General features: G+C 36.3%; 1 protein-coding gene across 2 annotated transcripts; it reads right to left on the bottom strand.

Moving 5' to 3' along the window:
- Positions 1 to 30,346: 30,346 nt before the first annotated feature.
- Positions 30,347 to 98,305, bottom strand: LOC125840578 (uncharacterized). 2 transcript variants are annotated; one of them, XM_049519548.1, is made up of 20 exons: positions 98,102 to 98,305; positions 97,817 to 97,876; positions 97,662 to 97,743; positions 97,497 to 97,574; positions 97,326 to 97,385; positions 97,138 to 97,242; positions 96,736 to 96,846; positions 95,407 to 95,448; positions 85,896 to 86,009; positions 85,602 to 85,777; positions 80,710 to 80,846; positions 80,529 to 80,638; positions 80,380 to 80,422; positions 80,138 to 80,229; positions 69,074 to 69,122; positions 68,884 to 68,954; positions 57,801 to 57,920; positions 39,984 to 40,072; positions 39,048 to 39,093; positions 30,347 to 30,784 (listed from the first exon to the last, which is right to left on the bottom strand). In XM_049519548.1, exons 3-20 carry the CDS (start codon positions 97,728 to 97,730, stop codon positions 30,752 to 30,754), a joined length of 1,545 nt encoding a protein of 514 aa, XP_049375505.1. In that variant the 5' UTR covers positions 97,731 to 97,743; positions 97,817 to 97,876; positions 98,102 to 98,305; the 3' UTR covers positions 30,347 to 30,751. The 2 variants fall into 2 exon arrangements, with proteins under 2 accessions (XP_049375505.1, XP_049375503.1); XM_049519546.1 differs by having other exon boundaries at positions 97,817 to 98,017; positions 98,102 to 98,260.
- Positions 98,306 to 144,179: the final 45,874 nt, after the last annotated feature.

Here is a 144,179-nt window from a genome sequence, read left to right as displayed (position 1 = left end):
TACTGGATCGAAATCTTCCTAATCATTTTTTGGGCAGAAGCTGTAAGTACTACTTGTCACATTCTTAACAAGTGTCTTATCAGGCCTATTTTAAAGAAGACTCCATATGAACTCTGGAAAGGAAAGTAGCCAAACATTAGCTACTTTCATCATTTTGGTTGCAAATGCTTCATCCACAACAAAGGTAAGAACAACCTTGGTAAGTTCGATCCAAGAAGTGACGAAGGTATTTTCCTAGGCTATGCTCCTCTTAGCAGATCTTTTAGAGTTTTTAACAAAAGAACTTTAAGTGTTGAAGAATCTGTTCATGTAGTTTTTGATGACACTAATCCAAGAGTATCGGAAACTAAAGTTGGTGACGATGAAATTCCCTCCCTTAAACAAACTGAAGAGACTCCAAAAATTACCCATGTACCTAACACTGAAGAGTCAACTACTACAGAGGTGGAGTCAACTACCTGAGCTGACAAAGCTAATATTCCTAGAGAATGGAGACATAATGCAAGTTACCCTGAAAATTTCATTCTTGGGAAACCTAATGACAAAATTCAGACAAGATCTTCACTTAGAAAACAAGCTTCCTTGGCTCTTGTGTCTCGAATGGAACCCGAACGAATCAATGAAGCTATGGACGAAGAGTCTTGGATACAGGCAATGAAAGAAGAACTTGACCAATTTGAAAGAAATCAAGTATGGATTCTTATCGAAAGACCAAAAAATTGCTCAGTAATTGGAACCAAGTGGGTATTTCGTAACAAGTTGGATGAGAATGGAAAAGTCATTCGTAACAAAGCACGATTAGTTTCTCAAGGTTACTCCCAACAAGAAGGTATTGATTACGATGAAACCTTCACTCGTGTAGCAAGGTTAGAGTCTATTCACATTTTACTTGCATATGCTTCTTTTAAGCGTTTTAAACTTATTCAAATGGATGTCAAAAGTACTTTTTTAAACAGCTTTATTAAAGAAGAAGTCTTTGTCAAACAGCCCCCCGGGTTTGAAAATCCCTCTTTCCCCGACTTTGTTTATAAACTTTCCAAAGCACTTTATGGTCTCAAACAGGCCCCAAAAGCCTGGTATGAGAGATTAAGTACCTTTTTACTACAAAATAATTTTCAAAGGGGGAAAATCGATACAACTTTTTTTATTCAAAGATCTGGCTTATATATTCTTGTAGTACAAATTTATGTTGATAATATTATATTTGGAAGCTCTAACCCCTCTTTGTGTGAGAACTTTGCAAATTTAATGAAAGGTGAATTTGAAATAATGAAAGTTTCATCAGTCAAACCAAATACACCAAAGAGCTTATATAAAAAATTTGGACTCGAAAAAGGTAAAGCCTTTGGAACTCCAATGAGTCCTTCCACGTGTCTCAAAACAGATGCACCAGGCAAAGATGTGGATGAAAAAATGTATCTTGGAATGGTTGGATCTCTACTTTATCTCACTGCAAGCAGACCAGATATCATGTTCAATGTATGCAAATGTGCACGTTTTCAAGTTGCTCCAAAAGAATCACATCTCACTGCAGTAAATAGAATCATCTGCTATCTGATTGGAACTACTGAACTAGGGCTATGGTATCCTCACTCTTCTCATTTTGATTTAATTGGATATTTAGATGCTGACTTTGTAGGTGATAAAAATGATAGAAAAAGCACTAGTGGAACATGCCAAATTCTAGGTCAATCCCTAATTTCCTAGCACAACAAAAAGCAAACCTCCATCGTTATATCCATCACGGAATCAAAATATCTTGCGGTGGGAAGTTGCGGTACTCAATTATTATGCATGATGCATCAATTACTTGATTAAGATTTGTCCTATGAAGTTGTTCCTATTTCTTGCGATAATACCAGTTCTATTAGCCTTTCTAAATATAATGTGCATCATTCTAGGGTTAAGCATATTGATATTAAACATCATTTCATTTGAGATCATGTTGAAAATGGTGATTTTTCATTAGAGTTTGTTGACTTTGAAAATCAGTTAGCAGATATTTTTACAAAACCCTTGCTTGAAGATTTTACTTCCTTCGAAATAGTTTGGGAATTACCGTATTTGCTCCATAAGCTGATTTTTTTCCTTATTTATTTAGTTTTAGTTATTTAATCGTATATTCATTGTTCTCTAACTTATTTCTTTTCCTTGTTTAGTGTGCTCCGCCTTTTCTCTTCCCCATAAAATGCCTTTTCCTTTACATCAACATGTCTTTTCCTTTTTCTGTTCCATCTATGACTTTTCTTCTCTCCGTAAAACCCTTCTTCTTCTTTCTCTTTTCTACTTATTCTCTCTTTTCTCTCTTCTTTTTTCCTCATTCTCACCATGCCTAAAACACGATCGATGGCCACTCTTAAAAGCTCTGATCTCCGTTCCTAAAATTACCCCGATGTTCTCTCCTTATCCTCTGATTCATGTGATGAATCACTTGCTTCCCCTTCTTTGTCCTTTAAGCGTAAACTATCTGCAACAAAGACGATGGGTCAGAAGAAAGCAAAACCTAGTTCTTCTGGAACTCTTTCTCCTGAGGACATACATCGCTTCTGGGGCATGGAACAAAAGAACATGTGTAACACCCCTAAATACTAACCAAGAATCGATTGTCGATACACCATTGCTTAATTACTACAAATGTTTTATTCTCATTTTGGGAACTTGAAATTTTATGATATTTGCAGACTTGGTTAACATAATTGTGATCGTAATTTAAGGTATTATATTGGGGTATTTATGTAATTTTCTAATTGGAATTATTTATAACTTGGAAGGGAGGTGAGATATAGACATATTGGGATATATGTATACTTTTGGGCAACAAACTTTGACTTTTGGCTATATCTAGTAAGTGATAAACATCACTTTGATAATATATATTTTCACACCTCCTCTATAAGAATTGGGGGTGTTCCTTAACTCTAAGAAAGGGGTAGAACTTCCTCTAACGAGATTACTCACAAAATTTCAAGAAAACCTTGGTCCTTTGGCTGGAATTTGAGGCACACCTTTCTCTTTGGTAAGTGATGAAATATGTTTCTGAGCTTGGTAGTGTTTGGTAATTTATGCATATCTCTTTCTCTAGAATTTTGTTTACAGTGAATAAATATGATTTGGAAAGCTAATTCGTATACCTACAACTCATATGTTTATGTAAAACTCTAATTTAGCTGTTATGGATTCGGAATATGGGACGCAACATAGGGCCAATTTTGTCCAGATTTCGGACTTGAATTGTTTGAGGAGGTTGTTCGTTTATTCTATGCAAATCTCTGTGTGTCAAACGATAGTGGTGAGTTGTAAGCTCTTATTTTAGGAAATCGTCTTATCATTAATGAACTGTTGTTTGAAGATGTTTTTGGAACAAATTTTTTTGGGGTTATTCCGTACATGAATAGTTCCTGGCCTGATGATTTTGAGGTAACCCTGGAGGGTGCCAAGACCGTCGTGGCTAAACCCGGGGCACAGTTATCTGAATTTGGTCCTTTATCTATTTGTTTTGAACATCGTATCTTAGCGCATATTATTGCTACCACTTTTTTGCCCGGGAAGGGCTCTCTGAGAAACATCTCCAACAGGGATATGTTTGTACTCTATTGTCTGCTTAAGAAATATCAGATTAACTGGGCAAATTGGTATAAGGAATATATGTGGGAAAGCGCTGAGGAATCAAATCCATCTGCAAGTTTACCATATGGTTTTCTCATCTCTCGAATACTGGTGGACAGACTCATTGACCTCTCCATGTTCAAACCTATTGAAATGAGTGCCACCTATGACTCTCATACGTTTTCCAGCATGGGTTATGTGGAAGTAGGAAACATATGAGCTAAAAAGGACTCCGTTCAATAACAGGTTGATGCTGCCAAGCCAACCAAGATCTCTGCAGAGTCAGCTGCTCTCTTGCTACAGGACTCTGATGAACTGAAAACTCGCATCATGGTTGTGGAACGAGGACTGGAAACTCTTCATGATGCCGTTGAGAAGGTGTTTCAACTTCAGAAGGATACTAGCACTGATATAGGTAAGCTTCGTATTGCAATGACATGGATTAAACAAAAAGGCATCACATCAGTTCATAATTCCTACTCCAGCCTATCCAGGAATGTGGAGCGTTCCTACAACTCTTTCAGTGAAAGGGTTATCAGCACCTTGAAGTACTTTTGGAGTTCAAATCGATAGATCTCTGGACTTTTTGCTACTTATGAACAATTTCTAACAGGGGTCTGTCCCTGTGTCTTTTGGACGGTATATTGAAGGATCATAGCCTTCCGACACTGCTTTTCTCCTATTTTGTTATTATCTGGTCTATAGTTTGTGCTTTCCATTGCTCTTTCTTTTTTATTATGCCAAAGGGGGAGAATGGTCCAGGTTCACTTAAACAGAAGGCAGTCAAATCAAGGGGAGCTTCACACGAACCTCAACATATCAGGGAAGTCTTATTATATCTCTATGTTTATAAAATTAGTTGTCATTATCAAAAAGGAGGAGATTGTTAGCCTCATATAATCGACAAGTTTTGATAATGACAATACTTAACTGACTCATTACTTGGTGCAGGAAAAGAACGAGGTACAAGTCAAGCACAAACACACTTAATGAAGGAAAGTAGATGATTTGCTGATTGAGCCACTTAAGAAAGGAAAGTACATATTTGCTCAATCAATCAAGAGAAACAGCTCGCAGAAATCAAAGGATACATTCAAGGAAACAAGATCAGCCAAAGAGGAAGATATCTTATAAATCAGTCTAGGAGGACAATACACATAAATCAAGGGACACACTCAAGGAAGTAAGATCGGCCAGAATTCGAGATCGCTTAAGGAGAAATCAAAATCAAGGGATAAAGTTAAGACATGAATATCTGCCAAGATTCAAGATCATCCCACAATGAAGGATTTGATTTGCTATGCACATATAGGATATGGAAATGACTCAACAAATCAATCACGATCGAATCAAAGATAAAATCAATGATCCTTGATTCAAACACCCTTGGGTTTCTAAAAAGAGCAAAACTATATAAACCTCTCTTAGCCATAGTTGTGAAGTACAAACTTCACTTGAACTTGTACTATTCTCTTCTACCATCTTTCATAAAAGCATTGTATTCTTGTGAGCATACAATTGAAAAAGAAAAGAGAAAAGAAACTAAGTGTAGGTTGTACTAGTTGAGGTTGCATCACAATAGATGTTCTGATTTGCATATCAGACAGGATTTTCATTTAAAATACCTTCTAACACCCAAGTTCACTTCAAGCTCTTAAGGAAACCCTTGAAACCCAAGGGGCTAGAAGTAGGCACCAGATCGATGTTCCGAACCAGTATAAAACTGTTGGTGTTATTTACTTAATGCTCTTACAATCTTTGTTTATCTGTGTTGCTAACGTGCAGTCGAGTCAACTGGAGAATTTTTAATTCACCCCCTTCCCTCTTCACTTTCATAAATGTCCAAAAGATATTTAAAAAAATACATAAAATACAAAAACAACTTTAAAAAATTTCGACTTGCACCAATGACTTTAGAATATCGAAACGAAAAAATATAAAAAATTTACCTCTTTTCATAACTGTGTGAAAAATCTTTATTTTTCTTCGTAAATGTCCGTAAAATAAAAAAATATCAAGAAAAATACATAAAAATAAATACAAAAAACACCTCAAAATTTTTTGACTTGCACCAATGACTTTAGAATATCGAAATGAATGAAATATCAAAATTTTACTTCTTTTCGTAACTGTCCGAAATATTTTTATTTTTCTTCTTAAATGTCCGATAAATATAAAAATCAAGAAAAATACATAAAAAATACAAAAAACCACCCCAAAATTTGTTTGACTTGCAGCAATGACTTTATAATATCGAAACGAAAAAAATATCTAAATTTTACTTCTTTTCGTAACTGTCCAAATTTTTTTAATCTTTCTTCGTAAATACTCGTAAAATATAAAAATCAAGAAAAATACATAAAGAATACAAAAAACACATCAAAAATTTTTGATTTGCACCAATGACTTTTGAATATCGAAAGGAAAAAGCATCCAAATTTTACTTCTTTTCCTAACTGTTCGAAATATTTTTATTTTTCTTCGTAAGTATCCGAAAACTATAAAAATCTAGAGAAATACATATAAATACAAAAAATAGTTCAAAAAAATTTGACTTTCATTAATGACTTTAGCAAATTAAAATGAAAAAATATAAAAATTTTACTTCTTTTCGTAACTGTCCGAATTATTTTGTTTTTTCTTCGTTAATGTTCGTAAAATATATAAAAAAAAATACAAAAACACCAAAAAAAAATTCGACTTGCACCAATAAATTTAGAATATCGAAACGATGAAAGTATCAAAATTTTACTTATTTTCATAACTGTCCAAATTTTTTTAATTTTTCTTTGTAAATGTCTGAAAAATATAAAAATCAAGAAAAAATATGTAAAAAATACAAAGAAAACACCACAAAATATTTCGACTTGTACCAATGACTTTAGAATATCGAAACGAAGCAAAATATCAAAATTTTACTTTTTTTGAACTGTCCGAAGTTTTTTTATTTTTCTTCGTAAATGTGCGAAAAATATAAAAATCAAGAAAAATACATCAAAATACAGAAAACACCTTTAAAATATTTTTACTTGCACCAATGACTTTATAATATCCCAATGATAACAATATCAGAATTCTACTTCATTTCGTAACTGTCCGATTTTTTTTTTTTCTTCGTAAATGTCCTTAAAATATAAAAATCAAGATAAAGACATAAAAAAATACATCAAAATACAAAAAATACCTTAAAAATATTTCGACTTGCACCAATGACTTTATAATATCCCAACGATAAAAATATCAAAATTCTACTTCTTTTCGTAAATGTCCGTAAAATATAAAATCAAGAAAAATACATAAAATATACAAAAAACTACTCAAAATTTTTGTTACTTGCACTAATGACTTTAGAACATCGAAACGAAATAATATATTAAAATGTTACTTCTTTTCGTAAGTGTCCAAATTTTTTCTATTTTTCTTCGTAAATGTCCAAAAAATATAAAATCAAGAAAAATACATAAAATAATACAAAAAACACCTCAAAAAAATTTCAACTTGCACCAATGACTTTAGAATATCGAAACGAAAAAAATATCAAAATTTTACTTCTTTTTGTAACTGTCCGGATTTTTTTTATTTTTCTTCGTAAATGTCCGATAATCTAAAAATCAAGAAAAATACATCAAAATACAAAAAACACCTTAAAAATATTTCAACTTGCACCAATGACTTTATATTTATCCCAACGATAAAAATATCAAAATTCTACTTCTTTTCGTAACTGTCCGAATATTTTATATTTTTTTTCGTAAATATCCTTAAAATATAAAAATCAAGATAAAGACATAAAAAATTAATACAAAAAACACCTTAAAAAAATTTCGACTTGCACCAATGACTTTAGAATATCGAAACGAAAAGAATATCAAAATTTTACTTCTTTTCGTAACTATGGGAAATTTTTTCATTTTTCTTCGTAAATGTTCGAAAATATAAAAATCAAGAAAAATACAAAAAACACCTCAAAAAAAATTTGACTTGCACCAATAAATTTAAAATATCGAAACGAAAAAAATATCAAAATTTTACTTATTTTCATAACTGTCCGAATTGTTTTTATTTTTCTTCGTAAATGTTCGAAAAATATAAAAATCAAGAAAAATACATAAAAAATACAAAAAAAACACCTTAAAATATTTCAACTTGTACCAATGACTTTAGAATATCGAAACGAAAAAAATATCAAAATTTTACTTCTTTTCTTAACTATCCGAAAAAGTTTTATTTTTCTTCATAAATGTCCATAAAATAAAAAAATCAAGAAATATACACTAAAAAAAATGCAAAAAACACCTCAAAGAAATTTCTACTTGCACCAATGACTTTAGAATATCGAAATGAAAAAAATATCAAAATTTTACTTCTTTTTGTAATTATCCAAAAAAAATTATTTTTTTCTTCGTAAATATCCGTAAAATATAAAAATCAAGAAAAATACATAAAATTACTTTTATGAAATCATTCTGTAGAATTATTTTGTGCAAATGTTTAATGTTGCACTTACTTTATTATCAATTTCACCCTTGAGTATACGTGTGGATTTTAAATTTAAATTGTAAGCATGGGGACATCTCTTATTCTCTTAAAAAAATTGACTTAAATAGTATTCCTCTCTTTTAAGCTGCTTATCAAATAATGATTAAGTTATGTCTAGGATTAAACAATGTTTTGTTCTCCACTTTATGTAATAGCACGTTGATTGATTATTAAACAATTTAATTTTGTTTCACACAAATTATGCCTTTAAATATTTTTTAATTTTAACTTTTTTTAATCGTGCAAAGCGCAGACAAATATATTAGTATATGTATATGTATATAAAGCTAAATAATAAAAAAGTGATATGGCATGTCTCATTGGACAAAACCACTATTTATCTTTTTTCTTATAATTTTGAATTTTTGAACTAAAAAACTAATAAAAAATATATAAATTGTATAACATAACAAATTATTAATTCAAATTAAATGTTATAACCATAGTTTGATTTAATTGTAACCCGTAGCAAACAGTTGTCATTCGCCTCTCTCCCCAGCGAATCTCACTCACCACTCTCCCAGATCTCCCTCGCTTCTCTCACTTTATACAAACCCAAATGTATAAATTGCGTTTGTGACGTTTGTATAAAGCGAGAGAAAACTGTATATACAAATACATATATTTTCGTCTTATACACTTATAATTATACAAATACAGATCTTCCCCTACCAATTCTCTTTTGCCTTTCTCTCTTTCTCGCTTTATACAAACACAAATTATACAAATTACAATGTATAATTTGTGTTGTATAAAGCGAGAGAGAGAGAGAGATTTGATATACAAGTGTTTTATTTCGATTCAATTGTATACAAATTCAAATTTTATGCAGATATACAAACACATAAAATTGAATGGAGAGGTTGCCAGCGACTTATACAAACAAGAGGTTGCCAGCGATTTATACAAATGAGAGGTTGTCAGCGATTTATACAAATGAGAGGTTGCCAGCGATTTATACAAATGAGAAATTGCCATCAATTTATACAAATATGATGCTCCATAGCAAACATAAAGTTTGCTACAGAGCACAATTATACAAACTATAACTATATATGATTTTTATGTTTGCTAAACCTAAAATTTACTCATTTTTAATGACTATAACTTTTCTCATTATTGTCATTATTTCCTTTCCTATTTTCTTAGAAATCTTTAATTATAGAGATGATGGACATTTCAAATTTTTCCTTCAATATTTCTATGGTTACAGATTTTCATAAAAAAAAACATCCATTTTCTTGTGGGAAAAATCCTTTTGGCCAGAATGATATTTTACTTATGTTATTTTACTTTTTTAAATATTTTTATCTTTTTAATTTTAATACATTTTAATTAAAAAATGGAAAAAAATTTAATTTATTTTAAAATAAAAAAATATTATACATTTTTTTAAATTCTGGCCAAATTTTCTATCATTTAGCATTACCCTTTCTTGCAACTCCTTAATTATAGAGATAAAAAATAAAATTAATCCTATTAGAAACTCAAAAGTTTTTATCACAATTTGTAACATATAAAAAGAGGTTTAGAGTAAATTGAATCAACATTGACTGAAGACCCAAATAAAGAGATAAGAACACACTGAAGGTGAATCTTTGTATCAATATGTTATGCAATAATAGAAAATACGATATTATTTTATGTTATTTTTCATTTTCATTTTTATTACTTTAGCTGCTATATCCATATTATGGTATAACTTTTCATTTCTTTTAATTACTTTCTTATAATATCAACATAAAATATAGGAAAACATAGAAGTAGTAAACTTATAATCAAGAACAAAATAGTATGGTTTAACATTTTTTTTTTTTTTTTTTGATTTTCCACTCAGTGTACATTACCCAATTGGAGTTTGACTAAATTCAAAATCACACCGAAAAGTTTCACATTGAAGGTAAAACGCTTCCTAACAAAGACGACTTCATATCTAACATTTCAATAATTGATTAGTAGACATTGTATTCTTCTTTTAATTAGAGTTTATATATTTTTGGTCAAAATTTGGATCAAGAAATAACATTTCCATGTCCCTTTTTAGGTACAAAATGTAAGCCAAAAACCTTTCTTTTAAGTAAGAATATAAGAGAAATTAAAAAGCTCTTTTTTCCTCAATTTCAAAGTTCTTTATCTAAGTGAAACTTTTATTTTATTTATATTCTTGATTTTATTTTGAGATTATAAAAAGGTAAAAAAAATATTAGAGCATATAAGACACATTGATCTTTTTATTTTATTTTATTCTAACTTTTTAATAAGTCATCATTTCTTATCTTGTGGAATTAATTTTTATTACAAAATTGAAATTGCACTTAAATTTGTGATCATTTCTAAGTTCTTTGATTTGGATGTTAATACAAACTCATATTTCTAAATTTAATTCTTATGAAAGAATTCTTATTTTTATTTAAATTCATTTATAGAATTCAATTTGTACGTACACACATGAAAAATAATTAATCCCCTTCTATCTAAACTAAATCTACAATAACAAAAAGAATATTTCAATAATTAACTTATGTTATTTATGCAGAGTATGAAGCATGAAAAATATATAGGCTAATTTAAGAATAGTTAATTGAGTAAATTAAAAGACGTTATATATGTGGTGTGAATTATTTGATAGAATATTCTCCGAGGATGTAACATATCTAATTTCTCAATTTAAAATTTGAATTTACATACTCAACAACTTTCTCTTTTATTAGGTATAATATGCATTTTGTAAGTGCTCTTTTTGTTGTTTGGTTTTAGCTTTGGGAGTATGTTTTAAAAATTTGTAAGTGGTAAATCACTATACCCTAAATTCTTCGTCCACTCTCTCCTTCTCTTAAATACAATTCTTTTAATCAATTTGTAAATCTATGAACTTCAAAAGACATATTTTTAAATTTTAATTAATTTTATCATTGTAATGACCCTCCTGGTAATTTCAGTGGTTTGCTTTTTTGTATCGTTTAGAGAGTTCTTGTAGCAACCCCAAGTCATTTATGACTTGTTGGGACTGACAATTCGGTCACCTGGTCGTTCGTTTGGTTATTGTGCAAGTTTTAGTGTTTTTGGAGCTTATGAACCTTGAACGATCATTTTCGATCAAAAGTTCAAGAAGATGACATCTGAATCCAATTCTGACGATTCCATCAGCTCTGAAAGGGTCATTTAAGGCTAGTAGCATGGTCGTCATGGCTCCCGAGATTTTTAGTGTGGGTCGGTGCAATTAGACGTTTTAACTTTAAAGTTTAAGCCTAAGTTTGACTTTAGTCAACATAAGTACAATTAATAATAAGATGCACAAATGATAACTCTTTTTATTGATATTCTGATAATTAAATTTTGAATAACATATATTTATTTATAAGTGTCATGACTCATCAAAACTAGTCATGAGTGGCACGCACACTTAACCTCCTAAATGAGCGAACCAATGAATTCAACCCCAAATTATATCAATTGTTCAACTACGAATAACAACAGTAATGCGGAAGCTCAAAACTTATTAAAGCAACCAATCAAATAAACCTCTAAAGTCTATTACATATTGTTGGGTTTTAAAAGGTGTGAATGGAAAATGAAGAGTTGCGACTTTTATGAAGAGTTGTGACTTTTATGAAAAGTTGCGATTTTTATGAAAGGTTGTGACTTTTATGAAAGGTTGTGACATTTCCGAAAGATTATGACTTTCCAAAGGTTTGTGACCTTTCTGGTAAGGCACAATAAGAATCTTTTCACTCTACCCTTTGTTTTCTATAAATTGAGGGATTTCCTCTCATTTTAAAAGAACGATTTTTTCTAGACTTCTTCTACTACTACTAAATCTAGTATTCTAAGTGTACTTTACTGTCGTTGAGTGGTTCACTGACACCATGGTTTTAGGTACCGATACACTAGTGAGTAATATCGTTCTATCCTTGGAGGGAATATTCCATTAACCTTGGGTACTTGTGGGGAATAATTTCCTTAAGGGGACACTGTGCATTCAGTGGGCTCAATTTTCTTCTTTGAGAAAATTTTTTTGTGTATTGTTTCTAATATGTTTCTGATTCTATTTTCTCTACTAGTTTTTAATTTTCTAATTTTGAAAATACTCTTTAAACTTTGTTGTTTCTTTCCAAGTTCTTCAAAGTATCTTAGGAATACAGGATGAACAACAATCTTAAGGAAATTTTACACTGTTGGTAATTCTTGTATTCTACTAATTGAGAGAAACAAATCATGGAAGTAGAAGATTAATACATTACTTCTCCAGAATTCGGTGCTTTGTTTAGCAAGGTCGAAGTGATAATGTACTAAAAGAATTGATGGTATTTTGGTTAAAAATTACACCAGGTAACCTTCTTATTATTTGTCTAAGGAGAAAAATCTAAAAGTCAACAATTTTGATATTTATCATGTATGTCTTTGAAAAAAGATCTGCAAACCATATGATTTTTGAATGAATTTTCCTTGGCAAAAAGCGTTGCCTTTAAAATTCTTTAGTTTGCAGAATGAGAGATGCACATTTTTGTTTGATAAAATAGTATGTCAAAATGTTATAGTGGGAAGGCTATTTGAAAAGAAAAACATATATATGTGATAATCTAAGATATGTTTAATTCTATTTGGAGACAAAAAAAAACTTTTGTAGTTTTGTACTCCATGTGAAATTTGATTGTGTGTGATTTTTGTAGACTAAAAACTTTTGTAGTTTTCTACTCTAGATAAATTAGACTATGCTATTGGTTTGAAGAATATGAAAACTTCATATAATAAGTCAATGTTATTGTTTTTGACTTTCTATAAACTTCACTGTTATATATAAACATTTTGTACAAAGTTTTTTGTCTTTATTATTAGTATTCTAAATACTAAGTGGTATGTCTATTTGTGATAGAGGAAATATACTAGTGACTTAGAGTTTGTGATTTTGTGCCTCTATATATGGAATGAACTTTGACATTGTGTAAAGATTGTCAAAGAGAATTGAAGCACTATAATTCTTTGGTAGAACAATATTTTCAAAAGAGGTTTCGTGTTGCCAATCACACTTTGATAGCATGAGAAAAAAAAAAATGTGGAAAACTATTTTCAAATACTTGGAAAATATTTTTGAGATCATATTTAAAATGTGGGGGGGGGGGGGGGGGGTCTATGCTTATGACAAAGATAAAATTAGACTTAGTGTCAAATTTAAATTTGGAGCACAAGATATGAAATTCGATGATACTTTTGTATTATGCTAGACCCACAAAATTCTTGAAGTATATTTGATATTGTGGTCATTGAGTTTCTCTTTTACTAGTATATGATATGACTAGTATGAAACTACCAAATTATATGTATACTTGTTCAAAATGATTGAGTTCTTTTATGAAAAAGTGACACTTAAAATGTTGTGATTTTTCATGAAAAGATATGTCTATAAAATATAACTATTTGTATAGACGTGAATATTGGTGAATAGTCATTTGTCATGTTTTATAAAAGAAGCATTTGGACTATGTTGCCTTTATTGGATCCGATGAAACTTTGTTCATGGGTAGTTCTATAACAATCAATTTGAAAGTTATGGAAGGGTCTTCCGAAAAGGACATTTGACAAGGTGATGACTCTAAACAATGTTTGTATCACACAAATTGTAAGAAATGGGAACAAATATTTGTGAGAAAAAGCTACCTCGCGGAGAGCTTTTCAAACTCAATATTTTTATTTGCTCTTACTTGCTTGAGTCAAACTATTTGTGACATGAACACTTGGGACATGTCAATTACAAAACATTGTAAGGAAAACTGATCAACTTAGAAGTTTTGTCTAACTTTGAGTGCAATAAATAAAAGTGTCAAGTTTGTGTGGAATCTAAGTATGTTGAGCATTCTTACAAATCTTATGAAAGGAATTTTAATCCCTTAGAGTTGATTTACACTGACATTTGTGATATAAAGTCAACACCATCTCGTGATGGAAAAAAGTATCTCATAACTTTCATTGACAATTGCATTAGAAACGACTATGTCTATTTGCTGAATGGTAAGGATGAATCTATAGAAATGTCTAGACAATATAATATTGAAGTTGAAAATCAGTTGGAAAAAAGATAAAGAAGTGATAGGGATGGAGAATATAAATCTCCTTTTGTAGAAATATGTTTGGAAAATGGATTTATCCATCAAAACTATTGTCCTATTCACCTAAATCTAATGGAATTGCAGAATGGGAAAAAATAACCGAACTTTGAAGAAATGATGGTTACATTACTTATAAGTTAAGGTTTACCACAAAACTTACGTGGAAGAACTATCCTTACTGCAAAAGGGAATGACAAAAAGTTTTGTCTTTTCAGAAAGAAAGCAATTTTGTTTGTTCAAGACACAATCTATTCCATATGAGAAATGGAAAGGAAGGAAATCCAACTTGAAATATTTCAAAGTGTGGGTGTGTCTAGCCAAAGTCTAAGTTCCTATTTCTAAAAGGATTAAAATAGGACCTATGATCGTGGACTGTAAAATTAGACTTGAGTAGTCTAGTGAAGGATCTAAAAGACATTGGAAAGAAAAAAATGAGAATGTACTTAATAAAGAGATTCAGAGGCATAGAAAATGTCAAAGGACATCTACTTCCTTCGAATATGATTTTGTAGCATTTCTTGTGTCTTCTGTAGACTCATCCTTTTGGAAAGATGGTGTCAATAGTGAGATTGATGCAATCTTGAGCAACCATTTTGAAAGTTAATTGATCTTCTTTCAGAAAATAAACCTTTGGGCTCAAAGTGAATCTTTAGAAGGAAAATGAAGGTCGATGGGACTGTTGACAAATATAAGGCAAGACTTTTTGTTAAAGGCTTTAGACAAAAACAAGGTCTTGATCTTGTCGATATATACTCATCAGTAACTAGAGTTACATCCATTCAGATGCTAATATTATTAGTTGTGGTATATGACCTCCAAATTCATCAAATGAATGTGAAAACAACTCTCTTAAATAGAGAATTGGAGGAAGAAATTTACATGGAACAGCCCGAGGGTTTTGTGGTTCCTGGTAAAGAAAAGAAATTGTGCGAACTTGTTAAGTCACTTTATGGACTAAAACAAGCACCCAAACAATGACATAAAAGAATTGACCATACCATGTTGGCAAATGGATTTAAGAATGATGGAAGTGATAAATGTGTTTACATTAAAATCACACAATCATTGTTTGTATGTATATTGATGACATGTTGATCATCAGTAGAGATACTAATGGCATAAGTGCTACTAAACGTATGCTAAAAAAAAGTTTGATATGAAAGATCTTGGAGTTGCTGATGCGATCTTAGGTATAAGAATCCTTAGAACTCCTTAATGTTTAGCATTGTCACAGACTCATTGCATCTAAAAGGTACTTGACTAGTTCAAATATTTGAATTTCAATATTTTCAAGACTCCAATAAATGTGAGCTTTGCATTCCAAATGAGTGAAGGTGAAAGTGACTCACAATTGGATTGGGCTAGAGTATTGGAAAGTATGATGTATATCAAGAAGTGTACGCGATCAGATATAGTATGTGCTATTAGTAAACTAATTTGATTCATGAGTAATCCCAATCAAACTCATTGGATGGCAATAAAAAGAGTTTTGGGGTATTTAAAACATACTCAAAATTATGTCTTGTATTATAGCAATATCCAACGGTATTGAAAGGATATAGTGATGCAAATTGGATCACCGGGATCAAATGAAGTAAATTCCACGAGTGGATATGTATTTACTCTTGGTGGAGGAGCAGTCTCTTGGAAATCTTCCAAAAAAGACACGTATTGCTAGCTCTACAATGATCTATGAGCTAGGTGCTCTAGATAAGGTCGGTGAATAAGTTGAAAGACTCTGGAATTTCTTGATAGATATTATTTTTTGGTCCAAACCTTTGGCATCAATATGCATACACTTTGATAGTCAAGATGCAATAGGTAGGGCATGGAGCATGATGTAAAACAGAAAGTCTTGTCATATAAGAGATAGACATAATACCGTTAGAAAACAACTATCCTCTAGTGAAATTATCACAATTGACTATGTAAAGTCAATGGATAATGTGTTGGATCCACTTACATAAAGGCCTAACTAGAGAGAAAGTTGAAACATCATCTAAGGGAATGAGTTTACGGCTTAGGACAAGTCATCATGTCGGTAACTCTATATAGTAGACTGGAGATACCAAGATCTAGATTCAAGAAGAAAAATAAAGTTGTGAATGATGGTTCGACATTGTCAATAAACTCAATTCGTTCTCATGATGAAGACAATGTTCAGGAACGAGGTTAACGCATTAAGACTTGTTAATGAGTTAATAAAGCTTAATTTTTTAATGATTTGCTAAGTTGGGCAGACTTGACCAAATAGTATATCTACGCGATGACCGGTTAGAAATCACCTATGTGAGTGTGAAGTGTAAGCCGCTTCAAAGAGAATTATTGTCAAAAACCTATTCTTTATACACTCATGAAACCAGGAGGTGTTCATGGTTGAAACGAACACAACCGTAAGAACCATAAATGGTAATGGGTTAATTGTGTGACATATGGTTGTCTAGGTATACACTAAAGCTCGACGGTTCAAAGATATCATATCTACCGATTAACCGAGTATATCCGACATATGTTCACTATGGAAAGTCCAAGGGGAAACCTACTTATCCAGATGCAATTAATTCTTGCTTGTAAAGTACACATACTTGTCCGTTTCTTTGTCTTGGAGTCATTCCCCATTCATGCAGGGGATTGTTGGGTTTTAAAAGGTGTGAATGGAAAATGAAGAGTTGCGACTTTTATAAAGAGTTGTGATTTTTATGAAAAGTTGTGACTTTTATGAAGAGTTGTGACTTTTATAAAAAGTTGCAATATTTATGAAAAGTTGTGACTTTTATGAAAGGTTGTGACATTTCCGAAAGATTGTGACTTTTCCAAAGGTTTGTGACCTTTCTGGTAAGGCACAATAAGAATCTTTTCACACTACCCTTTGTTTTCTATAAATTGAGGGATTTCCTCTCATTTTAAAAGAACGATTTTTTATGAACTTCTTCTACTACTACTAAATCTAGTATTTTAAGTGTACTTTACTGCCATTGAGTGGTTCATTAGCACTGTGATTTTAGGTACCGATACACTGGTGAGTAAGATCGTTCTATCCTTGGAGAATATATTCCATTTAACCTCGGGTGCTTGTAGGGAATAATTTCCTTAAGGGTATAATGTGCATTCAGTGGACTCGATTTTCTTCTTTGAGAAAAATATTTTGTATATTGTTTCTAATCTATTTCTAATTCTATTTTCTCTACTAGTTTTTAATTTTCTAGTTTTGAAAATAGTCTTTAAACTTTGTTGTTTCTTACCAAGTTATTCAAAGTTTTGTTCTAAGTATCTTAGGAATACAAGATGAACAACACATATTACCCCCAAAACCTGAAAGTCATCATATCAAGGACATCTATTATCAAAATACCAAGTCTAAGAGTATTAAAGACATCAAAATAAGTAAATAAGATGGTTTATGTCCAAAATTTAAGGACATCATGCCATGATCGAGAGAATCCAACACGAGCTAGAAGAAGTAGCTCACCCTGAAATCTGATGAGCAGGAGACTGGCTAGAGCTGAGGGCGAGTTGAAGTCGATGGTACACTTGCTGCACTCCACAAAAGAAAACGAAGAAAATACAATTAGGGATCAGTACAAGGAACATGTACTGAGTAGGTATCATCGGCCAACCCAAAATAGAAAATAATATGCAATAAATAAAGCAAGCAACAAACAACATGAATCAGTGAGAACAACATTTAAGTAAGTACATAATCAGTCAACAATATCAAGAACAATACTTGAGGACTCATGCCTCCAAACCAAGCGATTTTGGGAATTGGGTTCTTTGAGATTGAGTACATTACGTTGTTTATATATGTTTTCCTTTAATGTTACCGTGCCGAAACGTGACACCCAATCCAATAATACCATGCCGAAACGTGATACCCGATCCAATAATACCATGCCTAAACGTGACATCCGATCCAATAATGTCGTTTATTTATCATTTATTTTCACCACTTTTCACTTCATTAACAATAGTTCATCAAGCCTTCTTTATTCAAGGCATCACTTCGGTAGAGAGGGTTCAAGATTATAAGTTCACAGTCTCAGGATTTCAGAGCAATAATAAACCACACAACCACACAATCAAGTACATAGAGAACTTCACAATATCACTCAATGCATATCAATCACTATTAAGAGTCTATCTATTAAATAGAATAAACCATAACCTACCTCCATCGAAGAACTGAAGTCAAACAAACTACTTCTCCAATGCTTTTCCTTTCCTCAATGCCTCCAAACCTTTCAAATCTATCAAGTATATATGCATAATTTGTAAGTTACCAAGCCTATAAACATTCATATTATTCTATGTCTAGCCTATATCCAAAAACTCACCTAATTCTATAATCAATTTCCTAAAGTTCAAATCTAAGGGTAAGTCTAAATTCCTCTGATTAGCATAACTTTAATGTAATTCATATTATATACTACACCTTATACTTAATTAAATATCTCAATATATCAAATTTTAGTTTATAATATGGTAAAACGGAAGCCATTGGTCACGATACCAGTCGCAGCCAACACATGAAACCACAAATTAAACTAACCAAAGAAAATACACGAAACCCATTTCAAAATTATAAGAACATAACAGTGACAATTCAATTTTATAAAATTTTCGCCTGCAATCCACTCACTAAACTCAGTAAACAATAATTTTCCATCTATTGTTTTAGTACTTCGCAATAATTTAATCAAATAATGGACAGGGAGACAAGTTTGTCTCCACCAAAGTTTTCAACCAATTATTCAACCCAAGGCAACAATAATCAATACCCACAATTTCCCTTACAGTTTAACGACAATCCATCTCCATATTACTACACTTGCACTTCATAATTTCCTTATATCACCACTCAGAAACTAACCACAATTCAACCACCTACGTATTATACATATAACAAGAAATATTGAAGAGAATTCCAACCTAAAGTCGGCCGTGATTTTCCTTCGTTATTCCCCTCTTCTCCTCTTTTCTTTTCTTCTACACATTATCTACTATCCTAACTATGTAAAAACTAATTGTAAAAGTGTGAAAGTGACCCACTATTAATTTTTAAGTTTCTTCTTTAACCACCAACTAAATTAATTATTAAAACTACCCCACTAAATTCATCAATGTAGTTACGAATAGTCCAAAATATCCATTTAGAATCTATCGGAAAGTATTTTATGAAATAAAAAGCTCTAGTACTCAAAACGACTAAAAGGGTCATTACATTAGATACCAATTTACCCATCGTTCATCCTCGAACGATCAAAAGAAGTCAAGTGAGAAAGGGTACCTGAATCGATAAAAAGGTGTTGATATCTTTCATGCATATCAGCCTCACTCTCTCAAGTGGACTCTTCAACCGGCCGATTCTTCCACTGAACCTTGGTAGATGTAATCTCCTTCGACCTCAACTTGCGGACCTCCCTATCTAGAATAACTACAAACTCTTCCTCATAAGCTAGATTCTGATCAAGCAGGACTGAATCCCAACAAATAATATAGTTTCCATCACCATGGTATTTTTTCAACATGGACACATGAAATACCGTGTGCACTCCTGACAACCTGGAGGCAAGGCCAATTCATAGGCCACCTACCCCTCACGCTTAAGAACTTCAAATGGCCCAATATACCTCGGACTAAGCTTACCCCACTTACCAAACCGCATCACACCCTTCATGGGTGAAACCATCAGCAAGACTTGCTCACCTTCCATAAACTCTAAGTCCTTGACCTTCCAATCTGCATACTCCTTCTGCCTGCTCTGAGTTGCTAGAAGCTTCTCCCGTATGAATTTCACTTTCTCTAACGATTCCCTCAAAAGAACGGTACCCCAAGGTCTCACCTCGAATGCATCAAACCAACCAATGGGATCGGAGACCTATATCTCCTCCCATACAATGCCTCAAATGGGGCCATATGAATACTCGAGTGATAGTTATTTGTTGTACGAAAGCTTTGCTAAGGGTAAGAACTGATCCCAATGACCACCAAAATCTATCACGCACGCACGAAGCATATCCTCCAGCACTTGAATTGTTCGCTCTGAGGGTGAAATGCAGTACTAAGATCAAATCTAGTACCTAATTCAGCATGCAAGGTCCTCCAAAAGTTAGAAGTAAATTGCGTACCTCTATATGATATGATGGAAATTGGAACTCCATGCAATCTCACAATCTCACAGATATAGAGTTTGGCTAACTTCTCTGCATTGTAAGTCATCTTGACCAGAATGAAATGAGCAGACTTAGTTGGCATGTCAACAATTACCCAAATAGAATCAAACTTACCCAATGTCTTTGGAAGATCAACCACAAAATACATTGCAATTCTTTCCCACTTCCATTCAGGAATGGTCATTCTCTGAAGTGTCCTTCCAGGCCTCTGATGTTCATACTTTACCTGCTGACAATTCGGACGTTGGGCAACAAAATCAACAATGTCACGCTTCATTCTACTCCACCAATAATGTTGTCTCAAATTACGATACATCTTGGTTGCACCAGGATGTATAGAATACCTCGAACTATGAGCCTCTATCAAAATAGTATGAGTCAAATCATCAACACGGGGCACACACACCCGCCCCTTAATTCTCAAGACGCCTTCCTCATCAATCACAACCTCTTTAGCCTCTCCCCGCAATAACATATCTCAAATTCGGCTCAGTTTCTCATCATCAAACTGCTTTCCCTTAATCTTGTCAAGAAAAGAAGATTTTGCCTCCACACAGGCCAATAATCCTCATTTTTCAAGTACTTCCAGCCTCATAAAGCCATTAGCCAAAGTTTGAACCTCTCTAGCCAATGGGCGTCTAGAAACCTGTAAGTGGGCTAAACTCGCCATGCTCCCTGCTTTTCTACTTAGGGCATCTGCCACAACATTAGCTTTTCACGGGTGATATAAAATAGTAATATCATAGTCTTTCAACAACTCCATCCACCTCCTCTGCCTCAAATTCAAATCATTCTGAGTGAACACATATTGTAAACTATGATGATCTGTATACACCTCACACTTGACCCCATATAAATAATGCCTCCACTGCTTCAATGCAAAAACAATTGCAGCCAACTCCAAATCATGGGTTAGTACATTCATCTCCTGCATTAGCACCGCACCCAAACCAGAATAAGATGCATCACAATAAACAATGAAATTCTTACCTTCCACTGGAAAGGCAATAATCAGTGCAGTAGTCAACAAGTTGTTGAGTTTCATTAAGCTTTCTTCACACTCATCTAACCATACAAATGGAACATTCTGCTTGGTCAAATTGGTCACCTGGGAAGCAATGGAAGAGAATCCCTTGACGAATCGGCGGTAGTATCTAGCTACACCAATGAAGCTCCTTACCTCAGAAACATTAGTAGGCCTTACCCAACTCTTCACTACTTCAATCTTAGTGGGATCCACTATCACTCCATCCTTAGAAATCACGTGCCCCAAGAAGGACACTAAATCGAGCCAAAACTCCTACTTGGAGAATTTGGCATAAAACGTTTTCTCCCTTAACAACCCCAATACAATTCTTAAATGCTCCTCATGTTCCTTCATGCTCTTTGAGTATATCAGTATATCATCAATAAATACAATAACGAAGAGGTCCAAATATGGCTTAAAAATTTCGTTCATCAGGCTCATGAAAGCAGCAGGGGCATTCGTAAGCCCAAAAGACATTACTAAGAATTCATAATATCCATACTTGGTTCGAAAAGTAGTCTTTGGCATGCCTGTTGCCTGCATCTTCAACTGATGATAACTAGACCTCAAATCAATTTTAGGGAAGACACAAGCACCTTGTAACTGATCGAACAAGTCATCAATGCAAAAAATAGGGTACTTGTTCTTAATAGTTACCTTATTCAGTTGTTTGTAGTCTATGCACATCTGAAAACTACCATCCTTCTTCTTCACAAATAAAACTAGAGCACCCCAAGGAGACGCACTCGGTCTAATAAAACCTTTACCTAACAACTCCTAAAGTTAGGCCTTTAACTCCCTTAACTCAGTTGGGGCCATTCTATAAGGTGGAATGGAAATAAGGCGAGTCCTCGACTCCAGGTCAATACAAAAATCAATATCTCTATCTGGTGGCACACTAGACAGGTCTGCATGAAAAGCATCCACAAAGTCACGAACTATCGAAACAGACTCGATCGAAGGCACTTTGGAAATATCATCCCTGAGATGTGCCAAGAAAGCTAAACAACCCTTACTCACCAACTTCTTAGAACAAAGAAAAAATATAATACGAACTGGGTGGAAATATAATCACCCTCCCGCACTAGTTGATCTATCCCAAGCTTGGCCAATGTCACAGTCTTAGCATTACAATCTAAGATAACAAAATTTGGAGAAAGCCAAGTCATACCCAAAATTACATCAAAATCAACCATCTCTAGAATAATCAAATCCACATAAGTGTTGCTCCCCACAAAAGTCACAAGGCAAGACCTATACACCTTCTCAACTATCACAGACTCACCAACAGGAGTAGAGACACGAATAGGCATGTCAAGCAAATCACAATACAAATCAAAACTAGTAGCGAACGAGTAAGATACATAAGAAAATCTGAGGATCAAACAATACAGAAGCCATGCGATCACAGACCAGAAGAGTACCTGTGATAACAACATCAAATGTCTCTGCCTCTGACCTCCCGGGGAAAGCATAACAATGGGCCCTATCACCTGTATGTCCATTGGCCCTTTCGGGCTGCGCTCCAGTAGTTCCAACCTACCCTCCACCCCGGCTGAACTAGTGACCACCATTACCTTGGCCACCACATCCTCTAGAATGACGGCCTGTACCATGACCACCTCTACCTCTAACTACTGTGGACCTGTAATTCTGATCGTGCCGAGCTTGACTCTGCTTTGGAAAGTATTTCCTGTTATGTCCGGCCTCCCCACATCCATAACAAGTCCTGGGGTCGAGTGTAGGTCTCTGTAAAGACGAAGAAGACTGAAGATAACTCCCAAACTCAGAAAAAGGTTGGCTGGTCTGTGACTGACCCTTAGCTGAAACCTGCAATGAAGACTGAATAGGACGGGGTAGATAACCCCCTATACTCTTCCCTCTGGAGTAAAAACCACTAAACTCACCTCTCTTACGAAACTTCTTAAATGTTAACACCTTAGTGAACTCATCCGACTTAACCCCTTCTACCTCTATCACAAAATCAACCACTTCCTAAAAAGATTTTATAGAAGCAGCTACCTGTAAAGCTGGAATCTGCAAATCTGACCTCAATCCCTTTACAAGCGGCGAATCTGCTCTTGCGGACTGAAGCAAAGCTGAGTGGCATACCTGGATAATGCACGAAATTTGGCCTCATAAGTTGCAACAGACATCCTTCCTTGCTCTATGGTCAGGAACTCATCTCTCGTCCTGTCCCTCAATGTTCGAGGTATATACTTTTCCATGAAGAAGCTATAAAATGTTGCCCAAGTCATAGGTGGTTCCTTTGCTGGTCGACACTCAACATGAGACCTCCACCACATTTTGGCATCCCCTTGAAACTGGTAGGTCACAAATTCAACACCGAATCACTCCACTATCTCTATCTTATGTAACAACTCATGACAATCAACAAGGAAATCATAAGCATCTTCAGATTCAGTACCCTTGAAGACTGGAGATTCCAACTTTAAGAACATAATAAAGAGGTCATGCTGGTCACTAGTCATTATAGGCCCTGTAGTCAATCGGGTAAACGTGTTTGTTTCCAAGGACGCATCCATGCGGGGAGCCACATATGTTTCTCTAGTTCTGACCATCTGCTAAATAGAGTGAATAAGGTCAGATACCAATTTGTATCACCTAGATACCAATTGGATTCAAGTAATAGCACGAAAGAATGAGTTTTCCTGAAGTCTTATAGCCTCTCGAAAAAAGTACAGGCGTCCCTGTACCATTCCGCAAGACTCTACTAGACCTGTCCTTGTGTGATGAGATCATCGAACCTAAGGCTCTGATACCAAGTTTGTCACGATCCAAAACTAGTCATGAGTGACACCCACACTTAACCTCCTAAGTGAGAGAACCAACGAATTCAACCCCAAATCATATCAATTGTTCAACTACGAATAACAACAGTAATGTGAAAGCTCAAAACTTATTAAAGCAACCAATCAAATAAACATCTAAAGTCTATTACATATTACCCCCACAACCTGAAAGTCATCACATCAAGGACATCTATTCTCAAAATACCAAGTCTAAGAGTATTAAAGACATCAAAATAAGTAAATAAGATGGTTTATGTCCGAAATTTAAGGACATCATGCCATGACCAAGAGAATCCAGCACGAGCTAGAAGAAGTAGTTCACCCTGAAATCTGATGAGTTGGAGACTGACTAGAGCTGAGGGTGAGTCGAAGTCGATGGTACACTTGTTGCACTCCACAAAACAAAACGAAGAAAACAGAAGTAGGGGTCAGTACAAGGAACATATACTGAGTAGGTATCATCGGTCAACCCAAAATAGAAACTAATATACAATGAATAAAATAGTATAAAATCAACTATGATACTTAGTAGGTGGCAAGCAACAAACAACATGAATCAGTGACAACAATGCTAAAGTAAGTACGTAATCAGTCAACAATATCAAGAACAATACTTGAGGACTCATGCCTCCAATCTAAGAGATTTTGGGAATTGGGTTCTTTGAGATTGAGTACAGTACATTGTTTATATATGTTTTCCTTTAATGTTACCGTGTCGGAACGTGATACCCGATCCGATAATATCATGCCGGAAAGTGATATCCGATCCAATAATACCATGTCGGAACGTGACACCCGATCCAATATTGTCGTTACTTTATCATTTATTTTCACCACTTTTTACTTCATTAACAATAGCTCATCAAGCCTTCTTTATTCAAGGCATCACTTTAATAGAGAGGGTTCAAGATTATAAGTTCACGGTCTCAGGATTTCAGACCAATCACTAACCACACAACCAAGCCACACAACCACACAATTAAGTACATAGAGAACTTCACAATATCACTCAATGCATATCAATCACTATTAAAAGTCTATCTATTAAATAGAATAAACCATAACCTACCTCTACCGAAGTCAAGCAAACTACTTCTCCAATGCTTTTCCTTTCCTCAATGCCTCCGAACCTCAGTTCCAGTCTATCAAGTATATGCATAATTTGTAAGTTAACAAGCCTATAAACACTCATATTATTCTATGTCTAGCCAATACTCAAAAACTCACCTAATTCTATAATCAATTTCCTAAAGTTCAAACCTAAGGGTAAGTCTTAATTCCTCCCATTAGCATAACTTTAATGTAATTCATATAATATACTACACCTTATATTTAATTACCTATCTCAATATATCAAATTTTAGTTTATAATATGGTAAAACTAAAACCACTGGTCACGATACCAGTGACAGCCAACACATGAAACCACAAATTAAACTAACCAAAGAAAAGGCGGAATGGGCTGATATACTTGTATGAGTTTGTATTATGAACCATGCTACTTGATCATTTGTCAATTGAACACTTAAACTCAGTGAGACTAAGCATTTTAAACTCCTTTTCGTTGTCTGTGAACTTCAAAGGCTTGACAAAAATGACATATCATCATCCACATCACATTTTGAATGACACATCACTTATTATTTCATACCTCCTTCATCATTTCACCTCTCTCCATTTTTTTAGTACATTAGAGATACCACAATCTTCCATTCTCACGAGAATCATTACATTCCTAAATAACTAGCAATTATCATTCAAATTTTTTTTTGAAATTTTTTTCATTCACAACTTTTAATCGTATTTGTTTTACCAACATTTACATCTACCGCTTGAACCACCATAGCTCTCTTTTCCCTATTGATGTTAACGAATAGCCATTAAAATACATTAATATACTCTAATATTTGCACACAATTTTACATAACACATTTTACCTGATTTCACAAAGACATTCAACAATCACTTTTCATCTTTCAAGACTATTGAATCTTATCACTTTACGGGTTATAAATTACCCTGAAAATAAAAGGAAAATACAGATAAAAAACAACAATACAATTTTGTTTCTAATTCCGGGAGGAAGAAAATGTGGAAAAAAAGAAAGAGAAGCAAGAAATTGAAAAGGGCTGGAAAGGGGAGAAAGAAGAGAAGTGGGGGTTTGAGAGTAGAAAGAAAAAAAGAAATGGGAAGGGGTGAGGTGGAAAAAGAAGAAAGAATTGAAAAAAATAATTAATTTTCTTATTTTTGATCTTTTTATTCTATTTTTAAAAGAAAAAAAAATTTAGTCTAAAATTTGATCTTTCACGCTCCTTCTACGCGTGCCATCACGCATTCATGCCAACTTAATAATTAAGTTGCCACATAAGCTTGGTCAACGGTCAGAAGGGCTTAAAACGTAAAGTTTCATTTAATTTAAGGGTTCAATTGATAAATAGCCAAATAAAAGGGCCCAAAATACAAACGCATACAAGTAGAAGGATCCATCAACCATTTTACCCAAAGAAAATACACGAAACCCATTTCAAAATTATAAGAACATAACAGTGACAATTCAATTTTATAAAATTTTCGCCTGGAATCCACTCACTAAACTCAATAAACAATAATTTGCCACCAATTGTTTTAGTACTTCGCAATAATTTAATCAAATAATGGACAGGGAGACAAGTTTGTCTCCACCAAAGTTTTCAACCAATTATTCAACCCAAGGCAACAATAATCAATACCCACAATTTCCCTTACAGTTTAACGACAATCCATCTCCATATTACTACACTTGCACTTCATAATTTCCTTATATCACCACTCAGAAACTAATCACAATTCAACCACCTACGTATAATACATATAACAAGAAATATTGAAGAGAATTCCAACCTAAAGTCGGCCGTGATTTTCCTTCGTTATTCCCCTCTTCTCCTCTTTTCTTTTCTTCTACACATTATCTACTATCCTAACTATGTAAAAACTAATTGTAAAAGTGTGAAAGTGACCCACTATTAATTTTAGTGTTTCTTCTTTAACCATCAACTAAATTAATTATTTAAACTACCCCACTAAATTAATAAATGTAGTTACGAATAGTCCAAGATACCCATTTAGAATCTATCGAAAAGTATTTTATGAAATAAAATGTTCTAGTAGTCAAAACGACCAAAAGGGTCGTTACAATAAGAAATAAAAAAATCAATTGATTAATAAAAACATAATTAACTTTTAATATGTTAATTAACTCATTCATAGAAGTTTGAAACTTGTGGGATGTTTGAAATATAAAAATCGTACTATAAAAATTGAAAGTCACTTAAAATTTTCATATTAATTTTTTAGGTAGAATTATGAAATATTTTTATCTAAATTAAATATATATGGTTATCATTTCTTAAATTTAGTGAAGTTAAAATTATTTACCAAAGTAATTAATAGCATTTATTACTATTAATACCAATAAATCCTATTTTTGTGATTCTTTTTTTCTCATAAATTTGTTTAATTTGTATTTTAAAAATGAGATAAAAAGACAATAAAAAATGACGAAAAAGAGAAATATTAATGCCGGTGGGCGGTGACCTCACCTCCTCTATTTCTAGCTATACTATTTTATAAAGATTTCATAGAAATCAAGTTTTAGGTGATGAAATTTTAGAGGAAATTATAAAATAATTAAAAGGGAAAAGGGTCAAAAATGCCCTTAAACTATGTGAAAGGAATAAAAATGTCCCCGTTTATAGTTTGGCTTAAAAAATCCCTTACCAACAATACTTTGGCTCAAAAATGTCCTTGATGTCAATACTTTGATCCAGAAATGTCCCTATAGTTACAAAATAGGTCAAAAATGCCCTTTTCCGAATAAATATATTATTTTTTTCTTTTTAAACACAAAGAACACTATTCTTGTTTTCTTTCTTCTAAAATCACTTTAACAAATAAAAATGTAGGAAATATTTTTTTTCTTCTTAATCTCTTTATATCAATTAAAATAGAATAATTTCATGTACCCTTTCGACAGATAATATATGTCATATATATAAGATCATAGTATATTCATTATTAATTTATATTTATATAATGATAAAAATAATGATAATAAAATAAGAATTTTTTTTTTTTTATGTGTTGAAGTAAGATAAACATTTGCTAATTTTAAAAAAAAACATTAATTGAAAAAGAATGTGTCAAAAGAAAATAATAATATATTTATTTGGAAAATGAACATTTTTGACCCATTAAATAATAATTACATTTTTTACCAAAGTATTGACGGCAATGACATTTTTGAACCAAAGTATTGACGGTATTTTTGAGCCAAACTATAAACAATGGGCATTTTTATCCCTTTCACATAGTTTTATGACATTTTTTACCCTTTTCCCTAATTAAAATGTTAAATAAAATGAATGAAGGGCTAAAATTAAATATATTTTCAATTTTCACATGTAGAAATTATTTTGTAAATTTAGTGAGATCTCTCGTAACCGTGCGAGCGCGGCCTTTTTCACTAGTTGTATTGATAAGGTTAGGTTGGTCGATGTTGTTGAGTACACATATTTTTCGTACTCACTTTATTTACACCTTTTACGAGCAGGTTTTGTTCTAAGTAACTATAGTAATTAGTAGGTAAGTTGTAGTTTGTTGGACTTTATTGGAGTGTTTGAGGTAACTTCTTGGTTGATTCCGTGGCACAAAACTCCTTTCTATTTTTTATTTATGTTATTTTTCGACGGTTATTGTATTACTCCAATACTTGTAGTGGTATTCTAGAAGCTCTTATATTTGTGACACTGTATTTTGAAATGGTAATTACTATTCTTACTTAACATCTTCAAAGTTCAAATGGGGTGAATGGAAAGGATGAATTAAGGGGAAGGTGTGGCACGCCTTATAATAAAATTGTTAACATGTCGTCAACTTTCTATTGTTAGGCGTGGTGCACCCAATACCTTTACCCATTTTGGTTTCTTCTAATTTTTGTTACCTTTTTGAAAATTTTGATTAAAAATATACAACTTTAGGCTTCGGAGTCTCAAAACCACACGTATTTTTAAACAAAAAGTGAATTGTTTACCGCTATACAATATAAAAGATGAGTCCAAGTGAAATAATTTTCGACCGTAGATAATACATATATAAAAAAATCTATTAGACCATAGTAATCAAGTATTTCTTTTATGCTTTTCTTTTTCATTCCACAAATGCTCTACACCATGCTTAGGGGAACCATGACATTAACAACTCATTTCATTTGCGAAACAAAGCAATACCAATATGACAATGTTAGTGGTGTCAAATGGACGGATTGAATTGAAATTAAAGATATTAAAATGGATTGAAATAAAAATTAGGTTGGATTTTGACCTACCCAAGTTTACTTTGGGCTCATATGGGCTTAAAAACGAGTTGAGTCTTGACCCACCCAATTTGACCGGCATAATTTCAATAATTTTAATATATTGTTATCTAAGTTTTATAGCCACAATTTGAATTTCAACTCAATTTTTTTTTAAATGTAATAAATTGATAGATAAGTTCTAAAACATATAGAATAGATAGTAGTTCATACCTTCAATATATGAACACACATTACATCAATGCAAATAAAGATCTTTAAAACGGGTTGAAATTGAAGATGAAATTGGACTCAATTGAGGATTATCTTAAAATGGATTAACGCTTGAATGTGTTAAAATTGAACCCAATTTAAAATATCTTAAGCTCAACCCTTAAAATTCTGAGCGAGTTAGGCAGGTTACCTATAGTTGGGCTCATTTTTTGACATCCCCAAGTAATATCATGACCTTAAGACATGCTATTCAACATGCAAAGTGAACAAATCATGTGTAGGTAAACCACCCCACCCCCACAAATTCAAAGACTTTATTCACCAGTACTACTCTGTCTGCAAAAGTTTAGTTTAATCAAATGGAATGTACTCTTTCAATGTTGCAGTCAATACCAGAATTTCAACTCAGGCATTAGTTAGTTTGTGTCCACCAGATGACCACTTATACAGGCTAGAGAGAACAACATAATCATATTTTCTTGGATATCAATAGCATAGAGCCTCTTGATGAGACTTATGGGTCAAATCTACAGGGTTGTATTCATTCAACAATGCCCTCACATTAAACATTCATTAGTAACTTTGACAAAAGATATTAGCACAACTATTGACTTTGATATGATTGATTTAATTAATAAAATCAACCAGCCACTGATTTTGATTTCTCACAAGTACAACAAGGGATACAATTAGACAATTCACGCCAAGGGGGCAAAATCTAATACAATGATACAACACATGGTGCAAAGATAAGCACCGTATAAAGTTACAAGTTTACAACTACAAAATTTAGAAAGGAAAAAAAAAGAAAAAGAGAGCATCTTCCTACTTGCCCAAAAGCTTGCTGTTTATTGTTAACTTTTTTATTGGTTCATCTAAAGAATGTCAATGGCCATAAATAGTGCACCTATACAGAAAGTAAAGGTTTATATTTTTCCCTTTCTCTTCTCATCCAGTGCCTGCACAAAAAGTGGGGTAGAACTTTTAGGCTCACCTTAACCAAAAAAATTGTAAGGAAAATATCAGACATCTTTTCTATGGTAAAGTAATCAATATATCAAATTTATTACTTCAAGCTGAATCATAAGAGTAAAATATGATCACCACTCTATAAAATCTTGGTCAGTCAGTACTCATGTTTTTTTATGTATGCAAGCTTTTATATAGTACTTCCTCCATTCCCTTTTACTTGTACGAGTAAACAATTTCCTGTTACTTGTCCATTTTAGTAAACCAAGAGACAACAAATTATTTTTCTCAATTTTACCCTTATCTTTAAGTGAATTTCCCAAATGTATTGGAGTACTAGTGGTCAAATTTAATTTTTCAAAGTATAGTTAATACTAGGGAAAAGGGTTGGGTCTGAAAAATACTTCTACTTTGGCCGAAATAACCCCTCCCGATAGTTGCCCGGAGTCATTTCTGATGAGTTTGTGAAGTTGATTTTGAAATTTGAGTAAAAGATTATGATTTTTGGAAGTTTTGAATTTTTAAAGGCTTAAGTTGTTTAAAAGTGGTTTTGGGTAACAATTGGAGTTTTGAGTCCCAGAATGGAATTATGTCAATTCCATCAGCCCCGAAATGTGGAATTTGATCTTGGAGAGTCATCGATTTCAAATTTGGAATTTTTCATGGATTTGAGGTCTTAAGTTGAAAGTTGATGTGATTTTAGTCCTTTAGTTGACTTTGGTCAACATTTGGAGTTCAAATGCTTGGATCGGATTTCTGACGGTTCCATTGGATTCAGAGGATGATTTTACGCCTAAGAGAGATCTTGGTTGAATTTTTAGAGATCTCAAATTTTAGGCGTTATGTTAGTTTGTTGCAACAAAGTCTATTCTCAAAATTTAGGCATTATGACCCCTCGCCTCGCCTTGCCTTGTCGCCAAAGGCGAAAGGCGAGTGCCTTTCATAACACAGGTTGAATACAACTCCGTTTTCGAAATAGTTTTCACCATTAGTTTCCAAATGTTTTGGGTAACACAATTATATACTAAATTCTAGATTTACCCCTCATTTTCGAAATCGGGTTTTGGGGTCAATTTGACCCGGTTTTCCAAAGTAGTTGATATGGGTGTTGTTGGATTCAAATTCTTATTTTGATTCCATTATTGAATAGACTTTGTTGATTTGGAGACCCAATGAAGAGCAAAGGATCAAGTTACAGAGTGATTTTTGACTAAATTGAGGCAAGTGTACTTCTAAACCTTTGTTAAGTATGTAGAATCTTGTATTTCCTTATTATGTGTATTGGGGAATAATAGGAATTGGCTATGGGTTTGACTTGTTCCTATTGAATGATCCTAATGATGATAAAAGGGGTGATAAAAAGGCAATTTGATTACTATATTGATGTGCGTTGTGTTGTTCGTGATTTGATTGGTGATATTGACTCATTATTGACAATGTGTCGTGATTGTGTTGATATGTTGTGTGTTGCTATGGACATCATCATACTCTCATGAATTGTGTGAACATGCCTCTTTTGCATTGGTCTAGAACATTGAGATGAGATCTATTGTGATGATTATGCCAACGGGAAATGGTTCCGGTTGATACATGGACCGTGTGCGTCCGACATGGGTTTCGGTCTGAGTCTCAGCCGATATGTATCGTTAGGACAGACATGCATCACCTTACTTGGCATTTCATTGCACATCATTTATCATTTGTGAACTTATGAGTACTCCTTTTGGTGACCTTGTGATTGATGAATTTGATGTTGATGTTAATGATCTGTACTGTTGAAGTGTTGCTAATGAGCTATGTGCTACGTGAATTGTAAACTATTAGGTTGGGTAGATGTTTATGTAGGTTGTAGTTTCAGAGGTTTGGTTGGATAGGAGTACCTGTATTCTATATTGCTTTACCTGGTGTTTAGTAGTTTGCTTGTAGTACCATGTTGTGGTACTCACTTCTTGTTCCTACACTTGTGTAGGTTACGAGCCCTGATCAGTTTGGTACTCTCACTTCTCTTCTTGATCGAGGCTTTTTCAGTGGGGATTGTGAGGTAGCTGCTTGTCACCTCAGCCGACCCCATTTCTCCTACTTATGATTTTATTCTACTCTACAAACAATGTCATTTGAGAGTTGCAGTTTCTTCACCTCTACTGCAATACATTAGTGACTTATTCACGTGACAAACATGTTTTTTGGGGGTACTATGAGTTTGATTAAGTTATCTGCATGTTTTGTTATATTGAGATTTCATTTCACTTTATTTCTGCATTTATCTATTTAATCGGGTTTTAGGCTGACTTGCTTGGTGGCATAAGACAAGTGCAATCACATCCATTTTTGGGTCATGACAAATGGTATCAGAGCCCAGGTCCATAGGTCTCGCGTGTATACAAGTCAAGTCTAAGTAGAGTCTCGAGGACCAATACAGAGACATTTGTACTTATCTTCGAGAGGCTATGAAGGTTGTTGAGAAACTTCCTTTTTATTCATTCTTTCTTATCGTGCGCTTTGCTAATTCTGAGTTGTGGCACATTCTTTTGGCAAATGGTGAGGACTAGAGCTACTATTGCTGGTGGTAGAGGGGAGGTAGTTGTTGAGACCCCAATTAGGGATGGGGGTAGGTATTGGTGTTTTTTAAAAATATGACAGCAAAAAGAATTGATTGAAATATTTCACAATGGATTGAAATGACTTTCAATAGCTTTCAAAAAATTTATTAAGCATTGGGGGGCTTTAGATAGCCAACATAAAACACATAATTTGCATAATTTAAAATTTAAAACAATCTAAAATATCTCAACAACTCAAACAACCTAACTAAAATTCAAAATTCAAATTATCTTAAACTAAACAACTTATTTTGATAAAAACTATTGCAGTAACTAAAACAAATTTCAACCCTCCTCCTTTGCTTTAATTACTGCAATTTTAAAAACTGCTCCTCCTCAATTTTTGTTCTAGCAATTGATGTTGAATTTCTCTTGAATATTGTTGAAGTTGCATATTTTTCTGGATATTGATGATCTTTCTCTCTTTCTTTTTTCTTCTTTTGATTTTGATCTTCAAAGACACCTTCCATGACATTATGTTTTGTAGAAATTCTTCAGAAAGTGGTTTTATTTGGACAATTGTAGGATTCTCAAAGTATTGTTGTAAGTATTTTTCTTCCACAACAACACATGAGACATAGGTTATAAAATATGATTTCATTTTCATTAACCAAATCTGATAGTTTGTCCGTGAAACTTTTTTGGGCATTCAAAGAGAGTACTGCTTGCCATTTTTTTAGGTTAAAAAAAGCTTGTGCTAGAAAAGAATACCAATTGAAAATAGTAGCCCTGACGGGTTAAAATGGGTAGCCCTAACAGGTTAAAAGGATAGCCCTTACGGGTTAAAAAGAGTAGCCCTTACGGGTTAATATTGTATGGTAGTTCTTTGGAAGATTTCACAAATCCCCGTAAGATCAATGAAACTTACCACTATTGGTGTTTTATAAAAATGGGGCAGCAAAAAGAATTGATTGAAATATCTCTCAATGGATTGAAATGGCTTTCAATAGTTTTCAATAATTTTATAAAGCATTGAGGAGCTTTAAATAGCCAACATAAAACACTTCCTCCCTATTCAGTCTTCATTTAGTGCCGAGAGGTTAGCCCATATCAACATTCGTGAGGTGGTTCGTCTTCATGGTGTGCCGGTTTCCATTTTATCAAATCGGGGTACTCAGTTTACTTCTAGCTTCTAGAAGACTTTTTAGGATGAGTTGGGCACTCGCGTTGACTTAGCACACTCCCACCAGTAGACTAATGGTCAGTTGAGGCGTACTATCCAGGTCCTTGAGGACATGTTGCGGGCTTATGTCTTAGAGTTTAGAGGTCAATGGAACCAATTCTTTCCTTTGGCGGAGTTTGCGTACAACAACTATCATTCTAGCATCTAGATGGCCCCGTTTGAGGCTTTATATGGTAGGCGTTATTGTTTTCCGATTGGTCGGTTTGAGTCTACAAAGCCTAGACTGCGTGGTACAAACTTGATTCAGGAGGCTTTAGAGCGGGTGAGGGTGATTCAGGATAGACTTCGAACGACTTAGAGCAGGCACAAGAGTTATGTTGATCATAGGCGGCGGCGGCCTTTGAGATTTGCAGTTGGTGATAGAGTGTTTCTCCGGAAGTCACCCATGAAGGGCGTGATGAGATTTGGGAGGCAGGGAAAGCTTAGCCCCAAATATATTGGGCCTTTTGAGATCCTCCAAACAGTTGGAGAGGTTACATATGAGTTACCTTTGCTTCCGATGTTCTTAGCTATCCACTCAATCTTTCATGTTTCGGTGTTGCACCAGTATGTTCCAAATGAGTTTTATGTGCTTCAGTATGATGTAGTAGAGTTGGATGATCACTTGATCTTTGTGGAGGAGCCAGTTGTTATTCTTGCCAGAGATGTGTGACGATTGCGTTCAAGAGCAGTTCCTATGGTTATGGTCTGCTGGAGGCATTATCCAGTGTAGGAGGCAACCTGAAAGACCGAGAAAGATATGCAGGAGCAGTTTCTTGGCTTGTTTGAGCTTTCAGGTACTACTTGACTCTTACTTTCGCTAACAGAAGTCTTTTTCAGTAGTGGATGTTGTAATGACTTCCAGGTCATTTCTGTGTTTATGCCTCTTGTTCGTCGTTTAGCGCCTTCCTGTAGCGACACCAAGTCATTTATGACTTGCCAGGATTGACAGTTAGGTCACCTGGTTGTTCGTTTGGTTTTTATGTGAGTTTTGGTGTTTTGGAGCAATCAGTTTTTTATCAAAAGTTCAAGAAGATGACCTCATAATCTCATTCTGACAATTCCATCAGCTCCTAAAAGGTCATTTTAGGCAAGTGGCATGGTTGAGACGACTCCCGAGGCTTTTAGTGCGATTAGGCGTTTTGACTTTCAAGTTAAAGCCTAAGTTTGACTTTAGTCAACATTTTGAGTAAACGGCCTCAAATGAGAACTAAGTCAGCGTGGTTAGCTCTGAAATGTTGAATTGTCTCGAACGACCCTTCGTTTGGATCCCGAGGCTTCTGGCTTATTCCGAGCCCCTTTGTTAATTCTGGCTTAAAATGGAGTTTGGGTGTGGGACCCACTTTTTATCGAGATGATCTCGTATGGGAATTTCAACTACTTCGTTGAGTCCGAAATATTGAATTTGGTAGAGTTGCATATCCCATTTGCGTGCATGGAGTTCCGAATGAATCACGGGCACCCCATCGTAGAATTTGGAGTTTAACAAACCAGCTGCAGTATTGAAGTGTTGATATCTGGTGCAGGCTTTTAGCGACCAAATTGGACTTTTAGCGACCAGATCTCGGCTATTTATATAGTGAATTTGCAGCCTCATTTCTTATTTTCAAAAGGCGATTTCTCCCTCATCCGAGCTTCAATTTGAGTGATTCAAAGTCCTGTATGATCGTTGGGAGCGTGGCTATGTGGTGGAGTGATCAGGAGTTGTTGAAGGACATCCGTTTGAGGTGAATTTCTTGATTGAGCTGCTGCCCCGTCTCTCCTTGTTGTTTAACTAGTTGATTGTCTTCATGTGTTGTAGTGGGCTGTTTTAGGCCTCGGATTGTGTCCATCTTTGGAACACATGTTCGAGGCGTAGTTTAGGACCTCTTGACGGAGTCAATTCTGGAAATTCCGGCATGGGTCCCACAATTTGCATTTGACTTCAAAATTGATCCGTATCGATTTAATTTATTTTAGTGTTTCAACGGTTGTACTTATGTTGTGATCTTGTTTTTGATAGTGTGGCAGCGTTTGGAGGCTGTTCGGAAAGAAAAAACTCTGGCCTTCTGAGTTGGAGCGCGTGCGGTCGGCCTATAGGTAGACTATGACTTCCTTTCTATTTAGATTGAGCAGGAAAGTGTGAATTCATGATGATTAGCGTGAATTGGGGGCGGGTACCTAGTTATTTCTGTTTTTATTTTAAAGACCATATTTTAGGATTGATCAGCTTTATTCTGAGGGTAGTATCATGATTAGTTGGGGGTTGTATGTGTGCTGCAACATGCTATGTGATTTACTTGTATTATCATGTGTGTTTTGAAACATGTTCAGCCTTAGTCTAGGATAGGCTAGTGATGCCTTAGACTCTTCCCCCTTGCATTTTCAACATGTTTTCGACATTGTTTCGGACGGACTAGGTCCCTGTAGAATGGAATAGGAGCTTGAGTCTGGTAGTATGAGCCTTAGTTTAGGCGTTTGCGCAACTTGTTAGACCTTCTATTCTCTCTCCCCGTCTTTGCGTCTCTGATGCGTTATCGGAGGTTTGTGCTATCGCGAGGATTGGAGATTGAGTCGTACTAGGCTAAGAGCCTTTTGTTGATACCTTTGGGTGGGCGGCGTTCCACGATGACTTAGTATTGATATTGGAATCCTCTTCGGAGTCAACAGGCCTTTTTGTCACTCTTACTAGCTGGGCTGGGAGTTGACTGGACACTATGATTATTTTCGGTTCGAGGCTGGTGTCCTACGGTTCGAGGTCGCAATCCCAGTTCGAGGCTGATGTTCTACAGTTGGAGGCCATTATTTCCAGCTTGAGACTATTGTTCTATGGTTCGAGGTCGTTACTTCTTTAGGATACTATCACCCTTGGGTTCGAGGCCCGATTGACTCCTTTTGGACTTGGAATTGGGTGCTTTATCTTTATGGTCATAGCTATTCTGTGTACCTGTCAGGCTTATGGGGTCCATTCGGGTTTTTGTTTAAACTTGCGCATGAGTGTACCTTCTAGGCTTATGGGGTCCAGTTAGGTTTAGTTTAGCTGTACTTAGATTTACTTACTGCATGCTCCTGTGCTTTCCTTCTTTGACCTTTGTTTGTGTCTAGATTCTATCTTCGCAAATTGTTTTTACCTTTCTTGCTTGGTCGGCCTGTGATGTTACTGAGTACCTTTGTTTTGTTTTGGTACTTATGCTACACTCTGCATCTTTTCGTGATGCAGGTCCTTTTACCAGCTACCAGCGATAATCGATCGTGCCGTCTTTTGTAGCTTGTGGATATAAGAGACAAGGGTGAGCACTTGGCGTCCTAGACCAGTCTGCCTCCTTTTGTTCATATGTTAGCTTGTCTTTTGCCTTTGAGACCGCTTGTTGTGGTCCACTTTTGGGACTTGTATTTATCTTGTTAGACAACTTTGTATTCGTGACTTTATCTATTGTATTTATTGTTTTTGGTTTTTCTTCTGTTTTCGTCTTTTCTTATTATTAGTGTTATTTGTTGTGTAGTTCTATCCTTGTACCCCACTACTTGTTGTTCTAGGTATGGGTTAACTTACCTACTGGTGGGTTTATGTGCCATCATGACTCGAGGGATCGGGTCGTGACACAAAATTAGAAAAGATTAAAAAAATGACCATAATGGTCAAAAGGTGAAAATAGCACAGATTGAAGATAAACAAAGAGAAGATTGCTTGACATGATTTTGTCTTGTATAGCTTCTCCACTAGTCTATAAATATGATACCATGGTGAGTGAAGATATTAAAAGGAGACAATGTAGACCTAAAATAAGATGAAGGAAGTCATTTTGAAAGACCTATAGTTTCTTGGAATCCATGCAGCGGAAAGCCACAACTAGAAAAGATATATACAGGTGATACCAATTAATTCAGGAAATGTTTATCATGTCAGTACATTCACTTCAAGTCCTTGTGCTTTCTAGGAGTTCTTTTAACCTTATCTCAGAACTTTATGGCGATCAGCAATATAGAACTTCTAATATGATTTTTCTTTATTTTGTATCAAGTTGGCCTGAAATGAATTTAAATGGAGAACATGGTCATTAGCATTCATATAGCTAACACCAACTTGTGTGGGATTCAAGTGTAATTGTTCTTGTATACATTAGAGAAAAAACTTTAGCAAATAATAAAAAGGGTAGTAGTTTAGTGCAGTCCAGGAAATCAACACAAGTGTCCATGGATGACAATTCTGTTTATATTTTCAAAGATTCTAGACTTAGATAGATTTGCGCTAAAACTGTCCAATTGGTGTCAGCATCGGACTACAGTAAGACTCAAACATGTTAACAATGATTTGATGCCCACACTTTCTAGAATTTCGCTAAGCATCAATATACAGGAAGCTTCGTAGTTTAAATTGTACGATACAAATATAGATGTGCAAAATGATTAGAAAACCGAGAAATAGTAGCAAATCATATGAGATAGCTAATTAAAAAGAAAGAATTTAAGTTTCAAGCCTCATATTTCAGAATATCGTAAGGAAAACAATACCTTGCTCTGGAAGATTCTCATCGTCAGCACAAGAGTATCACGCATTCTACAAAGCAACAAGAAAGCAGCAATTTAGGTTTCAATAATCAAAGAACAAAGAGAATTAAAATCTGATTCAACAGTAATATAGTAACTAAGGAAACAACATGTTCCCAATACCAAATTCTTGGTTAACAAAAATGAACCCAAGAACGCAGCACCAAAAGTGATAACAGCTGAATCCGCTTTTTTTTTTAAATGATAAATGAAAAGCTTCCCCTCCATAAGAAGTTTACAAATCAATACCTTATCCAAAAATAAAAAATAGAGTACACAACTTAATATCATGAAATTACTAAATATAAGATGAAACCTAGGTGTTTCTAATACTCTAGCTACAGATTATAAGAGATGGAATAATTAGGTTAAGTGCAGTAGGATTATACATATAGCCGCTGACAAACAACTTACAACCGGAACAATCATTGGAAAGAATCATATCTGGAACAGCACTTGCAGAATAATTAATAAATGATTATACGGTATGAATATGAGGATTTTTTTCATTCATTTACATTATACAGAACATATAGGGGGTGCCATTTTACCTACATATTATGTGATCCTAAAGCACTTTTAGAAAAGTAACTTAGATGAGATGACAAAATCTTAATCTCTTCAACACAATCTATCAGTGTTTACATATGTTGTTGATGTGGATATTACCCCTGAATTAGATATTCTCCTAAACCAAGAATTTACGATTCAATACCATTTCAATGGCTTTCTAACAACTTACGTTTTGTGTGACTAAGTTGAACCTATTAAACAAAAAACTTACAAGAAGTTATATGCCCTGTGCTTGATTACATTGTTATAGGACAACTGACAATTTTTAATCTCACGTGATTTCAACCCCCCAAAAAAATGCTAAGTCAAAAGGAATAGGTTTAGTACCTTATATCGTTGTTTGTACTGAAGGGATGTGAAGACCCATCGGAACATGTGATAACAAACTGCGTTGATAGCCCACTTGGAATTTTGATCTGCACATAGAATATTCAGAATTACACTCAAATGTTTGACAATAAATCAAGTAAATAGTACAAATTTCCATTCTGTAGATTCAAGAACTTTACCACCAAACTGTTAAGCCTGTATTCTATATATTTGCTTCAATTTGTGAAAATTGATCCCCCCTCACACCCACCTACTCTAAGAACGAGAAACTTACCCATCCTTTGATCAATAATGGTGTCTTCAACATTTTTAAATTACTAATTATTGCTTCATATGATTTTCATTAGGAAATTCAAGAACAATATGACTAAACCACCATAAAATGAGCTTCTTATGCTTGCTTCTACTATTTATTGCTATAGATTTTTCCATTCCTCTTTTTAGTATGAGCCATATGAACCTATCAATTGTTAGTTAATGTCCCACAGAACACAATTAGTTGGTTACATCCTCTTCCTCCCTACAACAAGAAATCATAATCTAATGTGTTAATCGCTCCAACTAATGGAATATTACGACACAGCTAGTTGGTTACATCCCCTTCCTCCCTACAACTAGAAATCATAAACTAATGTGTTAATCGCTCCAACTAATGGACTGTTACGACAATCAACATCATTGAGCCCCAGCAGTTTATATGATGATTCAATTAATAAAGCCGAGCTTAATTGTGTTATTACATTTTTTTCAAAATACATGAAAGAGAATAAAATCCAGGATGCAACCAGTAGCTTCTTTCCAATGGAAATTCGGTGAGCTAACCGGAAGTCAAATGTCAAGACAACATTCTACCAAGTCTAGAGCTTCACATGTTGAGCCAGTCCCTTTTTTTTCCTATGAGAAAGAAAAAACCCATTTTGTCTTCCAAAGCTGACAGTGATCACTTCAACAGTATTTGTAAATCTCACTTAGATGAGGCAAAATTAACCCATAAATATAACCAATAAGGCTTTTATTAAAGACTTCTAGATGTTTTGTTGAATGAGTTGGCAGATTTAGTCATAATCTGCTCCACCATTTGAGCTGGCAGATTTGATTATAATCTGCTCCACATATAAAGCTGGCAAATTTGATTAGAATCTACTCCTGTAAATATGGGATTAGAATATATTATTCTAGGAAAACAGTTTAGAGGAAATCCTTGATTTCCTAAGAATTAGGGATTGATTAGTTTGTTTGGTCTTTACTTGTTCTTATAAATAGCGGGCCTTTTTTCCCCTAATATCATAGGGATAAAACAGCCTTTCACGGAGAGCATCTTTCTGAAACATCAACAAAAGAACTTTCTTCTCTGGAAGCTCCTGCAGAAAATCTGATGACCCAAGGAGGCAATGCTTCTCACATGCCCTTCCAATTAACTTCTCATCGATTAAATGGGGAGAACTATCTAGAATGGGCACAGTCCGTAAAGTTTGCAATCAATGGCCGTGGAAAGCTGGGACATCTGACGGGAGAGACGAAAAAGCTGGGAGTTGGAGACCCAAAGATGAACTCCTGGAGATCAGAGAATTCACTCGTGATTGCTTGGTTAATAAATTCCATGGAACAAGTCATAGGTAAATCTTATCTCTTTTTGCCACAGCTAAGGATGTGTGGGAAGCAGTTAGGGAGACATATTCTAACGTAGAAAATGACTCAAATTTTTGAGTTAAAAATTAAACTATGGCAAGCTAAGCAGGGTGAGAATGAAGTCACCACTTATTATAATGAAATAGTGTCCTTGTGACAGGAGTTAGACCAGTGTTACAATGATGAATGGGAGTGTTCTGTGGATAGTGTGAAAGCAAAAAAAGGGAAGAAAATGAGAGAGTTTACCTTATTTTAGCAGGTTTAAACCGAGAGTTTGACAAGTCAGGTCGCGAATCCTAGGAAAAAATCCTCTGCCCTCGCTTCGTGAAACCTTTTCTGAAGTTAGGAGAAAGGAAACTAGGAGGAAAGTTATGTTAAAACCTGATTTAAATGTTGAACTAAAACCTGTAATAGACTCTTCAGCTCTTGTTACAATGAAGACTGGAGAGGCAAAAACAAAAGGCCATGGTGTGATCATTGCAAAAAATATTGGCACACCCGTGAAATGTGTTGGAAGATTCATGGGAAACCACTAAACTGGAGGAAATAGGGAGTTGATAGTCGTGGCTTTCAATCTCAAAATGGTCGGGCCCTCCAAACACCTTATTTTGATCAGGGGCAACAACCTTCTCTAGAAACGTCTCCATTTACAAGGGAACAATTAGAAATTTTGTACACACTCCTTCAACCTCCACAATTTCGTCCAAATGCACCAAATTCTTCTAATCCTTCATGTTCTTTTGCTGAAACAGGTACTGTATCATCTGCTTTTCTTAGTGCCAATTCCTACCAAATAGATTCTTGGATCATAGATTCAGGAGTTAGTGACCACATGACTGGAAGTTCTCGTTTTTTCTCTACTTCTCCTTGTGCAGGGAACAATAAAATCAAGATAGTTGATGGTTCCTTCTCTGCGATTGCTGGAAAAGGAACTATTAAACTATCACCATCTCTTGCACTTCATGATACTCTTCATGTTCCAAAGCTCTCTTGTAATCTAGTTTTTGTCAGTAAATTAACTTGTCCTCTTTATTTTTTTTTTATGACAAGGGAAACCCGCAGCCGCTACCATTTGGGTGCGCACAGGGTAAAACCCCCGCTCTTATGCAATAGCTCGCAAACCACATAGAAGAGGTAACCCGCACTAGGCAAACTCCTTGCTTTCGCTGGCAAGGGGTTTCAAACTTGAGACCTCCAATATGGAAGTCCCAAGCCCAAACCACTGGGCCACCTCGAAGTTAAGAGGACAAGTTAATTGAGGAAACTAGATATCAAGCAAATGAGGAGCCTGATATTACAATAAATATTGACGTGACAGATGTAGGAGAAGATATAAATAAGTGTGATCCAAGAGATGATAAGGACCAAAGTGACTTAAATGATAAAAACTCAGAAATTGAACCTAAACCTGTAGCGCCTTCAAATGACAAAATAAAAATGGGAATAGAGAACCAAAAACATAAATGCAGGTGTATTCGAGAAGGAACCGAACTCAAGGAAATAAGACCGAAAATTCTCAACACTGCCAAAAATCAGTTCCACAAGACCTTACTGTAATTCAAGGTACTCTTCCAACTGATTCTATTTCTAATTCCTTAGATGTAGATCTACTTATTGCGAAACACAAAGGTGTTAGAAATACTTCTAAATATCCTATTTCTATGTTTGTGTCCTATAAAAAGTTGTCTCCTAGTTATTCATCCTTTACTTCACAACTTTCTAGTGTGGAGATTCCAACAAATGTTCAAGATGCTCTACAAGTTCCCGAGTGGAAGGAGGCTATTTTGGAGGAATTGTGAGCTCTTGAAAAAAATGAGATATGGGAGTTACTAGATTTACCTGAGGGAAAGAAACCAGTGGGTTGCAAATGAGTGTTCACCACCAAATTCAAATCAGACGAATCCTTGGAAAGGTATAAGACCCGCCTAGTAGCTAAGCGATTCACGTAGACATATGGCATTGACTATCTCGAGACGTTTGCTCGAGTAGCTAAGATAAACTCAATTAGAGTTTTGTTGACAATCGCAGTAAATCTCGACTGGTCTCTTCAGCAGTTGGATGTGAATGCTTTCTTGAATGGGCACCTAGAGGAAGAAGTCTATATGGATCCCCCACCAGGTTTTGAAGGGAAGTACAAGTCAAAGATATGCAGGCTTAGAAGATCTCTTTATGGTCTAAAGTAATCTCCAAGGGCTTGGTTCGAAAGGTTTACTCAATTTGTGAAAAAGCAAGGGTATGTGCAAGGACAAGCAGATCACACTCTGTTTACTCGACATTCACTAGAAGAAAAAACAACAGTTCTTATAGTGTATGTTGACGATATCATCCTCACAGGAGATGATGTGGTTGAAATAAAAAAATCTAAACGAACGTCTTGCCTCAAAATTTGAGATAAAAGGCTTAGGCCTGCTAAAGTACTTTCTTGGCATGGAGGTTGCACGATCGAAGAAAGGAATTATAGTGTCACAAAGGAAGTATGTTCTTGATTTGTTAAGAGAAACAGGAATGAGTGGTTGTAGACTAACTGAAACTCCAATTGATCCAAATCTAAAGTTTATAAAGGAAGGAAAATTGACTGATAAGGGCCAGTATAAGAGATTGGTAGGCAAGTTGATTTACTTGTCACATACTAGACCTGATATTTCCTTTGCTGTGAGCCTAGTCAGACAGTTCATGCATTCTCCACGAGAAGGACACCAAGAAGTTGTGTATCGAATCCTAAGGTATCTAAAGAGTTCACCTGGGAAAGGTTTGTTCTTCAAAAAGAATGACAAAGAAGTGTTGAGGTTTATACGGATACAAACTGGGCTGGTTCATCTATTGATAGAAGGTCTACATCTGGATATTGTACATTTGTTTGGGAAAATTTAGTGACATGGAGAAGTAAGAAGCAAAATGTGGTGGCTCGAAGTAGTGATGAGGTTGAGTATCGATCCATGGCACATAAAATTTGTGAAATATTACGGCTTAAGAGATTTTTGGAAGAACTAAGAAGACATGTGAGTTTTCCAATGAAGTTGTATTGTGACAATAAGGTTGCCATAAGCATTGCTCATAATCCAGTTCAACATGATAGAACAAAGCATGTTGAAGTGGACAAACACTTCATTAAAGAGAAGATTGAAGATGGAAGTGTGTGCATTCCTTTTGTTCCAACAACTGAACAAGTTGCAAATATTTTCACAAAAGGTCTTTTCAAAACTACTTTTGAGTCCTTTGTGAGCAAGTTAGGCATGTTTGACATTTACATGCCGACTTGAGGGGGAGTGTTGAATGAGTTGGCAGATTTAGTCATAATCTGCTCCATCATTGAGTTGACAGATTTGATTTGAATCTGCTCCACAAATAAAGCTCGCAGATTTTATTAGAATCTGCTCCTGTAAATATGGGATTAGAATGTATTATTCTAGGAAAATAGTTGAGAGGAAATCCCTTGATTCAAGGATTAACTAAGAATTAGGGATTGATTAGTTTATTTGGTCTTTACTTGTTCTCTTATAAATATTGTACAAACACTATGAATAAAATATACTTTTGCAGTATCTAAACTTCCATGTTTGATTCCAAGACCTCCCCATTTTTTAGGAGATGTGACAGTCACCCCACCACACCAAGTGAAATTTCTTGCCCCATCCGCTACATCCCATAAGAAATTTCTTTAAATCTTTTCTAACTTTCTAGTGACAAAAGTTGGAGCATGAAACAGAGATATGTAGTAAGTGGGGATACTAGATAATGTGCTCTTAATAAGCACTTCCTTTCCACCTTTGGAGAAGTATCGTTTTTGCCACCCGCTAGTCTCATTTCAACCCTCTAAAGAACCGCATTCCACACAATATGAACCTCATTCGATGCACCTGACGGTACTCAAAGATCGTAGCCAGAAGAGCCCCAACTCTACATTGCAAAACTTCATAAAGCAATCCAATATCATTCACCTCCCCGAGGAGAATATCTCACTTCCTCAAGTTAATATAAGGCCTGGCACTGCTTGAAACAAAATAAGAACTTGTCCTAAATAATCTTTACACCGATCTGGTCCCTACACAACCATCGCAACATCAAAAATCATCAAGTAACCCCTATGATAGCTATGTCTATCATCCTGCTTAGTGCTTCTATTACAAGAATAAATAAGGGATCCCCTTGCTAAATTACTTCCTTTCTCCTTTTCTCCCCCTTAACTCCTATCCCTTCCCTCCTACAGTCACCTTCCTCCATATCTCTAACCCCTTTAGCCTCCTTTTCAAAGTCTCCGAGTAGTTCTTGTTAGAATAGAAATAAGTATATACATTTCTACTTAGAATAGGGATAGGGATAGGGATAGGGATAGGAATAAGAATAGGAATAGGAATAGGAATAAGAATAGGAATAGGAATAGGAATCCTAGTTGGAAAAGGACTCCAATGTAGTGTCTATAAATAGGGTCTCAATGTAACAATTTAGATACACAATTCAATAATATTTTTCTCATATATTTCTCACATGGTATCAGAGCATTGGTGAGAACAAATAAGTCATTGTATGTCTATGTCAATTCCGGTGGCTGTTGGGTCTGATTTTCTTTTTTTTCTTACTGTGGGTGTTGTGCGAAAACCAACACCACCACGAGGCTCGGAAAGCTCCCACGAACAAACCCCAACCAGAATCACCAGAAAATATTACCTCACGCACCAATCGAAGGTGGTAGTTTCGGCGAGATCTGGCTCATGCGCCGGCGCGTGAGGGCAGTTCCGATCAAAATTTTTTGAGAAATTTGTTGTCTGTTGGGTCGTCCAGCCATTCCGACCAAACCCATACCATTTTAGGCCATATCTGATCGCCGAAATTAGGGTTCCAGCTATTTCCAGGCAGATTCCGGCGAATTTGCTTCGAGATTTGAATTTTTCGACAATCAGATCTCTATAATCAAGTGTTTTTTTGTTGTTTTCAAGACAAATTTAGCATAAAGTCTTGAGTGTGATGTTTTTGGTTCCAGAAATATGTGGATTGGAAGTTCTAGCCCTATAATCACTTCAGAACTTTTATTAGGAAGTTGAAACTATTTAGCTTGGGCTTCCTCGGTTGAGTTGTAGTGCATGGGTAAAGGTGTCCAAAATCACATAACGAACAAGACATATGTGGTAGATGTAAAGGCAAAGACTAGCGAGGAAGATGCAGAAGTCAAAGCACAATGGGAGAAAATGGATGTTCAATTATGTAGTCTCCAATGGCGTTCTATTGATTCCAAGTTGATGCCCCTGTTTCGTCTATTCCAAGCGTGTATACAGTTTGGGAAAAGGCTCGTGCTTTATACACTAATGACATATCTTGATTCTATGATGTGATATCTCAACTGACCAACTTAAAGAAACAAGAATCTGATATGTCTACTTACTTGGGACAAGTACATGCAGTCATAGAGAAATTTGACACGTTGATGCTAGTCACTACGAATTGGAAAAATAACAAGAACACACACATTTTTTCTAGTTCTTACTCTTGTTGGACTTGCTCCTGATCATGATTCAGTACGTGATCAGATTTTAGCTAGCCCTATAGTTCCTACAATCGATGAATTATTCTCTCATCTACTTCGTCTTGATGCACCTCCCAGTCTCAAAGTAGTTTCATCACCCACTGTTGACTCATCTATTCTCACATCTCAAACCATAGAAAAGCATACATATCAGTCTATGGAGAATCGATGAGGGGAGGGCGTTTTGGGAAACTTCGATCCAAGTATAGTCATTTTCATAAATGTGGACACACTTGTGACATGTTATATTTTGCATGGTCCACCACCCAGTTATGATACTATTGTTCTAAAGGAATATAATGAGTTCCTTCGAAATTGAGCAAGTAAATAGACATCTCCACCAGTAGCATATGGTGCTCAACCTAATCAACCAACCAATAATGCTCATATTGCTCAGACAGAATATGATGAGTTTCTTCGGTATCGTGCAAATAAGCAAACGTCTCCACAAGTAGTTTCGGGGTTGCACAACCAGATGTTTCTGTTGCGGGTAATTCTTTTGTTGGTGTGTCACAGTCTAGTACTCTTGGATCATGGGTCATGGACTCAAGGGCTTCTGATCATATCTCTAGTAATAAATCACTTTTGTCCGATATTGTTTATTCACAATCTCTTCTGCTATTACTTTAGCCAATGGGATCCAAACAAAACCAAAAGGGGTTGGAAAAGCCAAACCCCTATCTTCTGTCTGTTCTTTATGTCCCTGGTTCTCCTTTTAATCTAGCACAAGTTTTTTTGATGATTTTTTTCTCATGCAGGACCGCAATACGGGACAAATGATTGGAACAGGACATGAATCACAAGGCCTTTACTATCTTACCTCTTCAAATACCTTAACAGCATGCTCCGTTACAGATTCCCCAGATCTAATTCACAAATGTTTGGGACATTCGAATCTATCCAAACTACAAAAGATAGTGCCTAGTTTGTCTAGTTTATCCACATTACATTGTGTCGTGTCAACTTGGGAAACACACTCGTGCTACATTTTCACGTAGTACTGAGGGTCGTTCAGAGTCTATTTTTTCATTAGTTCATTCTGATATTTGGGGTCCTAGTAGAGTCGGTTCCACCTTGAGATTTTGTTATTTTGTTAGTTCATTGATGCTTATTCTAAGATGTACTTGGGTTTTCTTAATGAAAGATCATTTCTGAGTTATTTTCTATATTCAAAAATTTCTTTGCTGAAATACAAAATCAATTTGGTGTTTCTATTCGTACTTTGTAGTGATAATGCCTTAGAATACTTATCCTCCCAATTTTAGGAGTTCATGACTCACCAAGGCATTATTCACCAGACTACTTGTCCATACACTCCTCAACAGAACGGTGTAGCAGAAAGGAAAAATAGGCATCTTATTGAGACCGCTCGTACTCTTTTCCTTGAATCCGATGTTTCGCTGCGTTTTTGGGGAGATGAAGTTCTTAATGAGGTTCCACATTCCATATTGTTTCCTCAGTCACATATTTATTCTATCCATCTTCGTGTCTTTGGGAGCACATACTTTGTTCATATCTTAGCCCAGGGAAAGGCAAATTAGCCCCTCATGCCCTCAAATGTGTCTTTCTTGGTTACTCTCAAGTTCAAAAAGGGTATCGTAGTTATTCACATGATCTTCATTGATACCTTATGTCCGCTGATGTTACATTTTTTGAGTCAGCCTTACTATGCATCTTACCCATACCCCAGGTTTTACTTGTACCAACTTTTGAGGATTCTACGGTTACTTCTACATCTCCAATTGTAGTGCCACCACTCCTAACTTATCATTGCTGTCCACGTCCAGCCCTAGTCCTAGATGATTCATGTCATGCGTCGGACCCTGCTCCTACTGCGGACTTGCCTCCTCCTAGCCAACCGCTTGCACTTCAAAAAGGTATACGATCCACTCGAAATACTAACCCACATAATACCTTTTTGAGTTATCATCGTCTATCATCACCTCATTAAGCCTTTGTATCATCTTTGTCCTCTATTTCCATTCCGAACACTACACGTGAAGCACTTTCTGATTCTGGGTGGAGGCAGGCTATGGTTGATGAGATGTCTGCTTTGCATAAGAGTGGTACTTGGGAGCTTGTCTCCCTTCCTGCAGGTAGTAAATCTACTGTTGGTTGTCGTTGGGTTTATGCAGTCAAAATTGGTCCAGTTGGTCAGGTTGATCGGCTTAAGGCTAGCCATGTTGCCAAAGGGTATACTCAGATATTTGGGCTAGATTATAGTGACACTTTTTGCTCCTGTGGCTAAAATAGCATATGTCCGTCTTTTTCTATTTATGGTTGACGTTCGTCATTGGCCTTTTCATCAGTTGGACATTAAGAATGCTTTTCTACATGGTGAACTTGAGGAAGAAGTCTATATGGAACAACCACCTGGTTTTGTTGCTCGGGGGAGTCTATAGCCTTGTATGTCGATTGTCTAGGTCACTCTATGGTTTGAAACAATCTCCTCGAACTTGGTTTGGGAAGTTCAGCACAGTAATTCAGTAATTTGGCATGAATCGTAGTGGAGCTGATCACTCTGTGTTTTATCAGCATCCTGCACCAAATTGGTGTATCTATTTGGTTGTATATGTTGACGATATTGTTATCACTAGTAATGATCAAGATGGTATCACCAATTTGAACCAACTTCTCTTTAAGCACTTCCAGATTGAAGTATTTTCCAAGTATTGAGGTTGCTCAGTCTAGATGAGGTATTGGTATTTCTCAACGCAAGTATTCCTTAGACATTCTTGAGGAGACATGAATGATGGATGTAGACCTATTGACATTCCTATGGATCTGAATCTTAAACTCCTTCCGGGACAAGGGGAGACACTTAGTGATTCTGAAAGGTATAGACGGCTTGTTGGAAAGTTGAATTATCTTATAGTGACTAGGCCTGACATCTTTTTTGCAGTGAGTGTTGTAAGTCAATTTATGACTTCCCCTTGTGATAGTCATTAGGAAGAAGTTGTTCATACTCTGTGATATATAAAGTCAACTCCCGGTAAAGGACTACTCTTTGAGGATCAAGGCCATGAGCATATAATTAGATATACAGACGCTGATTGGCAGGATCACCCTCTGATAGACGTTCGACATCCGGATATTGTGTTTTAGTAGGAGGTAATTTGGTGTCAGGAAGAGTAAGAAACCGAATGTTGTTGCTTGATCTAGTGCAGATCAAAATATCGAGCAATGGCGGCAGCAACTTGTGAGCTAGTTTGAATCTTTCTTTTTTTTTTGTGATCTAGTTTGGATCAAACAGTTGCTAGGAGAACTAAAATTTGGCAAAATTGATTAGATGGAACTTGTGTGTGATAATCAAGCGGCTCTTCATATCGCATCAAATCCAGTGTTTCATGAAAGGACTAAGCACATTGAGATTGATTGTCACTTTGTTAGAGAAAAGATACTCTCATGAGATATAGTTACGAAATTTGTGAAGTCAAGTGATCAACTTGCAGATATCTTCACCAAGTCCCTCACAGGTCCTCGTATTAATTACATCTGTAACAAGCTAGGTACATATGATTTGTATGCACCAGCTTGAGGAGGAGTGTTAGAATAGAAATAAGTATATACATTCCTACTTAGAATAGAAACAGGAATAGGAATAGGTGGTCCTTCCGATCACCGGAAACCCTCAATTTCATCCTTTTTCTGTTAAACCTTCCTCACAGTTCCCAAATATGTTTTAGATTCACCCCATCATCCCCTTTTCGGTGGTACTTCCGATCACCGGAAACCCTCAATTTCATCCTTTTCTGTTAAACCTTCCTCTATTATGGAGGACTGTATTTATTTTGCAATAGGTTTTAAGTCTTTTGACATCGAGAGAATTAGCGATACGGCTGGCGAATGGTACGAATGGACGGAAAGGAGCAGAAGGGTCATCACAAGAACCTCCTATAGCAAGAGGTCTATGATATAGATCACCCAGATCTTGCAGGAAGCTTCAAAGGAAAAAGGAAATTCCGTCAGAAGGTGGAAGAAAACAGAATCCCTCTCGGAAATTTTCTGTGCTAGGAATTTCAACAAACACGGCAAATACTTCAGCCTGATAAATATAAGAGGAAGAAGGAGGTCCGTTATAATCATCCCTGAGTTGTCTTTTAACTCAGGATGGGACATCTTTGCAGATAAAATAGGGAGTTTTCTTGCTAGACATAGAGTGGAGGAAAACAGAATGAAACAAAGACTAGTGGATAGCAATGTCTCTTTTGCAGAGGCGGTTAGGAGCTTTAACTGGTCAAACAGTAAAGGAGATGGAGTTAATGTTAGAGCAACATTAATGAAGGAGAAGGATCAGGAAATCATTCGCATTAATGATGCCCCGAATACCCATAATGAAGTCCTACAGAGAAGCTTAGTTGGAAGCTTTGAAGGAAGGGATATGACCGTACCTACCCTGTCGGAAGTGAGGGGTTGGACCAACAAGAACTGGAGACAAACCGATGGTTTGAATACTTACGAGATGGGGGGTGGAAAATTCTTGTTCGAGTTTGCGACAAGAGATACGGTTGAACAAGTGATTGCAGGGGATTGGGTCTGGTGTAACACAAAAGTCCATTTGGACTGGTGGACACCAACAATAGTGGCATCAAACAGAGAGAATGGGTCAAGCTCGACCTGGATTAGAATTGTAGGCCTCCCACTTCATCTATGGTCGCAGACAATCTTCAAATCCATCGGAGATTTTTGCGAGGGTTGGGTCGAAACAGAGGAAGAGACGCAACTAAGAAATCACCTTAAATGGGCAAGAATTAGGGTTGAAGGCGACGATTCGAGGATCCCGAAGGAGGTGACAATCCTCAATGCCGGAATTTCCTTCACAATGCAATTGTGGACAGAGTTGCCGGCGAGATACGTTGTTGGAGAAGAAAGTGAGTCGCCCCCTATTATCCAGCAGTTCTCGAGGAATTATCCAGTGGCTAATAGAAGGACTAATGGGGCTGCCAGCTTTAAAACACGTGGGGTGGCAGTAAAGGACAAAGGACCTGGGCCCACTTCTAATTCAAACTTGATGGCAAATTTGGGCCGGTTCTCGCCCTTATTAAATCAAGGCCCAAAACACAATCAACATCACAAACAGCCAGATCTAACTGATAATACTAAAAAGCCCAAAAGTCTAAATGACTTTTCACGTGAGAGAGGCATGAAGGGGGAGAAAGATCTTAGAGAAATTAAAGACCTGGCATCTAAGTTCCTGCAAGCTTTCAAAAACTGGGAAAAAGAAGCCGAGGTGGAGGAAGACACGATGGGGCAAAAAGAAGGGGATGCGAAAAATGTTTCCAACCAGGAAACGACTCGTAATCAAGAATGCTCCAAGACAAGAAAAGAATCCGAAATAAGAACAACTAATATCATGCAAGAGGCAGAACAAAACTTGCAGATACAGCAGATTCATGAGGTTGACCCAGTCAATATTCAATTCCCAAGTTCTCAAGAAATTATCGAGACAGAAGCATCAAATTGGGTCAATTCTCATATCCTAGAGTTGAGCAATACCTATGGGGTAGCTTTCGAAGGCTTCGAAAAGAAACCATAGCCCTATTAATGAAGATTGATGAGAGGAAATCAATGTTGGATAATAAGGGGTCTGGTAAGGCAGTGTCTACTCCAAAGAGTAGAATTGGGAAAAATGAACTGAAAAATTTAAAATCCAGCCTTAATGAAGAAGTGGAAGGCAGCAGGAGCAGGGGGAAGAATTTAAGTTTAACTTTTAAATGAAAGTAAAACTATTGACATGGAATGTAAGGGGGCTAAACGATCAAAACAAGAGAATAATGGTGAAGAGTCTAATGCAAAAATGGAAAGCGGATGTCTACTGCTTTCAAGAAACAAAGATCAGCAAGGAAGTTGAAGCAATGGCTAAGCAATTATGGTCATGCCAATGGATGAAATGTGGTTACCTGGAAGCTGAGGGTAGCTGTGGAGGTGTCCTTATGATGTGGGACAGCAGAATTTGGAGAGGGACTTTAGTTGAAGCTGGTCAATTCTCCATCACCTATGAATTTGTATCAACTCAAAACCTTTATACCTGGTACCTCACTGGAGTGTATGCTCCCCATACCAGGGAAGAGAAGCTACTTTGTTGGGAGGAAATAGCTGCAGTTAGAACTATTTGTGATGGTCCATGGGTCACATGTGGAGACTTTAACACAGTTAGAGTCATGGCAGAAAGAAGAGGATGCAGTAGGATCACAAATGTGATGAAAGATTTTTCCAACTGGATTGAGGAGATGGAATTACACGACCCTCAATTAAAAGGTGGGAACTTTACATGGTTCAGAGGGACAAACCACCACAGTGCAGCCAGGTTAGACAGATTCTTATATTCAAGGGAATGGGAAGAAACCTTCAAAAATATAAGGCAGACGATAATGCCTAGAGTGACATCTGATCATAGCCCTATTATGCTACAATGTGGGGGTTGGTGGCAGAATAAGTCCTACTTCAAGTTCGAGAATTGGTGGCTCAAAGTGGATGGTTTCAAGGGGCTAGTTGATAGTTGGTGGAGTGAATTTGTAGTTGAAGGCTGCCCTGACTACAAGCTCAGTATGAAACTGAAGTTGCTGAAACAGAAACTCAAAGAATGGAGTAAGCAAATAGGTGGGGAACTAGGCACTAAGAAAAACAAGTTGTTATCTGAATTAGGTGACATTGATCTGGCACAAGATTCAAGACTTCTGACAGAGGATGAGCTGATGGTAAGGGCTACAATCTTGGTAGAATTGGAAGAACTGGCAAAAATTGAGGAGTCTAGGTGGAGACAAAAATCTAGGATTCTATGGTTGAAACAGGGAGACAACAATACTAGGTTTTTCCAAAGGATGGCTATAGCTCACAAGAGATATAATAATATAGACAGACTAATAATCAGCGGAGAGGAGGTCAAAGAGCCAGAAGACATTAAGTTGAATATGATTGAGTTCTATAAAAAACTCTATACTGAAACAGAGCTATGGAGGCCTTCTTTTGAGTATGTGAATTGTCCTAGAATATCCCAAGAGGAACAAGAGTGGTTGCAAAGACCTTTCAGTGAAGATGAAGTGCTAAATATAATCAAACACTGTGATGGTGACAAGGCACCTGGGCCTGATGGATTCACCATGAGTTTCTTCAAAGTCTGCTGGGAGACTTTGAAGGAGGACTTGATGCAGACAATTCATAACTTTCACCAGAAGGAAACTTTTGAGAAATCATTCAATGCCACGTTTGTAGCCTTAATCCCTAAAAAGCATGGAGCATAAGAGTTGAAGGACTTCAGACCAATAAGTCTGATTGGCGGAGTATACAAAATCATAGCCAAGCTTCTCACAGAAAGAATGAAGAAGGTCATTGGGGTATTGGTGGATGAGCACCAAATGGCTTTTCTGAAGGGTAGGCAGATAATGGATGCATCAATGCTAGCAAATGAATTAGTGGACTGCAGAGTGAAGCAAAATCTACCTAGAGTCTTATGCAAGCTGGACATTGAGAAGGCTTATGACCATGTAAATTGGTCCTTCCTCCTGAAGATTTTGAGAGATATGGGCTTCGGAAATAAATGGATCAACTAGATTGAGATTTGTATATCTACTGTGAAGTTCTCGCTTATCATTAATGGCAATCCCGAAGGGTTTTTTCAGTCACAAAGAGGTTTGAGACAAGGTGATCCTATGTCACCATTCCTATTTATCTTAGCTATGGAGGGCCTCAACTCCATGATCAGGAAAGCAAGTGAGAATGGATGGCTGCAAAGGTTTTGTGCAAATGCAAATAGGGGAGAGGTTATGGAGATCTCACACCTGTTATATGCAGATGACTCTTTGGTTTTCTGTGGAGCTGAAGTTAATCAAATAAGACACTTGAGGGCCATCTTAACCATCTTTGAAGGAATATCAGGATTGCATGTCAATTGGCATAAAAGTTGTTTATACCCAGTTAACCAGGTGGCAAATATGCAGGTGCTTGCTGAGAATTTAGGCTGTCAGGTAGCCACCCTCCCAACAAAATACCTTGGAATGCCCCTTGGTGCAAAGAACAGAGAGGTGGAAGTCTGGAATGAAGTACTAGAAAGATGTGAGAGGAAGTTGTCAAGATGGAAAAGTCAGTATCTATCCTTGGGAGGCAGAATAACTCTTATCAAATCAGTGATGGATGCACTCCCTACTTATATGATGAGCTTATTCCTAATACCAAGAAGTATAGAGAAGAAAATCAACAAATCAAGAAGAATCTTCCTGTGGCAGGGAAATAAAGAGAAGCTTGGGTATAATCTTGTTAAATGGGATGTAGTGACACTAAACAAATTTCAGAGTGGTTTGGGTATAAAAAAGTTGAGCACGCAGAATGTCAGCTTGTTGAAGAAATGGCTATGGAGGTTCTGTAGTGAAGATCTGGCTTTGTGGAGGAGATTCATATCACATAAATATGGTCTCCAAAACAATTGGATCACTGAAGAAGCAAATGGTACTTTTGGATGCTCTGTTTGGAAGACAATCAGAAGACTGTGGGAATCTTTTATCCCCAATCTATCCCTTAAGGTTGGGAATGGGGTGAAAACCAGTTTTTGGAATGAACTCTGGTTAGGAGAAGAGAATCTGAAGATCATGTTCCCAGATCTTTATATATTGAGTCTACAACAGATGGACACTGTGGCACAGGTGTGGAGCCCTCAAGGTTGGGATTTGATCTTTAGGAGGGCTTTAAATGACTGGGAGATTGACAGAGTAGCAGAATTACTACAAACACTTAATGCATTTCCAGGTGTCACTGAAGGTCCTGACACTCCAATCTGGAAAATGCAAAAGAAAGGGATTTTCACTGTGAAGTCTTGTTACTGGAGTTTAAATTCTAATCAGACTATGGAAATAGAATGGCCTTGGAAACTAATTTGGAAAATCAAGATCCCCCACAAGGTTGCAGGTTTCACTTGGTTGGCAATCAGGAAAGCATGTCTAACCCATGAAGTGATACAAAGAAGAGGTATACAGATTTGCTCAAGGTGTTACATGTGTGGGGAAGAGGCAGAAGTTAACAGTCATCTTTTCTTACACTGCAGAACAGCTGTAAATCTGTGGGACATGTTCTTATGTATACTTGGAGTTAACTGGGTAATGCCCAAGACTACTTTAGACTTGCTGAGACAGTGGGAAGGAGTGGGCAGAAGAAGAAGATCCAAAGAAGATTGGTGGAAGTGCATCCCAGCCTGCATTTGGTGGACATTGTGGAAGGAAAGGAATGAAAGATCACATGATGGGAAACTTAACAACACTCAAAAAATCAAGATGAATAGCTTGAGCTTGCTGTATTTTTGGTGTAAACAGGATTTGGTGGGGGAGGTAGTTAGCTTAGTGGATTTTAAAGCTCAATTGTAAAGTTTATGCCCAGTTTCGGCTTTTGAAACTACCCCCTGTGGGGCTGTAAATCCCACCTCATCATGCTCTGCTGATGAGTTTTGACGTGAATATAAAGTTACCTTTATCAAAAAAAGGAATAGGAATAAGAATAGGAATAGGAATAGGAATCCTAGTTGGAAAAGGATTCCAATGTAGTGTCTATAAATAGGGTCTCAATATAACATTTTCGATACACAATTCAATAATATTTTTCTCATATATTTCTCACTAAAACCCTACTCTCATTTCCCTCAAAAACCACACCCCGAAAATTCCCCGAACTTGAAGTATCTCTCTTGCACCCAACTAGTCCAATTTTTGCCATCCTCAAGAAGGGCTAACGGTGTCACGTCAACTCCCTGGACATCCTTAGAGCCAATAGTTGAACCCAAAATCAACTAAAGAGTGGTTGAATTATGAAAATCAGCCCCTTCCCCCTTAGAAAAGTTAACATTGGAGATATTGCAAGTCCCAAGTTACTGATTTTTGGAACAAAAGGCATCATCTGGCCATTTTCGACGTTACCCCGAGACTTTTTTGGTGACGGCAAGGCTGCCGGAGCATTTCCAGCCTCATACTTTTCTGGCGCTGGCATCTTCCTCCTAGGTCCAAGTTATCCATGCTAAAGCTTTCACAAAAGACATCCTCCCTCTTCCTAGATTCTAGAGAAAAGTAGGAGCATCTCTCTAGAAGCCATATTTATAATCTCAAGTAGGGATCGTTTGGTAAGGTGTATAAGAATAACGTTGATTTGAGTGTATTAGTAATGCTTACATTAGTTATGCTGAGATTATTTCTTATGCATTGTGATTTGGTGTATTAAAAATAAAATGTGTTGCATAACTAGTATAAAAAATATTTATTTACAAAAATACCATCCACTCTCTTTAGCTTTGGGAATGAGAAATGCCTTGAGAGGTATTTGAGGGGCGTTACGTCATTAATCAATCTAATGCATATGTTAAAACCTTTGTATTACTAATACATGGAAATCCATGGTATTAGTAATACACACCTCAATACACAATAGAGTATAACTAATACATAGGCTAAAAAAGAGTACCAAGTACTAATAATACACAAAGATAATGCATGCATTATTTTTTCTATTACACTCTACCAAATGACCCCGTAGTGTTTAAGACTATGGCTGCATATCTTCACATTATCATATATTTGTAGGAAAATGATGAACTCAGCTTCTCTAGACCTATGCTAGATGAGTACCAATTAGTAAATTCTATTAATAAATAATCCGGATTTTAAGTAATTAATCCATCAAAGGTAAGCACATACCAACAATTCTTTGGAAAAATTCTCCACTATAACAACAGCTTGTGTTCTATGAACCTTTACTTGGAAGCTTGATTGCCGCAAAAATATAATCACTGGTTCCCAGTTCTCAGAAGAGTCGACCTGTTAAGCAGAACCAAAGAAATAGAAGAGATTGTCCTGAGAAATTTCACATCATATTGACAACCATGATATCTAAGCAAATAATAACATAGTTGACTTGAAATAAAACACTGAACAACACATGCATGAATTCCATCCTAACGAAACATTTTATGAATTCAAGTATATGAAAAAAGTCCAAAACATATTAAATGAGTTAAAACCTAACAAGATTCAGTCATAACCAATGAATTTCTCATCTTTGTACTCATTTCTCTAATCTCTTCTGTTTGATTGGGCTTATTATCCAGGTAGATTAAAAGATATTTCCCCAATAGCCGTTGATATATCTACAACACTAGCTTTGACAGAACGGATACGTGGTACCTAAGGCTGTCCAGAAAAAGAATTGAAGTAACTGTGAGAGAGGCTATAAGAGAGGTGAAATTGAACATCTCCACCTATCCAGGGAAAGGTAGTATCATCAATAAATATTTTGAATAGCCCGTCTGAATATAACTCTTAAGGACTTGAGCAATAAAAGAGGAGGAGACTCATTTAATTGTCTGCTGAGTGCAATCTGGCTAAAGGGATTTGTTAAGCCTGAGAAGAAGTTAATAAGTTTTCTTAATGCACTTCCGGAACCGAATGCTCCCTACATTCCAATTTATATGACATAGTTTGAATCGGTACGGAGTTTAAGAAAGAAATGAAGACTTTTGAACTAGTAGTATTAAACATGCTGGAACATTTGTGTGGCTATAAAACTTTTGAAACTTGTTACCTTAAACATACTAGACATTTGATCTTTATAAGGCAAATAATACAATAATACCCCATATGCAAGTTGAATAGCCAAAAAAAGTAGAAAACCTACACCAAAATATGGTTCTCTACGAAAGAAACTCAATCTTCTATACAAAAGAGGAACTTCATGAGTGCACCAAAAAGAAGCTAGATACAAAAGATTGTTTTGCAATCTTATGATATCTTATTCAACCCCTTCAAAAAATCTCCAATTTTTCTATATCCCTGTAACCAACATAATGGCTAATGGAGAAACAATCCATGCCCGTGGACTCCTCTTTTGCGATTTGAGAGCCCAACTTTGAAAAGCTTCCTTCACTGTGCCGGCATCACAATTATACTCCAATCAGTTAAGGGCCACAAACCACAATTGAGTAGCCACTTTACAATGCAATAGGAGATGATTAACATCTCCGCCTGAACATCTGCCCATGAAGAACCAACTAATATAGGTGATCCTCCGATTCCTTAGATTTTCTACGGCCAAAATCGCTCCCATAGTTGTCAACCACACAAAGAAATGCACCTTCCTAGGCACCCTGGAGACCCAATAGAGCAATGAGAAAAAGAAGATTCCTCCCTCCCTAGTAACTTTGGCAATAGAGTTAGATAGTGAACAATTCATCCCTACTGTCGACCAGGCGCTGAAATTCTCCCATCTCCCAATCCCGAATGGACTTCCCCTTAATGATACCTCCAATTGGACTATCAATTCCTTTTGGCATGAGTGATGAGACTTTGTATAAATGGGAAAAGTTTTCCTCAACTCGCTCTTCCCACACCACCTGCGTCCCCTAAAACAAATCCTTCTACCATCCTCGAAACTAAAGTAAATATATCCCCTTAAGTCTTCTCACTCCTTCTAATACTCCTCTATAAACCACATCTGTACGGGGCTATAATGGTACTGTTCCTCCATCCCCTCCAAGATATCATATTGCTCTGCTATCACTCCCTTCCATAGAGCATTCTCCTCCACCCAAAGCCTCCAAATCCACTTCCCTAATAGGTTTTGTTGAAAACTCTGAAATCTTTTTTTTTTAGACAAGTAACAGTTCTATTCAATAAAACCTTAACCACCCTAGAAAATGGTGCAAAGTTGGAAAATTTACAGGCATCGAAAAGGTACTTAAACCCCTGCCCAAAACCCTGTACAATCATATATTGCCAATTTAATATACTAACTCTCCTACTTCCCCCCACATATTCTGTTTATACTAAAAAAAGAGCAAGCTAAGACAATTCATCCTAATTTTCTCGATAGAACTACTAGTGCCTTCAAAATGTCTACCATTCCTTTCCTTCCACACTATCCACCAAATGCAAGCAGGAATGATCTTCCACCAGTCCTCCTCCCCGCCTCTATTCCCAATACTCCACCAATTGCTCAGCAATGCCAGAGTAGAACTAGGTATTACCCAAGTTATTCTCAAAATACAAAAGAACATGTACCACAGATTTATAGTTGATCTGCAGTGTAGGAATAAGAGTTCATTGATTTCACCCTCCTGTTCACACAAAAAGCATTTTGAACAAATCTGAAGAGCTCTTCTTTGTAGCTTATCTTGAGTCAGGCAAGCTTTCCTAATCACCAACCAGACAAAGAATGACACCTTCATAGGGATATTTACTTTCCAGACTTGTTTCCAAGGCCAATTCACAGGACCTCTTTGATTCAACTACCAGTATACTTATTTTACTAAGAAGGCCCCTTAACTGTTTAGTTTCCACTTGAGCCTGACAGTAAAATCTATGCATCCACCAAAAGTTCCCAATATCTGAAGCATTGTGACGAAACTCTCTACTTCCCAGTCATTGAGAGCTCTTCTAAAGATTAGATTCCACCCTTGTTGACTCCACATTTTGTTGATCATGTCATGTTGTTGGAGACTTCTAGTATAAAGAATTGGAAACATAGACTTCAGATTACTTTGCCCAATCTAGTGATCGGTCCAAAAATCAGTTTTTTTCCATCTCCCACAATAATCTCCACATATTTCCAAAAGTCTTGCCATTGGTTTCTGAAAGTTCTCCACACACTGCTACCCCATTCCTTTGGTGAAGTAACAACTTTTCAATTTACCAACTGAAACTTTCTTCTTCCCTCCCTAACATCCCATAAAAAGTTCTGTGGAAGACTTTCCAACCTTTATGTCACGCTATCAGGAACCTACAATAGTGACATGAAATGGTAGGTATGCTGGATAGGGTACTTTTTATTAACACTTAATTTCCCTCCATTCAACAGATACCTCTTTCACCACCCTGCTAGACTCTTCTGAACTCTGTCAATCACTAGATTCCACACAACAAGATCTTTGTTTGAAGCATGCAAAGGTAAACTCAAATAGATTGTACGTAAAGTTCCTACCGTAAAATTAAACACCAATACAAGCTCTTGAATATTGTCAACTATGCCTACCGATATACTTTCAAATTTCGTGAGGTTAATCTTGACGCCAGAGTTAATCTGGAACCACATAAGAGTCTGCTTCAAGTATGACAGATGAGAAGCCTTCGCATCACAGAATACCAAAGTGTCATCTACAAACAAAAGATAAGTGATCGACGCGATACTACACCCTCTTAATGAGGCAGCGGAACCTGTAAAAGACCTTCAACAACCACCCTGTCCATCATTTTACTCAAGACTTCGATCAGCAAAATAAAAAAGCATGGAGATAGTGGGCCTCGATGTTTAAACCACCTCGAGATACTAAAGTATCAGCAAGGACTACCATTTCACCATAGTAGAGAATCTAGCGATGGAAATGCACCAATTGATCCATGTCCTCCACATGTCCCAAAAACTCATCTTCATCATAAAGAAATCAAGAAAACCTCAATTTACATGGTCGTAAATTTTCTTAAGACCCAGCTTACATAATATCCCCAACTTACCTTTCTTCTTTAAAGAATCCACCACTTCGTTTGCCACAAGATCCACATCAAGAATGTGTTTTCCTTCCACAAACGTGTTTTGAGAGGTGGAGACTGTCTCATCCAACATCTTAGGGATTATCTTATATATTCCTTAATGTTTATCGGTCCTTCCTTATTCGGTATATGGTAATAAAGGACCCATTAAGGTTTCTCGATCTCCTTGGTTTCTTGGAATACTGCAATAGTTTCCATCAACTCTCCCTTCATTGTCCTCCAATACTGCTAGAATAAAGCTAAACGAGAGTATTGTCTTTGTCATACCCATTGGAGTACTTTATTGATAGAACTTAATTTGGAGTAGAATGTATCATTCACAATGGCATCTAGACGGGAATTTTGTTGTGCTTACATAAGTAGGAGAATTTTCAATTTGGATGATGATGTCCACGTGTTTTGTAAGGGTGAATTATTTTTTATAAGATAAGTGGTATTAATAACAGCATCAAGAAGACGCAAGATTTACAAGATACGGCATTTAAGCTTACAACAAAATCTCTGGCTAACTATACAAACTATCTAAGCCAATACTAATGAGTTAGTAAAATCCTAAAGTTGTTCTGCATTAACAGCAGGATACAAGTTGGACCAACTAAACAAATTTGCAAAGCACCTAGTCTTCAAAATGCCTAAGGCAGTTGACTCTCCATCAAAACATCTCTTGTTCCTCTCTAACCAAATACACAAAAAAATACAACCAGGTATCATAATCCAGATCTTCTTGATGGCTTTGTCAACTTTCTATAGGATCCAACTCTCATATGCATCCTTAACTGTGAGGGGTGTAGTCCAATTGATGCCAGAGAGACAAAAAAACATACTCCATAATTTTGAGGCCACCTCACAATGAAGAAGAAGGTGCCTGGGTTTCAGCCTCTTTTTTGCACATATAGCATCTGTTTGGGAACTGGATTTTTCTTTTCTTTATTTTGTCTTGGGTAAGACATGCCTCATATAGAGATGTCCAGGTAAAATAAACTACCTTAGGTGGTTTGGTCCTCCAAATGAGTTTCCAGGGCTAGTTATCTATCACGGGGTTTCTAGAGCACAACTGTTGATACCCTTCCTTGACAGTATAAACTCCTTTCTGGTGTCCCCATTTGAGCTTATCAGCTTCCTGAAGATTATGTGACAGTGTTGTAGTCTAGCAAGAAGGTCTACCAGATCATTCACTTCCCAATCGTGCATATTCCTTCTAAATCTCAAATCCCAATTGATCCCTTCTCTATTAGCAGCAATAACAGAATTAGGATCTTGAGCAATTCTAAACAGATCTGGGAAATCCTCTTGAAGAGTGTTATTTCCAAGCCATTTGTCTGTCCAAAATTTTAGGAGTAGACCATTGCCCAATTCAAAGTAGGCGTTCCAATCAAATGTGTCCCACAACATCCTAATACTCTTCCACAGTCCCACTCCGTAAGGAAGTGTAGTAATATTTGTGCACCATTGATTCAGCCTTCCATGCTTAGCTATGATAACCTAGAACTTATGGTGTGCAATTCATTATGCATGCTGTGGGTGTTATGGAAAGAGAAGAATAGCACATTGGTGGTGAAGAAAAACCAGTGCACCAGCTATAGTATTTTCTCCCCCTCAGTTTTGTTCTCATGGTAAGCAAGTGGTTGTTAGTGATATGGACCAGATACAAGACCTTATCAATTCCCTATATATCCACAAAGAGGATTTTTGTAAATTTTTACGTACATTCTCATCGGGGGCGGATCCAAAATTTTGAGTTTATGAGTTCTGGATCTTACTGGGTTCTTGATAAATTATGTTTACATATTAAATGCATTTCTTAACACAAACACGGGATTTTGGCCAAACCTATTCGGTTATGCCGAACCCATAATTAGAACTCTAGATCCGCCCCTAATTCTCATGCCAACTTTCTTGGTGCTGACAATTAATGAAGTACATTATTCTACTAATTTGGTATGTTGTTAACCTTTTGATCAAAAAGAATATTAACTTAGTATGTTCTCTACTAAGCTAGGGTAAGGTCTGCGTAGACTTCTTCACTTTGCACTGAATTTAACCACATGCTACCCTCCCCACTATACTGGGATGTTGTTGTTGTTTGTCTGTCAAAAACCTCTTCTTTTTTTATAACTGTGGTGTATGGGTTAGCTTGCACACACCTCGACTAATTCCACAAGATACTTGCTTCCTCCCACCAACAACAGATACCAAGTAACTTTGTCCACCAAGATTAGGAAGAATGGAAAGAAATTAAGTAACGTTTTTGTCTCCACTGGGATTTGAACCAGAGACCACATGATTCTCAACTTGCTTCATTGACCACTAGGTCACACCCCTGGGTATCTATCAAAAACCTTTTTTAAGTACAGGAACCCACAAAGTTATTTCCCGAGCATGATTCTGTAACAATTTGTAAAAGGAAAATTTGGAACAAATAGAAAAAAATGTGAGAAATATATACGAAAAATATTATTGAATTGTGTATCTAAATAGTTACATTGAGACCCTATTTATAGACACTACATTGGAATCCTTTTCCAACTAGGATTCCTATTCTTATTCCTATTCCTATTCCTATTCTTATTTCTATTCTAAGTAGGAAATACTTATTTCTATTCTAACACTCCCCCTCAAGCTGGTGCATACAAATCATATGTACCTAGCTTGTTACAGATGTAATTAATACGAGGACATGTGAGGGACTTGGTGAAGATATCTGCAAGCTGATCATTTGACTTCACAAATTTCGTAACAATATCTCCCGAGAGTATCTTTTCTCTGACAAAGTGACAGTCAATCTCAATGTGCTTAGTCCTTTCATGAAACACTGGATTTGATGCGATATGAAGAGCCGCTTGATTATCACACACAAGTTCCATCTTATCAACTTTGCCAAATTTTAGTTCTCCCAGCAACTGTTTGATCCAAACTAGCTCACAAGTTGCTGTCGCCATTGCTCGATATTCTGATTCTGCACTAGATCGAGCAACCACATTCTGTTTCTTGCTCTTCCACGACACCAAATTACCTCCTACTAAAACACAATATCCGGATGTCGAACGTCTGTCAGAGGGTGATCCTGCCCAATCAGCGTCTGTATATCCAATGATATGCTCATGGCCTTGATCCTCAAAGAGTAGTCCTTTACCGGGAGCTGACTTTATATATCGCAGAATACGAACAACTGCTTCCCAATGACTATCACAAGGGGAAGTCATAAACTGACTTACAACACTCACAGGAAAAGAGATGTCAGGTCTAGTCACTGTGAGATAATTCAACTTTCCAACAAGTCGTCTATACCTTTCAGGATTACTAAGTGGCTCCCCCTGTCCTGGAAGAAGTTTAACATTCGGATCCATAGGAGTGTCAACAGGTCTACATCCCATCATCCCTGTCTCCTCAAGAATGTCTAAGGCATACTTGCGCTGAGAAATAACAATACCTGATCTAGACTGAGCAACCTCAATACCTAGAAAATACTTCAATCTGCCAAGGTCTTTAGTTTGGAAGTGCTTAAAGAGATGTTGCTTCAAATCGGTGATACCATCTTGATCATTACCGGTGATAACAATATCATCAACGTAAACAACCAAATAGATACATCGACTTGGTGCAGAATGCCGATAAAACACAGAGTGATCAGCTCCACTACGAGTCATGCCAAACTCCTGAATTACTGTGCTGAACTTCCCGAACCAAGCTCGAGGAGACTGTTTTAGACCATAGAGTGACCTGCGCAATCGACATACAAGGCTACTAGACTCCCCCTGAGCAACAAAACCAGGTGGTTGCTCCATATAGACTTCTTCCTCAAGATCACCATGCAGAAAAGCATTCTTAATGTCCAACTGATGAAGAGGCCAATGACGAACGGCAGCCATAGATAGAAAAAGACGAACAGATGCAATTTTAGCCACAGGAGCGAAAGTGTCACTATAATCTAGCCCAAATATCTGAGTATACCCTTTGGCAACAAGGCGAGCCTTAAGTCGATCAACCTGACCGTCTGGACCAATTTTGACTGCATAAACCCAACGACAACCAACAGTAGATTTACCTGCAGGAAGGGAGACAAGCTCCCAAGTACCACTCTTATGTAAAGCAGACATCTCATCAACCATAGCCTGCCTCCATCCAGAATGAGAAAGTGCTTCACCTGTAGTCTTAGGAATGGAAATAGAGGACAAAGACGACACAAATGCATAATGGGGTGATGATAGACGATGATAACTTAAGAAGGTATAATGTGGGTTAGTATTTCGAGTGGATCGTATACTTTTTTGAAGTGCAAGCGGTTGGCTAGGAGGAGGCAAGTCCGCAGTAGGAGCAGGGTCTGGCGCATGACATGAATCATCTGGGACTAGGGTTGGACGTGGACGGCGATGATAAGTTAGTAGTGGTGGCACTACAACTGGAGATGTAGAAGTAACCGTAGATTCCACAAAGGTTGGCACAGGTAAAACCTGAGGTATGGGTAAGACCATAGAGACATCAGGATGATCAGAAGATGGATAGTAAGGCTGAGACTCAAAAAATGTAACATCAGCAGACATAAGGTATCGATGAAGATCATGTGAATAACAACGATACCCTTTTTGGACTCGAGAGTAACCAAGAAAGACACATTTGAGGGCACGAGGAGCTAATTTATCTTTTCCTGGGGCTAAGTTATGAACGAAGCATGTGCTCCCAAAGACACGAGGAGGGATAGGATAGAGATGTGACTGAGGAAACAGTATGGAATGGGGAACCTGATTCTGAATAGAAGAAGAGGGCATTCTATTTATCAAATAACAAGACGTAAGAACTGCATCTCCCCAAAAACGCAATGGAACATTGGATTCAAGGAGAAGAGTACGAGCGGTCTCAATAAGATGCACTGTGCATCTCTCCGAACTACTTTTCATATTTAATTTGTGTAGTACCGTGGATTTTTCCGAACTATTTTCTCATATCTGAGTTGCATAGCATCATGTGTCTTTTCAGTGACTCCTCAAATTTGATTTGCATAGTTTCATTCGTCTTTCTAGTGACTCCTCAAATCTGATTTGCGTAGGGTTGTGCCATCATTCCAACCCTACCCGTATAATTTTTCTTTTTCAGCAGGGTTGTGCCATCATTCCGACCCTACCCATATTATTTCTCTTTTTCAATAGGGTTGTTCCATCAATTCGAACTACCTATATTATTTCTATTTTCTAGTTGGGTTGTGGCATCATTCTGACCCTACCCATGTAATTTTATTTCTTAGATTGTGACCACTTTTAGCCATCAAATCTAATACTCCGACATATGAGCATGTTCTGGCCAGTTTTTCGGTGACTTGTTTGATATCGACTCGTCGATTGATTTCAACATGATCCATATACTTTATACTAGATTTTGAGCACTTACAACGACCGTTGCATTGTGAAGAAGTCTATTAGAGCAACCACCTAATTTTGTTGCTCAGGGGGAGTTTAGTAGCCTTGTATGTTGATTACGTAAGTCACTCTATGGTCTGAAACAGTCCTTGCAAGCTTGGCTTGGGAAGTTCCAACACTGTAATTTTATCACTCAGTGTTTTATCGGCATTATGTATCAAATTCAGTATTTCATGAGAAGACCAAACACATTGAGATTGATTGTCAATTTTGTGAAGTCGAGTGATCAACTTGCAGATATCTCACCAAGCCCCTCATCAGTCCTCGTGTTAATTACATTTGTAACAAGCTAGGTACATGAATTGTATGCACTAGCTTGAGGGGGAGTGTTAGAATAGGAATAGGTTTATACAATCCTATTAAAATAGGAATATGTTTATACAATCCTATTTGATGTTTATACAATCTTATTTGAATAGGAATAGGTTTATACACTCCTATTAGAATAGGAATAGTAATAGAAATAGAAATAGGAATACTAAATAGTATCCTACTTGGGAAAGGATTGTATTCTAGGGTCTATAAATAGGGTCTCAATGTAATAATGTTAACAACACAACAATTCTAGCTAAAATCTGATCACGTACAGAATCATGATCAGGAGGAAGTCCAGCAAGAGTAAGAACTAGAAACAATGTTTGTCTGTGTTCTTGTTGTTTTTCCACATTCGTAGTAACTGGCATTAATGTGTCAAATTCCTCCATGACTGCCTGTACCTGTCCTAAGTAAGTAGACATATCGGATTCTTGTTTCTTTAAGTTGGTCAATCGAGATATCACATCATAGAATCGAGATATGTCATTAGTGTATAAAGCACGAGCCTTTTCCCAAACTGTATAACACGTCTGGAATGGGCGAAACAAGGGCATCAACTTGAAATCAATAGAACGCCATAGGAGACTACATAATTGAGCATCTACTTTCTCCCATTGTGCTTTGGCTTTTGCATCTTCCTCACTAGTCTTTGCCTTTACATCTACCTCATAAGCCTTGTTCGTTAAGTGATCTTGGACACCTTGACCCTTGCACCACAACTCAACCGAGGAAGCCCAAGATAAATAGTTTGAACTTCCCAATAAAAGTTCTGAAGTGATTATAGGGCTAGAACTTCCAATCCCCATATTTTTGGAACCAAAAACATCACACCCAAAAGACATTATGCTAAATTTGTCTCGGAAAATTCAAATCTCGAAGAAAAGTCGCCGGAAACTGCCTGGAAATAGCTGGAACTCTAATTCCGGCGATCGGATCTGGTCAAAAACAGTATGGGCCTGGTCGGATTGGCTGGACGACCCCAACTGTCAAAAAAAATCTCAAAAAAATATGATCAGAAAAGCCCTCACGCGCCGGCGCGTGAGACAGATCTCGCCGGAAACTGCCACCTCCGATAGGCGCGTGAGAGCGCGTGGGGTGGTGTTTTCCGGTGGTTTTGGCTGGGGTTTGGTCGCGGGGGCTTTCCGAGCCTCGTGGTGGTGTTGGTTTTCGCACAACACCCACAGAAAGAAAAAAGTATAACAAAATCAGACCCAACAGTCACCGGAAATTGACATAGACATACGGTGACTTGTTTGTTCTCACCAATGCTCTGATACCATGTGAGAAATATATACGAAAAATATTATTGAATTGTGTATCTAAATAGTTACATTGAGACCCTATTTATAGACACTACATTGGAATCCTTTTCCAACTAGGATTCCTATTCTTATTCCTATTCCTATTCCTATTCTTATTTCTATTCTAAGTAGGAAATACTTATTTCTATTCTAACAAAAAACATGTAAGTTCATGTCCATTAGCAAATAGAAATTTACATAAAATCAACCTACAAGCATTAGAACATTAAATGTGGCCTGGCCTTCTGAAATATGGGTATCTATCTCTGACTGCATGTCTGGGTCTGCAAATACCAAAACATTCATCAAAAGGAGTTGAAGAGCACACAAGAAGCAAGAAGAGAAAAATGTTATTACTCAAAGTGGACAACAGAATCACATATTGACAGTGAAAGCTAATTACCACATGTTATATTGTTTTGATCATTGGCAAAAAGCCTGACAAGCTCCCCCTGACAATAACAAAAATTAGTACAAGATCTACAAGATAATATGCATTAAAAATTATTATACAAACACTCAAAACTAAGAACATATAGAAAACAACTAAGATCAATTACAAGATCATCATTCTGTAATGACCGTCCCATCGTTACAAGTACAACAAGAAATTAGGCGGAAAAAAAAGGTAGTCGGTCAGGACCGGTATAGCGGGATTGGGGGTCTGATTGGGTCACTATAGCGGGGTAAATTGTTGTAAATATAGGGAAAACCCCCAAAAACCGTTTTGGAGAAGAAAAAGGTGACCTAGGGCAAATTTCAACAGTTTTTCATCAAAAAATATTCATATAGGTCAGCAATCTGATCCTCTACTTCTGTAGTTTGATTTCTAGGTCTTAGAAAATATAATTATGGACCTATGGATGATTTGAATTCATTCTAAGGTGGGGAAAATCTGGGTTTATGAGGATTTTAGGGTGAAAATCAAGAGTGGTTACAGAGGGGTTTTGAGAGGAGGAAGTGTGGGAGAGCATCACGTCTTGTGCAGTTGACAAGGCTGCAGGCCCATATGGCTTCACAATTTGGAATCTTGTCAAGGAGGATATCATGGGAACATTGCAATATTTTCATGAACACCATGTGTTTGAAAAGAGTCTTAATGCCACCTTTGTGGCCCTTATTCCAAAGAAGGCAGGAGCAGTAGAGTTAAGAGACTTTAGGCATATTAGTCTGATCTCTGGGGTGTACAAGATAATTGCCAAAGTTCTAACAGAAAGAATGAAGAGAGTAATGGACAGTCTAGTAAACAAACACCAAATGGTTTTTATAAAAGGGAGACAAATTATTGATGCAGCTTTAATTGCAAGTGAATGCGTAGACTAAAGATCTAGAGGGGAAGTGGCTGGCCTGATGTGCAAATTGGACATTGAAAAAGCATATGACCACATTAACTGGGGCTCTCTTTTAAACACTCTCAAACAGATGGGTTTTGGAGACAAATGGTTGAAATGGATAGACTTTTGTATCAGAACTGTTAGGTTCTCCATTCTGGTAAATGGAGAACCCACTGGTTTTTTTCATCCTGAAAAGGGACCCTCTATCCCCCTTCCTGTTCATTTTTGCCATGTAAGGTCTTAGTAGTATGATAAGAATAGCACTACAAAAAAACTGGCTGAGGGGTTTCAACGTAGGAGGAGGTGGGAGAGCGGATCAGGAGATTTGCCACTTATTATATGCAGATGATACTGTTTCATCTTGTGAACCTAAAGTGGAACAAGTTTGCTACATTAGAGTCTTGCTAGTAGTGTTTGAAGTTGTATCTGGTTTAAGAGTGAACTAGAGGAAGAGCAATATCTATCCTGTCAAAGAAGTGTCTAACATTCAGACCTTTGCTAGCATTCTTGGGTGTGGTGTGGGTTCTTTGCCCACAGTGTACCTCTAGGGATGCTTTCAGGCAGGAAACACGAGGAGGTGGAAATCTGGGACAGCATTCTAGAGAAAGCTGAGAAGAGGTTGGCTAAATGGAAAGCGCAGTACCTTTCACGAGGAGGAAGGGTCACACCAATCAATTCAGTGTTAGACTCTCTTCCTACCTATGTGATGTCTCTATTCCCTATACCTGCATGTGTAATCAAGAGACTAGACAAACTGAGGAGAGATTTCCTATGGAAAGGCAACAAGGAAGAAGGGTGTTACAATCTGGTCAACTGGAAGGTGGTGCAACAAAGTAAAGATCAAGGGGGTCTTGGTATCAGAAACTTGAGAATCCACAATAACAGTCTACTGATGAAATGGCTATGGAGATTTAGTGCAGAAGAACCTACTCTATGTAAGGAAGTCATATCCCACAAGTTTGGTCAATCTAGTCCATGGTACTCCAATGAGGTGAACTCCACTTACGGGATGGGGGTTTGGAGGACAATCAGATCATTATGGCCAAAATTACGTGGCAATTCTAGTATTAGGGTTGGGAATGGTACAAAGACCCGATTCTGGAAGGATATTTGGATAGGGCAAGCCTCTTTGCAGGTAGCTTTCCCTGACCTTATGATATTTAGTAGAAATCCTGAAGCAACCATCTTTGAGAGTTGGTCAAACCAAGGGTGGAATCTTAATTTTAGAAGACATCTATATGACTGGGAGAGAGATAGGTTGATAACTCTTTTGTGTGAAGTGGAGAATTTCCCTGGCACTGCTGTTCAATCTGATACATTGAGATGGAGACATCAGGGGATGGCATTTTCTCTGTGAATAAAATATACAAGAAAGATAACAGTGTGACGCAAGGAGAATCCTCAAATATCTGGAAGAACATCTTGAAAAGCATGGCTCCCACCAAGATTAAATGTTTCACCCGGTTAGTGGTGAGGAGAGCATGCCTTACACATGAGGTTCTACAAAAGAAGGGGAGAGTAGTAGTGACAAGATTTTTTTGTGCAATGAAACCAGAGAGACAAACAACCATCTTTTTTTGCATTGCAAGTTCACCACACAACTGTGGAATCTGTTCCTCAGTCTTACAAAGACGGAATGGACAATGCATGAACATACTGTAGATCTGATGAGCTGCTGGATGAGAAGACAGGGTAGAAAGAGTCAGAAAAAATGGTGGAGGATAATACCCTCATGCATATGGAGGACAGTATGGAAGGAAAGGAATGGAAGATGTTTTGAAGACAAGATCAAGTCCATTCATGATGTGAAATGGAACTGTTTGGTGTCTCTTTTTCTTGGTGTAAAGGAAATTGTATAGAGGAAGTAGATGAGATGATAGATTTCTAAGGTGCTTTGTAAAAAGCCTGAAAGTTTAACCTTACTTTTGTATTTCAATTTTTGGACTTTTTGGAGGTCGCTAGTATTTCTTAATGCTGACGAATATAACAGTACTAATTCTCAAAAAAAGACCTTGGGATAATCTTAAGAATGTTTGTTCATGATTTATTTACCGCAATTCTCCAATGAGATAACTCTATTATCGAAATTTGAGGCAACTCTATTGGTGACCTGGGTTGAAGAGAGACATGACATTTCAGGTTGATGAACAAATTTTATTGAAGGTGCTACCAATGAAAGGGGTGATGAGATTCGGTAAGAAGGGTAACTTAGCCCTCGTTATATTGGTCTATATTTGAGGTTCTTGACAGTATGAGGCCAGTAGCATATAGGTTAGCCATGCTGCCCAGTAGTCTAGAATCCATTTAGTTTTCATGCATCAATAAGAGGTACCACGAGGATGGGAGTACATTATCAAGTGGGACTTCATAGTGCTAGACAAGGATCTATAGTATGAGAAAGAGTCAGTTGATATGCTTTATCGGATATCCAAAAGTTGAGAACAGAGGAAATTAGATTGGTAAAGGTTTTATGGAAGCATCGTCTGGTTGAGGAAGCTAACTGGGAAACCAAGAAGAACATGCGAGACAAGTACCCCCATTTGTTTGAGAATTCAGGTACTACTTTTTTTTACTTAGCCCAGCCTTTACTTGCTTGATTGCTCAGGGATGAGCGACAAGTAAATTGGTATTTATTATAACAATATGTCCTGTTGTTACGAGTGTACTAAAAGAAATCAGGCAAAAAAAAAGTAGTTGGTTCGGGCCACTATAGCGGGATCTGGGTTGGGGTCTGATTGGCCGTTATAGCGAGGTAAATTGTTGTAATTGTAGGGAAAACCTGCAAAATCGCTCATTATCACCCAAGAACGTTTTGGAGAAGAAAAAGAGCGACCTAAGGCAAATTTTTTTGAGATTGGTAACTGTTTCTATTTCTTTAAATCAAGAAACCTAAGGCAAATTTCAATAGCTTTTCATTAAGAATCTTCATAAAGGTGAGCAATCTGATCCCCTACTTTTGTATTTCAATTTCTAGACCTTAGAAAATATAATTATGTCCCTAGGGGATGATTTGAATTCATTCTAAGGTGAGGAAAATCATGGTTTATGAGGATTTTAGGGTGTAAGAACTTGGGCTTATCTTAAGAATGTATTTTTTGGGATGATTTGAATTCATTCTAAGGTCAGGAAAATCCTGGTTTATGAGGATTTTAGGGTGTAAGAACTTGGGCTTATCTTAAGAATGTTTTTTTTTTTTTTTTTGAAAAAGTAACATTAGTATTATAACTCAGCACTTAGGTAGTGCTAAACCCCTTTACAACAAGTCAAAATATAGCAATATATCAAAGGACTCCCAATCCTAGCATGATTCTAACACATCTAGGATATTTTCTGCATCTATTGGGGAGTTCCTTGTACACCAAAAACACAAAAGCAAAATACAATCTGTTTTAATTTTCTGTACTGTTCTACTCCTGTCTTCGAAACACCTAGCATTTCTCTCCTTCCAGATGGTCCACCATATACAAGATGGTATGGTTCTCCAGTAGCTCCTGTTTTTTGCTCCCTTCCCAGCTTCTTCCCAACTAGATAGAGTGTCAACAATCTTGCTAGGCATTGTCCATTGTATGCCTCTAAGATTAATGAAAATCTTCCATAGTTGGTCAGTGATTCTACAATGCAAAAACAAATGTCCCACTGTCTCAATTTCCTCACCACATAAACAACAGTGCGTGACTAAGATAATGTTCCTCTTTCTTAGGTTTTCATGTGTCAAGACAGCTTCTTTTGCTAGCAGCCATGAGAAACATGCCACCTTCAAAGGTGCTTTGGTTCTCCAGGTTTGTTTCCATGCCTATATGGAGTTCTGTGCCACTGTCGAGTTCAGAAGTTGTACCCTGAACTTACTTTGTATGCCCCTTTGTTTTGCCCATTCCACCATTGCCTGTCCACCCCATTCTTCAGACCTTGAAAAGCTTCAAGGATTTTGAAGAACTTAATCAGTCTAGGAATTTCTCAATCATTCAAGTTTCTTCTAAAATTTAATTCCCAGCCTTGGAGCTCCCACATGTCAGCTATTGTTCTGTCCTGATGGATAACTAAATCAAACAGATCAGGGAACTTCTCTGCAAGACCCCAATTACCTAACCACCTATCTTTCCAGAAGATGGTTTTATTACAATCACCTACACTAATGGTAGAGTGGTTACGGAAAATAGTCCACCAGTTTCTGATAGATCTCCAAACAGTGACACCATAAGGATTGTTTGCTTCTTCAGTCATCCACCCATCCAATTCTCCATACTTTGCTGTAATCACCTTTTTCCATAGAGAGTGTGTCTTATGGGCATATCTCCATAACCACTTCATTTTCAAAGCTTTACTTTGGTTCTTCAGATTTTTGATACCAAGGCCCCCCTATCTTAAGAATGTTTGTTCTCAATTTATTTACCGCAATTCTCTAATGTAACCATGAAATTGATAGGTTTAGCTGAATTAAGGGTGGGAAAAACTCTAGTATGGTGGAAAATTCATGAGGTTGACCTAGGGTTTGAGATTTGGATATGAACTGAAAATATTTAGGTCAATTGTGATTGATTTTGTATTATACTATTATTTTAAATCAAGAACAAGCTAAAATTTATAAAAAGAGTCGAGGTACACGATCAGACTTCGACAACAATTGCTTGGCGCCTAGGTAAGTTAGATTTTCTTAATTCAGTAATTTAGACCTATTTCCAGTTGCATGATATTTTGTAGATTGACGGGAGGTTTCACGCCTAGGCCTCCAGGCACGGAGTCTGGATGGTTAAAGGTTGTTGTTTATAGATGTTAAGGCGCAAAAAGTTAATGACTATGGGAGTGGTTCTCTAGTTCTTGATTGTTAACCTTTAGTTTACTTCTTGAGGTGGTTTGGTGGTAATTGTAAGGTTAAGTGTTATGAAATTGCTAGGTTATAGCCATTTCTGGGACTTGTGATAATCTAGAGAAACTAAATAAACAGGAAGAGTATAAATTCATGGGACTAGCCATTTCTGGGACTTGTGGTAATCAAGGGAAACTAAATAAACAGGAAGAGTATAAATTCATGGGACTAGAGAGGTATTTCTCGGGGAACAAATGTGTACTCATAATGGGGTTCAGTGTTGGGCTATTGATATATAGGTGATGGTTGTGTGTTGTCCAATTTAGTTGCACGTTTTCGGACAAGTTCCAAGGTTTTTCTCTTTCTAACTTCTTGAACAAAGAACACCATTATTCTTTTGAGCTTTAAATATTCAAAGTAAGTTTATGAATTCCTTTTACTTATTTTCTTTTTGTTTTACTTTCAGAATGAGTAGCTAAATCATCTACTGAGGTTGTGACTTCACTTTTACTCCTCTATATCTAAACACACACACACACTCATTTACTCTCTCCTTAAATCCCCATTATGCTCCCTCTATTTCTCTTCACTATCCCGCATGCACACCACCCCCACCTCCAAATCTGCTCATGTTCTCAAGGATCTAGGTAAGATCTTGGTCTAATCTCTATGCTCAAGTATAAAACCAAGGTGCTAATCCTCTTGGTAATGATCTACAGCCATCCATGGCATCAAGACAAGGGTGAAACGCCACGAGTCTTCAAACCCAAGGGATGCCCAACCTAATCTTAAGTATAAAACCAAGGTGTTAATCATCTTGGTAATGGTCTACAACCATCCATGGTGTCAAGAGAAGGGTGAAACCCCATGTGTCCTCAAACCAAGGGATTCCCGACTATGAAAGGGTGAAAACCCTTTGTCTTCATGGATCTTGACAAATCTTGAGGGCAGATTGACAATGGTGTGGTGGGTAATAGTTGTGTCTGTCAAATCTAGGGATTTCACTTGTGGGTGTGTTGGGTGTGTTGAAGAAGACAACTTTTTATGGCTCATAGATCCCATCTACGGCCATAAAAGTCGTTCTCCTTGATAGACACTGTCATAAAAAATAGAAAATATGATAAGTGTGGTGAGATATTGAATCCGCGAAGGGATTTATGGCTATGGGGTAACTCACGGGTCATAGATCCCAACATAAACAACTGCAACGAACTAATGTTAGGGTTCTTCTGCTCTACAAAGTCATTCATTGTCGTGATGTCGTTCACGATCCGTAAATCACTTCGCAAGAAATTTCAGAAGAATAATTGACATAAGACAATCTTGACTGACTTCCTCCTTAGTTGAAGATATGTTTGTACACTCAATTGTTGCACCACCCTAATCTTGAGAAAATCTGAGAAGATTGCAACTTTAATGTGTACCTTATGGTATACTTCTTTGTCATTGAATAAACTGCTCAAGTACTAAGGGGTCGTTTGATAGAGTGTATTAGAAAAAAACAATGCATGCTTTAGCTTTGTGTATCATTAGTACCTTGCTTGGTACACTTTTTGAGCCTATGTAGAACTAATGCTTGCATTAGTTATACGCTCTATTGTGTATTGAGGTGTGTATTACTAATACCATGGATTTTCATGTATCAGTAACAAAAAGGGTTTCAACACATGCGTTAGATTGATTAATGACACAACCCCTCATATCCCTCTCAAAACACTTCTCGTTTCCCAATGCTAAAGAGTGTGGAGGGATTTTTGTAAACAAAAACTTTGTTATAGAAGTTGCAATTTTTATTTTTAATACGCCAAATCAAACACCGCATAAAAAATAATCTCAATATTACTAATGCATGCATTACTAATACACTCTATTAGCATTATTCTTATATACCCTACCAAACGACCCCTAATAGTGAATGTCATAGGTAATGGCTCCAAAATATATTGCTAATGGAGGCTGGCAACCAATGTCCAAAAAAGAAACAAGGGCAACTCTGCGAAACAAATCAAGGATGCAAAGATGAATATGAAAAGACAGAATGCAGAATGGAAATGCAACAAAACTATAAGCGATCATAATATCTTTTCCTCATACTATGAAGGGAAGGATTTGCATGTTGCTCATTAACACAGTAGAGTGCACAAAACATATGATAACAAACAAGCTCGCAGAGACTTTGAGCTTGTTCATTATTGGAGCACTCGCTCAACTTCACTGCATCACTGCTATTCTCGAGGGCATGACATCAAACAGGAAAAATGGCAATAGCAGCCCTAGAGGACATAGATGTCCCGATGAAATTGACAGGACTCCATTGCAGTTGATCAAGTATAGCTGCCAAAATGCCAATGCACGCTATTAGTGCTAAGAACATAAAGCACCATACTACACGCCGAATACAGACTAATGCGCTTAAAGCGACATAGGAAGTTGTCACCCCTCTTATTACTTCTTTTGATGCATTGGGAAAATGCAATGTTATTAGCTGGGGTGGAATAGTAGTAGTAGTAGTAGTAGTAGTAGAGTAAATGACAAGCCTTTTAGTCAATCGCGAGGCTTGCCAATATCAAAATTAGGTGTTAGTCTCAATCGAGCCACCTCCTGATTTTTCTTAGCAATGGTTCTTTCCAAGGAGTTTACTTTAATGTTGAACTAAGACAACTGTTTTTGTTTAAATTAAGTATAGAGGCAACTTTGCCCGATGATAGACTGTTTGGTACTTTCTTAAGGGGATAAGTTCTACTTAATTCAAGTAAAATAGAGAAAAATAGAGAGAGTTTGACTTATATGGTGATAGTTTATTTGCCGAAGGCATGAAACTCATTTTGTTTGAAAAATGGACCCCTCATAAAAATAATTGTATGAGCTTCAATTACATAGATTGACATTGGTATCTCTTTTTGTGACATTGAAAAAAATGTTATATGCTTAGAGTACAAGTTTGGAACAAAAGTTACTAGCCTATGTGATCCTTCCAAATTATGTTAATATCCTAGTCTCCCGTTTTGAGCTTTTAAACCTTTTTATTGGCTAGTTGTAACTGAAAAACCATATCTCTTGTTTGAAAATAATCCTGCGTAGAAAACATGTATCTACTTAACACTGAAAGTGAAAGATGAGGCGTAAAAAGCCTAAGTTGGGGGTGAAGGGTGAAAAGAAAAGCTATAATTGAGGCTTCAAGCCTAAGTTGGAGGTTGGGAAGCAGTTATGATTAGACATGACCTGGTGCGGAAGAAAAAAAAAAGAAAATCACTTGTCACTTGCTTGAGGACAAGCAAAGGCTTTAAGTTGTGGGTGTTGATCTACCTTGAAATTAAAGCACATCTTATGTCTTTTACTTAAAGTATTACTTGTTGTTATGCTCATTTTTACGTACTTTAATGTTCAAATGTTGTATTGTAGATTTTTGTAGCAAAATGGCCAAAAGGAGGAAAAGATAGTAAACAGTCAGGAATTGGGTGGTTGACAGTTCTATATACAATTGCAGACTAAAACACGGACCATAAAGCAGATTGTGAAAAGATTTAGACAAGATGCAAAAGAGACCGTGCAAAGCTGGCCAAAGTACGAAGAAGAATATCGATGAACTCATAGATGAGCATACGGTCCATAAAGGCAATTCAGGACGCAAGTCCAGATACACCCTAGAAGGCAATCGACGGTTAGCTTAAAGACAATCTACGAGCCGCAAGTCAATCAACGGTCGTGGATTGGGTCGCAACTCATGTCGGCAGAACAGATTCTTATTTTTAGGATTCCAACTTTGTGGGTAACTATAAATAGACATTTTAGGTTTCTTTTGAAAAGAGTTGACAATTTAGTTTAGTTTTTGTCGCACGTTTTTGGACAAGTTCCAAGGTTTTTCTCTTTCTAGTTTCTTGAACGAAGAACATCATTATTCTTTCAAGCTTTAATATTCAAAGTAAGTCTATAAATTCTCTTTACTTATACTCTTGTTGTTTTACTTTCAGTATGAGTAGCCAATCTATCTACTGAGGTTGTGAAATCCACTACGGTTGTAAAATTTATAAGATTTTTGTGTGTTTTATGATATTACGGTTGTAAGATATCAAACTTTTTCTCATTCTTAATTAATTGGTTGGTGGTTGCAAACATTATCATACACCATAATATCTTAGTTTTGCTTGGGAAAGCCGATCAGGATTTGTTAGAAGAAGTTCTACATTTTAACTTGAGGTGCTAACCCTCGTTTGACAAATTCCCATTAGGGATAATAGGATTTACTTGGCTTAATTGATCGCATTTACTTAAATAACTCAAATAGTTGTGGGAATATCATATGGAGATAAATCGTTTAACTCTTGGGAGAAATTGAGAGATGGTGTAGGGACTAAGTGCATATGGGTAAAAAAAACTCACTCCTATACAATAGCTCGTAAACCACACAAGAGAGATAATCCGCATAAGGCAAGTCTGGTGCGACGAGCTCGACCTAGAAGGCAAACCACACAGGAGAGGAAACCCGCACAAGGCAAGTCTGGTGCGACGAGCTCAACCCAGAAGGCAAACCCCTTGCTTTCGCTGGCAAAAGGGTTTCGAACTTCAGACCTCCAACATGGAAGTCCCAAGCCCAAACCACTGGGCCACCCCAAAGGGTGGGACTGAGAGCATATCTAGAACCTGAATATCTAAAATTGCATGAAAATCGACAAACAAAGTTTCTCATTGTGGGGACACAACCTTAGCATCTTCATATCATAAGTTTACAATCTTATTACTTACTGCAATTTTAACTTTAGTTATACAAAATCTCGTAAACTTTACGGAATAGAAATCGACTCTTAATCTTGTATTCATCCGAATAGTAATAAGTTTTCTCCCTATACCTTAAAGGATTCAACCCTAGGTTACTATATTTGCATACAACCGTGTTACATCATCTGAAGGTGTATCTTGTGTATCTTGAGCGTATCAAAAAACATCCCACATTAATACTGCACAATGGTATGCTCTTTATTGTTACAAGTATACTAGCATACCATAGATCAGATTTTCTTGTAAACTAGATACAGTAAACTTGAAAATCATTTAGTGAGTAACAATCCTATGAAAGCGTGCTAGAATAGAACGTAAGATGCAGCCCAAGATTTTGGGTGAATAGCTTAGTGAAAAGTAACTAATTTCAAATTCAAAGCCACTTGAAATCTGTGGACCAAGCAGTTTCAACAGTCAAATATTTTCTAGAGTGAGATATAGTACAGCAAAGAGGTTGCATGATTTCTCCACTTTAAGTTGGCAGCATACAATTTGCTTTTAGTATAAATCAAAGTAGAAAAGAATTTAAGGACAGAAGAGCAAGATCAACTACCTGATGTCCCTGATCATCCATGGGTATGCATTCGACAGCTATAAGCTTATCAATATCATCAGCAGTAACTACATATTCAGGATTTGTGGCACCTGAAGATTATGAAAGATGATAGTTGAGTAGGTGTTGAAGCTAAACAAGGGTGGTGTTTAAGGCAATCTCTTTATTGATGTACAATAAGACGCGTAAAATAAATAATAAAAACGAGGCATGAGAACCTCGGCATAAAGGTTTAGACTTACCCTCAATGTACTGCCTTGTACCATCAGGATAATGACGGACCCACTGACATTTGGAACCGAAAGATCGGAAAAAATATACTTTAGATATCAGTGGGTAAAGTTCCTTTTAGGAATTAAATTGCATACTGAATAGCATTTAGACTCGCTACCTGGAACATGCAAAGAGAAGTTCCACGTACAGGAAACCCACAACCCAAAAGTTTACATCCTGGTTTAGCTTCTCCGATTATTTGAAATACTTCTATTCCAGGACTTTCCCCTGTGATAGGATTTATCATTAGGATCCCTACAAGTTTATGTACCAACTTTAAAGACAGATAACTATATTACCTTCCGAACTAAAAGAACCACCAATCTCATTTCCCACTGTAGGAGGATTATGACGGTTTTCATTGTTGCTCTCTTCAAATCTCTCATTCACCCCATTTCTATCAAACAAGTTATCTTTAGTGGGACCTGGAACATCCCTGCAGTGTCAAACTGTCAGAGCAAGAAAAAATTGTGAACTGCAGTAATAGAAAATACTCTCAAGTCACAAACTCATCAACCATCGCTTAGCCATTGGTCAACTAAAGTTCATCCCAGCTTGTGACTTCAACCATGGTCTTAAAGAGGGGGGTTATATGGGTACTATTTAATACGTAGGGCTGAGGGAACTGGTACATGGATACCTCTAGATTCACATGCCGGTTTCTTTGGGCCAACTAGTTATTGAGAAATGCAGTAGAGAGTTATCACTTGCAAGAACGGGGTGTATATGAAAGTTCAATTAGCAATGTAAGAGCAGACCCTTCTTTTCCTTCTTATAATGTTAATGAGTGCAGGCCCTAATAGGGTGTCCATATGGAGATTGCTAGGAAGGGATAGCATTCTTTCGAGAATTATCTGCCTCCTCAAAGATGATAGCAGAAAAATAGAATTTAGGAAACATCAATGTTAGATGTGCAGGCCATCAGGGTTTACAAAGAATGCTCATGATATAAAAATGGACCAAGTGTCTTAATTCTTTCCATTGCTTTATTTCCTTGATCTAAAACTGGGGGGCATACTATTGTTTTGCAGCATGGAGCAGTTGGCTTTTCATGTGATGACCAGTACCAGACTACCAGTTATCCATTAAAAATGAGTTACAATTTCTAGCAAAATGGCCTGGAACTGGAAAGTGATCACCCTGATAAACCAAATTTTTTTTTATCCTATTAGTTATTTATTTATTTCCTTCCAGGTTGTTCTTGTGGGAGATAATATGAGGACGAGAAGGACAACCAACAAAAATAGCTGTTTAATTTGCTCATTTGCGGAAAAAACTTTTAGCACGTCATGCACCAATGGACGGAAAAAAGGCTGCTGAACCCTACTTGTTTTGCTAAGAGAGGTGTTAATTGAATATGCATAAAACAATAAGTTATTGTTAAGATGGTTTTTGGTAGGCAAGATGGCTAGAAGTTTTGGATATTGAGTTTAATGCCTGTTATCAGCATGTGTCTTGAAGGTACATGAGTACAAAAGGACCTAAGGAGATATATATGATTCATAGTTTAATCCACTTTATGGAAGAACCCCTGTTATGGTCTTAAAGATGTTATCCTTGAATGACAGATCTTTGATACTGTACATCTATTTTGCATTAGGAGGACCATGTTTACAAATGTAAAAACAGATGCCCTTGTCCTTGTAAATGAATGTAGACCGTGATTGCCTAAGAAAGAGGATGTATGTGGTTTCATTCATAGTCAAATCCTTGTTCATCTATCAGTTATCGGGTCTTATATTTGGCGCAGAGTAGAACAGTTTGGTACCTCAGAAGGCTCATAAAACTTGAGTTCATGAATTCAAATCCTCTCCAACAACATGTTCTATTTCGATTAGCACAAGAATCTTATAGTACAGACTAAGACGAAAACTGAAGTCTCTCGGAAGGAGACAAATTTAGACTTCTCCAAGTAAATGAAGACCCATTGTTCCAGATTCAAAGATATGTCATTGTTCCACTCACATTGATTAGTTTTTATCCCAGTGAGATATCCAAAATATTATACTCTCTCCGTCCCATTTCTGTGAAGGTATTAGAGTGGGCACAGTGAAAAGAGTTTTTATGCTACCATGTGGCTTTAATCCCTAATAAGGCTGGTGCAGTAGAGTTAGGGATTTCAATCCCGTCAGTCTCATAGGCTAATGTTGCTCGGACTCTTCAGATATGCCCCCTGGTGTGTGTCGGATCTTCCAAATGTAGTGCATTTTTGGAGGATCCGACACGGGTGAAGCAACATTTTTGGAGTGTTCTAGCAACATATAAGGCATAGGCAGTGTGTACAAAGATTATTTCCAAGGTGCTGATAGAGAGACTTAAGGTAATACACAAGCTGCTAGACACCCAACAAACTGCCCCATACATCCATTAAAGGTTGACGGGCTTCAATGGGAAATTAAAAAAATGCTTATCGTGGAAGAAGAGTACAAGAATGAGTCCAAGAATTATGGCAAAAATTCAGCAAAGTAACAACAACAACAAAAATTCAGCAAAGTGCTACATGTATTTCATTGTCCAAGTCCAAGAAGAGGAAGATTGGAGCCACATGGGGCCCAAGTTGAAGGGCCCACATGGAAGGACCCAAGAGGAGCCCAAAAAGGGATGCATGACATATGAGAATCAAGTCCAACAAGAGCTAAATCATAAGCCCAAAAATGGGCTGAAAACATGCCAACAATTGGCGTGTAATTTTGACTGTAAATTTGCCACATCTTCTCTTATTCTTGTTACGTAGTTCTTGACATTAATTTCTATTTGTTTTCCTAGTTTAAATGTTTCCAATTTGATTTTAATATTTATTATTTTCATAGAAGTAGGTTTTGAAAATGCTATTTGGGAAAGATTTCCCCTATATATAGGGGTAGATTTTGATATTTTTAATTACAAAATATTTTAATATTATTAGAGAGGTTTCTCTTCTATACACTTCGTGTGTGGTGACTATGAATTTATCTTGCAACCTTATCAGAAACATTCTTTAGGAGGTAAGATTAATTTTTAACTTGATATATTTGGTTTTGCAACCTTATACGAAACATTCTTTAGGAGGTAAGATTAATTTTTAACTAGATATATTTGGCATCTAGTAAAGTAAATTAAAGAAGGTCATTAGTGTCTCTAATTTCTTTGAAATAGGGGTCTAGATCACCTTTTGATCTAAGTTCTTGAATTTACTCTATTAGTATTACTATTAGTATAATCCGCAAATTTTGAATACTAAGATCAATTAGATTCTTAGCACTTAATCTTGAATGTTGGGGGTTTAACTCTGAAATTTCACATATCTTTAAATTCCGTCTTTAATCTTTGTATTTTCACTTCCACATTATTTTTTTGTTTCTTTCAAGTAACCTGATTCATATCGAGTGATATCAGCGTGACTCTATCAAAGTTTTGCTCTTGCTAATCTTCCGACGTTCTTGACCAAAAAAAATAATTATTGTAGTAGCTTAAGAGGTAAGCTACATAACAAAAACAAAATACAAAAAAAGGGAAAAATTCAATTTCTCGAGAATTAAGGTATTTTCAAGAAACTCCGGATTTGCGTTGATTCTTTGTTTCATACATCAAATAGGAAAACCAAGAAGATGGAGAAACACGGAAAATTTTCTTGCTACACAAATTGGTTTCTTTTCTCAACTCATCAAACTCAATTCGTCAGGGTGTCAAAAAGTTCTTTTTTCTTTCTACATCTTACTTCTAAAGGGTTGTTACTAGTAGGATCTATATATAAATTCTAAAAATCCAGCCAAAGATAGCAATTTGAGTGGAAAAAGACAAGAGAGAATGAGATCAATAGAGAAAAAAAAGAAGCCAAGTTGAGAGATCTTTGTTTTCTGTGATTTTTTTTTAGATGTCTCAAATAGGTAGTGGTGATGAACAGAGGACTCATAGGGAGGTTGAATTAAGAGACCAAAGTGATACCAACTTAGCTAAAGTGATCAGTGTGATGACCACATATTGGAGGATATGAATGTCACCGTAGCTGATATAAAGAGGGCATATATTTTTCATACAAGGCGTGGGGTGGGATAAAGGGTAAAATTTGCTCTATGATTACTGATAATGAAAGTGGTGCAAATGTGGTGAGATCATACGTGATAGAGAAGTTAGAACTAACATGCATCAAACACATCACTTATAATCATAGTGGTTGAATGGATTGGTGAGCTTAAGGTGACTAAGCAATGCATGGTTTCTTTCACCGTTGGGAGGTATTCCGATAATATTTTGTGATATAATTCCAATGCAAGATTGTCATATCATGCGGGCATCCATGGTAGTTTAATAAGAATGCAATTGATGATAGGAGAAAGAATAGACTTTTTGTTGAGTCAAATAGAAGAAATTATACTTACAGCTTTAACTCCATCCCAAGTTTATGAAGATCTGAAATGTGTGAAGGAAACAATGAAAAATTTTGAAAGAGAAGAATGAGGGGAGTAAGGCGTGCATGTTGACATCCCAAACGAGGAAAAAGGAGAGGTTGTATAGTGTGGAGAGAATGGGATGTAAAGTGACAATGTGAGATCGAGGGAAAAAAAAAAGATGACAAGGAGAATAAAACGGAGAGGGATGATCGTGAAGTAGAGAGACAAAAACAAGAGAGTTTGAGTGAGGTTTCTTTTTATTCTAACACTAACATTCCTACGTCTTCTAGTTGTTCTCACTCTCTTGTAGGTACTCATGGGAAAATTTACATTGAAAACCCATCATTGGATGAACTTAATCCTAAGGTAGTCAAAACAAAATGTTCCATGTGCATGTTGATGAGAAGGATAAAGGTAAAGAGAATTATTTTGGGCCTGTCCAAGATAGGACTTGTTACAGGAAGTTCAACAAGATAGTTGTGGATCTAACACCAATGAGCAAGGAAAAATGAGGTGATGTTGTTCCTTTGCTACATAAGATCAAGTACGCTATGTATAATTGGTTTATTCATATTCTTGGTAGTTCTACAACACCTAAAGTTTTCCTGTAGTTAATGAACTACAATTCTTATGTTGGTGACTTCATTAATTTTGAGGATGAAGAAATTTTGCCATATTAAGTCGTTACATCCTAGCAGTGGGATTGGCAAGCATTCTATGACTTAAGTCCATACATAGCAAAAAAAGGATTTCCACAGATATAGGGACATGGAAAGCAACAGGAAACAACCATGAAAAGTTCGTCAATTTTGCAGCCTGACCTATCAGTATTAGATGAGATTTCCAAATGACTTGCTTGCTGATGCATCTCACGATTGAACAGCAAGCTTTCAGCTGGCAAATGTTTACTGGCTTGCACATCTCCTGATCCAGTTGCAACTGCTTCATTATGTTGTCCATCAATGTACTGTTTAAAGGCTGGATATTCATTCATACCCTGAGAGAAGAAAACAAGACAATTCTTTTACCAAGAGGAAAGAAAAAAATGACTGCTTATTGTTGGAATAAGAAGCAAATCCGAGCATCTAAAAGATGAAACAGATTGTAAACAATACCATAGAACCACTTGGAAGTTGATTGTTTATGGAACTAGAATGAGGTGACTCCATATCAAAAGATCCACCTCTAGCATGATTAGTCACCATGGAATTTAATTGTGCAATTTTTGCCTGTTAACCAACATTGACTCATTGTCATTGTACTTAAAAATAGAATCTCCAACATGTAAGTTTTAAACTTCATAGCAGAAAAACAAAGTTAATAACCAAAGCAAGCCTTTCAGGTAAGTACTACAGCAGTAAGGCATCCTTTTTTTTATGACTGTGGCGTCCGGGCCAGCTTTCGCACCTCGACTAATTTCACGGGATACCTACCACCTCCCACCATTAGCAGGTACCAGGTAATTTTGTACACCAAGGCTAGGACCGTGGGAAGAATCACTTAGTGTTTTTTGTCTCTACTAGGAATTGAACCTGAGACCTCATGGTTCTCAACCACTTCATTGACCCATACCCTCGGGTGCAGCACAAAGGCATCCTACCAAAAAATTTAACCGAATAAAGCTTCCCATCTACAAGAGCAGCTTTTAAAAGTGCTAGACCCAAAAATTTATGGTATATATCAGAAGGTGGTCTTAGATTTCAAAAGTTCAGTGTGGCTTTCCGTGTGTGGCCACCCCCAATTGAGAAAAAGGATCTCGGCCAATATGAAGGTTTGTGTTGAAGAACTAGTTAAACTTATAAGAAATCTCATATGGAAACATGTCTCTCTCTTATAGGGAAAGGATAACACACCAATACAGCAAACCATCTGTCATAGATAGCTAACGGGAAGTAACACAAAGATCAGTCATTTTACCGGGAAGGAATACATCAATATACCAAACCATCTGTCATAGATGGCAAATGGAAGGTAAACACAAAAATCACTCACTTTATCAGGAAATGACATCATGGCAATGCAACAAACCATCTGTCATACACTGCTGCTTAGTGCATTCTGCTTTGGCAAAAGAAGGATGTTGTGGATCACCTTTAGTTAGCAATTTTTAAGACTGACTGAGTACCAGTAGTTGGTATACTGGTGTTCTCTGCATGGGAACCTACATTAGCTTATATCAATATAGGCAAAGGTTTTGCAGACGAACAGATTATAGGCTAGGACATTCTTCTCACTGCTTCAGTTGAACGGTGAGCTCTGCATGCATCCTATGGAAACTCCTGTTATTAGTTATCACTTATTATTTATTCATTTATTATTTATTTATATTGAGGATTAGCCAGTGAGCTAGTGTCATGTGCAATCCGACAGTTCTTCATACTTGGAGGCTTCATAGACATGTTTTAGCATCGGGTTTTGTAGAGAGAAAGATGAAGCTGGAAAACCATATCTAGAGGTTGTTAGAATAGGAATAGGTATATACAATCCTACTTAGAATAGGAATAGGAATAGGAATAGGAATATGAATAGGAAATAGTATCCTACTTGTTAAAGGATTGTATTGTAGTGTCTATAAATAGGGTCTTTGTATAATAATGTAGACACAACAATTCAATAATATTCTTCTCATATATTTCTCACATTGTATCAAAGCCTCAACGAACTTGGTAAGAGAATCAAACATCTTCCACTGTCGGTAGGTGGCTATTACCCATATATTGCCGCCTGTTTGGCCAACGATTATGTTAGCAAAAGTTGCGTCACCGTGTATCTTTCGTGACTATTTTCTCATATCTAATTTGTGTAGCACTGTGCCATCATTCCGGTGACTACTTTCTTATATCTAACTTATGTAGCACTGTGACATCTTTCTAGTGACTACTTTTTCATATCTAATTTGTGTAGCACTGTGTCATCTTTTCGGTGACTACTTTTTCATATTTAATTTGTGTAGCACCGTGTCATCTTTCTGGTGACTACTTTATTTCATATCTAATTTATGTAGCACCATGCATCATTCCGGTGACTACTTTCTCATATCTGATTTGAGTAGCACCGTGACATCTTTCCGGTGACTACTTTTTCATGTCTGACTTGCGTAGCACCGTTCTTTTTGGTGACTACTTTCTTATTTGTGTAGGGTTGTGCAATTATTCTGACACTACCTATATAATTTTTATTTATCAGTAGGGTCGTGTCACCATTCCGACCCTACCCATATAATTTTATTTCACAGATTGTGACCACTTTCAACCTTCAAATCTAATACTCCAACGCATGAGCATTTTCCAGCCAGTTTTTCAGTGACTTTCCTATTTAATATCGACTCATCTATTGATTCCAAAGACGATCCATATACTTCATACCAGATTTCGGGCACTTTCGGGCGACCGTTGCATTGTGAAGAACTCTATATGGAGCAACCACCTAGTTTTGTTGCTCAGGCGAGTTTCTTTTCTTTTTTTTTGAGAAAAGGGTAACTTTATATTCACGCCAAACAATTCATCATCCAAAAAAATGATGAATTGGAAACTTACATCACCCAGGAGGGTATTTTTACAAGTTTCCTATAAAATTAACTAAATTTTCTATCTCCCCTACCAGTTTCTGTTCACACCAAAAATACAAAAGGCTTATACAATTCATTCTAATCTTCTGTAAGTTTCTGTTGTGACCATCAAAACACCTTCTTTCTTTCCATAAGGTCCACCATATACTTGTTGGGGTAGTTCTCCACCGGTGCTCTTTTCTTCCTCTGTTCCCAATACCTTCCCAGCTGCTTAGAAGTTCCATTGTTGTCTTAGGCATCACCCAATTAACTCCTAGCAGACACAAAAACATGTTCCATAAACTCACTGCTCATCGGCAAGCTTCAATATCTATCCTTCAGTCGGCCAGATATTGCATTTACTGTAAAAAAGCTTGCTCAGTTTATGCATTGTCCTAACCAAGATCACTGGAAGGTGGTTAAACGCTTGCTCAGGTACCTCAATAGAACTTCCTCCTTGTAGTATTTGAGTGCCTAAAGAGCAAAATTCAAGGTTGGTTGCTTATTTTGACTCTGACTGGGCAGGAGACCCTATTGATCACACCTCCACTACTGGTTACGTGGTTTATCTTGGCAGCACTCCTATTTCTTGGTCCTCCAAGAAGTAGCGCTCAGTTTCACATTCTTCTACAGAGGCTGAATATCGTGTTGTAGCATTTACTGCTACAGAAATTAATTGGCTAGTCAATCTCTGTCAAGAACTTCAGTTTCCTCTCACTAAAATTCCCAAAATCATGTGTGACAATGTTAGTGCAACCTACATTTGCCAGAACCCCATGTTCCACAGCAAAATGAAACATATTGCGATTGATTCCACTTTGTTCAGGAACAAGTGCAGAACAACACTCTTGAAGTTAAGCATTTACACTCTGCTGAGCAGGTTGCAGACATACTCACCAAGCCACTTCCGCGTGCTTCCTTCGAACAAGTTGGGTGTTGTCAATGTCACCACCAACTTGCAGGGGCATAACAGCAGAACAGACCTACTGTAACTACTTTTTGTTATTTGTTTCCTAGATTTTAGGGGTCTTTTACTTCTTTTCTAATCGTAGGACTCTGTTCAGATACAGAGAACAATTGAGACTTATAGGGATTGTAATTAGGGTATCATCTTTTATATACCCTATCATGTATCACAGAATAAACGACAATCATTCAATTAGCTATTCCCTTTTAATGTGTTGAGTTCCCAGTAACAAGATTTCACTGTAAACACTCCCTTGTTGTGTAGTTTCCATCTATGTTTGTCAGGCCTCGTGGATAAAGTAGGGTTTGAGTTAGGTACGTCCAGCAGATTGGCCACTTCTCCAATTTCCCAATCATTTAGTGCTCTTCTAAATACTACTAGGTCCCATCCTTGTTGGCTCCAAACATGGGATACTCTGGCATTCCATGTCAATTACATAAGTCACTCTATGGTCTGAAATAGTCTTTTCCAACTTGGTTTGGGAAGTTCAATACTGTAATTTTATCACTTTGTGTTTGTCGGCATTATGCATCAAATTCAGTATTTCATGAGAAGACTTAGCAAATTGAGATTGACTGTCAATTTTGTGAAGTCGAGTTATCAACTTGCAGATATCTCACCAAGCCCCTCATCGGTCCTTGTATTAATTACATTTATAATAAGTTAGGTACATATGATTTGTATGCACTAGCTTGAGGGGGAGTGTAAGAATAGGAATAGATGTATATAATCCTACTTAGAATAGGAACACGAATAGGAATAGTCATAGCAATAGGAATAGTAAACAGTATCCTACTTGTTAAAGGATTGTATTGTAGTGTCTATAAATAGGGTATTTGTGTAATAATGTAGACGTAACAATTCAATAATATTATCCTATATTTCTCACAGAGGCAATTTTAAGGACACGTAATATTATGTGGCAGCCAAATGGTTAAGCAAAAGATTTTGCGGCTGCGCGTTATAGTTTCCGAGGAGAAATTTCAACAGGCAAAATCAGCTTTGTGCAGATTGCAATAACTTGCCGCAAAAAAATCTGAAGAGTTATTTCTGCAAACTTTTGCTAGTTTTGTATTGGATTATAAATAGGTTCTTTCTTGTATTTTTTAGATATCTTTGAATTAGAAAATTCTGGAAAGAGAATTTTGGTTACTTGGGATGTAAGCTACAGCAATTCCGGAGGACTGCACCAAGCTTGTTTGTCATTCCACTTCAACTACTATCAAATATTCTTACCCAATATGAGTTCTATCTTAATTTTCTTTTTTTGTGCTTTATCATGAGTAGCTCGACTCATATCTAGGAGTGATCCAAATCTATGTTGTTTGATTAATGGGTGTTCAATTATTAGCTTTGTTTTGATTAAGTCTATTATTTTCTAATTGAATCCATGCTTATTGTACAAATTGTGTGGAAGTATACACCTGATCACTCCCTACTCACTTGATCTCACTCGAGGAAGTAGGTTTAAGTTAGGGTTTAATTCATTCAACAGATTGATCTAGTTACCCTGGGAATTGGTGTGCCGTATCAATAGAGATTGCTAGGAATAGTCAATCTCATCTCATATTTTCACAAGGTTCATTCATAAATGCTTTCTCGTTAACTAGGAATAGCAACTAGGAATGACCCCATTAATGTAGGGATGTATTAGTGGGTCATTACAGTTGGACCATAATAATTTTATTTTTTTTATGACAAGGAATACCCGCAGCCGCTACCCTTTTGGTGCGCAAAGGGTAAAAACACCGCTCATATGCAATAGCTCACAAACTACACAAAAGAGGTAACACGAACTAGGCAAGCCCAGTGCGACGAGCTCGACCCAGAAGGCAAACTCCTCACTTTCACTGGCAAGGGGTTTCGAACTTAAGACTTCCAATATGGAAGTCCTAAGCCCAAACCACTAGGCCACCCCTAAGGGTAGTTGGACCATAATAATTACCAAAAACAAGTAGGCTAATTAGGCAAAAACCCATTAATTAGGCACGTAGAGGTGACGAACAATCTAGGTTTTCCATATTTGAAGTAAATTACTCAAGTACTTCATTTAATATTCTCTAGTTTAATCATTAGTTTCCTTTTTCTTTTTTTTTTCGTTTTGAAATTAGTACTATTATAATCCCCAGCATTAAGGGGTCGTTTGGTGTGAGGGATAAGAATAAATAGTCTTGGGATAAAAAATAGTCATGGGATAAAATTTTATTGTCTTGTTTGGTTGACATGTTTGGGATAACTTATCCCACCATTCATATCTCATAGTAATGGGATAAGTTATTCCATATACATGGTGGGATAAGTTATCCCAGAATAACTAATCCCGAGATAATTAATCTAGGGATAACTTGTTCCCAACCAAACGACCCCTAAGGGTATGTTGGTCACCTCCAAAAAGTTTCACAAAGAGGTACGGCCTCTAGATTTACAAAGCACCTATAAAATCTATAAGATCGACTACTTCCTCTATATAATTCTCTTTACACCAAAAATATAGAGAAACTATACAATTCCATTTCAAATAATGAATGGACTTAATTTTATCTACAAAGCATCTCTTATTCACTTGATCTCATTTGAGGTAATTAAATCCTTCTTAAAACAAGATATTTGGCATTGTATAAGACTCTAGTATATAGACTTAGACGTATCTACCTCATACTTACTCAATGTGGCTTATGACTTGGACATTCTCCAGGTATTGTGACAACCGCTTTGTTCTTTTATAGAGCTAGGTTGGGCTTTATCACAATTGGTTGTCATTGTGGGAGCAATTGGTGACTTAGACATAGTCTATTACTTTTGTTGCATACTTTGGACCAATGTTTATTTTGTGTTCATGTGTTTTAAGTACAATGGTTGAAGATTTAAATCCTTTTGGTATTTTCACAAAAGAAAATGTGATCCCTGTTAACTATGCAAATGTAAAACAGGCCTTTGTTTGCAATCAATTGAAACATCAATGGTGTCATGGAGAAAGTTATGGCCCCAATAGCTGGTGGGACTATTTTTTTTTATTTTTTTTTTTTTTTTTTTCATTCTCAAAAAAAAAAATAGTCCCACCAGCTATTGGGGCCATAACTTTCTCCATGACACCATTGATGTTTCAATTGATTGCAAACAAAGGCCTGTTTTGGCAAAGCTTGAGCACAAAGATCCTCAAGTTAATGTGGAAAAAGGTGACCCAAATTTGTACATTATCCAAGCAAAATGCTATCTCAAATGATCCTATGCAGTTAAGGTTATTTCCATTTTCCCTTACGAGCAACATGGTTGAATGATCTACCTCCTAGGTCCATTCGAACTTGGGATGAGCTGCTTGAGAAGTCCTAATTTCACACCCTTGCTCTAATATCAAGTGAGAAATGAGATAAAAAAAATACAGAATTGAAAGTAAACGCAAATGATTCTTACTGCATTTAAATAGTTAATGCGCAAGTGCTAAAATAGAAAAAAAGATTTTCTAACGACCTAACTACAAGAACGAATCAATCTAATTAATTCTGAAAATCCTAATCGATACACAGTATCATTTACAATATTCTTAACAAAATCCCAAATCATATTACCATGTATTCAGCATATCATTATATTGTTTCTTCCACAAGAAAGTTAGTACACAAAGGCTTTAAGCTTTGGTGACCTTTTCCCTCATTTGCATACGAAAATTTTAGGCCCATTAAATTATTTCACTTGATACATGCTCAATAGATGATCTTTTTATATTTGCAAAAGTCAAGCCATTGTCGCACCCAAGGGTGTGGCCTAGTGGTGAATGAAGTGGTTGAGGGTCATGAGGTCGCAGGTTCAAATCCCAGCAAAGGGAAAAAAACACTAGGTGATTCTACTCATATGTTTGAGCCTAGGTGGACAGAGTTACCTTGTACATGTTGTTGGTGGGAGGTGGATGGTACCCCGTGGAACTAGTTGAGGTATGCAAAACCTAGCCCTGACACAACGATCATCAAAAAAAAGCCATCATGATAAAACTACCAAACGACGCATTAATGTCTCGCTAGAGGTGCATTTATTGCAATTAAGAGGTGCAATAAATGCATACACTTTGAAATCAAATTTACACACATCAAAAGATTTTTGAATTGTAATTTTTTTATCATCTTAACTCAGTCAACCTTCTTTCCACAAAAAAAAGGTAGGTATAACAGTACCGAGTACACATGTTAAAATGCAGCATGCCAAATAAGATTGGCATCTCTAAACAAGTAGAAACATGGCCCAACGTGTAAAATTTATCCAAAGCTCAACCTAGCCATTTTAAGCAGTTGTAGCTGATTGAGCTCCCATCCTCTTATGAGCCTCTTCAACCAAACTGCACTGATCAAACCTTACAAAGTTTGAACTTGGTTTGCTTATCCCTGAGTGAGTGGAGATGGAAGAGACGCTTAGTGTCATAAGGAAGTTGGAAGTTCACATTTGTCTTTGGAATCGAAACAACATCCATGAAATCAACAGGGTAAGTCCTATCTGTCCTAACTTTCCCATCAATCATAACTTGCCATTGCATCAAGATAGGGATGACCTCATGGTATGTAAAAACATATTTCAACCTGTTTATGAGGTTAATAATCAATGGAAATCATTCCCTTGACTTATGTGGACCAGAAGAAGGCTTGGGAGCAAAAGCACCTCCAAGCTTATCAAGCATCCAATACTTCGGCCCATTGACTCTTCAAATGTTTCTTCAACCCTCTTGCAATTTAGGCTATGGACTCTTCAAAAATGTCAACGGCTGCGTGTCAAATTCTCCAAAATTAGTGTATATTTGGAGAACCGACACGGGTTGGACAATCAAAAGTGAAGAGTCCCCGCAACTTTGTATTTTTTTTTGGAGAATCTGACATGGGCGCAGCATCGAAAGTAAAGAGTCCACGCAATTTTGCATTTAGGTATACAAAGCTTTTTAACTCATCATATAAAACATTTAGGTTTGTGTTTGGTATGGAGGAAAATATTTTTCAATAATCCAATGTTTGGTTGGTCAAAATGTTTTGAAAGTTTCTTTTCTTTTGAAAATGATAATTGGTATATGGGTTGTACATAAACCATATTCACAAGTGAACTCAAGAAGATAACCTAATCTACATATAATTTGACTCTAAACATCAAAATAGAATCAATATCAAAAGAGTAATAGACAATTCAACTTGATCTTCTGCACAAAATTCTCTGTAACCTCAAAGCATCTGAAATTTCTCTCCTTCCAGATTGTCCACCAGATACTACAAAGGACAATTCTTCATCTACTATTATCCTTTGCCAGAGATTCTGCTTCCACCCAACACTGTAAAGCTTCTGTGATCTTACCAGGTATAATTCGGGATATGCCTTTATGATTAATGAAAATTCTCCAAAGTTGTTCCATTACCTAGCAGTGTAGAAATAGATGGCTAACTGTCTCTAGTTTAACTCCACATAAAAAGCATCTGGTGAGATCCCTCTTCTCATTAATTTGTCCTGGGTAAGGAACACTTCTTTTGCCAAAAGCCATTATCTCTTTCTTTTCTCATTCTGCACATGGTATCAGAGCCAAAGAGTAAGTCCCTCCTCTAAATTGTTCAATTCTTCCCTTCTTTGAGCTCCTTTTATTTGTGTCCAAAAAAAACCGAAGTCCAAATTAGGGAAACATTATACAGGCAAAACCTAGGGTTTCAATTTGTTTCCAACTCCCCCTCCACTTCAGTCTACTCCAGACAACTTTGACCAAATCTCTCGCTTGTTAATTAAGTTATTTCTAGTCATGTAAGCCAATTACTTTGTATTTCCTTTCTAATGTATTTTCATAGATATCTCAACTCAGGAACTGAGTACATAAAATAGTTCCTCAAACCTGAACTCGTGATGCTGGTCATTCTTTGCATTTAAAGAACTCTGAATTTTGGAAAGCCTGCTTAAGTAAACATAGCACAATTTGCAAAAAAAAACCAGTATAATGCTTTTTTTTCATTTATATTAATCTGATAACCTACGGAAGAAAACATCCCGCAATTTGTCCCCAAAAAAACCCAGTATAAAGCATGATTGAAAAGGTTGCTCCGTATATACAAAATCGTAATTAATAAGGTTGTAAATGATTTAGACAATGTCAAAACCTTACATGTGAAGTTCTGATCTTCATCTCCAGTTGATCGTGCAAGTGCTGCAATACATTAAGGAGAAAAAAGTTGAATCAGAAGTGATACTCTAGGAAGGAAGACTACGTTGCAATATTCGTTGATGCTATAAGATTAGATTCGAAGTGGAAGGAAGAGGAGAAATTTGGTTAATTCAGACTAACAATGATGGTCCTTGTATGTTGACTCTAAAGGAAGAGACACAAAGGATTCATAAAATTTCCTCAATGTCTAACTATGATGATCCTCTGAATATTGAAAATAGCATAATGACTGCAAGGATAAAGGTTTCCTCAATTGGTTGGGACTAAGAAAAGTTGATTGATTCATCCATTTGTAGATTTTGCAACAACCAGACCTCCAAAGTATAATAAGCTCATTTAACCGAAAAAGTTCTAATAACATCAAACTCTGAACCAGGCAGATTCTAAGTAGCACAGAATTCAAAAGATTACACATGATGTAAGTCTAGTTTTCCTCAAAGCACGGAAAAGGAAACTGAAAATACAACATTCAGCCAGACCTTCAGATTAGTCGGGCATAATAAGACCTCAAGCAATGACCCCCATCAACACATAGCAGTGCTACTAGCATGTCAAGCATGATTTACAGCAAAAAGAATAGATAATGATGTTTTACAGAATGCTTTTGGGATTAGAGATGTTTTAACGTTTATTGCATATTTGCATGCACGACTTAAAATTAATTTTTCAGGATTTGAAAAATGATGACATTTTTGTGGGTAGCACTCTTGCCAAAGCAATGTTTTTCCGACCAGAGCAATGTGTCCAATACAAGTGCTGTGCCATATGCTTTACAGTTTTACTTTAGTCAGGCAGCATGATCAAATAGACAACTTTTCTAAAATAGTAAATATGATATGCTTTGCCTATCAAGACTCAGAAGATCGATAAAACTGTACATCATTGAAACTTGTCATAAAAAGGATGTGCAGTAATTCAATATCTTTTCTTCAATGTATATCCATTAAATTAATGGCTAGCTGCTGGTCAAGATGGTCAATATGAATATAATCCATGTTAGAATGACAGAGAAGAAATGAAGCAAGGAGCCTTAATAAAGAGTTCAACAAGTTCCCTAAAGAACTGAACAAAGAAGAAGAAGAAACTCATAAGATACTAAAGATCCGAACAATCTGCATGTAAATATTAATATCAGTTAATATATGAAAACATACTGGACCTTTTAACTCCTCAGAGATTATTATACACCTCAAGGACTGTAAACAACATGATCTAGAGAGAGTCAGTACTTCTTACTAAAGCACTACCCAAATCCTTTGTAATCAATACCTTCACATTGTTGGTCAGACTAGAGGCACTGGCCACACGAGGAAAGACACCATATTCAGCCAATAATCCAAGCATGGATGACATAAAAATATATTTGTCATCCTCCGTATCCTGAAAAAAGAATAAAACATCCAATAAACAAGATCCTAGAGAAGATGCAGATAGACGATACAACTACTATTTCTCAATCACAAGCTAGCTGGGGGTGAGCAGTATATACAGTTCTCCCAAGAAATATATTTCTCAGAGAAGCAACCAATATTGTGCAGTTACATCAAGAACCACAAGTAGAGAAATATTTTTAAAAAATTGAAGCTTATATTCCCAAAAAAGGGTCAAGAATTCACAGTCAACCTAGGTTGAATGCGACTCTACCAGTACCTATTTCCTCTGATTGCTTACCTTTAACTCATTCACCAATCTTAAGTTTTCTTCAAGATCACCTTTCCTCCGAGTCAGTTCATTTGAGACGGATATTATAGCTTCGTTCTGCTTCTCATCTAGTGCCTATGAGTACAAAATAATAACTCTAAAATAATGTATAGAACAAAAATATTAAACAAGTAAATTCAATCACAAGAAAGACAAACCATGCGTAGTTCAGAAAATTTCTTCTCAAGTCCATATTTCTCATTCAAGAGCTGTGATTCCTGATCACACGGTGACAACGAAATGTTCTTAAGTTAAAAGTTGAACCATAAGTATATTAACTCTGAAGTGAAAAGCAAAAAAGTGCAAAAGGCCAAAGGAAAATGGCACACCCGAACACTGGCAAGAGCAATCTGTTCCCGAAGATATAGAATTTCTTCTTGTTGTGCTTTCGCACGTGAATACAGTTCCTGAACACAGATTTATAGAGCAAATCAACAAACTGTAGTCTCCGTTCAAACTGAAAATTGTATTCTGTACAAATTTAGAAAAGCTACCATAGCTTCAGGATCCTGAGAGTCATTGATTGTGTCATTTCCCTTCAAATTCTTCGGTAAAGAACTCATCCCAAAATTTTGCCTGCAACTGTCATGAATTAGTGGCCGTACACACTCAACCGAAAATTCCCAACATAATCTAGCTCATGGATTACCTGTTTGCCAAATCAGAGCTTTGCCCTTGAACTCTTACATCTTTTTGCCCATTAATAGAGCTACTAGGGGAATACATGTTAGCCAACTATTTTCAGGAGAGGAAGTCAAATGAAAAGTAGTCAACTAGGTCCGACATCATCGACCAGTTCCTTGCATATCACAACCTATTCTGATTCACAAAATGCTGAAGCACTTCCTCTCTTCCAGAAAAAATAGTCAGATATAAAAGGCAGCAACTAAACTAAAAGAATACACAACTGAGCATGTGATAGGTTGGTACTCACTGATACAGAGCCTTTTGGCCTTATAAAGCTATGCTGAAGGAGTCTTCAACGAGTAAAAGTGATGGCGCTTGTGACAAGTTTGAGCGTCCTCAATGTCTTCTACTCAGGCTAGCTTCCTCTTGGACCATGAGGTGATCAAGATCTGGAGTTATAGCTGCCTCTTTCCTCCGATCGCCGTCGAGCTTGTGAAGAAGACGAAGGAGTTGAAGTTAGTTTTGCTTATTTTATTATTTTTCGTTTCTCAATAAAATGGCTTTTTGAAGAAAGAATAAAAAAAGGGTTTAACTACCGCAGAAGTTTAAGGAAACTGGCGCAAAGTAAAAGAATTATTAGAACAAAAATTCAGGCAGAATTAATAAAATTTAAATTAGATTGAGAATCCCTTATAAATCACAACAAACTGAAATACCAATTGGGTATGCTTACCTTTTTTATGTGGAAGAACAAGTCGTCAAGGCTTTGAATCTCCGATCAATCACTGGGAACGAAAGAGAGAAGAAGGTCCCCAAACGTTTTAATTCTCCACAAAGTCAAATATAGGTCATTGGAAAATTTCTTTATTTATTATTATTGGCTCAACAATAATTTTTTAACTAATCCAAATTCACAGGAACAAAGAAATCGTGTGAACATGAGACCTCCCTTCATTTCTCTTTTGACCAAAAATATTAAGGGTCTTCAAAATGCAAAATAATTAAGGAAAAAGACAAAATCCAAAGATTATCAAAGGAAAATAATTAAATGTATTTGGTGTCATGATATTTATAAGATAACTAGTAAATTTAGCCGCGCTACGTACGGTACGGTGTGAAAAAATTATTAAATTTATGATTATTTTTTTATAAAATTAAAATATTAAAAATGTTTTAAAGATTCTTTTCGAGGTTCAAATCCAAATGTAAATGAGACTAAAAATTCTTGTACTTGAATTTGTAATTTTGATTTGATTCTTGAAATATTTATTTTATCCGAAGAAAAGAATAAGAAACAGAATCTTTAAAATTTATAACTTTATTATCCATTTTAATGCATTTTTTAATAGAGTTATGACTTGGTAAATGAAGGAAAATATACATTTACAGTAGATAAATAAAATAAAGATCGGTGAGGATTAACTTAAAGTTTGCTTCCACTAAAATCATGTTATTTTTTTCTAATATAAATGCATAAAATGTAGAACTAAATGTAAATTAATATAAAAATAATAGATCTATCAAGAAAAAAATGAGATAATTAGAATTTTCATTCCTAGCCTCCTACAGATTTTGCTTTATAATATTCACCTTTTAAAATTTATAATATTACATTTTTCTTTCTTATTTTAACACTTCTTTTGACCTAGTTAATATAAATATAAATATAAGTATAAATATAAATATAAATTATCATCCCATTTATTTGTTTGGATAAATCTAACTCAAAAATCTCGATTAAAGAATCTTCTAAGTAACATCACACATATATATATAATTTTCACTCTAGCCTCCTAGATATTTTCAATGAAATATTTGATGAAGTGAATAAATGAACAATCTTTAATCTCCATATGAAAAGTATTATTATAACTCTCTTTTAGGAAGTGTTCTAATTTCAACCTATTACATTAGGTGGTTTTATTGTGGGAAGAAAATAATGCTTTTAGTTGTTCATCACTTTTTTTTTCTTTTGCAAATCATCAAAGACAAAATTATTAGATTATTTACTATAATAATGCATTTCTAATTTTTGAAAGGCCTTAATAAATCATACTCACCGAATTTTGAGGAAAATGTGAGTTATGGAGTTAATTTTTTAAAATAATATAATTGCAAAAAAGGTCGAGAAAAGAAGGGAAAAAAAAGTTTGATCATAGCAAGGTGTCACATTACTTTATTTATACATAACTTTATTATATAGAGAGAGAGATTATACAAATATTAATGTTCAATTTACGTATCTTTTGTGATTCTGACATCTCCTATGATTGTTTTTAAAAACATTATGTGAAAAAACATTTCAAGTTAAGTACATAATGACTGAATTGAATAATGTATGTGAATTTAATTATGAAAAAATAGAAAGAGAAAAAAATTTATAAAGAAGAAAAGATCATGATATAATATTTTGGGAATGTAAACTTGATATATAACCGTCTTTGTGTATTTTATTTTTTAGTATAAATTGGCAGCATTTATGTTTGATAATGTTGATATATTTTCTCATTTTGATAGAAAAGAAAAAGTTTTTTTAAAAAAAGTTATAAAATGAAATTGGAAATAATGAAATGAAAAATAAGAAAATAATTCTTTGTTAGCTCTCCTCTTTTTTATTTAATTTAAAATATTCACAAACATAATTACAATGTGTCAACAATCATTTTAATCTCTAATTAAATTGAACAATTAATGCATATTAATGACTATGCATTTTATTTTCTTTCCTACTCATTTGCTATCACTTATCTCCCCTCAAATTTGTTATTTGTGTGCCATCATAATGTCATTATATGTTATCACATTTTTTTTGTTTTTTCTTCTCTCTCTATATATATAATAAAGGAGATGCCCAAATTGTTCTCAAGAGTCAAATTAGTTTAAACATATTTTGATAATAATTAGTAAATAGAAGTTGTTTCAATAAAATTAAAATAAATGAGATAAGGTAATATCATAAATCACAAAAACATGAGAATATTATGAGACAAACATGAATAGAGATCTTTGAAATTATTCAAAGAAAAACGTTAAAAAAAAGAATAAATAAATACACACTTATTGTTAGCTACGAACCTCTCCCTTAAAACAACCTGCTAAAATAAAAATAAAAGAGCAAAATCTAAATTTAAGAAATTAGGAGTATAAACAAATTGCACAGTACAGGTATATAGAACAAAGGTGTAACCATCTAGAAACGAAAAGATAACCCACTTAAAAATAAAACTCCACAATTATATTGAGATCTTTATTTTCACTTCACTTAAACTTTATATGACAATATATAGATTTTTTTTCCCACCAACAATGTGTATCGTGCATTAACAACAAAAAAGAACAGATCAACAACCAAAAAGAAAAAAGCAAAATAAATTAGTATTTTTGAACTACATATAAGTGTTATATATATAAAAAAAAACTGCAATAAAATGTTATTTGAGAAAAGTAAAAATGAGATTGTGCAGAATGATATCTTCTCATCCATTGATATATAAGTAAGAAAAGGAAGGATGTCCGTTGGACTTTCATCATTGGAAGGTGAAGGGGTGTGTTAATTAGTAGTTACTTATTTTTTTTAATGACTTTAAAGGTTGTTAAAGACTTAATTCAAAAAAAAATAAATAGAGAGATGAGAAAGAAAAGCAAGAAAAATTACAAAAAAAAAATGATATTCTTGATCTATGAAGTGTGCCACATCAGCGGGCTTATGTTCTTGCTTTATATTAATATATAGATTTAATATTTTTTGCTAAAAATTATTTTATGTTCTTTTGGTTAGAGAGTAGAAAATGTTAAATTATTGAAGATTGATTAAATAAAAATGGTAGCAAATTAAATAGGGGTTCTTTAATGGAGTATTCACATGTTTTATGTGTAATTATTATGATGAGCTTATATATATATGATTTAGGTTAAAATGATAAGCATTGACCCAAAAAATGGACTAGAACTCAAAGTGAAGCATCTTGGATTGAAAAGCAGCAAAACATGTTGAAGAAGAGGAGTTCGTTGTGTGAGGATTGCATCACACATTGGACTTCGCACTGAGCCTCGGGCTAAACGAGATTCATAGATAAAAAAAATTCTTGTGATGGACTTGTGATGTATGGAAAAGAAGACAAGGTATCTTAGATAGATCTCGTGGGCATGACTTCTGCTCCACAATGGGGTTCACGCTGCATACCCTTATTTTACGGATCGGAGATCAGCAAAGTCAAAGAAGTGCATGTCCAATTGGGACTAGGATCTCTGTTCTACCATTATAAGTAGATCATAAAGACGATATTTTTAGGGTGACACACAATCATTAGAATATAATGCTTGTCATTCTTTGATATGAACTGCTCTAGAATTGTTCTTAGGTTTTAGTTATTGATTTTGCGGAAGATTATTATGGTACAAACAAGATACGAAAAGCTAATTTATTTTCATCTTAATGTTCTTTGGTTTTTTCAATTACTTTTATTATTATTCGTAACTAGTTATGAGTAGCTAAATTTCATTACTAGGGCTAGGGAACTTAGAGTAAGGATCGAGATAATGGATTATTTATATTAAAATCTTCGCATGAATGTGTGATAGTTTTGTATTAAGATTCTTCCGTAAAGATTACATTTTTAATTGTTACAAACATTAAGAACTCGTTTGTATTCTGACTTGCTTGATAAAAGAGGTTAACATTATGTAACACCCCGAAAACTAGTAGGCTATACTAAAGCTTAACATGAGGGTTAGAGTCTTAAATAACTCCCAATACTTAAATAAAGAGTTTCGTGTTATAACGTCAAGGTACAACCCCCAAGGACCAACCATAGGTCCTTAAGGAAAGACCCTAGAAATTTTGCTTGGACAGTGACCTACGAGGGGACCTACGCCCTGTTGGTCCACCCACGCCCCGTGGGTGAGGGGTCGTGGGTCAGTGTCCCAAAAGTCAAGCCACAGACACCCACCCACGGTCCACCAGCATGCCACATGAGTCCATCCATGGACTGTGGTCATGGAGTCGTGGGTGGTGACCTGCAATCTGTCTTGAGAAGTTAGTTAGGGGTACTTTGGGGTTTTACGATTCTAATTTAGACTAACTATATATTGATTTAAGACCCCTAAATTTAGTCATCCTTCCTCATTATTCCTAAATCCCAAAACAAAACCAACTTTTCTCCAAAAAATCTCTCTCTAGAACTTTAAGGAAAAAGAAGAAGAAGGAGAAAGTTGGAGCTATGGTTGAAGGAGCAAGATTTTCTACTCAAATTAATAGGGATTCATTGATAAGGTATGGTAGTTGTTCATCCATGGATAGCCTTCATCCATGGAGCCCCTTCAAAACCCCAATTTCAAGATAGAAATTCCCCAAAAGCTAGGGTTTGACTCCAAGTCATGGATTCCTTTAGAAAATGATGCTAATACTTGAATTACTTTAAATTATGACTGAATTGAAGATTTATTATGGTTTTTATGTTGAAACCCCCAAGAATCCATGAAATCCCTTTATTTCCCAATTATGATCTTGTGATGTGGGTTTGTTGATGAAAGAAGGATATTGTGAGATTATGCTTGTAGTAATTGAACTACTTGAATTATGTAATTATCCATGTCTAATGTAGTGAATTCTAGATGTGTTGATTGAATATGATCTTGGACCCTTGAAGGGCAAAGTATGAGAATTATGTATGTTTATGAAGGTTATATAAATGCTTTAATGATGCTTTGAGAGTGAAGTGTTAATGATTAGGTTGTTGTTGTGGGCTAATTGGAAGGTTATCCTCATGCTCTCATAATGAACTTAATGTGAAAGGTCTTGTAATGAAGGTTGTAGGGTTGAAAGGTTTTTCTCACCTAGCTAAACCTTAGGGTAAAAGTGATCATGGGTGGTGATAGTTGCTCACGCATGGTCTAAAGAGCTAGTCTAAAGAATTACAATGGATTGAATGTCAAGGGCATCCCTCCATGAGATATGAGTAAAAGTAAGACTTAATAAGCTATCTTGTGGAATTTATGTCTAGCACCGAGTGGATATTGAAATAAGATGGAGGTTCACACATAGTTGAGTCCGGCTTCCAAAATGGGAACTCTCACCTAGTAGATTTCGGGTCTCCCAAAGTATGTCCCATGAGATGGAAGCCTTCACCTAGAAAAGTCCAGGTTTCTAGTAGAAATCTTTGTATCCCATAACTACATGCCTCGTTGGAAAGTTAGCTAGTGGATCCAACTAAGCTAACAAACCGGTTCTACCTTAGGCAAGTAGACCAACCCTTGACGGTGTGGGTAACATCAGAGGGGATCATGTGATATCTCACATGGTCTCATGTCGGTTAAGGTTATATCCCCACTAGAACAAGATTATAAGTGAACTAAGACATGCTATGAGAAAAAAGGGTAAACAAGTTGCTCCTAGTGGTTCGGATGGGGATGTTCAAAAGAAGAATAGGTTCTATGCTCTTCAAGCTAGAGATGAACAAGAGTGACCTCTGAATGTTGCTACCGGTATGTGTTTTATGCTTTATTAGATTCCGAATTGCTTGTCTTTTGTGGCTTGATATGCTAGACTTTGATGTTGTCTTTAGTATGAATGAGCTTCATTGTTGGTTTATGTTATTGATGGTAGAACCCTACTTGGCCATTTTGAGTTTTGGGTAAGTTGAAAGATTTAATGAATAAGGTGTTTAGAAGATAACTTGAGATGTTCAATTAGTAGGCTCCTATAAAGGGTAGTGGTATAGTTCACCATAGTTTAGAATCACCATGTGTGATGGATGTGGAAGCTTTAGTGATAACTTGATCCGACCTTAGAATTAAAAGTGATGGTGCTTAGAAAGTTCACCTAGGCTTGCTCCTAAGGAGGAGATGGTGGGCCTAGATAGAAAGGTCATGGTGTGTTTATGTGTGGCCATGTTTTCTTTATATGCGTGTTCATGAAAAAGCTTAAGTCTCGATGGAAATGACTTATGTGAATAGTTTTTCTCATGTTATAGTACATTGCGTAGAGTTGCCTATAGAACTTCATGAGGTGAATAGATGAACATGTCCTAGCTCGGAGTTGAGAGTTCCTCCTTGGATGTATGCTTGAGTATAGATTGCATATAGGCTCCATGAGTGTATGTTGAGCCTGTTTTATCCCGGAGATGGTAGTTCCTCCTTGAACATGGGTAGATGTTGAATTTCATGCATTTTGGGATGTTAGATGTAGTTCCTACTTTCTTGTGTTGCATTGAGTGTGTTTAGCTTGGAGTTGAAGTTTTCCTCCTTGGTTGTGTGCATTTAGATGTGTTGCATGCATGATGGGCTGCTAGTCTAGAGTCATTTCCTATAAGGGTCTATGAGAAATAAGTTAAGGATGAGATCAAAAGATGATGAGTATAAATGAAGGCCTAAAGTGACTTGCTTAGCATGGGTGGGATTATGGGGTCTTATTTATGCATTGCACAAGCATGCCTTGAGGTTTCTTATGAAAGGTTTCCCTTTTTATCTTATGATGAGTTAAATGCATTGATTATGCATGTGTTGTCCATCATTATGGCTTGTGACTTCTAATTCCTCATATGATGTTTAAACTTGGCATATAGCATGTTTTCAAATGAAATGTCCTTTTTAGCATGTTTTTAATGATTTTATGCATGACTATCATACTGAGTGCATTTTTGTACTAACCCATGTTTTTCCTACATTTTCCCAAGTGTAGGGTCTGGTTCTCAAGGTGGTCATCATTGTGGCTAGAAGCTTGGATTTGTTTATTCTCCTAGCTAGTTGGTGAGTCCTCAAGATTTGAGGACAATTATTATCTTTTAGTAGTTATTTCTTGTATTTCCTTTTTGGACTATGTTATATGGGTTGTGACCCTATTTGATTCAAGTATTGTAATAGTTGAGATGACTATATTGAGACAAGTCTAGACTTTCGCTTTCCTTTATGAAAATTTTGGACTTGAAATGCGTTTTTACTCTTTATTATTCTATGCTTATGTTATGATATGCTAATTGACTTACATGGAGCCTTTCGGGGTTCTATGTGCCTTGTTACATCTAGGGGGTACCCATGGGTCATGACACATTAGGAAAAGAACAATTAACAAGAACTTGGAGCTACCAACCCCTATCTAATAGCTTGAGCTAGAGATATGACAGCTAACCTGAAGCATATGATGATGGACAAATTAGTTCGACATCCAAGTGTCGAAAGGAGGACTTAGGGTAAATTCTCTTAATTGGATCATTCAGATTTCATGCTCTAATTGTTACTCAACACCCCCTCCCCCCAATTTACTTACATGACATAAATTGTATCAAACGCACAAACTTCCGGTAAGATAAAGCACATTATAAGGTGAATTATATTCATCCATTCCATGTGGGATTGACTCCAACTCTTCGTTGGGGTTTATATTGCATACGATTGATTTTAACGTTTCAAGCACACCTCATCCAATTCTAGGTGTCAACAATCGTAAATCAATATAAAACCCAACTAAATGAGTTGGGGTCGAATCCCATAGGGAGTGATATGTGTTTAGAATTCAATTAAGAAGTATGAATGTGGTCTGGTCAGCCGTAGGAATAAACATTATCGGAAAAAGACATTAAACAAATTAAAGGGGTGACACGAATGTCAAATTGGGGTTTTGATTGTAATTATCAACTACAAACAGTCACAAACGATTTGAAATAACAATAGGGAGATAGTTTCTCGAGATGTGATCTATTATAGGAAAATATAGGCATATGGGTAATTGCAACTACTAGTAAATAACTAAATATCGGTGAGTAGGCTAGACTATAAGGGAGGTAGTTTTCTCTCGAACAACTACCCCAAATCAGGTGATTTCTTTCGAACATCAAAAAACATGACAATGAAGAACAACCCACACCTTAATCCATTCACTCTCTCTCGCTAAATGTGTGGGATTGAGTATAGGATTCACTCTCTCGAGCTAAACCCAGATCAACCCAATACCCACAAACCATTAATCAATAACCTTAGTTCTAAAACCTCTCGATCGAGCAAGCTAAGAACACAAAGGTAGAACTGCATTTGCAACTACAATTCTTAAATTAAACCACAATTAATGATTAAACTCACTTTTATATAGCATCTAAACTAGCAATTAGCAATACCCATAAACTAATTTAGCTCATAATCACATGATCACACCCCAAGAATTGAGGTTTTAGCCAATCATCATAAAAAGGTAAAAACTATTATCGAATTGAGTATCCATCAACTGGGTAAGAGTGATTTTGTCTTTACAATACTCTAATTTGAAGAAAATCTGAAACCCACTTCCAAAATCTCCAAATTGAATCTCTAAGGTTCTTCAAAAACTAAGAAAAAACTCCAGAGAAAAACTTGTTCTAATGAAAAATAGATGTCCAAATATTGTAAAAGATTAGATAGATCCTAAACTAAATGTTCAAAATCTAATTTATAGTTGCCAAAAATAAGCCATGAATGGCCAGTCGATGAAGTAAGTCGAGCTCGCCAAACCACTCAGCGAGCCACCCTTTGATCTCTTCTATTGCCTTTTAGCCTTTGCATTCAGCATCCTTGGGTTCTGTAACTTTGGATGATTTATCACTGCTTTGCGAAACTGCTCGGCGATATGCCGACTGCTCCTTTTTGTCGCCGACTTGGTTTCTTCCCTTAGGGCTCGACACACTGGAACTTTAGGCGGTCAGATAGCCACTCGGCGATTCGCCAAGTGACATTGGCGATTACCAAGCTTGTCTTTCTTCATTCATTCAGTTTGTTTTGTTCCTTTTTGCTTGTTAGTGTCCTTGCTTTGTTCCTAAATCTATGTACCTGAAAATCAAGGATTTAACATCAGTTTAAGGCACAAATTAAGCATTTAAGGATACTAAATCTATCTAAATAAAGTCCTAAATGAGTCCAAATCTCAAACTCATCAACACCCTCAACTTAAACTTTTGTTTGTCCTCAAGTAAAACTCAAGTTCAACAGTTCAAAAAGGATGCCTCAAATAGTGCTACAAAAGACTCAATATGAATGCACACAACAAGACTCAACTTACTCATGCAATGATCAATCGTGCACTCAAAGATTCAAATTGTGACTTACCGTTGTCAAAGATGCTCAAGTTCACAATACTTGCTTCAAATGCAAATTCAAGCTCAACAAAGGTACTCAAATGCCCTCACAACAATGATGATTCTTATTCACACAATTTCTCAACAATTTAAAGTTTCGAAATCACATACGACTCTCACACTCAAAAAGATGAACACATACATGACTTCACCGATAGGTTTGCCCTTATTTTCCAATTAATATTCGTTTTAGCTCACTCAAGATCAAAAAGATCTTTTCTAGGCTTGTAACGGGGCTGAGTGAAAATGTATGGTCATTTAGGATCAATTGTTGCTACCCTCATAAAATGTGGTCTGAACATCACTTTCTTCCTTTTCTTCAACATTATGATCATGTTCATAATTCACCCCATTATTCACTTTCACATGGACTTCCGGATACCCCATTTCTTTTGCAATTTTCATTGCTTATTTCACAACTTTTTCATCCTTTTCCCTTTTTTCTTTTCTTCTCTTTTTTTATATGGAGGGGTTCCATTTTTTTCATAAACCATTGCTCAAAGGGGATTTTTTTCAAACTTCTTAAATTACCTTCTCTTTTCACCACACCCCCAACTTAGACATTTGGCCTAAGTTGGCTATTCAAACAAACCACACTTTATGAGAATTATGGGTGAATGGATCAAGAGGGGTCACATTTGTTCAAGTTTCTTCCAAGAAAAGAGATAAGGCTCAAGGGGGTTCAAACAATGTTCACACATCTCACAAGATTGGCCACAAAAGAGTTATATTGTCAAATTGTTTCACTCTTTAAAAATTGTAGCCTAAGATCATTTTAAGAGTTTGCATCACTTAGTCAATCATACCAACGGGGAAAATTCTAGGTGTCATCACACACAATGTTCAAGGTAAGTCATGAGTCTACAAATTGGACTCATTTAGGGCTTTATTTTAATTGAAATAGTGTCTTTGAAAGCTTGTTTTACCCCAATACCTGATTAAAATGCTGAAGTTTCAGGTATTTGAAGTTTTAGTGGAAGTATGGACACTTAGGCGGCGCAAAACGGAGCAAATAGGGTTGAAAAGAACAAAAAAAAGAATCCTACGGATCGCCGAGTTTAACTTGGTGAGTTGTCGAAACGACATAAGCCGCCCTTCGTTCCAGTACGCGAAGCCTTGAAGGAAGTGGATCAAAAGGCGAGGAAATGAGCAGTCGGTGGGTCATCGATCAGTTCCGCAAAGCAGTACTGTATCGCCCAATGATCCAAAATGCAAGGATGATAATGGCAAGACATTGAAGGCGATGAGCTGACCAAAGGGCGGATCACCAAGTTCATCGGCGATCTCGACTAATGTCGCTGAACAATCCTCCGCAGCACAATCTATGAAAACTATAAATACTATTCAGAGTTGTAGTATTAGAGATATTGGAGTGTGGAACAATTATTATTATTATTATTTTCACTTTAGAACATAGTCTAGCTAATATTTTCTCTCAAGTTTGGAGAGGGTTTTGTGGAGACTTGAAGAAAAGAGTTCTTCTTCCCCAAGTTGGAAGTGGGTCTTCTTTATTCACTTCTCTTTGCTTAATTCAAGGTTTAATCTCTTATACTCAGTTGATTTCATTATCATGTTAGGTATAATTTCTTATTTCTTGATGTGTGGCTAAAAGCCCCCATTCTTGGGGTCTGATTTAGCAAATATGGGTTGATATTCTTGTTGGGTCTTGCTTGCTGATAGGTTAGATGTATGTTAATGGTGATTTCACCTAGTGATTGTGGTTTAATCTAAAGGGTTTGTAGTTGCAAATACAAATCCACCTATGTGTTTTCGGCTTGCCCGAGAGGAAGGTCGCGAAACCAAACCACTAGACTGATGGCCTAAGGAGTGGGTCGACATGAGGTTCATCCCGAGAGGGTGAGCCCTAGTCTCATATCCTAACACTCAGATCGAGAGAGTGAGTGGGGTAAGGCGTAGGCTTGTCTTTATGCGGCAAATGGGTGTTCGAGAGGAACACATTTGAAACAGGGTAAGTTGCCCGAGAGGGAACTTATTTCTATTTAAAGCTTAGCCTAGTCACTATTATATTGCAAATTTCCTATTGAAAACATGTACCAAACGATTTATTTCAACTTGTATTGCGATCGCATCCCAAGAACCTTTCCCCATAGTTGATTTTCTTGTTTATTTTGCTGTTTTAGCACTTGTTACAAAACCCCATTTGATATTTGACACTTTCGTGTCACCCCCTTTAATTTACTATTTCTTTATCGCAAACGTCTTTACCTACGACTAATTTGAAAGAAATTCTAATTGGCTATTAATCCTCAAAACCAATTCCTTGGGACACGATCCCAACCCTTGGTTGGGTTACTATATTATCGATGATCGTAGACACTCATACCATAGGTCAGTGTCGTTGGTCACGATAAGCATCAAAATATCGCCGCTACCGGGGAGTGGTGTTATTTTAGAACTTTTAGTCTAATAGAATTGTTGTTCTTGTTAGCAGTAGTGTACTCACCTTTTTTTTAGTTTTGTTTAGTTGGTTGCGTGTTGAGGCAGGACAATGAGTATACATGATGGAGAAGGTGGACCAATGGAGCCTCTTCCAGCAAAGGTGATGAAGCTCAGGGATCACATCCTAAGTTTCAAGCATCTCAAAGGAGAACCCTTTCATGAGTAGTGGTTGTGGTTTAAAACACTATTGATACACTGCCCAACTCATGAAATGCCCGATTTAATCCTATTAGAATGCTTCTACAGTGGTATAAGTTCCAAAAATAGAGAAATAATGAACCAACTCATGCCAAGTGGACGTGAGAAATACCCCTATGAGACCGCATCCAATTTCCTTGACCTTGCAGCTAAAACCAACAAGGATGGAGAGAAGGACCAGCCATTGACCATTTTGTTCGGTGAAATGAATTGCTTGACCCAAAAGGTCAAAGAACTGGAATTGATGTCCAAATGAAAGAGCAAGAGCCCATCATCTACGGATCAGGGAAGATGCATGTGACATTGAAAACAGACGTATTAACGATACGTTGTAACCATCCTCCAAAAGCTGAATGAGCAAGACAAAGTACTAGAGCAAATTAGAGAATATGTCGAAACACTGAATAAGATGAGTGGCTATCATTCTCGGTCTATTCAGCTAATCGAAATTCTCTTGAATCTTGCACTACCTCAGCTTCATCCATATGAGCAAGCGGGTTCACTTAGCTACACTAGGTGTAACACCAAAAAGATAGTTTAAGCATCGACCTGCGTCGTGCCACGACGTTAACTAAGGCGTTGTTTGGGAGGCAACCCAAAAACTTTACGAGCTTTAGTTTTATTCTAGAAATAATGGTGTATTAATTTCACAGGAGAAAATGTGAAGAATGAATGAAAAATGTGGATTGGTTATTGATAGTCCCATTCGGCGAAGTAGCCGAACTATTAAGCGACTACGATCTAGATCGCCGATAGACTCAAGATCCAAGCTACAGTTTGTAACAATCGGTGACAAGGGCAAATCGCTTGGCGTAACGCTGAATTATTTAGCGGTACAAACTAATATCGCTGAATGAGGAACAACTGGACAATTTTTAAAGACCAATAGTCTCAAAGAAATGGAAAAATATTCATTTTCCACTCAATTTCCACTGTCGAAAAAACCGCACCTAGTAAGTAATTATCATTATCTCTACACTCCTGGTATTTTAGTTGTCGATTAGTGCTTAAGCGTGGAATTGCATTGCTTCCTAGCATTTCAACACAGTTCCAGCAGCATAAAAGGTTGGTTTCTCCCAACTCCCGAAACTACTAAATGATTGTTCTCTTATTAATTTAAAATTGGTTGGGTTGACATGTGCTAGGCCTCTCATTGATAAACCTATCTTGTCTTAATGCCAGATTCGATCTTAGGATCATGCCTACTTGGTCTCGCTAATCTCAGATAATAATGCTCCGAAATGACTTGCAGAAGGAACCCCAATCGAAAATAAAGATCTGAACGTTGCTGCAAGATACTGGTTCGGATTTATCAGCAGCTCCATTATGCCATCACAGAATGAATCAATTCTTCGCCTCGCTAAAGCAGCATGTCTTGGGTGCATCATAGAGAAAACAAGGATAAATCTGGGAACAATTATTGCGTCCGAAATCCATATGCGCGCTAAGCAAAGCCAGACATCTCTACCTTTTCTTGTATTAATTACCGCATTTTGTAGAAATGCCCGAGTACCTCTGGATGCCAAGAAGGATGTAGAAGTGATGTCCACAACCTCGACCAATATCCAAAAGATCGAAGGCAAATATCTTAAGGATCAAGCTGAAAAGAAGCAGACTGAAGTGGCTATCACTAGATCTACACCTACAGAAGCGCTTCTTCTCACTCCAACTCTTGGACCTTCAGGTATATCAATTACCACTGCAACCTCCATTGACACTCCAGGTTCCTCTGCTACTATTTCCAGTCCCCCACTCACCCACGCTTCCCTACTTCGGATGGGACAAATGGCCCTTTATGCTGATCATTGGGCCGCTTGTTAGAAACAGCTGTTCGAGGTATGATCCAGACGACCCTAATTGATGTTGTGACACCCCTGAACACTACCATCGAAGCCTTAGCGGCCAGGATAGCGGCGTGTGATCACAAGAAAGGGTCCACTAGTGAGATACGATTTTTAAAAGATGCCATTGTTGAGCTGCGAGAAGATGTGAATCACTTGAAGGCCACTGATGTGTCCATGGTCTTTGGGACAGTGAAAATTCCAGCTATGCCTGAGAGGCCTCAGACTACTACTGGATATGGGGATAGAGCGGAGCAGACAGAATATTCAGGTGCGGAAGTAGAGACTGATAAAGAGAGGTTCGAGGGAGCTACAACAAACAACATAGCAGAGACTAAGAAAATCATGATAAATGCTGTTGTGCAGGCTTCCTTGGACAAAGCTCCGGCTGCGGGATTCAGTGGAGTGGGTCCTTCTAGAGGTTACCCTCAGCTTTGAAACCCAGACAGATGCGCCGAGCCAGGATCACCTCTTTATCTCCCTCTCTGTCTTTTGTTACTCTACCTTTCAGATTTGTTGTTATTTCCATTTGAGGACAAATGCTTTTATTTGTGGTGGGGTGAGGCCCACCTTTGTATGTTATTTGGATATTTGGGTTGTCTGTTCTTAATTATTATTTTAAATTACTGCTTTTCTGTGGATGTTTGAGCTCATGGCTCCTGTTGTTTCACTAGCAAAATAATTTTGTTTCTTTCGAAAAATTTTCGCCACCTCCTGTGTTGAAAGTGGCTGTTCTTTTGCAAAAACAATTTTATTCTCGGTTTCAATCAATACTGATGACTAGAATAGTGGTCCCAATTGAATAAACATGAATTTACGGCTACGATAAGGCTAAATGAAGTTGCATAGACAATATGTGAACTCTTTGCATCTCGTTGTAATTAGCCATTTATCAAATTGATTCTCTTGTGATGACCATTGCACACTAGCGAGCGTGTCTAGTCTTGTTTGATTGAAGTATCGATGCCTTGTGTGATTAGCTTACTTTGAACCATGCATGAATAAATCTAGAATTTTCCCCGTTAGTCTGATTGATTTAGAAAGGTGTACTTTTGAGATGATCATAGGCAACTTTAAAGTGTGTGAGCCAATTTGACATATACCTATTTTTGTGACCTACCAGTGAGCGTGTGAAACTCTTTTGAACACCTTTGAGCCTTACCTTTCTTTGGAAGAACCTTGATATACCTTAGATTTTTTTTCATCCACTACCTATAATCCTCTTGAGATGTGTTTCGTGAATAGCCAACTTAGGCCAAAACTCTAAGTTGGGGGTGTGGTGAAAAGGAAAAGGAAAGTCAAGAAGTGCAAGAAAGCCTCCTGAACCTATTGTATTGCAAAACAAAATGGAAACCCTCCATATAAAAAAAAGGAGATAAAGAAACAGAAAAGAAAATAAAGGAAAAGAAAGTTGTAGAATAAAAGCGCAAAATAAACAAGGTTTCCAAGCAATACATGGAGAACGAATAGTAGCATGACTTATGAGCACTAGAAGAAGAATTGAGGAAAGAAGGGAAGATGATGTCTTGAGAACATCACATCTCACGAGGAAAAAGTCACTAAGCCTAAATGACCATACCTTTGCACTCAGCCCCACTACAAGCCTTAGAAAGGCCTTTTTGATCTTGAGTAAGCTGGATCGAAAGTCAATTGGAAAATAAGGGTAAACCTATGGGTGAAAACATGCATTGTGTTCTTTTTTATGAGTGTGAGTGTTATATCTCATTCCTGATTTTAAATTGACTCATATATGTGTGTGAATATGGAATCATTCCTTGTGCAAGGGCATTTAGATACTTTTGTTGAGCTTGAACTTGCACAAGTAGCAAGTATTGCGAGCATGAGAATCTTTGGTGATGGTGTGTCACAATTTGAATCTTTGAGTACACAATTGATCCTTGCATAAGTAAATTGAGTCATGTTGTGTGCATTCATGATTTAGTCTTGTGTAGCACTGTTTGAGGCACCCTTTTCAAACGGTTGAACTTGAGTTTTCTTGAGGACAAGCAAAAGCTTAAGTTGGAGGTGTTGATGAGTCCACAAATTGGACTCATTTAGGGCTTTGTTTTAATGGAAATAGTGTCCTTGAATGCTTGTTTTACCCCAATACCTGATTAAAATGCTGAAGTTTCAGGTATTTGACACTTAGGCGCAAAACGGAGCAAATAAGGCTGAAAAGAACAAGAAATGTAATCCTGCAGATCGCCGAGTTTAACTTGGCGAGTCGCCGAAACGACATAAGCCGCCTTCGTTCCAGTACGCGAAGCCTTGAAGGAAATGGATCAAAAGGTGAGGAAAGAAGCATTCGGTGGATCGCCGATCAGTTCCGCGAAGCAGTACTGTACCGCCCAATGATCCAGAATTGAAGGATGCTAAAGGCAAGATACTGAAGGCAATGAGTAGACCAAAGGGCGGATCATAGATTTCATCGGCAATCTCGACTAATGTCGTCGCACAATCCTCCGCAACACAATCTGTGAATATTATAAATACTATTTAGAGTTGTAGTCTTAGAGAGATTGGAGTGTGGAACAATTATTATTATCATTTTCACATTAGAACATATTCTAGCTAATAGTTTCTCCCAAGTTTGGAGAGGGTTTTGTGGAGACTTGAAGAAAAGAGTTCTTCTTCCCCAAGTTGGAAGTGGGTCTTCTCTATTCACTTCCCTTTGCTTAATTCAAAGTTTAATCTCTTATACCCAGTTGATTTCATTATCATGTTAGGTATAATTTCTCATTTGTTGATGTGTGGCTAAATACCCCCATTCTTGGGGTGTGATTTAGCAAATATTGGTTGACATTCTTGTTGGGTCTTGCTTACTGATAGGTTAGATGTATGTTAATGGTGATATCACCTAGTGGTTGTGGTTTAATCTAAAGGATTTGTAGTTGCAAATACAAATCCACCCATGTGTTTTCGGCTTGTCCGAGAGGGAGCTCGCGAAACTAAAACCACTAGACTGATGGCCTAAGGAGTGGGTCGACATGAGGTTCATCCCGAGAGGGTGAGCCCTAGTCCCATATTCTAACACTCAGTTTGAGAGAGTGAGTGGGATAAGGCGTAGGCAGGTCTTCATGCGGCAAATGGGTGTCCGAGAGGAACACATTTGAAACGGGGTAAGTTGCCGAGAGGGAACTTATTTCCATTTAAAGCTTAGCCTAGTCACTATTATCTTGCAAATTTTCTATTGAGAGCATGTACCCAACGATTTATATCAACTTGTATTGCGGTTACATCCCAAGAACCTTTCCCATACTTGATTTTCTTGTTTATTTTTCTGTTTTAGCACTTGTTACAAAACCCCCATTTGATATTTGACAATTTCGTGTCACCCCCTTTAATTTACTATTTCTTTATCGCAAACGTGTTTAGCTACGACTAATTCGAACGAAATTCTAACTGGCTATTAATCCTCAAAACCACTTCCTTGGGACACGATCCCAACCTTTGGTTGGGTTACTATATTATCGACGATCGTAGACACTCGTACCATAAGTTAGTGTCGTTGGTTACGATAAGCATCAAAATGGCGCCGCTGCCGGGGAGTGGCGTTATTTTAGAATTTTTAGTCTAATAGAATTGTTGTTCTTGTTAGCAGTAGTGTACTCACCTAATTTTTAGTTTTTTTATTTGGTTGCATGTTGAGGCAGGACAATGAGTATATATGATAGAGAAGGTGGACCAATGGTGCCTCTTCTAGTAGAGGTGATGAGGCTCAGGGATCACATCCTAAATTTCAAGCATCTCAAAGGAGAACCCTTTCATGAGTCGTGGCTGTGGTTTAAAACACTATTGATACACTACCCAACTCATGAAATGCCCGATTTAATCCTATCAAAATGCTTCTACAGAGGTATAAATTCTGAAAATAGAGAAATAATGAACCAACTCATGCCAAGTGGACGTGAGAAATACCCCTATGAGACCGCAGCCAAATTCCTTGACCTTGCAGCTAAAACCAACAAGGATGGAGAGAAGGACCATCAATTGACCATTTTGTTCGGTCAAATGAATAGCTTGTCCCAAAAGGTCGAAGAACTGGAATTGATGTCCAAAGGAAAGAGCAAGAGCCCATCATCTACGGATCAGGGAAGATGCATCGATATTGAAAATAGACTTATCAACTATACGTTGTTAACCATCCTCCAAAAGCTGAATGAGCAAGACAAAGTACTAGAAGAAATTAGAGAAAATGTCGAAACGCTGAATCAGATGAGTGGCTCTCATTCTTGGTCTATTCAGCTAATCGAAAGTCTCCTGAATCTTGCACTACCTCAGCTTCATCCGTATGAGCAAGCGGGATCACCTAGCTACACTAGGTGTAACACCAAAAAGCCGGTTTGAGCATCGACCTGCGTCGTGCCACGACGTTAATTAAGGCGCAGTTTGGGAGGCAACCCAAAACCTCTATGAGCTTTAGTTTTATTCTAGAAATAATGGTGTGTTAATTTCGTAGGAAAAAACGTGGAGAATGAATGAAAATTGTCGATTGGTAATTGATAGTCCCATTCGGCGAAGTAGCCAAATTATTCGGCGAAGTAGCTGAATTATTCGGCAACTTCGATCTAGATCGCCGGCAGACTCAAGATCCAAGCTACAGTTTGTAACCATCGGCGACGAGGGAAAATCGCTTGGTGTAACGCTGAATCATTCAGTGGTACATATTAATATCGCCGAATGAACAACAACTGGATAGTTTTTAAAGACCAACAGTCTCAAAGAAATGGAAAAATGTTCATTTTCCACTCAATTTCCACTGTCGAAAAAACCGCACCTAGTAAGTAATTTTCATTATCTATACACTCCTAGTATTTTAGTTGTCGATTAGTGCTAACGCGTGGAATTACATTGCTTCCTAGCATTTCAACACAGTTCAAGCAACATAAAAGGTTGGTTTCTCCCAACTCACGAAACTACTAAAGTTTGTTCTCTTAATAATTTAAAATTGGTTGGGTTGACATGTGTTAGGTCTCTCTCTGATAAACCTATTTTGTCTAAATACTAGATTTGATATGAGAATCATGCCTACTTGATCTCGATTCTTGAAATCCCTCTTTGCCTGTGCATGAAATGATTTGGGCTTTGGGTGAATGAATGTCATAGGTCTTAATTTAATTTCACTTTTGCAACTGTAAAATTGTATTTTGGGAATTTGCGAGGTCGAATTCAAATTGAAGGGAGGCACGTTAGGTTGTTTAGCGAACTGGGTTGGGTTCATCAAACAACTAGGCGGCTCGCCTAAAGTGACTTCGATCGTCCTCTGTCTGCATTCCCATATCTTCATTGTATTGTAACTTTCAGCGAACTAACCTTTGATCGCCGAGAGTAATCGGCGATTCAAACTTTCTCATCGCCGACTAGTGAAAGCTATTAGGGAAAAATCGTAGGCGAGCTCGACCCGACTCGCCAAAGAGATTTGGCGATTCGCGGACAAGTTCAGTGTATCTGTCTACCACTAAAGGTCTGCACCACTGATTTAATTATTTCTAACTTACTCCTTATTGACTGCAGATATGGCGTGACCCAAAGTTACAAGAAGCAACAAGCCAACTCAAAGAAAGAAAAAAAGAATTACAATCAACGATGATGCAGCTGGTGTAACGCCCTGTACGAAGCTAGCAAGACCTAGCTAAGGCTTGACTGAATCTAGTAGGTTGACCTAGAGCCTCACATGTTAGTTTATGGTTGGAAACATGTTTAAAGGATCTAAAATGGCTATTGAAGCAAGTTTGGTATGTTTAGAGATCAAACGTCAAGAAACGACCATGACGTCCGAAAACTATTAGGCTAAGCAAGGGCTAAGTTTGAGGGTTAGAGCCAAGGAAGAGGACTAGGGCAGTCCACTCTTTCATGGACACTACCTCACCTTCCACGACTACCACAATGGCTCGAGGTGTGGCTCGTGGTAGGCAAGGCAGTGGCTAAACAAAGGCTGCCCGAAAATAGCCCCTCTACACGAGCCACTTCACGGCTTGTGGGAAGGCTCGTGGTAGTGCCTTAGATTTTTAGGGCTTAAGGGGAAGGGTTCCTAGATACTGTATCATGACTACGAGAGGCAACACGGCTCGTGGTAGGCACCACGGCTCGTGGAGCCTCACGTGAAGGGCTCTCCATTAGACTTAGAGTATAGGGTCAACTTCAAATGGTCATATCTCTTAGCTCAAAACGAATTATGTGTTCCAAAAACTATAGAATTAAAGGTCTCTGAGTCCTCTTTCCAACGCCACCGAGTTTGCCCAATTCCAATCTCGGAGTAAAAGGTTATGCCCAAAATAGTGAAGCACTATCAGGCTGAAAATCTTCACGACCGGTTTCACGGTCCGTGGTGATGATGACGGTCTGTGAAGGCTTCAGTGATGCCATTTCGGTAGTTTCCAGCAAGTAACTTATTGGGTCTTTTCCCAATTGTTTTAACTCAAGGATATCTCATTTTTCCCAAGCCTAGGACCCCTATTTAAGTCATTTTAACCCCAAAACTCACCCAATTAAATCAATTATTCCAAGACCCAAATAAAAGCCCAACTCCTTTTCCCTCCCAAAATTCTCTCTCTCTCAAAATTCGCCCAACTCAAGACTCCATGGAAGAACTTTGAAGGAGCTTATCAAGGGCTTGTAGATGGGAGGTTTCACGCGAAATTAATAGGGTTTAACTAAGGTATGGTTGCTCTACGCTCTTGGGATCCCTTTCCCAAGAGGTCCTTCCAAAGATGGTTTTCAAAGTCTCCCAAATTGTAGATTTCAATCCAAAAACGTGGGTCTTCTTTATAAATGTTGAATTGTTATTATAAACTGATTTTGATTGATGATATATGAACAATTATGGATGAATTCATGTAGTGTTGGTGATTTTTAAAGAATCCCCATGAGACCCATGTTTCCACTTCTTTCTCCAATTCTAACCATAGTTGTGTTGAATAGTGATTGAAGGTTATGAATTGAATGTGATGCTATGCAATTCATGTTTGTATGATGATATTACCCTAAATAATGTATGATTACTATGGAATTAGGGTTAAGTCTTGAATGGGGCCTTCAAGGCTATGGGGATATGATATCAATGTGATTCTTTATGCATTATTGAATGTACTTGCTTAATTCATGTATGATGAAGTTGGATTATGGTTCCCACTTCCCTCTAACCCTAGTTGGTAATTGAACATGTTATGATGAGATGCAATGAAAGTATGAATGTTGTGAGATGTTAGTATTATTGTTGTTATGTTGAATTGAAGGTAATTCTTGTTAACACAATATGAACATGCTATGAGTAAAGGTGTTTTATGTGAAAGACTTTCTCACACATGAATGAATGAAGCTATTGCTAATGTAATGAATGTGAGTCTCTTGAATGGTTTCCTCAATTGTACTTTAAGCTAGTCTATGTTATGCATGGTATGATAATGTGAAAGGTCACTCTCACATGATGAAGGTTCTTGATGAAAGGTTTTCTCATCTATGAACTCTTGAGCATTTATGACTATATGAAGGGAATTTCCTAAAGGTATTCTATATGACCTTAAATGGTAATGTAAAGACTAATGACTACTTTAAAGGTGAATTACTTAGATTGTAATGATGCTATACCTAATGTGTTGTTGTGGTGTTGATGACCTAGTTTCCTCATCCTTAACCCTCTACACTTGAATTAACTATGAAGTATGTATGTATGTTATGGTATGATTGTTATATGATTGAAAGGTAGTTCTGATGATTATAATGTAATGTAAAGTGAAAGGTTTACTCACTTGCTAAGTGTTTCTAAGGTGAAAGGATTGTTACTCACTTATGAACACATATGAGCTATTATGGTAAGATGTCTACAAAGAGTCTAGTAAAGGCTAATGTGAACTTATGTGATGACTAAAGATGATTACAAAAGGGAATTAGATGATTAGCACCGAAAGGGCTTGAAAATGAGATGGGGGTCTCACGTTTAGTAAATCCGGCTCCCCACATGAGTTTCCTCACGTTTAGCAAGTTTGGATTACCCACGGTATGTGTTGTCTCATGAGATGGAAACCCCCACGTTTAGTAAGTTAGGGTTTCTAGAAGCAATCTCCTTGACCCTAAACTATGTGCCCACATAGGAGTCTAGCTTAGTGGATCCACCTAGATAGTTATGTACGAGTGGTTACACCTTAGGAAAGTGTTAACCCTCTCTTTTCGGTGTGGGAGTAGAACACCGGATTCCATGTAGCTCTCATTGTCTATGTCGGTTATTGCAATATTTTCCTAATGTAAAAGTAAATGAAGGTATGAAAGGTGTGAACTCTTACTAGGGCTTTCTTAAGGGTTTCTACATAGTGTAAGGGAGGGTATGAGATTTCTATTGCACATTGCACTTGTGGGATCCTAAGAGATGGTTGTAGTAGTGTTCTCTGATGATTATGACTTATATATGTTGAAGCTATGTTATGTATGATCATTATGTAGATGGTTTACCTATGATATGGACTATTTGAATTATGACTAAGATCTATGATATGAACTAATGTTTGTGAATGTCACCTTACAATGTATATGACCTATGGATAAGACTAATGTATGATAAGTATGAGCATGGTGATTCAAAGGGAATATTTAGTGTAGGTAGGACTATGGACCCTACCTACGCATTGCACAAGTAGAACCTAGGGTTACTTATGTTATTATATTATGATGTAATGATCTTAATGATTGAATATGCATGAGTAGTATGTCTTGTAATGAGTAATATTGTATTAAGATTATGTTTAGAGACTATGCTTATGGTGATGTTATTATCCTTTGTGCTTTGATGAACTATATGTGAATTGCTTGTGACTTGTGATTCTCCAACTCTTTCAAGAGGATGTTCAAAATGTGCATAAAGCATTGTTTCAACTAAATGTCCCTTTTTAAGCATGTTTTAATGGTTTTTATGCATGGCTTCCATACTTAGTACGTGTGTTGTACTAACCCATATTTCTTCTACATTTTTACAAAGTGTAGGGTTTGGTGATGTGATGTCTTATGCATGGAAGTTAGGTTTCTAAAGAGCTTGGGAATGAAGACTTGGGGAGTCCTCATAGTTTCGAGGATGAACCTACCTCGTACACTTATGTCATTATGTCTTTATGTTTTATGTCTTTAGACTTGTGTAAGGGCCGTGTCCCTAGTAATTATTATGTAAGGGCAGTGTCCCTAAGTTGTTATGAAAGAGTTGTTATTCTAAATGTTATAGATGGTTTGAGACATAGTGTCATAGACTTTCTCTTCTTTTATGAAGACTTCGATTGTAAAGAAAAGTTTTAAATTTTCAGCTATTTTCATATGCTTTAATGTTCATGATATGCTAAGGGCTTGTATAAGACCTCCGAGAGGTCGAGTACGCCGTGTTACGACTAGGGGGTGCTCTCGGGTCGTTACAGCTGCATCCAAAAGCAATGTTGCAAAACCTTCCAGTGCGAGCAAAAGAGGCAAGGACAAGGACAAATTCGTTGAGCTGTCAAATGCAGGTTCTGATAGCATGGATTTTTACACCAATTACCCAACAATATACGATAGTGAGAGTATGAGTTCAGATGAAGATGAACTGATAAAGGCACAGATTAATGAGCTATGATCCAAACAACTTAATGACCCATCGCGGATCAGAAATCCTTGATCCACTGCTTAGACTCCTCCAGCTCCAGAACATGCAATAATACTGGCACCTTAAGTACAAGCCCCCCTGCCTAGATCATCAAATAGATTTAAGTCTGATGGACTAAGAACAATCATTAAAGAAAAACGACTGTCCATAGATGGGGTGATCGATAGGTATCCTGAGATAATGGAGTCCCTAAAATATCACAAATTTCAAGTTTTCACAAAACCACGAGGTTCTTATATGCCAAGTTGGGTTAGAGAGTTTTATAGTGCATACAATGCATTGGTACTTCAGCGGAAGAGACTAGTCGCGTCTTTCAAAGCAGTTGACTATGTAGGTGTCAGAGGAAGGAAAGTAGCTAGTGATAGTGAGGCTATCAACATAGCCTTTGGTATGTCCGCTAAGATTAATGATGACTGTCAGCACTTGATCAGAACGAAGCAGCTCGATGCGATGAAACATTGGTTGGTCCCACTAATCTCAGATAATAATGCTCCGAAATGGCTAGCTGAAGGAATCCCAATTGAAAAGAAAGATCTGAACATAGTTGCAATATACTGGTTCAGATTTATCAGCAGCTTCATTATGCCATCACAGAATGAATCAATTCTTCGCCTCGCTAAAACAACATGTCTTGGGTGCATCATATAGTAAACAAGGATAAATCTGGGAACAATTATTGCGTCCGAAATCCACATGCACGCCAAGCAAAGCCAGACATTCTTACCTTTTTCGGTATTAATTACCGTATTATGTAGAAATGCCTGAGTACCTTTGGATGCCGAGAAGGATGTAGAAGTGATGCCCACAACCACGACCAATAGCCAAAAGATCGAAGACGAATATCTTAAGGATCAAGCTGAAAAGAAGCAGACTGAAGTGGCGACCACTAGATCTACACCTACATAAGCACTTCTGCTCACTCCAGCTCTTAGACCTTCAGGTATATCCATTACCATTGCTACTTCCACTAACACTCCAGGTTTCTCTGCTGCTATTTCTAGTCCCCCACTATCCCACGCTTCCCTACTTTGGATGGGACAAATGGCCCTTTCTGCTGATCGTCGGGCCGCTTGTTTAGAAGCAGCTGTTCCAGGCATGATCCAAACGGCCCAAACTTATTCTGTGACACCCCTGAACACTACTATCGAAGCCTTAGCGGCCAAGATAGCGGTGTGTGAGCACAAGCAAGGGTCCACTAGTGAGATAAGATTTTTAAAGCTGCTATTGCTGAGATGCGAGAAGATGTGAATCCCTTGAAGGCCACTGATGTGTCCATGGTCTTTGGGATAGAGGAAATTCCAGCCATGCTTGAGAGGCCTTAGAGTACTACTGGATATGGGGAAAGAGCGGAGCAGGCAGAAGATTTAGGAGCGGAAGCAGTGACTGATGAAGAGATGTTCGAGGGAGCTACAACAAACGACATAGCAAAGACTGAAGAAATCATGATAGATGCTGCTGTGCAGGCTTCCTTGGCCAAAGCTCTAGCTGCAGGATTCAGTGGAGTGGGTCCTTCTGGAGGTTACCCTCAACTTGAAACCCAGACAGATGCACCGAGCCAGGATCACCTCTTTATCTCCCTCTCTGTCTTTCGTTACTCTACGTTTCAGGTTCGTTGTCATTTCTATTTGAGGAAAAATGCTTTTATTTGTGCTGGGGTGAGGCCTACATTTGTGAGTTATTTGGATATTTAGGTTGTCTGTTCTTAATTATTATTTTAAATTACTGCTTTTCTGTGGATGTTTAAGGTAATGGCTCCTGTTATTTCACTTGCAAAATAATTTTGAACCTTTCGGAAAAAAATTCGCCACCTCTAGTATTTAAAGTGGCTGTTCTTTTGCAAAAACAATTTGAGTCTCGGTTTCGATCAATACTGATGACTTGAATAGTGGTCCCAATTGAATAAACATGAATGTACGGCTACGATGAAGCCAAATTAAGTTGCATAGACAATATGTGAACTCTTTGCATCTCGTTGTGATTAGCCATTTATCAAATTGATTCTCTTGTGATGACCGTTGCACACTAGCGAGCGTGTCTAGTCTTGTTTGATTGAAGTATCGATGCCTTGTGTGATTAGCTTACTTTGAACCATGCATGAATAAACCTAGAATTTTCCCCGTTAGTCTGATTGATTTAGAAAGGTTTACTCTTGAGATGATCTTAGGCAATTTTAAAGAGTGCGATCCAATTTGACATATACCTATTTTTGTGACCTACCAGTGAGCGTGTGAAACTCTTTTGAACACCTTTGAGCCTTACCTTTCTTTGGAAGAACCTTGATAAACCTTATATTTTTTTTCATCCACTACCTATAATCCTCTTGAGATGTGTTTAGCGAATAGCCAACTTAGGCCAAAACTCTAAGTTGGGGGTGTGGTGAAAAGGAAAAGGAAAAGTCAAGAAGTGCAAGAAAGCCTCCTGAACCTATTGTATTGCAAAACAAAATGGAAACCCTCCATATATAAAAAAAAGAGAAAAAGAAAGAGAAAAGAAAATAAAGAAAAAGAAAGTTGTAGAATAAAAGCGCAAAAGAAACTGGGTTTCCAAGCAATACATGGAGAACGAATAATAGCATGACTTATGAGCACTAGAAGAAGAATTGAGGAAGGAAGGGAAGATGATGTCTTGAGAACATCACATCTCACAAGGAAAAAGTCACTAAGCCTAAATGACCATACCTTTGCACTCAGCCCCACTACAAGCCTTAGAAAGACCTTTTTGATCTTGAGTAAGCTGGATCGAAAGTCAATTGGAAATTAAGGGCAAACCTATGGGTGAAAACATGCATTGTGTTCCTTTTTATGAGTGTGAGCGTTGTATCTGATTCCTGATTTTAAATTGACTCGTATATGTGTTTGAAAATGGAATCATTCTTTGTGCGAGGGCATTTAGATACTTTTGTTGATCTTGAACTTGCACAAGTAGCAAGTATTATGCTGAAGTTTCAGGTATTTGAAGTTTTAGTGGAAGCGTGGACACTAAGGCGCATAACAGAGCAAATAGGGCTGAAACGAACAAGAAATGTAATCTTGCGGATCGCCGAGTTTGACTTGGCGAGTCGCCGAAACGACATAAGCCGCCCTTCGTTCAAGTACGCGAAGCCTTGGAAGAAATGGATCAAAAGGCGAGGAAAGGAGCAGTCGGTGGGTCGCCAATCAGTTCCACGAAGCAGTCCTGTACCGCCCAAAAATCCAGAATGCAAGGATGCTAAAGGCAAGATACTGAAGGCGATGGGCTGACCAAAGGGCGGATCGCCGAGTTCATCGCTGATCTCGACTAATGTCGCCGAACAATCCTCCGCAACATAGTCTGTGAAAACTATAAATACTATTTAGAGTTATAGTCTTAGAGAGATTGGAGTGTGGAACAATTATTATTATTATTTTCACTTTAGAACATATTCTAGCTAATATTTTCTCTCAAGTTTGGAGAGGGTTTTGTGGAGACTTGAAGAGAGGAGTTCTTTTTCCCCAAGTTGGAAGTAGGTCTTCTCTATTCACTTCTCTTTGCTTAATTCAAGGTTTAATCTCTTATACCCAGTTGATTTCATTATCATGTTAGGTATAATTTCTCATTTGTTGATGTGTGGCTAAATACCCCCATTCTTGGGGTGTGATTTAGCAAATATGGGTTAACATTCTTGTTGGGTCTTGCTTACTGATAGGTTAGATGTATGTTAATGGTGATTTCACCTAGTGGTTGTGGTTTAATCTAAAGGATTTGTAGTTGTAAAGACAAAGCAACCCATGTGTTTTTGGCTTGCCCGAGAGGGAGGTTGCAAAACCAAACCCACTAGATTGATGGCCTAAGGAGTGGGTCGACATGAGGTTCATCCCGAGAGGGTGAGCCCTAGTCCCATATCCTAACACTCAGCTCGAGATAGTGAGTGGGGTAAGGCGTAGGCTGGTCTTCATGCAGCAAATGGGTGTCCTAGAGGAACACATTTGAAACAGGGTAAGTTGCCCGAGAGGGAACTTATTTCCACTTAAAGCTTAGCCTAGTTACTATTATCTTGCAAATTTCATATTGAAAGCATGTACCCAACGATTTATCTCAACCTGTATTGTGCTTACATCCCAAGAACCTTTCCCGATACTTGATTTTCTTATTTATATCCCTGTTTTAGCACTTGTTACAGAACCTCCATTTGATTTTTGACCATTTCGTGTCACCCCCTTTAATTTAGTATGTCTTTTATTGCAAACGTCTTTAGCTACGACTAATTCAAACGAAAGTCTAATTGGCTATTAATCCTCAAAACCGCTCCCTTGGGACACAATCCCAACCCTTTGTTGGATTACTATATTATCGACGATTGTAGACACTCATACTGTAGGTCAGTGTCGTTGGTCACGATAAGCATCAATGGCTCCGCTGCCGGGGAGTGGTGTTATTTGAGAATTTTTAGTCTAATAGAATTGTTGTTGTTGTTAGCAGTAGTGTACTTACCTAATATTTAGTTTTATTTAGTTGGTTGCGTGTTGAGGCAGGACAATGAGTATACCTGATGGAGAAGGTGGACCAATGGAGTCTCTTCCAGCAGAGGTAATGAGGCTCAGGGATCACATCCTAAATTTCAAGCATCTCGAGGAGAACCCTTTCATGAGTTGTGGCTCCGGTTTAAAACACTATTGATCATTGCCCAACTCATGAAATGCCCGATTTAATCTTACTAGAATGCTTCTACATGGGTCTATGTTCCAAAAACAGAGAAATAATGAACTAACTCATGCCAAGTGGATGTGAGAAATACCCCTATGAGACCGTAGCCAAATTGCTTGACCTTGCAGCTAAAACCAACAAGGTTGGAGAGAAGGACCAGCAATTTACCATTTTGTTCGGTTAAATGAATAGCTTGACCTAAAAGGTCGAAGAACTGGAGTTGATGTTCAAAGGAAAGAGCAAGAGCCCATCATCTACGAATCAGGGAAGATGCAGGGACATTGAAAACATAAGTATTAACTATACGTTGTTAACCATCCTCCAAAAGCTGAATGAACAAGACAAAGTACTATAGGAATTTAGAGAAAATATCGAAACGCTGAATCATATGAGTGGCTCTCATTCTAGGTTTATTAAGCTAATCGAAAGTCTCCTGAATCTTGCACTACCTCAGCTTCATCCGTATGAGCAAGCGGGATTACCTGGCTACACTAGGTGTAACACCAAAAATCCGGTTTGAGCATCGACCTGCGTCGTGCCACGACGTTAACTAAGACGCTGTTTGGGAGGCAACCCAAAACCTTTACGAGCGTTAGTTTAATCCTAGAAATAATGGTGTATTAATTTCTCAAGAGAAAACGTGGAGAATGAATGAAAAATGTGGATTGGTAATTGATAGTCTAATTCGGCGAAGTAGCCGAACTATTCGGCCAATTCGATCTAGATCCCCGGCAGACTCAGGATCCAAGCTACAGTGTGTAACAATCGGGGACGAGGGAAAATTGTTTGGTGTAACGTTGAATCATTCAGCAGTACAAACTAATATCGCCGAATGAGCAACAACTGGATAGTTTTTAAAGACCATTAGTCTCAAAGAAATGGAAAAATGTTCATTTTCCACTCAATTTCCACTGTCGAAAAAACCGCACCCAGTAAGTAATTTTCTTTATCTATACACTCCTGGTATTTTAGTTGTCAATTAGTGCTAAAGCGTGGAATTACATTGCTTCCTAGCATTTCAACACAGTTCAAGTAGCATAAAAGGTTGGTTTCTCCCAACTCTCAAAACTACTACAAGTTTGTTCTCTTATTAATTTAAAATTGGTTGGGTTGACATGTGCTAGGCCTCTCTCTGATAAACCTATCTTGTCTAAATGCCAGATTCGATCTGAGAAACATGCCTACTTGATCTCGATTCTTGAAATTCCTCTTTGCCTGTGCATGAAATGATTTGAGCTTTGGGTGAATGAATGTCATGGGTCTTAGTTTAATTTCACTTTTGCAACTGTAAAATTGTATTTTGGGAATTTGAGAGGTCGAATTCGAATTGAAGGGAGGCACGTTTATTTAGCAAACTCGGTCGGGTTCGTCAAACAACTAGGCGGCTCGCCTAAAGTGACTTCGATTGTACTCTGTCTGCATTCCCAAATCTTCATTGCACTGTAACTTTCAGCGAACTAACCTTTGATCGGCGATAGTAATCGGCAATTCGCACTTTCTCATCGCCGACTAGTGAAAACTACTAGGGCAATAAATCGAAATCGAGCTCGACCTGACTTGCCTAAGAGATTTGGCGATTCACCGACAAGTTCAGCGCATCTGTCTGCCACTAAAGGTCTGCACCACTGATTTACTTATTTCTAACTTACTCCTTATTGACTGCAGATATGGCCAGACCCAAAGTTACAAGAAGCAACAAGCCAACTCAAAGAGAGAAAAAAAGGATTACAAATAACGATGATGCAGTTGCATCCTAAAGCAATGTTGCGAAACCTTCCAGTGCGAGCAAAAGAGGCAAGGACAAGGACAAAATCCTTGAGCTATCAGATGCAAGTTCTGATAGCATGGGTTTTTACACCAATGACCCAACAACATATGATAGTGAGAATATGAGTTCAGATGAAGACGAAATGGTAGAGGCACAGAGGAATAACATTGATCCAAACAACTTAATGACCTATCGCGGATCAGAAATCCTCAATCCACTGCTCAGACTCCTCCAACTCTAGAACATGCAATAATACTGGCACCTCAAGTACAAGCCCCCCGCCTAGATCATCGAATAGATTTAAGTCTGATGGACTAAGAACAATCATTGAAGAAAAACGGCTGTCCATAGATAGGGTGATCGATAGGTATCCTGAGATAATGGATTGCCTAAAATATCACAAATTTAAAGTTTTCACAAAACCACGTGGTTCTTATATGCCAAGTTGGGTCAGAGAGTTTTATAGTGCATACAGTGCATTGGTACTTCAGCGAAAGATCAGAACGAAGTAGCTGGATGCGATGAAACGGTGGTTGGTCCCGCTAATCTCAGATAATAATGCTTCGAAATGGCTAGCAGAAGGAATCCCAATCGAAAAGAAAGATCTGAACGTAGCTGCAAGATACTGGTTCAGATTTATCAGCAGCTCTATTATGCCATCATAGAATGAATCAATTCTTTGCCTCGCTAAAACAACATGTCTTGGGTGCATCATAGAGAAAACAAAGATAAATGTTGGAATAATTATTGCGTCTGAAATCCATATGCGCTCCAAGCAAAGCCAGACATCTCTACCTTTTCCGATATTAATTACCACATTGTTTCGAAATGCCCGAGTACCTCTAGATGCCGAGAAGGATGTAGAAGTGATGCCCACAACCTCGACCAATATCTGGAAGACCAAAGCCGAATATCTTATGGATCAAGCTGAAAAGAAGCAGACTGAAGTGGCGACCACTAGATCTACACCTACAGAAGCACTTCTGCTCACTCTAGCTCTTGGACCTTCAGGTATATCCATTACCATTGCTACTTTCACTGACACTCCAGGTTCCTCTGCTGCTATTTCCAGTCCCCCACTCACCCATACTTCTTTATTTTGGATGGGACAAATGGCCCTTTCTGCTGATCGTCGGGCTGCTTTTTTAGAAGCAGTTGTTCCAGGCATGATCCAAACGGCCCTAACTGATTCTGTGACACCCCTGAACACTACCATCGAAGCCTTAGCGGCCAGGATAGCGGTGTGTGAGCACAAGCAAGGGTCCACTAGTGAAATAAGATTTTTAAAACGGCCCTAACTGATTCATGAGTATTGTTGAAGTGCTTTGAATGTTTATAATCTTGAAGTGAGAATAAAATTGTGAATAAGAGGTGTGAATTTGATAAATGCCTTGCTTGTATGCTTGATGATTCCCAGTAATAAATGAGGTGATGTCCTTCTCAAGGGAAATCATCATGATCTGTTTTGAATTGCAATGAGAATTCTTTGGGGAAGTTTGAGTACCCATCGGACACGTGTGTGAATTTCAAAGCTAAAAATGGACCATTTTTGGTCGAAGAGGCACATGTACAGCATTGATGCTTCACAAAAATTGCCATGCGTTTCACACTTGCAAAGCCAGTTGGATCAGGAATTTTATAATTTTGCCGACCTCAATTGGCGTTTCCCGTGCGAATCGCAAGTCTCCATTGGCAAAACACTTATGTAACACTGGTTGACCTAGTTAAGACTCTGTTAGGCTATTGTTTGTAGTCAGAATTTACACAAGTGGTCTGTAAGTTTGCATCCGCGAATTGTTAGTCGACTGCCGATCTCACTGTATGTAGGAATGTGTGTTTCTTTTTGCACTATTATTGTTTTTCTTTTGTTAACTTCTTTTAGTTTTGGTTTCCTATGCATAACCGAAAGTCCCAAACATATGTGTTTGTATTTGTTGCGTCACAATCTTTGATGTAGATGATATCTGCTGGAAGGTGACACTTATAACGTTCAACTACACATATATACTTAAATGTGTAGATGATCGTTAATGAGTCCGAGATTTGGACTCTCTTAGGGCTTTATTTAGATAGATTTAGTTTCCTCAAATGCTTAATTTATGCCATAAATTGATGCTAAATCCTTGATTTTCAGGTACATAGATTTAGGAACAAAGCAAGGACACTAACGGGCACAAATGAACAAAACAAACATAAAGAATGAAGAAAGGCAAACCTGGTGATCACCAAGGTCACTTGGCAAATCGCCGAGTGGCTATCTGACCGCATAAAGTTCCAGTGTGCCAAGACCTAAGGGAAGAAACCAAGTCGGCGACAAAAAAGAGCAGTCGGCGCATCACCGTGCAGTTTCGCGAAGCAGTGATAGATCGCCCAAAGTTACAGAACCAAAGGATGCTGAATGCAAATGCTAAAAGGCGTTGGAAGAGATCAAAGGGCGGCTCACAGAGTGGTTCAGCGAGCCCGACTTACTTCACCGACAGGACATTCGTGGCTTATTTTCGACGACTATAAATTAGATTTTGAACATTTAGTTTAGGATCTATCTAATCTTTTACAATATTTGGACATCTATACCATTTTTCGGTGCGGAATTGATAACTAAGGAATTCATAGAAGTGGTAGTGTGGTAGGTGGTAGTGTGATAGGTGAGTATTTTATTTTAAAGATTTTATTATAATATTTTTTTTTAAGTGTCTTAATCTTGATATCTCTTTAATGTTATTTTTTGGTAGTGTGAAATTCATGGTAAAATGTAATAATATTTATTGTAATATTCTTCCGATAGTTGTTTTAATCTGAATATTTCTTTAATATTATTTATGATATATTATAGATATAACATATCTTCGGTTCTTTGGTACATATATAAATTCTCCTCTATTAATTGTTCTAATAGTTTTATATCTTCCATAGATTTTATCCAATATTGTAAATATTCGTAGTTCATTTTAATCTGAATTTATTTCTAAATCATACCATTCTATTCTTTCAAAGTCTAAATCATTTAGGTCTATTTCATACCATTCTTGATTTAATATATCTTCTGATTCGTAATCATTAAATATTTTTTCCCATATTATTCTTCTTAATTCGATTATTTCTATATTTTTAAGTACATATAAGATTAAAGTTTCATAGTTTTTTATCATTTCATCATGCATGTATGTAGTCATGTTCTTTATTATGCAGGTTTTTTATTTCAAATTATTCCTTCCTATCATATTCATAATTGATTAAATTCATATTAGATCATTATGAACTAGATTATCTTTATCATGTTTTCCTGTCACTACTAGCATCGTACTTTAGCGGATACTTCCTTCTTATCAGCGCCTCAACTTTGTTTACTCCTCTAAACGGCTTTCCTCGCCTACCGATTTCAACATTAGGATGGCATAGTATAGAAGTTTTCTCCCTGTTTCTAGTGTACTAATAAACTAGAAATCATGATTCAAATAATTCTAATACATAATAACTAACATAAATTTATTCAATCATATATATGATATTCAGGAATATATGAAATTAGTTCCGCATATTTTTTGAACAATATACCTTTGCCTCTTGCTTAGCCATGCTATCTGAAATATCTGACTGGATTTCAGATTTATCCATTAACTTTTAAGTATTTAGTATCTTAAGAGAGTTTTTTGAAAGGAGAGTTTTTATTTAGGCGTTGCCTGCTTTACAATGTTTACTACTAAGTCTATATATAGACATACAAATTTACTATTCTAAATACTTATCCTAATACGTTTTTTACATCTGTCCACTACTATTTACTACTATTCATGAATAGTTCTTATTTTGTCTACCACTATCCTCTTTACGACTTATTTGCACATTTAATAATGTACACTATCTACCACATACACTTGTCATTATTTGTACACTTATTTTGAAAGACCCATATCTACTTTATGACACACACCAAACTATTATGACTTTTTACATTTACATTATTTTACACATAACTTTTTCCGTTCTTATCTTTCTTGTTTTCTTCCTCGTTGATTATTCCAGCTGGACGTCTGGAATTATATTATCTTCTCCGTTGCACTTTGAACATATATGGTCCGGGTAATTATGACCAATTAGCTTGCAATATCTGGTTAATAATTCTGCTGAAATAAATCCTTCTTTTAGTGCTCGTGTCATAGGTCGTTCTTCTGGCTTTAGTAGTGATAAAATCCATCTTTGGACCTCATCCATATCTGCTTTCCTGAGCTCCCTTAAATTGGAATAAATCATTAGCTGGTCTCTTGCATAGTAGCTCCATATAGCGTTTCCGTTTAAATAATTGTTTGCTAGCTCTTGTATAATCGTTGATATACCAATTATCCTTTTGTTGGCATAAAAATTTGGTATCTCTATTTTGCATATCTCTTCTTGTTGTCCGATATCCTCGGGTATAATCATATCTTTAGTTAATCCTATCTTGATAACCTGTATTGGAGGTTTTATTTCCTCGTATAATATCTTCGCTGGTGCTGTATAAAATTTTATATAAAATAAATTTCCTTTCGTAACTCTTTTGTATGTGACGAATGCTTTGTGTAGTTCTGGTATTCCACTAACTTCTTCTCCGTCGTATGTGTATACGGTATTTAACAGTCCGTAGTTGTAACATGTTCTTACTAAATTAGCTTTAGTTTTTGGTTGTGCAATTAACTTGTTATATCCTTGTAACTTTTGTGTCAAATAATCCTGGTTTGGTTCTTTTGTAGTTGATCTGGGGTTGCGGTTTAAATAGGTTTGGATTTTATGGATATTTTCAATATAGGTTCGTGTGATGTAGTTATATGTCTTTTTCTCATTTTGGTTTTGCAAACTATCTGCGTATGTAGATGTTTGTGGTTCTATGGACATATGTCTAGGTGTCCTTTGGGTAAATGGTTTTGCGAATAGCTGATTTAAGTTAGCATTTTTATGTTGTTTATCGCTAACTTGTTTGCTTGTACCTGCAGCTGTATTTAAACAAACATTATGAGTTTTAAGGAGTTTCCTATCGTCTCCTTTTAGTTCTGGGTTTTTTCCGTCTTCCGATCGACGTAGCTCCGCATTTTTATAGTCATGCTGCTGACTAGCTTTAGACTTCAGATTATCTTCATTAGTCTTTAGCTTTTGTATCTCGTTGTCCATACTATCCACTTTTGTACAAAGTGTAGTTATGGCTTTGAGTATCTCTTCCATTGTATTTTCGTTCTCAGTCTGAGTAGCTTTGTCTTGATAAGTAATCTGCAATAACATTCTTATCCGTTTTTATTACTTCAATTGTAAATGCGAAATTTAATATATTTAATACCAATCTCCTTATTTCTTTTGTTGTTACCGAATCTTGTATTTTTCTTGTTAGCCACCATTTTACTTGTGTATTATCTGTTCTTATAATAAATTTGTTATATACAATATATGGTTCAAATGATAATAAACACTTATATACTGAATATAATTCTTTTCTATTTATTTCCCATTTTAGTTCTGTATTATTAAATGTTCCTGAATAATACTTGCAATGATGTTCTATCGTAGTGTCATCATACCTGTATTTTAATATTCCTCCATAACTGTTTTCACTCGCATCTGATTCTATTATATAAGTAAATTTTTTGTTTTCATCTGGAAAGTATAATTTAGGTAAGTTTTTACATAATAATTTTACCTTTTGTATTTGTATTTGGTCTTTTTTATCAAACTGATATTCTATATCTTTCTTTAATTTTTGTTGTAATGGTTTTAAATTCTCTGCTAATTTTGGTATGTATTCTCTTACTTGATTTACTAGTCCTAAGAATGATTGTAATTTCTTTTTTGTGTCTAGTTGTTCATTTGAGTTAATTATTTTTTGTACTATATGTGTTTGCATTTTTATTCCGTTTTTATCAATTTGTATTCCTAAGAATTCTATTTGATTTTTCACTATATCAGCTTTCTTTTTACTTAGACTTATACCTGAATATTCTGTGATGTGTATAAATTTTTTTAATAATCTTATATGTTCATCTTGTGTTTTGGAATATAATAATATATCATCAATGTACACTACACAATTTTCTATTTGTTTAAAGTAATTATCCATAAAGTGTTGATATCTACCTGGTGCGTTTTTATATCCAAATGGTAATACATTCCATTCATAAAATCCTTGTGGTACAGTGAATGCTGTTAGTTTTTTAGATTCTTCTTCTAGTTTTAAGTGATAAAATCATGATTTACAATCAAATTTGCTAAAATAATTATATCCATGTATTTGTCTTATCTTTAGTATTTTATTTGGTATCGGATAATTATATGTTTTAGTTTTTGCATTCAAATTTCTATAATCAATAACCATTCTACTTTTTCCTCTTTTTTGTTCACTATGTTTATTTACGATAAATGCCGGGCTTGTATGCTTACTATTGCTTTCTTGTATATATCCTTTTTCTAGTAATTCATCTATATGTATCTTAAATTCGGTTAAATCATTAAAATTATACTTTAATGGTTTTTGGGTTATTATATTGTTATTATCAATTAGCTCAATTTTTACTTTTGTTTTATGTTTTTCCATCCTTGTAAAGGATCCTCACTATATAATAATTCTAACTTATCTTGAATTATTTTTACTTTATCTATAGAGAATATAATTAATTGTATTTTAGGGTCTTCTTCTTTTATATTTTCTAATTTTTGTGTAATTTTTTCACTTAAATCCATTCTGTTGTTTTTCGTTTTTTATTATTTACTCTTTTTGCTCCTATTTTTTGTTTACACGGTGTCGTGAACCACTAGTGTGTTTTTGTTATTATATGTGGGTATAATTTTTCTAAAAATGGCATTCCTAATATCATATCTTTTGTAGTTAATACAAAGTTATATATTTCTTCTATAGTTAATATCTTATCCCATATTTGTACTTTTATCATACCAAAGTCCTTTTTATTATTACTCTTTTATTTTCATAATTTATTGTTAACTGTTTGTCTTCTAGATTATATGGTTTTACTTGTTCTAACCATTTTATTCCTAAAATGATATTTTCATTTCCTTAATATATTTTGAATTTTATCACTATTGGTACTCCTCCGATGATTATTTCCTTTTCTGTAGTTTCTTCGGTATACATTAATACTTTTGGTAGTTCGGAGCATGATTGTTCAATGGTTATTATTTCATCTTCCGTCACTAATTCTCTTGTAATATAGTTTTCTTCTCGTCCTGTATCTATTAATATTAAATATTTTCGTTGTTCAATTATTCCCGTTAAGTAGTAATGATGTGGTTTTATATCTTCCTCCATTGATTTTTGTGGAGTTTTATCTATTCTTCTTGAGGTACTCATTTTTGATGAGATTTGTGGTATTTCACAGTTTATGTTTATTCTTTTTGGTGTTGATGTACTTAATCTTTCTTTTACTATTTCTAAATCTTCTTCTATGTCAATTTCATTATAACTATAGTCATTCTTGTCTATGACTGTGACTATTCTTTCAAAAGGATCTTTTATTTTTATTTTATTTATTTTATTTTTTGCTGTTATTTTATGTTTTGTCGTTAAAACATATAAGTTCTTACATCTAGCTGTAAATATTTTACTTCTCGGGGCTAGTTTTATTCCTGACATTCTCCAATATAATACTAACGATTTATCCATATTTCTATCATTTATTGCTACTGAGTAATTAATACTTATTATAAATTTAAATTTTTGGTATATGAGGTTACCTTTTACCGCACTTATTATGCTTTTTTCTATAGGTTGTATAATTCTATCATCTGCTAAGTATATTTCTATGGGTGTATCTATTCCTTCTCTAAAACATGCTTTTATTAGTATTTCTGTTTCTCCTAAATGTACATATTTAATTGGATTTTTAGCCTTAATATCTTGTATTTCTTTATTTATTATTCGTTTATTTATTATTGGTATTTTGGCCTTTCCTTTAGTGTATTTGCAATCTATGATATGTTCTCTTTGACTTACTACATAATATTCTTCTTTTTGTCGTTTAAACCAGTTTCTTATTGTTGGTATTTCGAATATTTTTGCTACGCTTAGGTCTAATTCTTTTCCTTTTATTTGTTCAAATATACTATTATCAAATATTATTTTCTGTTCTAAAGATTCTTCGTCTTGATGTTCTTCTTTATTTATTGTTTGTATATCTGCTTCAGTCATTTGTTATATTATAGAATTCATTATCTAATTCTATTTCTATGTCATTATCTATTTCATTTTCCGATAATTCATACATACTATCATTGCTTTCTAATTCATAATCTACGTATTCTATTTGTGTATATTTTTCATCGTCTATTATTATTTCTGATATTTGTTTTTTCTTTGGATTTTTAGGTAATTTACAATCTCTAGCTATATGTCTTAATTTTCCACAATTATAACAAGTACATTCCGTTAGTTTTCTTTTTGGTCTATATGGTCTTTTGGTTTTGTAATTTTTACATAGTACCTTCTTCTTGGTTTTTTATATTTATATTTTGATCTGTATTTTTTATTATATTTCTTTTTATTTTTATAATACCTATCCGTACAACCAAATTGAGGTGCTGTCTTATTTTTGCAACATGCCAAGTTGTTTACTAATATTTTTTTCATCTTTATTTCTTCTTTATGTTTTTCACATAGTTCCATAAACCATCGTTGTAAGAATTTTAATCTTGCTCCTAAGGTATCTGTTAATTCTGCTTCATTCCAACTTTTTATTACTTTTGAATTAAAAGGTTCTGGTAATTTTGTAAAATATAATTTTCTTATTTCTTTACTTTCTTCTATGTTATATGTTCCTTTATAATAATATTCTCTAAATGCACATGTATATTAATCTATGTAACACATATTACATATTGCTAATTTTGTCATTAGATTCCGATTTATGATTTTTTCTTTATTTTGTTCTTCTACTTCTGTTGTCATACTACTAAATTCATTTCTTATAGCTATTTCGTATTTATATAATATTTCCATGGTTGTAGTGGCTATTCCACCATCAAATTTTTTATTATTTCTTAAAGTTGTTAAGCTTTCATTTGTTAAATTTTGTAGCCATAATTTTACTGTTCCAATAAGTGTTCTTTCTATGTATCTTAGTGCCTCTGCTATTACTATCTTGTTATCTATTAATTGTTTTGATATGTATCCTACCCATAATTGAATTGTTTTATTTATGTCTGCTACACAGTCTAAATCTAAAAATTCATGTTGTCCAGTTATTGGTTTAGGCGTCCATTTATTATTTAATCTTTTATCCCATGCAGTTTTTTCTTTATTATATTGTTCATAATTTTTATTATAATATTTTGGATTAAATTTTTTTGGGTTTTTTGCTCCTGATATGCTAGGTTTTTCGTCCATGTCTACGTCTTCTGTATTTACTTCTAAATTCTTTGTATTATCTATATTTGCTAAAAGTTCCGTATATGTTTCACTTGTTTCCGAATGTTGTTCTAGATCATCATCGTTTATTTCATTAACTCTTATTTCGGGTAGATTATCTTGGTTATTTTCTTCTTTTTCTTCTAATTCATCTTGTAATTGTAATTTTTCTTTAAATTTAATTATCTCATTTGCTAATTTTGTTTGTTGTTCTTTTTCTTTTTGTTTAATTTCATACATTTCTTTTAATATTGCTAGCTCTTTTTCTAGCTCTATTATTTTAGTATTTTTTACTTCTTCTAATTGTTGTACTTCCTTTTTTGCTTGTTGTTTTATTTTTTCAATTTCCGTTCTTCTATCTATTTCTTCATTTTCTTTTGTTATTCTTACCATAGCAGTTAAACTATCTTCTAGTTTTACCGTTTCTTTTTCTAACATTAAACTTATATTGTCACCTATTTTCTTATATCTTCTTCCTAGATTAGAAAATATTATCTTTATTTTTAATCCGTCATAATTTTCATATGTTTTTTCATCTATTGCGTATTCTTCTTTATTCATTTATAAATTATGTTGTAGTTTATATTCTAAGTTATTTATTTGTATTTCTAGATATAAAATGGTCTTTCTTTGTGCTATTATAGATTTGTGACAAATTCTTGCGAATATATTATTGTTAAGTCTATTTTGCCTATGTTCTAATTCTTGTCGTTTTGCTATAATTATGTCATTAAGTTTTTGTCTATAGTCGCTATTCTTGTTATTCATTGTATTTTTAAGTATTGAATATATTTATATTCTATTTTGGATATATTATCTATTAATTGATTTAATTTTTCGTTATCAGTCTTTGTGATATTAAGTTGTTTATATTCCGGATATAATTTGTTTAATTTTCTTCTTATTTTTCTTAATTTTCTACTAGTATGTTTCTTACCGTGTTTCTTATTATCCATAGATTTTGGAAGTGGGTTTCAGATTTTCTTCAAATTAGAGTATTTTAAAGACAAAATCACTCTTACCCAATTGATGGATAATCGATTCAGTAATAGTTTTTACCTTTTTATGATGCTTGGCTAAAACCCCAATTCTTGGGGTGTGATCATGTGATTATGAGTTGAATTAGTTTATAGATATTGATAATTGCTAGTTTAAATTCTATTTAAAAGTGAGTTTAATCATTAATTGTGGTTTAATTTAAGAATTGTAGTTGAAAATGCAGTTCTACCTTTTTGTTCTTGGCTTGCTCGAGAGAGAGAGGATTTAGAACTAAGGTTATTTATTAATGGTTTGTGGGTATTGGGTTGATCTGGGTTTAGCTAGAGAGAGTGAATCCTAAACCCATCCCACACATTTAGCTCGAGAGAGTGAATGGATTAAGTGTGGGTTGTTCTTCATTGTCATGCTTGTCAATATTCGAAAGAAATCACCTGATTCAGGGTAGTTGTTTGAGAGAAAACTACCTCCCTTATAGTCTAACCTACTCACCGATATTTAGCTATTTACTTGAAATTGCAATTACCCATATGCCTATATTTGCCTATAATCGATCACATCCCGAGAATCTATCTCTGTATTGTTATTTCAAATCGTTTGTGACTGTTTGTAGTTGATAATTACAACGAAAACACCAATTTGACATTCGTGTCACCCCTTTAATTTGTTTAATGTCTTTTTCCGATAATGTTTATTCCTATGGTTGACTAGACCACATTCATACTTCTTAATTGAATTCTAAACACATACCGCTCCCTGTGAGATTCAACCCCAATTCATTTAGTTGGGTTTTATATTGATTTACGATCGTTGACACCTAGAATTTGATGAGGTGTGCTTGAAACGTTTAAATCAGTATGGTGCCGCTGCCGAGGAGTGGTGTTGTTTGAAATTCTTTTGGTGAAGTTGAATTGTGTTGTTTTTAGCTATAGTTGAATCTACTGACTTTTATTTTTGGTTTGTGGTGTTGCTTGTTAAAACAGAGGAGGAAATGAGCGTCAATGGAAGCAATGGTAGCCAAGTGGGCCACCAAGATGATGCAGAAAACCTCAACGATGTCAATGACCTAAACATCAATGACCCATCTCAAATGGTGTTTGGGCCATTCATTTGCCTCCAGCTGAAGGAAACATTGTTTTCCACGTCACAAGCACTATGCTTTAGCTCTTTCAACTGAAGGGTTTTTTTGGAGGGCTAGCTCATGAGGATCCCCATGAGCATATCAGAAATTTTGTTGATGTTTGTAGACCATTCTATTTTTAGAACATACCTGAAGAATTGGTTCAGTTGAGGTTGTTACCATTTTCTCTAATTGGAGAAGCATGCAAGTAGTTGGCTGAGTTGCCAAGAGATTCTATCACTTCGTGGGATGAGCTTATTACTGCATTCCAAGTGCAATTTTTCCCTCCTTCGAAGATGATGACACTTAGGGACAATATTCAAAGTTTCAAACGCTTGGAGGGTGAGCCAATCCATGAGACTTGGCTGAGATTTAAGAAGATGGTGTTGTAATGCCCAACTCATGGATTCCCCGATAATGTATTGTTGCAATACTTCTATAGAAGCCTCAATTCGGTGAACAAGGGGGTGGCTGATCAACTTTCTATGGGAGGTTTAATGTAACAACCATATGCAATAGCATCCCAACTAATTGATTGCATGACCAAAATTAACCGAGCATGGTACACTCGCAAAGACCAAGTCTCTCATCTTATTTATAAAATGACAAAGGAGAAGATCGAAAAAGATAAAGAGAGAGACCAAAACATGGAAAAGATGATGACCTAACTGGACATCTTGGCCAAGAATGTCATGGGTGCTGGTACAAGGAGTATAAATGTTGTGGGTATTGGTGGTGTGAACCCTGATGAGGCAAATTTGAAGTGTTGAACAATGAGGAAGTAAGTTTCCTAGCCAACCAAGGAGGGGGTTATCGTGCTAACTACCCAACGTCGGGTGGAAACTAAGGTTGGAATAGATATGAGGGATGGAGAGACCGTGATAGAGATTGGCGTGATCGTAACGCCACTTTGAAGGAAAGATAGGGGGCGAATGATAGGTATGTTCCTCCACATGAGTGTCAAAATCCCAAAGATTTTGAGGGTGGCCAAACTGAAGATATGCTCTCACGCATTCTTAACAAGGTTAAAGGGTCAGATAAATTTTTTAAGGAAATGAAGGAAGATGTATCGACTCTCAACCAAACGGTGACCTCTTATTACGTCTCTATCAAGCAGTTGGAGACCCAAATGGGTCAGATTTCTTCACATCTTAACCCAAGCCAATAAGGGGGGTTGCCTAGTGATACTATGGAAAACCCCAAGAATGAAACTTGAATGGGTACTTGTGTCGTGCCACGACATTAACTAAGGCTCTTCTTGGGAGGCAACCTAAGTTTTTAATGCTTTGTTTTTGTTTTTGAATAACAGGTGTTGATTGTGCAGGTTGAAAGGTGGAATGTTTTTGAAAATGCGCAGATTGGCGAGCCAAGAGTCCAGTCGGTGACTCGCCAAAGAGGTCGGCTAGCCCGACTTAGACCATCTTTGGACTAACAAAAATATCAGGTGCAAGTCTGTAAAACTTGGCGGGCCAATGGATGAATCGGTGACTCGCCGAACAAGTAGGCAAGCCCGATTTTGTCCATCGTTTGGATGGACCCCCAAATTGACTGGAGGTCCTGTAAAACTTGGCGAGGTAAGTCACCACTCGGCGCTTCGCCGAGTGGTTCGGCGTCGTCGACTAATACAGCCGAAAGGGCCTCGAATTGAAAGGTTTTAAAAGGCCAAACGATTTAAAATTTCAAAATCTTTCATATTCTTACATTTCTAACCCCATACACTCACACCCGCACTTCATATTTCCTGTATTTTTGCTATTTCGCTTGCTTTTATCTCTTCATCTCGTGTTTGGATTTGGATTACATTACTGCCTAGCATATCAAATTCTTCATTCGGCAATCAAGTTTGTTTTCCTTACCCCGAACTCTAGATTAGTAGTTGAACTCGAATGCATTTAGTAAAATTATGTTGTTGTGTACTAGGCCTGTGTTGAAATCGTATTTAATGTGTTGTTGTGCCTGTTTTAGTTTTGAAATTGTGCCTAATTACTTAAAGTGTTGATTTCCCGAGTTTTGTGCTTTAAAATTGATCATAAATTGTTGGGTTGCGGTTAATTTATGTTGGGCCTAGTTGGATGAAGTCTAAGTAACTCTCAATTGTGCTAAATGACGTACTTTGCCCAATGATGGAGCGTTTGACGCCATTCTTAAGGGCAAAATTCATCAAATGACCAATTTTGGCCAAACTAGGGGAAGTTTGAGTACCCCGGAGGCATGGGTCGATTGGGTCTGGGCCTAATTGCATAAGTGTATAGTTTGATTTTGATTTCGAGGGCTGCTGGCAAAGATCACTATAATTTATCAAAAGAAATACAAGTAGCTTCTTGTTTACAGTTTGATAAAATTATGGAAAAATTACATAGATATTAGACTCTAATTTACAATACATAGTCTACTATTTTTAAATTACAAAATATAGTTTTTGATTATAGAACACAATAATTTTAATGGGACACATTTTTTGACTGATTTTTTTGATTTTGATGCTATTTTTTGGGCGTGGAAATGTATTGTTTAATTTTCATATTTTCATCATTATGCACATTTCTTATTTGATAGTTTACTTTTTTTGGGGGGGGGGGGGATATCTCTCTCTCATTCCATTTCAGTTTTTGTGAAAAGTTTTGCATTTACCATAGTTACTCTTCATTATTGTTTGTTTTTTTAAAAAAAAACGTTGCTTCTCTATTGTTGCTTTTTGTAAGAAATTTTATTTTTCAATTATTGTGAATAGACTGAAGTTGTGAATGAAAAAATTGATAAAAAAATATATTTAAACTTTGTAGGAAATATATATTATAGTCTGAAATTAGAAGTCAGTTTAGAATACTCGCGGCAATTGGTTTTATTCAATGAACATCTGTAATTATTTTTTTGGTTTCTTCCAAACTATTGTACAATTATTAAATTTGTATTGATTCTCATGATTAAGATGAATTGTTTTAACTTTTTTTCTTATTTTGTTAGCTTTCTTGATCTTGCAATGTCTCAAATCTTTTTAACAGTCTCTGATTCAAATGTTGAATGTGTACAAATAACATTTATTTTCTATATATGTTGCTTGAACTCTTCTAAAATGTCATTGGGTGTAAATCAGTATATAATCTAATTCCAAGACCTTATCATTTAATTTGTAAATATAATCTGATTTACACATATAACAAAATTTACTTATTTAAATTGATAGAATATGTGGCTAATTGTAACTTCTCGCAATTTGAAATAACTAGGAAGAAACTAAGAATAGTCATTTTTGGGAAGAATGAAAATCTGGAAATTTTGTTAAGTTAGGAAAAAAGTGAGTTTTTGGTCAACTTCAAACGGCCATAACTTCTTGCTCAGGATGAGTTAGGAGCACTTCTAGTTATGGTAGGAAATCTCTTGGAAATATCTTTCAAACGCCGCCGAGTTTGCGCGATTCCGAGTTTGTATGAGTAAGATATTCCCTTAGGAAGTTGGGCAGATGGAATAAGGAAAGTTCAATCTGGATTTTTAAAGGGTAGTTTGGTCTTTTCCTTGCCCAATTATTTTATTTCATTTTTGGTAATTAAGTTAGGGTCTAAAAAGAATTAGATCAGTTTACGCTTTTACCAAAAAATGCTAGGGCTTGGAGAAGAGAGAAAAGAAGAGGAGAAAGGAGAAGAGAAGCAAGATTCGTCAAGATCGTCGAGTTTAGCTTGTGGATTTCGTCGGGGGTGATCCCTACAAGGTATGTGAGATCACCTAGTGTTGGGTTTGTTCACCCATGCACAAAACTTGATTAAATTTCAGCAAAGTATATTGATTTGAAAGTAAATCCCTAGAATTCTTGATAAAGTCCGTTTGAATCCTTGTGGATTGTGTTGTAGAAGTTGCTTGGGATTGATTCACGTTTTTAGTTGTGTTTTCGAGTAGAATCCGATGTATATTGAGGGTATAGACGATTCTAAGTGTTTGGGGAAAGAACCAATGAAGTTTAAAGGGCTTAGAGCCGGAAAACAAAGAAGAAATTTCGTCGGTCGAAATTTAACAGTGCCTCCGCATCGCGGAGCTAGTCCCCAGATGTGGGAAATGTCATTTCGCATCGTGGAGTGGTCACAGACCGTTCTGCCTCAAAAGTTATTTTTGAAACCAAAATTTCAATGCTTCTCCGCGTCGCGGACCCACCCTCAGATATTGATTTTTGGTCTTTTCTCATGTTTAACTATCTGAATTCGTTCCTAAACATCATGAGATCTTTCCTATCACAAATCACGATCCTTCAATCCATAAATT

This window comes from Solanum verrucosum, unplaced genomic scaffold (assembly GCF_900185275.1).
Source record: "Solanum verrucosum unplaced genomic scaffold, falcon-dt-bn FXZP01000188.1, whole genome shotgun sequence".
Classification (NCBI taxonomy): domain Eukaryota; kingdom Viridiplantae; phylum Streptophyta; class Magnoliopsida; order Solanales; family Solanaceae; genus Solanum; species Solanum verrucosum.
This window is presented reverse-complemented; position numbering and strand designations above follow the sequence as displayed.

Bases quoted from the DNA above. Each gene is read 5' to 3' on its own strand.
- LOC125840578 (XM_049519546.1), bottom strand. From the start codon at position 97,893: ATGTATTCCCCTAGTAGCTCTATTAATGGGCAAAAAGATGTAAGAGTT. The intron at 97,386-97,496 runs GTGTGCCATTTT...CCGTGTGATCAG, and splicing joins TTGCTCTTGCCAGTGTTCGG to GAATCACAGCTCTTGAATGA. The intron at 68,955-69,073 runs GTAATTAGCTTT...TGGTATTTGCAG, and splicing joins TCAAAACAATATAACATGTG to ACCCAGACATGCAGTCAGAG.